At 51.3% G+C, this 137,486-nt stretch overlaps 8 protein-coding genes and 1 long non-coding RNA gene across 21 annotated transcripts; 4 read left to right on the top strand and 5 right to left on the bottom strand.

Annotated features, from left to right (window-relative positions):
- Positions 1-7,283: 7,283 nt before the first annotated feature.
- Positions 7,284-25,465, top strand: CSK (C-terminal Src kinase). The gene is made up of 13 exons (XM_042988387.1): positions 7,284-7,398; positions 20,361-20,440; positions 20,781-20,894; positions 21,017-21,129; positions 21,499-21,718; positions 22,579-22,672; positions 22,859-22,924; positions 23,008-23,107; positions 23,209-23,299; positions 23,760-23,833; positions 23,929-24,124; positions 24,237-24,323; positions 24,587-25,465. Exons 2-13 carry the CDS (start codon positions 20,426-20,428, stop codon positions 24,767-24,769), a joined length of 1,353 nt encoding a protein of 450 aa, XP_042844321.1. The 5' UTR covers positions 7,284-7,398; positions 20,361-20,425; the 3' UTR covers positions 24,770-25,465.
- Positions 25,466-30,326: 4,861 nt separating this feature from the next.
- On the top strand, positions 30,327-42,441 carry LMAN1L (lectin, mannose binding 1 like). The gene is made up of 14 exons (XM_007084599.3): positions 30,327-30,851; positions 33,657-33,811; positions 33,938-34,045; positions 34,136-34,194; positions 35,525-35,624; positions 36,019-36,139; positions 36,994-37,049; positions 37,648-37,780; positions 38,085-38,236; positions 38,918-38,976; positions 39,351-39,434; positions 40,289-40,412; positions 41,038-41,165; positions 42,215-42,441. Exons 1-14 carry the CDS (start codon positions 30,398-30,400, stop codon positions 42,342-42,344), a joined length of 1,863 nt encoding a protein of 620 aa, XP_007084661.2. The 5' UTR covers positions 30,327-30,397; the 3' UTR covers positions 42,345-42,441.
- Positions 37,735-44,484, bottom strand: LOC122239421. Its single transcript, XR_006218498.1, has 3 exons — positions 44,373-44,484; positions 42,350-42,666; positions 37,735-39,420 (listed from the first exon to the last, which is right to left on the bottom strand). It is a non-coding gene; the product is annotated as an uncharacterized LOC122239421 (long non-coding RNA).
- CPLX3 (complexin 3) lies at positions 43,410-48,133 on the top strand. Its single transcript, XM_007084685.3, has 3 exons — positions 43,410-43,573; positions 44,751-44,838; positions 46,539-48,133. The coding sequence occupies exons 1-3, from the start codon at positions 43,410-43,412 to the stop codon at positions 46,761-46,763; spliced, it is 477 nt and encodes a 158-aa protein (XP_007084747.2). The 3' UTR covers positions 46,764-48,133.
- A 3,918-nt stretch (positions 48,134-52,051) lies between these two features.
- ULK3 (unc-51 like kinase 3) lies at positions 52,052-58,964 on the bottom strand. 6 transcript variants are annotated; one of them, XM_042988372.1, is made up of 16 exons: positions 58,541-58,963; positions 57,757-57,897; positions 57,550-57,670; positions 56,969-57,073; positions 56,087-56,230; positions 55,796-55,878; positions 55,290-55,355; positions 55,040-55,145; positions 54,800-54,840; positions 54,469-54,571; positions 54,269-54,333; positions 54,105-54,183; positions 53,988-54,028; positions 53,556-53,603; positions 53,300-53,366; positions 52,052-53,181 (listed from the first exon to the last, which is right to left on the bottom strand). In XM_042988372.1, the coding sequence occupies exons 1-16, from the start codon at positions 58,640-58,642 to the stop codon at positions 53,165-53,167; spliced, it is 1,329 nt and encodes a 442-aa protein (XP_042844306.1). In that variant the 5' UTR covers positions 58,643-58,963; the 3' UTR covers positions 52,052-53,164. The 6 variants fall into 6 exon arrangements, with proteins under 6 accessions (XP_042844306.1, XP_042844304.1, XP_042844305.1 ...); XM_042988370.1 differs by having other exon boundaries at positions 55,290-55,445; positions 58,541-58,962; XM_042988371.1 differs by lacking the exon at positions 58,541-58,963 and adding an exon at positions 58,096-58,331 and having other exon boundaries at positions 55,290-55,445.
- A 293-nt stretch (positions 58,965-59,257) lies between these two features.
- Positions 59,258-83,351, bottom strand: SCAMP2 (secretory carrier membrane protein 2). The gene is given in 11 exon segments (XM_042988381.1): positions 59,258-60,814; positions 61,005-61,125; positions 65,156-65,257; positions 66,324-66,372; positions 66,375-66,482; positions 67,160-67,288; positions 67,841-67,958; positions 69,090-69,218; positions 69,792-69,890; positions 70,323-70,391; positions 83,058-83,351. Coding segments are annotated over 11 exon segments (1,116 nt in total). The 5' UTR covers positions 83,115-83,351; the 3' UTR covers positions 59,258-60,679.
- MPI (mannose phosphate isomerase) lies at positions 82,955-97,696 on the top strand. Of its 5 annotated transcripts, XM_042988378.1 has the most exons (10): positions 86,328-86,856; positions 87,327-87,499; positions 89,102-89,461; positions 89,943-90,070; positions 90,776-90,976; positions 91,640-91,781; positions 92,347-92,529; positions 94,518-94,691; positions 95,459-95,661; positions 96,194-97,696. In XM_042988378.1, the coding sequence occupies exons 3-10, from the start codon at positions 89,446-89,448 to the stop codon at positions 96,410-96,412; spliced, it is 1,266 nt and encodes a 421-aa protein (XP_042844312.1). In that variant the 5' UTR covers positions 86,328-86,856; positions 87,327-87,499; positions 89,102-89,445; the 3' UTR covers positions 96,413-97,696. The 5 variants fall into 5 exon arrangements, with proteins under 5 accessions (XP_015394160.1, XP_042844312.1, XP_042844311.1 ...); XM_042988377.1 differs by having other exon boundaries at positions 86,328-87,471; XM_015538674.2 differs by lacking the exons at positions 86,328-86,856; positions 87,327-87,499; positions 89,102-89,461 and adding an exon at positions 82,955-83,039.
- Positions 97,697-97,987: 291 nt separating this feature from the next.
- On the bottom strand, positions 97,988-103,804 carry FAM219B (family with sequence similarity 219 member B). 4 transcript variants are annotated; one of them, XM_042988383.1, is made up of 5 exons: positions 103,525-103,804; positions 103,225-103,312; positions 102,456-102,533; positions 102,021-102,069; positions 97,988-100,503 (listed from the first exon to the last, which is right to left on the bottom strand). In XM_042988383.1, the coding sequence occupies exons 1-5, from the start codon at positions 103,736-103,738 to the stop codon at positions 100,336-100,338; spliced, it is 597 nt and encodes a 198-aa protein (XP_042844317.1). In that variant the 5' UTR covers positions 103,739-103,804; the 3' UTR covers positions 97,988-100,335. The 4 variants fall into 4 exon arrangements, with proteins under 4 accessions (XP_042844317.1, XP_042844318.1, XP_042844319.1 ...); XM_042988384.1 differs by having other exon boundaries at positions 97,988-100,500; XM_042988385.1 differs by having other exon boundaries at positions 100,413-100,503; positions 101,911-102,069.
- Positions 103,805-117,767: 13,963 nt separating this feature from the next.
- Positions 117,768-131,540, bottom strand: LOC102972662 (cytochrome c oxidase subunit 5A, mitochondrial). Its single transcript, XM_042988369.1, has 5 exons — positions 131,326-131,540; positions 125,077-125,193; positions 122,875-122,996; positions 121,576-121,698; positions 117,768-117,934 (listed from the first exon to the last, which is right to left on the bottom strand). The coding sequence occupies exons 1-4, from the start codon at positions 131,429-131,431 to the stop codon at positions 121,585-121,587; spliced, it is 459 nt and encodes a 152-aa protein (XP_042844303.1). The 5' UTR covers positions 131,432-131,540; the 3' UTR covers positions 117,768-117,934; positions 121,576-121,584.
- Between the last annotated feature and the right edge of the window lie 5,946 nt (positions 131,541-137,486).

Below are 137,486 nucleotides of genomic sequence, written 5' to 3'. Positions count from 1 at the left end.
CAGGGGCGCCAGGGCCTGGAGAGGAGTAAATACACCCTCAATATTTGGTGAATGGATGAAGGAGGGTTTGAATGTATCAGCCACTCTGTAGCCAACCGTAGGGACAGGCACAGACAAAAGCCTCAGGGCGGTGCACTGAATACTCACAGGACAACAGGAGAGGGCCAGGACTACACAGCCTGTTTCGGGACTCAGAGCAAAAACTCTCTTCTGCCTGCCAGTGAGCGAAAGCATGCTTTGTGCCAAAGCACTGTGCTAAATGATCAGCTTTACATCGTCTCCCGTTAGCATCACAAGTACCCTGTGAGGTGGGCCTCTCATCCCCATTTTAGAGATGGGGAAACTGAGGCTAGGAAAGGTTAAGTGACCTTTGCTTACAGTCACACAGCTGGGCAGGAGTGAGGCCAGGACTCTAACCCAGACTTGTTAAAATAAATTGGGTGATAATGATGCGGTGGCATTCTGGGTCCTTCCTCCCCTACCCAGGATCTGGTGACTGAGTTCCCTGACAGAATCCCTCTTAAGTTTCTGTATCTGCAAAACAGAGATAATGATGATACTTACTTCAAGAGTATATTGCAAGGATTAAATGACTATTAGGACACGTAAAGTGCTTAGGATATTGTCTGGCACATTGTCAGCCCCATATTAGTGTTGCCTCATTATTGGTTTTTTTAATTATTATTGATTGAAATTCACGTTATTCATCCCACCAACATCTGAGAACACTGCATTTCAGCCTCCAAGAGCAGATCAGGAAATCCCCACGAAGGGCAGTCAGTGAGTGCTGACAGGGCCTGTTGAGGGGCCCAGCAGAGGGGAGTGGTCTAGCCTTGGGATCTGGAGAAGCTCATTGCAGGACAGAAAGCAAATTCTCCACCTGTAAGCAGGAGTATCTCTCTTTTTTTTTTTTTAAGTTTATTTACTTATTTATTTGGAGAGATCAAGAGTGCACGTGAGAGCAGCGGAGGGGGCAGAGAGAGAGGGAGAAAGAGAGAATCCCAAGCAAACTCTACACTGTCAGTGCAGATGTGTGGTTTGAACTCACGAACCATGAACTATGAGATCACAACATGAGCCGAAACCAAGAGTCAGAAGTTTAACTGACTGAGCCACCCAGGCAACCCAGGAGTGTCGTTTAAAAATTCAAATGCAGGGGTGCCTGGGTGGCTCAGTGGGTTGAGCGTCTGACTTTGGTTTGAGTCATGATCTCGTGGCTCGTGGGTTCCAACCCCGCATCGGGCTCTGCTGACAGCTCGGAGCCTGGAGCCTACTTTGGATTCTGTGTCTCCTTCTCTCTCTCTGCCTCTCCCCTGCTCACGCTCTCTCTCAACTTCAAAAATAAGTAAACATTTTAAAAATGTAATAAGTAAATTTTAAAAAATTCAAAGGCAGGACACCCAGAGGCGCCTGGGTGGCTCAGTGGGCTAAGTGGCTGACTCTTGATCTCTGCTCAGGTCTTGATCTCAGGGTTGGGAGTTCGAGCCCCACACTGGGCTCCGCACTGGGCCTGAAGTCTACTTAAAAAAAAAATAATAATAGGGGCACCTGGGTGGCTCGGTTGAGTGTCCGACTTCACACGATCTCACAGCTTGTGGGTTCGAGCCCTGAGTCAGGCTCTGTGCTGACAGCTGACAGCTCAGAGCCTGGAGCCTGCTTCGGATCTGTGTCTCCTCTCTCTGCCCCTCCCATGCTCACACTCTATCACTCTCTCTCTCTCTCAAAAATAAACATTAAAAAAAATTATTTTTAAGAACAATAAATAAATAAATAAACAAATAATAAAATATTCAGAAACACACAAATGCACAGCTGGACCATGGTAAAACCCTCAAAGAGCCCAGTGTCTCTACCTGGGGAGGAGCTGCACAGACTCTCAAGGTCTGCTCTGCTTCAGGGCTCGGCCACCCTGCCCTGCCCCTCACTCCATCCTGGCCTCCTTCCCCTCCTCTCAAGTTCAGTTCCTTCCAGCTCCAGTGCCTTTGCTCCTGTCATCCCCTCTGCCTCCCCCCAGGCTGGGTCTGAACACTCAGGTGAGGAGGGCTCCTCTGCACTGAACCCACGGCACATCTGCACATCCTCTTGGTAACGCTCATCACCTTGCTCAACGTGTGTGCCCCCCCAACCAGAACATTCCAAGAAGACAGGGACCGAGGAGGAGAGAAATCTGTGCCATGAGGGCGGCACCGAGATGGCTTGCAGGGATGACAGTAATCTTGGCCAGTTCATGTCATGGACTTAGCTCTGCATTCTCCCACTTCAGGGAGGTTCTAAATCAGGCAGCCCAGTACCCGTGACTTTTGCGGTCAGGGGACTGGCCAGTTAACCCCTGTATAGCGGGGAAGGACCTGTGTGTGGGTGGACTCAGGCCACAAGAGTGGGGTCCTCCAACTCCCCAGCAGCCTTTCGGTTGGCCAAAGCCACAAAGCCACCAAACTGCCACCACCAAGACTTCTACCACCATCAAGTCAGAAACAAAGACTAACTTCCTAGGACATTTCCCTTGAGCAAACTGGTGCCGTGAAGGGAAGAGACCTTAATCTGACATCAACAATGCTTGTGCATAGTAAGTGCTCAGTAAATTTTAGCTGTCATCATCAGTAATGATAATGAAGTGCCTGGCACATAGTAGGTGCTTGGTAGTTCTCTGGTCCCAGGGGGTCACCAGTTGGAGGCAGTCGGCAGCCACCTCCCCTCATCCTCAGGGCCTACACTTTTGCACAAGGAGTCAGACCTGTAGGAGACCCCCAAATGTAGCCCTTCAGCACATAGGTGGAAAAACTGAGGCCTAGACAGGGAGGACTTGCCCAAAGTCGCAAGCAAGATCTGTCCCTAGAGCCTGGGTTTCCCAGGCCAACACCTCATCCTCATGATAAACTCTGCAGCCCAAGGAAGGAGGTTTTCAACGTGTGACACCTCTAGATTCAAGTGGACACTGCTTACTCTCAAGGACAGCTTTGTAAGGGTGGGAGTTCAGGTTCAGGCACAAGGGCTTATCTGGAAAGCCAAGGCTTCAGGCCTACATGAGGCAGGTGCAGCTTTGTGACTTGATGGAGCCCATGGAAGCCTGCTCCCCTGTGGGTCAGGAAGGGAAAGAGGCCACAGGCGAGGCCCATCCTGGCCCCTGGTTCCCTGAGCTTCTAACAGCTATGGATATCAGCTTGGCCATCCGGCCAAGCAGCCCCTGGCTTTGAGATATCAGAGGCCACTGTGGCTTCTTGCTTTCTCCTGGTTTCTGCCCTTCTTTAGGTACTCCCAGCCGCTGCCATTGGTCTGGTCTCCCTGGCCACTTTCCCTCAAGCCCCCCTTTCTACTGTTTCCACCCCTCAACCCAGCCCTCGGGTCTGCGAGACCCTGCAGCAGGGCAGTGGCATTCACATCAGGCCTGAGTGACCCCAAAGCCATGCCTTTTCCACCTGGTCTCATTGCTGCCCAGGTGTCCCCAGGTGCTATTTCCTGTTGGTGCCACTCGGCCTCTTTCCCAGTGACCGTCCCTTCCACCTTCCACAGCTCCTTCTGGAGGAGGCTCATTCCCCAAGGGCCTAGCAGGACCTCCCCAGTGGGGGTGGTGATGACAAGGCCGAAGCATATTCCCGAAGCAGGAGGCCACCTGAGGTGCTGTCAAGCAAGGGCAGCTGCTCACAGTCAGCTTGGCCTGAGCACCTGCTCCGCAGGAAGTGCAAGGGGACTTTGCTGGAAATCTGCCTTTAATCTTGGCTTCCTGTTTTCTGCCCTGTGGGACCGCCCAGAAGTTCTGAGTTTCAAACTATTTCACACCAGCTTCTCTAAACTGTCATCTCAGAGCAAAGAGGCTGGGGGAGGGGAGGAGGCAGGATGGAGGGGAGAGAGAGAGAGAGAGAGAGAGAGAGAGAGAGAGAGAGAGAGGGACCCTTCCCTTCCCAAGGGACCGACCCTGGGAACACAGCGCAGTCCGCCCATAAAGGTGGTTAAGCTCTGGACTTCTGGCAACCAATGACCTACCCATCTGTGCATAGCGCTGGTCTAGCTCATACTGTTAAGTCCAGCCCGAAGTCCTGACCTCCACCCTCCACATCCAGGAGTCTCCAGCCTCTCTTCTCTGGACTCCCTCCAGGGTGGCGACAAGTAGCCCATCCTGGGACAGCTAGCAGGAGCCTCCCTGGCTATTTGCCCAGATGCTCCAGCCACACCCAAAGATCAGGCCTGCTTTCTCCTGTGGCCTTACTCCCCACAAACAGCACCTAAACAAGAGCTGTCCCATGGCTCACCTTTGTCCACAGAAGCCCAAGCCCATCACCACTGGCTCCCCATTGGCCATATAATAAAATCCAAACTCATGTCATAAAACACCTGGCCCCCAAGGACCCCCAGGATCTGACCCCTTCCCTGAATACCTCCCTCCCCGACCTGCAGGCCTCACCACCTTGGCCTCCTGACTGTTCCTGAAGCTGCCGAGCCTGTGTGCCTGGCTCCCATAGCCTGCTCTCCTCCATCCAGAATTCACTGCCTTCCTGCCACAGTGTCTGATCGCCCTATTTGTTTATCCTGCTGGGCAAGAACCTCGGTGGCCTTGCCTACACCTTCATCTCCAGCATCCAGGACGGCGGCTAGCACTTAGTAGGTGCTCAATAAGTGTTTGTTGAGTGAGTCTGTGAATGAATAAGTGACTAAACATTGACTGGCTCTTCCACTAGAGAGGACACCTAATAGGGCAGAGTACTTATTGATCTGCCTCCTGGGCCTAGGGTTCAGGGAAGTTAAAACACGTATTTCACTGTGCTATGGAGAGGTGGAGCCAGGATTCAAATGCAACTCTATTTGACTCCAAAGTTCACACTCCTTGCCACAGCAAACCAGGGGAAGAAGTCAAATGTGTTGGAGGCAAAGGAAGATGGGTCGGTAACCAAACTGGGACAGGAATTAGAGCATTTCCCCCAAATGCCCACAGTCCCTTCCCCTTTTGCCAGCCGACTCCATCAGAGGAGGGGAGATGTCAACTTCTCCCTTTCAGAAGCCTTTGCAGAGCTATTGAAGGGCCTTCCTTTAGGCTGAGAGAAGGCCCCATCAGGCACTATTTTATCATTCCATCTTGACCTCAGAGGAAAGAAAGGGAAACCAACTGAGCTGAGAACCCTCCCCAACCCCACCCCTAGAGCTGTTATCTTGCTGAATCTGCAGCATCTCTCATGAGCAGAAGTATATTTTGAGCCTGATCTTACAAAAGAGGAAACTGAGCTCAGAGACCTTAAGTAACTAGCCCAAGGTCACACAGCTAGTAAGTGACCCGGCTGAGATTGAACTTTGAGATCTGAACCCCCAATCCATGCTTTTTTTGCATTACACCATAGCAATCTCTGGGACCTGATGTCTCCTCAAAGGGTAGGAGTGGGACTACTTCTTCCCTCCTTTGAGGAGCTAGTCCCTCACTGGGAAGCTGGCCCAGGGGTGCACTGCGTCACAGAGCCAGCCTGTGGTTTGTCTGGGGAGTCACACCCAACTCCTGCTCCTGGCATTTGAGGCTCTATGCAAACTGCAGCCACACTGTCTCTCCAGCCCACTCTTCGACGGGCCCGTTACTGTCCCTCCCATTTCGTAGGTCTGGGTGGACTAGCCTTTGTCAGTATACCTCATTTCCCCCACCAGACAGTGCCCCTCCTCTCTGCCCACCCAGCCCCGTCCCTAAGAAGTGCCTTGATGCCTCCTACCTACACCCGAGTCTCTGGTCTCTCCTCCATCAATAACCTCCCCCCACACCACCGCCACACACACACACACACACACACACACACGTCTGCTCCTGCAGCTGAGAGCAGACCACTTCCCTGCTCCTCATTAACCATGATATGTAACAGTGATACTTAACTGAGGGCTGATCAGGTGCCAGCCGCTGCATACTAAGCACCTTAGATGAATTAACTCATTTCCTCACCACAGAACCTTAAGAAATTGGTGCTATTATTTTCCCCATTTGGTAACCATAGGACAGAGTTTAAATAGCTTTCCCAAGGTCACAAAGCTACTGACGACTTCCTCATTGCCTCCAGGCTGAAAACAAAGCGCAAGAAAGTCCCACAAAGTTCTTTGGATCTCTCTCGTCCCTGCACCTTGCAGGGACCCCGTCTCCCACCACTCTCCTGAGCCCACACTGCAATTTGCAGCCATACTGAGCTATTTTCAGTTCCCAGAGCCGTCAAGGCTCTCACCATTCTCTGCCTTTGTTCATGCAGTTCTCCTGCCTGGGGTCCCAGTTCTATGAAGTCTTCCCATTAGCCCTCTCCTCTTTTCTGCTTTCTGTGGACCTTGTACACCACGTCTCCACGTTTATCAGTTGTTTCTTTGCACTTGTGTGTTGGCCTGTCAGTTATCCCACGGAGAACTCCCTGACAGTAACCAAGTGGCCCTACTCGTAGACTTCAGAGCCCGTCACGCTGTCAGAGCCAGGAAATGTTTTTGAATGAATGCTTACTGCTGCGAAGGAGGCCCGCTCTCCACAAAGAGATCCGAGGAGAGAGGCCCAGGTCAGGCCTCAATTGCTGCTACATCGGGGGAGTCTGCGCCCAGAGAAAGCTCGGAGCAGGCTCCACGGCGGCCGGGTCAGCCCTCTGGGAGGGACCTTGGGGAGACTTCAGCGCTGACCGGCAGGTGGGGGCAGGGCGTGGGCGCGGACACACCCCCCACAGTGCCCCCGGCGCCCGGCAGGGGGCGCCGCTCCTCCGGCCCACGCCCCGCCGCGCGCCGGGCAGGCCCCCTCGCGCAGGCGCGCTGCCGCGGGCGGAGGATCCGGGCCGCGCTTCCTCTCGCCAGGCCTGCGAGCTTCCTCCCAGCGGAGCCCCGGGCAAACGGAGCTTGGCCGCCGCCGCAGACACCGCCGCCGTCCTCCCGCTCCCGCCCCACCCCGCACCCTGCCCGGGGGGCCTGCCGGGGTGGGGTCCGAGCGGGGCGACCGCCCGGCCGCGCCGCCGTCGGGGCCGTCCCCCGGCCAGCCGTCCCTCCCGCCCCAGCCAGCCTGTGGCCGCCAGAGCCTCCGGGGCGTGGAGCTCGGGGAGCCCCCGCGGCCCCCGATCCAGCGTCCGGGGCAGCCCCCCGGCAGCCGGCGCGACGTTCCAAACTCGAACCTCGGTGGCGGCGTTCGGAAGCGGAACTCTGCCGGGGCCGCGCCGGCTACATTGTTTCCTCCCCCCGACTCCCTCCCGCCCCCCTTCCCCCGCCTTTCTTCCCTCCCCGACCCGGGCCGCGCGGCCATCCCCCTGCCTCTGTCTGGCCGTCCCTCCTCCCCCTCTTTTCGCACCAATACCTCTTTGTACCGCACCCCCCGGGGACCCCTGCGCCCCTCCCCTCCCCCCTGGCCGCATGGACCGTCCCGCAGGCCGCTGATGCTGCCCGCAGCGAGGTGGCCCGGACCGCAGTGCCCCGAGAGAGGTGAGTGTCTGGAGGGCCTGGAGGAGGTGGGCGTCCAAGTGCTTCTCGAGGGGATGAGGGTGGAGGTCGCGCGTCCCGCTTCTGTTGCTTCCGTTGCAGCTGCGGTCACGTCCACTCCCATCCCCCACCTCCCTTACCCCCTCCTTCCCGGGTTCGAATTCTCCCGGGAGTCGATGTCAGCCCGACTGGGAGGGGAGCTCACCAGGGAGGTACTGCCCTGTGAGCCCCACAGACTTGTCTCAGGCCACTCCCGAGTCTGTCCCGTCCTTTCCCCGCCGTGTTGGGGCTGGCTGGAGCCTGGAAGGAGGGGCAGCATGGGCCAGGGCCCTGGAGAGTGGGCACTTTGCCATTCCCTGCCCAGGCCCTCCCTGCAGGTTCCCTCGCCTGCCTTATCCTGCACCTTCCCTCATCCCCCCACTGAGAGGAGCCGGCTGGCTCTACGAAGTCCAGGGCCCAGCCACCTCCCTGGAGCCTGCCAGAGGTTGAGCCTGTCTGCCTCCCAGAAGACAAGGCCTAAGCCAAGGGACCTGTGACCCTTGGGTGGGGAGACTGGGCAGGGCCTCTGTGTGGGTGGACGTGACACTGGGCATCAGGACCATGCGCCCACCTCCTGGCAGCCTAGTCAACTCATTCTCCCAGGCTTCTCAGGGCCCAGGCCAGGTGTCAGGAAGAGGCGTGTCCAGCCACCAGATCCTTGGAGCTTAACTGGGGGTTCACCTCCCCTCCCATTTTGTGGACCAGGGTACTGAAGCTCAAAGGGGGAAGTTGCTACCTTAGGCCTCTAGCAGGGCCGGGCTGTCTGTCCGTTCATCCTCTGCTCTACAGAGCTAGACTCCTGTGGATGGAGGGAAACCAGGCAGGGACCTTCACCCACCAAGGACCCAGGCCCCCAGCCTGACCCAAGGGACCTTGTGGGGTGAACACGTGCTTCCCTGCAGAGGGCTTCCGGCCCCAGCTCTGCTTGGGTCTGGGCTCAGGCAGCATCAGCACTGCCCATGGGATTTCCCCTTGGTGCCTGAGGCTGGGTCCCACTGACAGGATGTGGTGGGAGAGGGGCACCTTGTCTGGTGTGGCCCTGGCGCTAAGTTGAAACAACCTGGTAGTCAGTCCTGACCCAAGCCTCCCACACATTTGGTCTAGCTGGCACAGAAGCAGCCAAGTTCAGAACATGAATGGGATCCAGATGGGGAAGGTGAGAGCCCTGTTTCCACAGCCTTGGCATAGGAGCATTGTCAGAGTGGGGACACCCAGGGGGCCTGTTCTAGCCCCCCACACTTTGGTGATTCCAGTGTCTTTTCTTGGAGGGGCCCCAGCAGGAACAGGGCAAAGGCAGCAGGAGGAAGGTTGGGAGTGTGGCAGGATCCTCTTGCTCCCTGGAGGGATAGGAGGTTCCTTGGAGGATGCTGAGCTGTGTCTGGGCCCCCTTGGGGCCGCTGGTGGTTTCGTCCTGTTCAGGACTCTGCTCTTGATGTAGGGTTTTTTAACGGTTGCCCCAACATGCTTGGTGGAAGGGACCCAGATGTGGTGGGCCTGAGAGACTCCTGTCACCCAGCCCCCACCCAGCCCTAACTTCCTTTGCAGCCTGAGGGCCTGGGGCTTGAGGCCTGACTGTTGGGCACTTTGTACCAACCGTGAGCTGTATGGGTGCAGCCCCAGGGTCCCAAGGCCTTTGTAGAAAAGGGTTCTGGCTTCAGGCTAGCACATGTGCAGAGATGTGTTTTTTATCTGGTGAGCCTAGTGCCTTCCTCCCTCTCAGAAGTGGCTGCTCTTTTCTCTGTGTTGGGTCAGGGGCAAGGAAGGACCAGATGATAGTCTCCGGGGCCACTGCCGAGGGCACCAGGCCCCAAGAGGTTGAGCTACCATTGAGCAGCCCAGAGTACAGGCAGGGGGTGAGGCCCAGGATACACAGTGTGATCCAGCCACCCAAACAAGCTGCCAGCTGGCCTGATTGGGCAGAACGGCCTGTGTCCAGTTCTGGGCCCTACCTTTTGAGGCATTTGAAAGCCTTGACACATAGTCCCCAAAGAAAGAGGTGTTCTGTCTGGGAAAGAGAAGGTAGGGAGAGACCCTGAGGTGCCTGAGGGGCTGTTCCATATCAGAAAGGCCATCTCACGGTAGAAGATGTTCCAGACATCAGGGCCAGAGCTGGGGGCCAGATGGGTCCTAGGGAACCAAGTCCGATCTCATGGGAAAACTACGTACGGATTACTTTCTTAATGCATAAAGTAACAAAGCAGCACTATAGGAGACTTAGAAAACAAAACAGAAATCACAATTTCTTCACCAGCAGTGACCGTTTGCATTTTAGAGTTCCCTGCCTGTCTCTTCCTGATTCCCCCCCCCCCCCACTTCATCTCTGTTGTCATTTGAGTATGCGCGCCATGACACCTTTTTTCGCTTCATTCTGTGTTTCTGGGCATTTTCTCAGTCTGTGTAACTTCACCTCTAAGAAGCTACACCGCATTCCAAGTAGCTCCGCTGCAGCAGCGTCACCCAAACCCTCGTACTAAGCGCGCGCACTGTTGTTCCCATCTGTCGCTGGTATAGCTGTTGTTACTACAGGCCCCCAAAGCAGCCTGGGGTATTGGAAAGAGTGGGTAGCTTGGCACCCATCCGATGTTCCCCGCCCAGCTGCGCCATTTAGGCCAGCACGGAGGGGCCTTGGACAGGTCACCCTCTGAGATGGGGTTCTTTTATGTACACAAAAGGATGGCTTTACCTGGGCCAGACGGGAATCTGAGGAGAGTGTGAACGAACTAACCGAAGTACTTAGAACGTACCTGGTGCAGCCCCGGGCCCCCAATAAGCACTTTGTAAGGGAAGGTTAGCGTTCACAGGGGACCCAAGTGCAGGCTGCCTTAACGTGTGGGGAAGACACCTGGGCCAGAGTTGGCTGGTGGGTCCACCCAGCAGGGCGAGGCTTTGCTCATGGAACCCTTCTGAAACTCTCTGTTCCTGAGGTACTGGGCTATGGTTGGGCATGGACCTGACCCTGGGAAGATGGGCTGCTGGTTGGTTTCTGGGGCCTGACCCTCCCCATCCCCTCTTTGCCAGCACCAGAGCTGACCGGACAAGGTCTATCCTCTGAGAACCCGGCCGCTGCCTGCCCCTGGTTTCGGCTGCTTCCTAGGCCACCCCTGAATTCCCCCAGTGGAGACAGAGGCCTACTTTCCCTGGGAAAACCAAAACTTGGGCAAGGAGCCCAGGCATCCTGAGCCCCAACCCAGGGACAGCATGCCAGCCTCGTCTCCCTACCCTTTCCCAGTGGTGGGGGGAAGGGAAGAAAACTGGAGGTGGGGGTGGGGCAGGGATTCCAGTCTCCCAGATGGGAGTTGGAAGGGAACATAGATGGTCCACAAATCACTGGGAAAGTTTCGTGCATTAGTGGCCTCCTCTTCGGCAGGTGTTCCGGGTCTGACCTGAGCACACCCTCTGCTTCCGCTTGTTCTGCTTCTGTGGAGACCAGAGTAACTGGGAATACCCTCCTGGGGCCACCCCATGGGCAGTAGGAGGAAATCAGTCTCAACCTGGCACTCCTGGGCCTAAGAGACCATAGCCCCAGATGACCCTAAGGCAGCCCGATACTCACGGGAGGCCTTCCCCCAGGTGAGCCATTCAATACAGAGATCCCCAGGCACATGACCTCAGATTCTAGCCACTAGACTTTTGCCTGTGGAATGTCTCCCTCCACCCCGGTCTTGGCTCAGGGGAAGTGGGCATTACAACTGCCCTCCTGTCCCACAGTTTGGGCTGGGATGAGGTCACAGGGTGGGGTCCCCTCCAAGATGCTGGCCTGGCTGGGGCAAACCCTTTGGGTGTTTCTCATTCCCCCCCTGCCTTGGTTGGGGACAGGATGGGTGGAGGAGCAGGCTGCCCCCCATGCCAGGCAGGGAGCACTGCCTCCCTTCCTCCTCTCCTGTGGGTCCCTTCATTCGAGGGCTGGAAATAGAATCCGCTAAGTAATGATTAAAGTCAAATTCAGACCTAAAAATAAAGAGCTGGTGAAGGAAGAGCTAGTGTGCTCCCTGTGTGGCTGAGGGGAGAAGTGAGCAGGGCGAGGCTAGCTTCAGAGGCCAAGCCCCTGCTTCCCAGGAGAGGCCAGAGCCCACTGGGGTGTCAGGAGTCCTCCACCAACCGGGGGGCGTCTGTCTTATCGGCATGATGCAGCCTGCACCAATCAGGCAGGCTGGCAGGACCAGGGAGAGAATCTCATTTTTCCTGTGGGGAGACTGAGGCCCCGAAGGGGAAATGTTTTGTCCAGCCACTGTCCCGGAACGCCCCTTGGCAGCCCCCCAGGGACCTGAGGGCCCCACACAGCCTAGCTTGCCCTTTCTGCCTGCTCAGTTTCTCTTCCTGGTTTTGAGGTACTGTGATGAGAGGAGCTTCTCATCACACACTAGCTGTGTACGCCTCAGCGGGGCTGGGCCTCCAACCGCAGCTTCCCTCCGTCCCCCTGCTCCCCCCCACACCCGCCCCTTCCGTGTGATCTGGGCCCAGAGCTACAGGAACAAGCAGAAGAGAGGCGCCCCCCTGCCTGTGCTGCTCTCTGCACAGTTGGAAGCCTTGTGGGCGGGTGAGAACCTGGGTGTCATCTGACGCCTGCCCACCCTGGCTGTTGCTTCTCAGCCCTGTCCAGCCCCACACCTGGTCTTTACCCAGGCCCTGTCATCCTGTGCTGTCCACGCTGCAGGGAGACTGGAGGGCAGAATGAAGAAAACCCTGAGAGCCCCCCTGCTGGCCAGTAGAGACGCAGAGAGGAGTCAGGGGAGGCCTGTGGTTCCACTTCCTGGCAGGGCTGGTGGGAGCTCGGAAGCTGGGGAGCTGCGTAGGCTGCAGCAGCCAGGAGGGCTTCCTAGAAGGGAAAGGCCATGAAAATCAAGAAGTGTTTGAGTTCCTCGCTTGGAGCTTCTGCCTTCCCTAGAGTTGTTGGCTTCTCTAGTTGCTGTGTGGCTATGGACAGACTGTTGGCCTCTCTGTGCGATGCAGGATATGGCAGACGAGCAAGGATTGGGCACCCATGTAACTTCTGCTTCCCAGAGCAGGAGGGCCAAGCTCTAGGCAGACCTGCCTTCAGCCTCCCGCTCTCACCTAGCTGCCCTTTTTCCGAGTGTCATCCGTCCTACCCAAGGAAAGGCTGGAGGTTTCTCTCTTGACCGAGTTCAGACAGATCTTAGTTCAAATCCCTGCTCTACCCCTTGAAAGGTGGGTGTCCTGTCAGCCTGGTTCCTCCTCTATCAAACAGAGATCAACAGTAAAACTTCACGGGGGTTTTTGAGGATTAAGTAAGTAACACAGGGTTGGGTCAGTGGGCTTTCATCCCATACTTTCATTTTTACAGCCCATCCTGCTAGGGGAGGAGGTTCCTCCCTCAGGTGGGTAGCAAGACCGGAAGTCCTTCGCGTTGGGCCCCCATAGCTTTACCTTCTGAGCTCTGTGTTCTGTGGGTCCCAGTTCTGAGATGGAGAGACCAAGAATCTGGGGGCCAAAGTTGTTAGTTCATGGGCCTCTGGCCCTCAGTCCCCCCACCTGTAATGTGCATAGGAGGCTTCAAGGTAGGGGCCAACACTCATCATTTTTTTTTTATCGTTTTTATTTATTTTTTGGGGAGGGGGGAGTCAGAGACAGAGTGCTAGTTGGGGAGGGGCAGAGAGAGAGGGATACACAGAATCTGAAACAGGCTCCAGGCTCTGAGCTGTCAGCACAGAGCCCAACGCGGGACTCAAACCCACGAACCGTGAGATCATGAACTGAGCCAAAGTCGGACGCTTAACCGACTGAGCCACCCAGGGGCCCCTAACACTCATCATTGTTAAGTGTCTGTTGGAGGTCAGTGCTGAGAGGCTATACGTAAATGTAGGCAAATGGACACGCAAAGGCTATAGCCTGTGCTGGGGGCAGGAGAACAGAGGCCTGTGTTAGGGCCCTGGGGAAGCCCCAAGTCCCTGCTGCCCAGTGCATGTAGGTAATTAGGCTCCTGAGCGGTAATTAGAAACCTTTCTGGGCCAGGAGTGTCAGCCTCAGGCCGCAGTGGTGCCTGGGGGAGGAGGCTCCCCATTAGCCTTCTGTGACTCCAGCCCCCACCTCTCCCAAACCACTAGATGGGATTTCCAGTCCCACAAGCCACTGGAGGCAGGAAAAAGCCAGTGAGTTGCTATAATTTAGTTTTAAACATTTGTCAGCCGTTAAACTCACCCCTACCCTTGGGGCAGGGGTGCTGAAGGCTGAGGGAGGCCCGTGGCTGGCAGAGGGAGGGTCAGGCAGCACACTCTGGAGCCGAAGTGGGGCCATCCTTTCAGCCCTTTCCTGACCCCCAGGAGGTTTAGGCATCTCCAAGGGTCTTGTGCCCAATTCTACAGTGCCTGACCCTGAGACATGTGCAGTGGGTATGCCGAGGGCTCTGGACTGCCTGCCTGGGTCAGTGGGAGCCCTCCAGCCCCACAGCCTGGTGTGTGGCAGGGGGGTGGGAGGGGGAGAGCATCACAGTGCCTGCAGCCCAAGTGTCCTTTGCAGAACTAGAGGTGGGGCTGATTTTACTGCTGCCAAACCAGCCTGACTGCTGGCAGTGCCCCACCCTCCTCAGGTGCACTGCTCTTTCAGAGGGGCGTGCCCACATCGGAAATTCAGTTTTACTTATTATCTGTCCTGTGACTGATCAGAACTTCCGGGCTGGTTCAGAGCCTGTGTGGACCCCCACCCTGAGCCTTTTTCTGCCTTAATTAACTCCCTCCGTATCCCAGTTTTGGAAGCTTAATTCTGGTCTGGTCTAGCACACCCCCCTCCCAGTTGCTTTCACTGAAATCCTCCCACTTCCCCCCCTTCTTTCTGGAAGCCTTCCCGGGTTGCCCCTGTCTCTCCTGTCTGTTGGGTCACTGAGCATACCTGGCCGTGATCATCTGGTAGCCAAGAGGAGAGAAGCAGGACTGCATTTTGGTGGGGGCCCTGGGCCGGGCGCAGAAGAGAGACAGATGAGTGGAGTTCTCAGAGCCCCCTGGCGTCTCATGGGCCCTTTCCTCCTCCTGTCCATCCTGGCCCACCAAGCAAGGGGCTGATTGCACAAGGAGGCTCCTGAAACACTGGCTCAAAGAATGAGAAGGCATAGTGAACATGCCTGTTGCTCTGGCGGCCACCCCTGCCCCCCCAGACACTCCAGCTGGGTCCTGTGGCAGGACTGAAGTCTCTGGGGGCCGCAGGGTCCCTTGTGCACTTCCCTTTTCGGTGGGTATTTTTAGATGGGTGTAAACAGTTACTGAAGGCTCCCACGCCCCATTAGGCAGTGGAGTTTTGGTGAGGGGGGCAGGGTAAGGAGCCCCTTGACCTGCCCCGGCCTTGGACACATGATAGACTGTGAGGGCTACAGCTGCCCCCAAGGCAGGGAAAGGGCAACTGGGGAGTTTCTGGGCTCCCAGTTCTCCTTTCTTCTCCCCTCCCCACCAGCCTGGGCGACCAAGAAAGGCCTGCCTGAGGCTGCAGCCGCTGACCTCAGTGCTTGGGCATAATGCCCGGCCTGTTCCCGGGACCCCGGCACAAGGACTGCTGGGAGCAGGGTTTGGGGCAGGAAGTCAGAGTGAAACGCTGACTTCACAGAGTTCCAAGCCCCCTGTCCCCTAGTCCTCTGTGGGTGTGGTGACAGCTGCTGTCCCTTTGGGGTTAAATATAGTCCTGTCAGTTATGGGACCTCGGTGTGATGCAGCCGGCCTTGCTTCCTCCTTTCCTTTGTTGGTTCATTCATTCATTCAGCACTCATTCACTGAGCTGCCACTCTGGGCTCAGCCCTTGCTGGGGACATGAGTCAGCTCCCGGCCTTCCCCCTGCAGAGCTCCCAGGCCAGGATCAGTGAGTTTCTCACTGGAGCGCAGGGATGTGTGAGAGGCTGCAGAGGCCTGGAGCAGCCAGCACAGCCGGGGAACTAAGGAATGCTCCTGGCAGGGGTGGTTTTCAAAAAGTGATTTATTTTCAATCTTCCTTTTAGGGGGAAGTTAGTAATAGATACATGTGGTTTAAAAAAAAAAAAATCAAGAAGGACAAAATAGCAAATACACCGTAAAAGTAATTTTCCCTTAAACTTGACTCCCCCCTTCCTACCCCAGAGGCAACCGCTGTTGCCTGTTTTCTCTTTCAAAGATAATCTGTGCATGTCTGAGTTACAGAATGACTTGTGTGTCCCCTTAAAAAACACAACTTTTAACATAACATGGAAGATGGGTGTCCTGCCCCTTGCCTTTTGTCACAGCCTTTAAACGTGGAGTGTTCCAAACCTACTAAAAAGCTGAAGTAGGGGCCCCAGGCCAGCTCAGTCAGTAGAGCACGCGACCCTTGATCCCGGGATTGCGAGTTCGAGCCCCACGTTGGGGGTAGGGATGACTTAACAAAAACACAATAATAATAAAAGAAAAGGCTGAAATAATAGTATAACGAATACCCGTGTATCCTTTACCCAGATTCACCAAGTCTTAACATTTTGCTGTGCTCGTTACCTCTTTTGTATACCTACACATGTGCGTATATGTGGTTTTTTGCCAGTTTGAGCATTAGCGTGAGCATCATATCTTTCATTTCTAAGTACTTGAGCGTGCACCTCTTACATAATCACAGCACCATGATCACACTTAAGAAAATTAACATTAAAATTCCATAATATTACCTAACATTTCCATTTTCCTAACTGTCCTCAAATGATTTTTATAGCTACTATTTTTTCCCTCTGAGCCAGAATCCAGTTCAGGATCATTCATTGAATCTTGTTGTCCTGTTCCTTTCTCCTTTTTTTCCAGCTTTACTGAGGTGTAACTGACTTAAGATGTTGCATAAGTTTAAGGTGTGCAGTGTGGTGATTTGGTGTACCTGTATTGCTAACCAGTTAACCACAGTAAGGTTAGTTAACACCTCCTTCACCTCACATGAATACCGTTTTGTCGTTTTGTCCCATTTCTTTAGTGTTCTGTTTAATCTAGAACATTCCCCAGCCTCTGTTTGTTTGTTTTGTCTTTTACGACATTTACTTCAAGAGTCCAAGCCAGTTGCTGGGGCTGTGCCTGACTGCACCTTCCTGACGTGAGTCGTGTTAGCCGGCTCTGCCAGAATACCGCCCAGGGACCCTGTGCCCTCCTCCATTCGTCGAAGCAGGGGGCGCTCCGCTCTGTGTTGTTCCTCTCACTATGGGTGATGCTTATTAATTCGATCGCCTGGTTAACAAGGTGTCTGTCAGACCTACCTGTTGTGCAGGTGCTTTTTCTTTTGATTAATCTGCAGAGTGGTCTTTGGAAGCCGTGTCACTGTCTCGTTCCCCCCAGCAGCTTTTCCTTCAGCGACTTGAACTGGGGGGTGCTCTGTGTCAGCACCTGAAACTCTGTTTGGGCCCTGTCACCACTGGAATTTTCGTTACGTTTTAGGGATATTGGGCCATTTATTACTTGATCCCTTACTGATGAACATGAAAGGTTGTCTCCCAGTCTCTTGCTACCACAAATGGTCCCACAGGGATTTTTAGGCACACGTGAAACAGAAGCGATTCCTCAACTGCATCCCGGAGGTTGAGAGGAGGTTCCTTGGGCAAAGAAGAGAGAGGGAGTAGAGAGGGAGCAATAGGCAGGGAGGTGGAAACAGCAGGTGGGACACAGGTCTGGCGGAGGTGCTGGAGAGCCAGCAAGTCCCAGAAAAGCCAGGTGACTCCCCCAAGGTCACACACAGCAAACTGGTGGCAGAGCCAGGACCAGGACTCAGAGCCTCTGACTCCACAAAGTAGCTTGAAAGCAGGTTCACATAACCCAGAAAGGACCCCTGTGTGCCCGGCCCAGGCCAGACTAGAAGCCTAGGTTCCTTATAGTTCCTCCAGCCCTTCTGGCTCTTAGTCTCTAACCTGGAGGAGGATGGCCCCTGGACCCTCGGGGCCTTAAGGAGAGAGATTACTGAGCCACCCTGGGCTTGTGACTTCACCAGAGAGGAGCTGTCAGAGAGAGCCCACGGCTTGCAGTGGGCTCCCGGCAGCTCCAGTCCTCAGAGCAGCCCCAGGTGTTGCAGGGTTATCACTACCCCAGTGCATGGATGGAAAAACTGGTCCCAAAGTCATTGCCAGTAGAAAAGGGGAGAGGAGTCAGTTCCTCCCCCTGCTTTCCGGATCTGTGGTTGTCATAGCCCAGCCCCTCAAGGAAGCCCCGACCCCCGCCCCCAACCACTCTAGGTGGGCTCGTCCCCACTCTGGGCACCGCTTGCTTCTCTCCTGCCCTGCATTGTCCTTTTTCTAGGCCAATGTGGCCCCAGGGCATGGTGCTCCCGGAGCATGATGCTCCCAGGGCATGGTGCAGGGGCTCGGGCATCTGACACCTGAGCAGAGCAGGATGCTTACTGGAGGTATAAACCTCAGGCAAGGCCACCTTGCCTCTTGACCTCGCTCAGGGTCCTCGTAGGTAAAATGAGGGTAAGAATAGCGTCAGTTGTTAGAGGATTTGATGAGCCAAGGGCAGGGCCTGGCACAGAATAAGTGCTCAGAAAACAGGGCCTGTTATTATTTTTATTATTATCATCAAGTCAGTGGGGAGGCGGCAGCAGCAGCTGCAGGCCGGGAAGGGAGTGTTTGCAAACTGACAGCAGGGAGGGTGACTAACGGTGCCACAGTCTCCACACCCTCTGTGGTGGCGTAGTGGTGGCGAGTTTGGAGGGGGGGTGGGGTGGGGAGAGGAGGCATGGGGATGTGGAAAGCTAGCAGAGCCCGTGTTCAGAAGTCCTGAAGGTCGAGGACCCAGCCAACCCCAGTGGAACCCTGTCGCCTATAACTAGCTGTGTGACTTCACACAAGGTGTTCAACCTTGTGAGCCTCAGTTTCCGCTTTTATAGAACGGGGGTAAGACAAGCTCACAGCTCACCACCGCCTGTGGAGCCCAGCGGGTGGTTCCTGACCCCAGCCCAGTCACCTGAACATGTTTGATGGTGGGGGGAGGTGTCTAGGCTCAGCCTTGGTGGGCCCCTGTCTCCCTGTGCTGACAGCAGAGGTTGACGGGCTGGCGTCCGGGGACAAGAAGCACTGTGTACCCTGGGAGGAAGGGAAGCCGTTTTGTCTGGAGGAGAGGGAGGGGGTTTATGGCAAGCCCTGTGCCAGACCCTCCCAGTCCAGGGCTCTCCTTCTCTCCCTCCACAGCCTGCTTGCAGGGGAGGCCTTTCAGGGCGAGGGATCTGAGGCTCAGAAGGGTTGAGTCATTCTTCTGAGTTGCACACTCCACAGAGCCAGGTCTGCCTGACTTGAAGCAGGAGTGAGGCCTGGGAGTGGTGGTGGCACTCCCTGGCTTCTGCTCTCCTCAGCCGCGCGCTTCTCGGCTGAGGTTCCCAGAAGCAAACCCCGGTTCCTCACATTGTCATTTGAAGCTCCTGCCACCCTGCAGGGTTTATGCCAGGCGGGCCCACCTCCAAACCGTCCCCTGATAGCAGACTGGTAGGGTGCTCCGATGGTCAGGGTCTGCTTCCCACCCTCCCTCCCCACGAGCTTGCAGCCAGGCCAGTTCCTCACGGCTGTCTCTGTCTGCCTGGACACCCTTGCTCAGCTGTCACACCAAGGAGTGGCGCCTTCTCCGGCCAGCCTTCTTGCCGTCTAAGCCCTCCGCTCTTTAGGGCTCGGCTCTGGGGCTCCAAGAAACCTGCCTACACCCTGCAGGCCTTGCCTCACACCCCAACCCCCCTAAGATGTGTGCATGCTGGCGTCTCTTCCCACTGCTTGGCCTGGGGAAGGTGGTATTAACAGCCGGCCCTAGACCTGGTCCATCCTGTCAAATGAGCCTGGGAACAGAGCTCATGGAGTTCTTCTTCTAACACACTGTACCCACGGAGAAGTCACTGGCCCTGTCTACACCTCAGTTGCCTCAGTTTCCCCATCTGTAAAAAGAGAACAGGAGCCCTAGCCTGTCTACTTCCTGAGACAGGTACACAAGGGCTCTGGGCTTTGGGAAAATGCCAACAGTCCAGGGAGCTCGGAGCAGGGGCCGCAAAGTATGTGCGGGACGGATTGGCTTACTGCCCTTGGGGTATGCATTGGCTGGGGTAGCTTTTTTGGAGGGGCTCGACTTTATTGAAGTAAACCTACACACCAAAAAGTGCGCCAATCATAAGGGTGCCACAGAGCGAACCCCCCTCCCCCACTTCCAGTCACGCCGCCCCCTCCCGAGGGCACTCGCCATGGTGCACCGTGGATGTGGCATATGCATTGTGAACGGGGTCACACGGTCTGTCCTCTTCAGTCTGGTGTCTCGGTTACTACTACTCGGGAGTTTGTCCTTGTGCTCTTGAACATCCACGTCCACTGCTATGCGGCGCCCCACTCGTGACCGTGCCACAGTTTACCCATCTGACTCTTGATGGGCATCTGGGCAGTTCCCAGCGTGAGGTTGGTTACAGTCATGCTGCGTGAGCGCTCTCGTGCCCATCTCAGAGGACACCAGCCCTGTTTTCTCTTGTGGGTGCACCTAGATGTGGGGCGCCTTGGGGTGTACATTTGGCTGTAGACATACTGCCCGGGCACGTTTTTATAGGCAGAGGAACTATGAGGCCCACAGAGAACAAGTGACTTTCCCAGGTTGCACTGCACCTTCCCCAGGTTCACACAGCTGCCCTGGGCTCCCTTCCCCCACCGACCACATAAGTCACATCCAGGCCTGGGGCTCGTGGGGTGGGTGGCACTGGTGCTGCTCACCTCTGAGCTTCCTTTGCCTGTGTTGGCCATTCAGTTGGGCTGTGAGGCCCCTGTGGGCTTAGGGTCGGTGACCCCTCTGTCCCTGAGGATCCTCCGCCTTTGTGCTCCTGCTTCGTCCCTATCCAGTGCGCTCAGCCTGCTGAGACTGGAGAGGATGGCCCTGGCCCAGCTTCCGGCTCTGGAGGCCTTTGGTACCTGTTCACATTGCTCCAGGGAAGGAGTGGGAGCTCCGTGAGTCGGGGAGACCGGCTCCTCACACCCCTCCTCAATCTTCCCTTTCTCCCTGCAGCTCTCATGGTACCAAGTGACAGGTTGGCCTTCCTGTGACACGGGGACGCCAGATCTTCTGAGAAGATGTCAGCAATACAGGTACCATGGGGGCAGGGGTCTAGGGCAGTTGAGGGGTGCTGAGCAGAAGAGAGAGAATGAGGGCCCACATAGACCTGCTCCCCTTTTCCCAACCCTGGCTTTCAACAAGGGAAGATTCTAGGGTGCGCTGTTAGACCCAGGACCCTGAAGATGGGAGTACAGATCTGGGAGAGATGGGGGAATCTCAGCTGGAAGGCCCCCCGAGTTCTCATGGGGAGGAGCACCTCACTCAGGCTCACAGAAGCCAACCAGGAGGCTGTGACTTCAAGAGTGGGTGGGCAAGTGGGTGGAGGTGGACCCCGGGCTGCATCCACCCGCCCACCTGCCGCCTGCCCCGCAGGCCGCCTGGCCGTCCGGTACAGAATGTATTGCCAAGTACAACTTCCACGGCACTGCCGAGCAGGACCTTCCCTTCTGCAAAGGAGACGTGCTCACCATTGTGGCCGTCACCAAGGTAATGAGGGACCTCACGTGCCCACGCCTACCCCCTCCCACCTCCAGGTGTTCCTGCTGGGTCCGGGCTCCCCTGCAGGGTACGGTGGGCCTGAGAGTGTGTCTGGGCTTCCATCTCCCCAGGACCCAAACTGGTACAAAGCCAAGAACAAGGTGGGCCGTGAGGGCATCATCCCAGCCAACTATGTCCAGAAGCGGGAGGGTGTGAAGGCAGGCACCAAGCTCAGCCTCATGCCGTGAGTACTGCTGAGGAGCAGTTGGGGTCTCCCAGTCTGGGGAGGAAGGAGGACAAGAAGGCCTGGTTCCCCTAGAAGACTCACGAAAACAGAGGCAAGAGTAGGGGGGGAATGTGTGAAGGCTTCTCAAGATGAGGGGAAGGGTGTGGGTACTGGACCTCAAAGGCGGGGGGCAGGCCCGGGAGGAGGACTAAAGGAAGAAGGGTGGGAGGCAGGAGATAAGGGCCTCCGATACCTGACTGAGCCGGTGGGGGCCGTGGTGCGGTGCCAGCCAGAGCCGGGGGCCTTCAGAAAGTGGAGCCCGGCAGACGCGTGGGGCAGGGGTCAGTACCCTTGAGCCACCACGAGCCCTGGCCTGGCCTCCTGCAGCTGGTTCCATGGCAAGATCACACGGGAGCAGGCAGAGCGGCTGCTGTGCCCGCCGGAGACAGGTCTGTTCCTGGTGCGGGAGAGCACCAACTACCCCGGGGACTACACGCTGTGCGTGAGCTGTGACGGCAAGGTGGAGCACTACCGCATCATGTACCACGCCAGCAAGCTCAGCATTGACGAGGAGGTGTACTTCGAGAACCTCATGCAGCTGGTGGAGGTGAGCCAGGGCACCCGGCACAGCACCACCGCTTCTGGCCACGTGGCCTCGGCACGTGCAGCCTCTGAGAGCCTGTGTTTCCTCACGCCTTGAGGAAGCACCTGCTACGATGCCACCACAGGGAGAGTGGCACTGTCCCCACTTCACAGGCCGGGAAACAAAGGGTCAGAGCAGTTAAGGGACCTGCTTTGGGTCACATGGTTATAAATTAGAGGTGCCAGGGCTAGAATCTGAGTCTGTCTAATCCCAGAACTCGGCCTCTTTCCAGGCAGTCCGAACTACATGCCCAAGTATGTGTATGTAAGCATGTCCTCATGAGCTGCACCTTGATGGCTAGGGTCCGCCAGGCTCCTACACCTACATGGATGTGCCCACGTGTCCCTGCAACTCCCAAGGCCCACTCTGCTAGCCCTGTTCAGGCCACAGCTCGCTTCTGGTAGCCCCAGAAGTCTCCCAGATGTCTCCTGCGTGCACTCTCAGCTCCCTTCCCCCTGCTAGACTGGCTTAGGCCTGTGGCTGGGAGGGTCCTGGCCACATCTGGCTAGAGGCTAGTGTATATATGGACTGAGCCAGGGCTTACCTTCTGCCTCGGGATGCTCGTGAGGCCCGGAGTGGTAGCAGCAGCCCGCTATCTGTCCAGCACCTGGATGTGAGGTGGCATGGGAAATGGGTCACGGATCTGAGTCTGGGCCACCCTCATCCCTTCCCCTGTGGGAAATGAGGAGCCCTCCCAGCGCAAAGCCCCTCCGGGCTGGGTGGGATCGGCCTCCGCCGCCCTCTGGTGGTCAGATCCGGGCAGTGCATGTGAGCTGTTGGCGCTGGGTGGGCTGGCCCTCGAGTGCCTGTCCTGCCCTCCACAGCACTACACCTCAGACGCAGATGGACTCTGTACTCGTCTCATCAAGCCAAAAGTCATGGAGGGCACGGTGGCGGCCCAGGATGAGTTCTTCCGCAGTGAGTGCCATCCCTGCCCCCAGTCCTCGCTGGCCTGCCTGCCTTCTCCCACTCGGGCTCCCTGGCACTGCCCCCATCCCAGAGGCTCTGGATACCTCCAGGGCACTCCACACACATAGTCCCGCCTGTGTCTGCCGTGGGCCCTGCCCTGGCTTCACCTCTCACTGACACCCTTCCCCCCACCAGGCGGCTGGGCACTGAACATGAAGGACCTGAAGCTGCTCCAGACCATCGGGAAGGGGGAGTTTGGAGGTGAGCGGGAGGGGGTGGCAGCCCTGGGAGGGCCAAGGGCCCGTGGAGAGTCTGGGGGACAAGCTCCAACCTTCCTCCCCCAGATGTGATGCTCGGTGATTACCGAGGGAACAAAGTCGCTGTCAAGTGCATTAAAAACGACGCCACCGCCCAGGCCTTCCTGGCTGAAGCCTCGGTCATGACGTGAGTCGGGGCCGAGGGTGGGTGTGGAGGTCACCTCCCCGGGATGGGGAAGAGATGGGGAGGCTTGGCTGGCAGGCTCTGAGCACGCCATCCTGCCCTAGGCAACTTCGGCATAGCAACCTGGTACAGCTCCTGGGCGTGATCGTGGAAGAGAAGGGCGGGCTCTACATCGTCACTGAGTATATGGCCAAGGTGTGCACCTGCCCCGAGATCCCATCCCCACTCCAGAGCTGAACACTTGGGCTTTCCAACTGCCCCAAGCCCCTCACCACGCCCTCTGGTCCCTGCTCCCCCAGGCCCCTCTCCACAGCTGAGCTCTGAAGTCACCAGGCAGGGCTCAGCTTTTGTCCTGACTCATCATTTATTCCCTATGACCTTGGACAAGTTGTGTCACCTCTCCAAGCCTCAATTTCCTCATCTGTGAAGTGGAGATTGTAACACAGTTTACCTTAGAGATTTATGCATGAAAACTGCTGAGCGCAGTGTCCAGCTTATAGAATCTGATATTCAGAAGTGATACCCCAACCCCTCCTTGCTCCTTCCCTCCCCTCGTATATCCCTCAAGTGCTTACTCAGCCCCAGCCCACAATGCCAGAGGGCTGGAGGGCAAGTCTGACCTGTGGGGCCGGTTGGTCTGTCTGTCCCGCCCCAGGGAAGCCTAGTGGACTATCTGCGGTCGAGAGGTCGGTCGGTGCTGGGCGGAGACTGTCTCCTCAAGTTCTCACTGTGAGTGAAGCAGCACCCTTTGGGGGGGCGGGGGGCGGACCCCGTGCTGCTGTGGGACCCCTGTCTGAGGGGACATGTGGCTGGCTCTGTCCCAGAGATGTCTGTGAGGCCATGGAATACCTGGAGGGCAACAACTTCGTGCACCGGGATCTGGCTGCCCGCAACGTGCTGGTGTCTGAGGACAACGTGGCCAAGGTCAGCGACTTCGGCCTCACCAAGGAGGCCTCCAGCACCCAGGACACGGGCAAGCTACCAGTCAAGTGGACAGCCCCAGAGGCCCTGAGAGAGAAGGTGAAGCGGGCCTCTCCCCAGAGCCTGAGGAGCGGTGGACGGGGGTCCTGGGTCACCCCTTCCCCCCACAGCCTCCCAGGGTCTGACACTGCTTCTCCCATCTACGTGGCAGAAATTCTCCACCAAGTCTGACGTGTGGAGCTTCGGAATCCTTCTCTGGGAAATCTACTCCTTTGGGCGAGTGCCTTACCCAAGAATTGTGAGTTGGGCGCTGGGGCCAGGGCATGGCTGGGGCTGAGGGTGAGGCTTGGAGCAAGGGAGGGGGTGGCAGGGGAGGGGGCCCTTTCCGGGCCCTGCCTCCCATTCTGAGGCCTAGAAGCCACAGGCCTGCCCTTGGGACCTTCCAGGTGACCTCCTGGGCCAGGCTCTGAGGCCCAGGTCTGAAGGGGATCCCCGAAGCTGAGTAGGGGTCCTCTTGGGGGTGAGGCCCCGTGTGGACTTATACCACCCACCCGCCCACAGCCCCTGAAGGACGTCGTCCCTCGGGTGGAGAAGGGCTACAAGATGGACGCCCCGGACGGCTGCCCGCCCGCGGTCTACGAGGTCATGAAGAGCTGCTGGCACCTGGACGCCGCCACGCGGCCCTCCTTCCTGCAGCTCCGGGAGCAGCTCGAGCACATCAAAACCCATGAGCTGCACCTGTGACCGCCAGCCGCCGCCCAGGTCTCGGGCCTGCGGGGACTGAACCTGGATAGATTGTGGACCCGGTGCCCCCACTTGCCGGGCCCGAGCCTGAACTGAGCCCAGCGGGCCGGCGGGCCTCTCTCCTCTGACCCAGCCTGCGCCCCCTCTGGCCTCCCAGAGACCCCGCCTGGGCCTGGCACCTTTTCTCATGGACCCACTTGTGGGGCTCAGGAGCCCCACTGAAGGGGCCAAGAAGGGAGGGGGCTGAGGAGCGTGAGGCAGACGCCCCCCGTACCGCGGTCAGGCTCCCCCTGGCCTCCCATCTCTCGCCTTCTTAGAGTTTTATCCCTTTCCTTTTTTGAGATTTTTTTCCTGCGTGTTTATTTTTTATTATTTTTCAAGATAAGGAGAAAGAAAGTACCCAGCAAATGGGCATTTTACAAGAAGTACGAATCTTATTTTTCCTGTCCTGCCCACGAGGGTTGGGGAGACCAGGCCCCTCTCTGGGGACCCATCGCCCCAGCCTTGTTCCCCATTCCGTGTGCCGTGTCCCGTGTCGCCTCGGTCGCCCGTGTTTGCGCTTGACCATGTTGCACTGTTTGCATGCGCCCGAGGCAGACGTCTGTCAGGGGCTTGGAGTTCGTTCATGTGCCGCTGCCGCCCACCCACCTGCCTTGTGAGATGGAATCGTAATAAACCACTCCATGAGGACTCCGCTGCCCGGCCTCGGCGCTTCCTCCGCCGAGCCTGCCCGTCCCGCCCGGCCCCCTGTCCCCGTGCCATCTTGTCCATCCCCCTGTCTCTGTGAGCGGGGCTGTGCTTGCCCTGGGAGTGGAGGGGGGTGGGGAGCACGGCCGGGAGATGTAGCCGCCGCTTTGTGTCAGCTGCACGAGCGAGTGTCCTGTGTCTGCCGTGGGGGAGCTGTCGCCACCCGCCCTCCCCCACCGTCCTGCTGGGACCCGGTCCACAGGGTAAGGTCTGAGGGTCCCAGCCGCCTCGGCTGCCACGTCGTTCAAGCACAAGGAGGGCGGAAGCCGAGCCTGACTGGATGGAAGTGGGGTCCCCCTGGTAGGAGGCAACATACATGTCTCCTGCATCAAATGTCTCCTGACCCTGGAGAGTGAGGGAGGGGGAGGCTCTGAGCTGCCGGTGGTTCTCACGACTCGCCTACGATGTAATAGCGCTGCCCTGTCCCCTCACGTGTGCCCAGCCCCGTGCCTGAGGATACAGAAGTTGGGGGGGGGGGCTTCCCCACCCCACCTGGGGGACCACAGATGGAGAACGAGCACCAGCCACCGTATTTCCTCCCCTTACTCAGGTTCCCCGGGTGCTGTGGTCAGTGCGGAAGCTATAATGGTTGGGGGAGGCTCATTTCATTCCCTGAGACTGGCAGCTGAGGCTCTGACCCTGTCTCAGCCCTGTCCCAGCCAGCAGGACCTGAAATCCAGGGAGTTCTGACTTTGTAGTGTGCCTCGTGTCTGCTCCTCAGCCCCCTGCAGCCCAGCTGCCAGTGTCTGCCCCCACCCCTGCCCTCCAGCCCAGAGCAGGAGCCTCCTCACCTCCCCCAGTCCGTCCCTTCTGCACACTGCGAGGCTCGTTTTTCTAAGACCAGACCATTCGTTCAGTGACATTTGAGTACCTGCTTTGTGCCAGGACTGGGATGCAGCAATGAGCAAAATAGACCTGGTGGAGTTTCCAGTTGGGAAGACAATCACTCAGACAACTACAAACTGATAGCGTGCTATGGAAAAAGACATGTATAATGTGGGGGTCAGATCTTGTCTGTAGGTCAGGAAGGGCTTCCCGGAAGGGGCAGCACGTAAGCTGAGATCAGAAGGATGATCGGGAGGTGGGGGGTAGGGGGGGTGGGCAGCAGCATTCCAGGAAGAGAGGCTGGGACAGGAGGCAGGACAGCTTGTTCTGAGGTCTCCGGGAAGATGGTGAAGATGGGCGGTGAGCCTTGAGGTGGACAGGGAGGCTGGGGCAAGGGTTTGGCTTTTATCACACTGAGAGCCACGGGGAGCCCGTGACAGTTCTGAGCTCCTGGTGAAGTTCCTGGGAGCACAGTGAGGACTGATGAGTGTAGGAGAGGACGGTGGGAGTGGATGGCCTCCAGAGGGATATAAGGGAAAGCTGAGCGAACTTGCCAATGGATTCATAATGTAGGCGAAGGAGGGAGAGGAGCCACTGTGACCCCTGATAAGCAGGATGGTTGGGGGTGGGGGGTGCACCAGGAGACTCCTCTTCTGGAGGAAACATCTTGAGTTCTGTTAAGGACGTGCTGAGTTTCAGGCGTGCCTGTGAACTGCCAAGAGGCAATGAGCAAGTTGTTGGAACCCAGAGGCTGGAGAGGGGAATCTGAGAGTTATCAGCATGTGGCTTGGATCTAAAGCCATGGACAAGGAGGAGGTCACTGTGGGAGGACGAGCAGAAGAGGAGAGGTCCCAGGACCATGCCTGGGGGAGCGCTTAACATTGAAAGGCCTAGGAGAGGAGGCTGACCAGGCCAGATACAGAGAGGAAGGCAGCAGAGTGCCCTGTGACAGGTGAGCGACAAGCCAGCAGGTCCCCTCTTCCCAGAAGACCGGAGCCCGCTGCCGGTGTTAGCCATTAGGAGGTTGCCGGTGACATCAGCAAAACCTGAGTTTGCAGGGGTGCAGATTTGAGGCCTCGCTAGAGGAGGGTGCGAGCGATGTGGGAAAGTCGCCAGTCTTGGGAGATCCAGCTGTAAGAAGAGGAAAGAGGATGAGGTAGAAGATTGGAAGGAGGCAGAGGCATGGGCAGATCCGATGCCAAAGGGAATGACATTTACCTTCTGGCCGCACCCATGTGCTGAGCAGACAGAGAAGATAGAGGTGCAGGGATGGTAGTGATCGAAGGGGAGCCTTCCTTAGAGCACAAGGGCGTGTGCCTGCAATGGGAGCCCGTGTCCTGATGAAGGACAGAGGGACCCATGGGCGACGCCCCGGTGACAATAATAGACCCCGGGTGACATGGCAGGGAGTTCTGGTTTGGAGTTTGCTGATCCCCGTGGCATACTCTCACCACGGCCGATGTCAAGCTCCCAACCTGACTTTACTGAAGGCACATTTGACCGTTGGCTCGGGTTCAGTAACCTGCAATGGGCCACGGGATCAGGAGCAGGAAGCAGGGAGGGGCAGGAAGGGGCAGTGTCCAGCAGATGATGGGCTGCGGGAACGCAGGCTCAGGTAGCCAGGTGCTCCCAAGCTTTCCGCCTGGTGGTATGAGTCCTCCCCATCCCTTCCTTACTTCCTTTCTCTCACTTGGTTTATGGCTTTTTTGTTCCCTCCTTTCTTTTCTCCCATCCTTCTCTTCCGCTCTGTGCTGGACGCTGGCATATCATAGATGAGCAAAATGGAGTTCTTACCCTCAAGTTGTTCGTGACTAATAGGGATCCCACTCAGGCTCAACTTGGTGCCCAGAGGTCTGGTGAGGTGGAGGAGGCGGGAGGCGTTAGGTGGCTTCTCAGACATACAGAGGTCAGGCAGGGACAGAGAATGAGGTGTTTCTGGCAAAGGAGGGGCACTGCCCAGGCCAAGGTGCTGAGGTGCCCTGGCCAGATGACGTGCTTCAGCGTGGCTGGGCCCAAGGAGCCAATGAGGGTCTTTTGGGAGGAAGTAAGTCCGGAGAGAGAACAGGGCCCAGGCCCACCTGGCTTTGCAGGCCCCATGAATTTAACTTCATACAAAGGTGGCCAGGAGCAATGGTGTTCAGGGACAAGCAAGGAGTGGTGTGGTCAGATCTGCATTTTAGAAAAATAATTCTGGTTATAATCTGGCCCTGGGGGTGGGAGTGTCCAGAGGGGGGACAGGGAGACAGCGAGGAGGCTATGGTGGCCAGGCAGGAGGGGACTGGTGGTGGCCTGGACTGGGGAAGCCATAGGAGGTGGAAGGAGGGTGAACACAGCTGACGTTTTACTGAGCTGAGTGCTCAGTGTCTGCCAGGCCCTGTGTTCTAAGCACATTAGACATATCGTCTCGCGTCCCCCTCCAGTCGACTCTCGGGGACCCATTGTACAGATAAAGAAAAGGCTTGGGGATTAGAGGATCAGGTAAGGCAATATAAGAGTAGCAAGAACAAATTGAAGAGCTTGCTCAGGCTTGACAAGGTGGGGGTTGCCATCCATGAGACCCTAGCCCTGGACCAGGATGGGCCAGAGGCTGCAGAACACGAGTTTCGTTTGGACATGTTGTCTGGGGGCCTTTGTGACATCCAAGCAGAGAGGTCCCCTGCAGAGTTAGACATTCATTCAGGCCTGAGGCTCTGGGAGAAGCCGGGTTGACTGTAAGAGGTTTGGGGATCCATGGCTAGAAGCCATGGACGCAGGTGAACTTGGCCAGGGAGCACGTGGAGAGTGAAGAGAGGTGCAAACACAGGGAGCCCCGGTGTGCGGGGCCAGGAAGGAAGAGCAGTGGCAAAGGAGCAGCTAAGGGGGCCGTCAGAGGTAGGGGAGTCCTGCGGGGCGCGAGGAGGCTCCTCAGAGCACAGGGGAGGGGAGACGAGGAAGCGGATGTTCACGTCATCCCTCATTGCAGAGACAGGTTGAGAAGTAATGCACTAGAAGCAAAGAACAGGGTCACCGTCAGGCCTGCTGGAGCGGTTTTCATGGGGCAGTGGGGGCCGGAGCCAGAAGGGGACTGACTGAGTGACAGGCGAGGGAGTGGGACCAGACTGGGGCCTGCCTTTCCGCAGCGTGGCCATGGAGGTGAGGGGCGAGCGGGGGGAGGCGGCTGAGGGCTTACTTACTGTTGAGAAATGAAGGTTTGCCTTCAGCATGTCCTGAAATTTTCCATTTACAGCCTTGATTTTAATTAATTGGTAGAGCTTCGGTAACTCCATCCTACTGGGAACTTACAAAGTACAGTGAAACTTCAGCTAGCCAGAATTCTTGGCAAACGAGCCACTCTGGAAAACGAACGTTTATTGGCGTGAAAAGATTTGAAATATAGGATTTCTTTTTAAAAACATTTTTAGTATGGATATAATCACATAAACATATGCAGTAGGGAGAAGACTGTAATGAACCCCCACATCCTCACCATCCCACGTGAACAGTAGCTCCAGACCAGTCCTGTGCCCTCCACACCCCGCTGCCCCCAAACTCTGGGACACTTGGAGGCAAACCCTAGACATTTTACCACTTCGTTTGTACAGCTTTGGTACGTTTCTCTAAGAGACAAAACGCTTTTTTAAAAACTGTGACCACAATACCATTATCACGCCTAAAATCTTTAACAATAATTCCTTAATTTAATCAAGGATTCATTGTTCGGATTCCCCAACAGTCTCATTTTTCCCCCCCAGTTGGTGGGTTAAAATTAGGCTCCAAACAAGTCCACACATGGCATTTATTTGCTCTGTCTGTTAAGACTCCCTTTCTTCTCTTCGTGTCATTTGCGTGTTGAGGAAACCGGGCTGCCCGGAGGCATGTGTGTTTGGGAATGTGGGACAGAGCTGGGCACCACAGCGGAGCGAGCAGGACGGGGAAGTCCGGGGTTGGCAGGATGATGACCAGATAGTCGGGACACCTAGCTGCGGGAAGGAGGCAGGATGTGGAGGCCCGTCCTGAGCAAGGGGAGAGGCCAGGGCTGCTGAGGGCTGGGCCTGTCCTCATGATCCCCGAGGCCTTATGGCTGCCGGAGCTGAAGAGAGGTGGAAAGATGGCCAGGGCCCAGGAATGGCGCAGAGCCAGGTGGGGGACAGGTCAGGGGTCAGGCTGGAGATGAGGAAGGGGCTGGGCCTGAGGTCAGGCCTAGAAGGAACAGGATGTCTGTTGGGGCTGAAGGGAGAGAGGGGAGGGCCAACAGAAACCAGCTCCTCCCCACCTGGCCCCGTCCCCAGGGCCCCTCCCCTGGCCTCCCAGCTGCGGCTCCACTCAGGGGCCCAGACACCAGTTCCCTTCACAATGCTGGTGATCAGGGGCCCTGATCCCTTGTTCTGCCTTCTCCTCCTCCTGCTCGTGGGCCCCCACAACCCCGTGGGGGCCAGTCCTCCTCAGAGAAGGTTTGAGTATAAGCTCAGCTTCAAAGGACCAAGACTGGCGTTGCCTGGGGCTGGAATACCCTTCTGGAGTCATCATGGAGGTGAGGGGTGGGGTGGGGACCAGCCATGCCCAGGGTCCCTCATAGTGCTGGAGGGGCTGACCAGCTCTGGGTGGCTGTGACTTGGGGAAGAGTGGGCCTGCCGGTACCAGCCTCTGCCCAAGACGGGGCCAGGCCTGGGGCAGGCAGGACCTTCGCCCCGGGACCCCTCCCAGGCTTGTCTCCCGTTCCACCCACCACAATCCCACCCCATCTACCGGTCTCCGTTTCTCCTCTCTGCCTCTCTCGTTCTCTGCCCTAGGATTTCTCTTTTCCTTTTGCCTCTCCTTGGACCCCCTCTCCTTCCTCTGCCCCTTGGACCCGTAAACACACACATGCTCACGTGCTGAGTCCCAGACACGCAGACACAAGGCAGCTGGGACCAGCACCAAGCTCCCTTCTCCCTGCTCCTTGCTGCCGGGCCTGCGGCTGTCCACGAGAACGGGGGGACTGCCCGAAGGGAGGCACCCTCGTGGCCAGCTGCTTTGCCAGAGAGGGCACCAGCTCTGCCCTGTGTGTGTGCTGGGTGGAAGCAGGCACGAGAGCATCTTAACTTCAGGAACTTCCAAACCCAGACCTACAAGGAGTCTGTCTTCTACTTGATCTTGTTCATTAAGGATTTTTGAGGACTTACAAGGACCTATGCAGTAGAGAGGAGCTTAAATTAGGAACTAGCAAGAAGAATGAGACTTAGGGTTAGGGCCGGAGGCATGAAATGAATCCAGGAACAGGGCTTGTGGCCAAAATATGCTGTGAGGTCTGCCCACCCTTCAGAGTTGGGCCATGGATCTGGTTCAGAGCCACCTAGCAGGCAAAACAAAAAGAGAAAGCAGATTCGTTATGTATTTCTGTGTCTGTGAGATGTAAGTTCTGAGAACGGCATGATTTCTGATTGGGTCTTGGCCCAATCTTCCCTCACAGAGGCACAGGAGGTAAACAAAGGAAGGGGCTGATTCTCACAGCACCAAGCCAGGCCCTGCCTCAAGCCTAGGATGGCAGGGCCTGTACAGCACTCACTGCCGCGGGCTTTGTCAAGTCTGGCGTGTCACAGACCACAGCGGGGAGCAGAGGCACATTCTCCAAGATCACGCAGTGATAAGCTTACCGTCCATTCATTCATTCCTTCACTCACTCATTCACTCATCCTTTTGCCAGAATTCTACCACCATGCCCCTCTGTGCCCAGGCCAGAGACACAGGGCTGAGTCAGACTCAGGGGGCCCACACTTTGGGGTGAGGCCTCATGAACGATCCACATAGAGCTGAATGAGTAAGTGTAGTATACAGTGGGCAATCCTTGCCTCCCACAAGTCACTTCGGAGGCAGTGGTGGCTTCTAAGGCCCCCCAGGACTCCTGGCCTTGCAGCTTCCGAGCCTCCCTGCCCCCAACCCTGGCCTTTGCTGAGCAAACAGCCTGGATTAGCAGTCTCCGGAAAGTCCTAGCAGGGACTGGGCCTTGGGCCAGGTTCCAGGCTGGCAGGCCAGAGGGGTGGGGAGCCAGCTGGGGTGAAGCCTCTGATCTCCCCTCTGATTCCTGCCAAACCTGCCTCAGTTTCTCTCCCCTTTCCTTCGCCTCCCCCACCCCCGGCCTCTGTGAATTCTCTCTCACACACACTCCCTTTCCTCACAGTCCTGTCAGCCAGTTGTCACCTTTGCTTTCAGGCTTTCCTCATCTTGGAATGCCCCCTGGGGACCTGCACCCGGAGCCCCACCCCGCGCCCCCGCCTCAATGGGCCACACTGGAGTCTCTCCATGCTTCCACAGCCCTAAACACCAACATGGTTGTTCTGGCAAAGTACTCTCCTGTGTCTAGTGGCCTCGGGCGTGTCCTTTTCCCTCACGGGGCCTGTTTCCTCCCCTGAGAAACAGAAAGGGGTGGACGCAAATGTCTCTTGTTGGAGAAACGTGTTACAGCTGACACCCGAACAACGCAGGGGTTAGGGGCACCGACCCCACACACAGTGGAAAATTCGAGTATAATAATAACCCGGCTCCCCCAGAGCTTAACCGCTAACAACCTGCTGTCGACCAAAGCCTTACCAATAACATAGACCGTGGAGTAACACTTTTTTTTTTTTATGTTGTATGTATTATATTCGGTATAAAGTAAGCCGGAGAAGAAAGGAAAATGTTATTAAGAAAATCCTAAGAAAGAGAAAATACATTTACGCTATCGTACTGTATTTATCGAAAAAAAACTCCACATGTGGGGCGCCCGGGTGGCTCAGTCGGTTGAGCGTCCAACTTCGGCTCAGGTCATGATCTCACGGTTCGTGAGTTTGAACCCCGCGTCGGGCTCTATGCTGACAGCTCAGAGCATGGGGCCTGCTTCGGATTCTGTCTCCTTCTCTCTCTGCCCCTCCCCACTTGGGCTCTGTCTCTCTCTCAAAAATAAATAAAGGTAAAAAAAAAATTTTTTTTAAACGAAACAAAACAAAAAAAACTCCACGTGGAAGTGGACCCGTGCCATTCAAAGCTATGGAATCAGATGGAGCTGAGTTCCAATCCACTCAGTTCCTTAACTTCTCTGAGCCTCAGTTTCCTCATGTGTCAGATGGGGTCTTAGAAAAGCAGGCGGCACGGACTTGTGGTGAGGCTTATGTGAGAAGGCATCCGCCCCCTGGCAAAGGCCCTGCCAGCCCTGCTGGGCTCCGTGTCCCACTTCTCCTGCATCTGACTGCCCACCTCTTAATGGCAAGCCTTGATGTTACTTCCTTCCCGCCCCAGAGCCCAGCCCAGGCCAGTGAGTGAGACTGATGGGGGCGTAGGGGATGGTGGGGCCCTGGCCCTGAGCTGCCCCCGTCCACAGATGCCATACTGGGCCTGGAGGCAGTGCGGCTGGCCCCATCCATGCGGAACCGCAGTGGCGCCGTGTGGAGCAGGGCCCCTGTCCCCTTCTCTGCCTGGGAGGTGCATGTGCAGATGAGGGTGACCGGGCCAGGGCGGCGGGGAGCCCAGGGCATGGTGAGTGGCCCCAAACCACGCCCGGCAGAGGGGGTGAGTCAGGGAGGTGGGTGGTGAGCCCGAGGTTCAGTGTCCTGCAGGCCCCCCCACCCCCCCGCCCCGGGCTGAGCAGCTGGGGACCCACAGGCCGTGTGGTACACCCGGGGCAGGGGCCAAGTAGGCTCTGTCCTGGAGGGGCTGGCCTCGTGGGACGGCATCGGGATCCTCTTCGACTCCTCCACCGAGGATACCCAGGTGAGTAGTGATCTCCTGTCCCCCTTCCCCCCTTCCGCTCCCCCTGCACCCTGAGCCCACGGCTGAGGCTGCTTGTCACCTCCCATGCAGAACAGCCCCATCATCCGTGTACTGGCCAGTGATGCGCACACTCGCTACGAGCCGCGTGGGTAAGGGCCAGTCCGGGCACACCCCTACCCCATTCCTGGGCCCCAAGGGCCTCAGCGGTGACCCACACTGTGTACATAAGCCCCTGCCCCAGCCTCTGACGGGGACTCATCTGAGCTGATGGCTGCTGCCCTGGAACCGCCTCTCGCTTGTCCCAGCTGTGCCTCCTCTAGGACGGGGACCAGAGTCTGCGTGCTCTTCCCAGGAACTGCCCCACTGAGTCCTCAATTCATTCAACCTAATGCCCCAGGTTGGGGGATGGGGCATGAAACGACACAGGGCGTAGCCTGCACTGAGTGTTGCCACTCACACCGTCTCATCTGATCAGCAACACTCTTGAGAAGGGGAGATCATTAGTCCCCAAATACAGGTGAGGGCATTGAGGCCCAGAGAGGTGGAGTGAATGGCCGAAGGTCACAGAGCCCTTCGCAGAGCTGAGCTTTGAGGTCAGATGGTCCCCGCCCTTCCCCTGAGCCGCCGCCTGCCTGCCAGAGCCTTCCCTTTCTCCCTGATGACGATGACGAGGCTTCCCATCCCATCCAGGCCCTTCTTCAGTGTCTCCCAGCACGCATCCCTTAGCTCATAACAATTAGAATAATTGCTAGCATTTATGGAGTAGAGCTTACCTGTCTGCGGGGCACAGCGCCAAGCACTTTACATTCATTGTCTTAGCTAACCCTCATAACAATGTTATGAGCTAGTTCCAATTATTATCCTCATTTTAAAGACGGGGGTGCTCGGGTTTGGAAAGATGTGGTCATTTGCCCAAGGTCACACAGTTAGAGTGCAAACCGCAGAGCTGGCTTCTCCCTGCTCTGTGCGGCCTCCCTCTTAGCCGCAGGTGGAAGCGCTGTCTGTGTGCCCAGAGAAACCTGGGACCTCTCGGGCCCACAGAACGCGGCTCCCGTCCTCTGTCCTGAGTCTGTCCTGCTGCAGTCTGAGTCTGGCAGAAAAAAGAGGAAAGAGGAGCCCTCCCCAGAGGCGCAGGGGAACGAGGAGTCTGGGGTGGGGGGGACAGTGGAGGAGGTGGGGGGCCTGGGGGGTTGAGGGCAGAGCTCCAGTGCTGCTCCAGGCTCTGTCCCCCTAGGGAAGAGTCACAGGAAGGCCCTGGCGTCTTCTGCCAGGCAAGGCTTGCTTTCCAGCTCCCCTCTCTCCTGCTAAAGAAGCAAGGGAGACTCATGCTAGACAACAGGGACACGTTCCATCCCGGGTGACCCGTGGGGCAAGGGGGTGGGGGCGTGCTGTAGGCCTGGGCAGAAGGGCCCCTGGGACGACCCCCACTGTCCAGGCCTTGCGTCCTGTGTGGCCTGGCTGAACTCCAAGTGCCCACAGGGATGCAGCCAGCGGGGTGCTGGGCTCCTGCCACCGGGACTTCCGTAACCTGCCGAACCCCCTCAGAGTTCGGATCACCTACTGGGGGCAGAGGCTGCGGGTGAGTAGCCCTTCCTGCTTTCTCAGATTCTCTGGGCAGGGAGTGCAAACTATAGGACTCAGAGCTACGGAGTTGCTATGTGAGTGCCCATGGCCCCAACACACCCGTGCCTGTGACACCACACAGGGGCCCGACACATACAGGTGGCACCCACACGGGACCCTCCTCCCTGCACAGACTCCTAACTCCCAGAGCACATACTGACGAGGGCTAGCGTGAGACCAGGCAAACGTGCCCCTCCACGCCATGCTGACACCAAGCTGGGTGGCCGCTTGCCCACCTTTAGAACCAGGGAAGCCAGTGAATCAAAGGTGGGGATGATAACCCGCTGCCGGGGTCAGGGGAGAGGTGGGGGGTTCCAACCGCGAGGGGCTCACTCCTCTGTGCCCCTCAGGTGTCCTTGAACAGTGGCCTCACTCCCAACGACTTAGATGAGGTCTGTGTTGACGTGGGTCCACTGCTTTTGGCTCCTGGCGGTTTCTTTGGGGTCTCGGCAGCCACTGGCACCCTGGCAGGTGAGGGCCTTCCTTCTGAGCAGGTGAGAGCAGAGGAATGGTACCTAATGAAACATCCTGAGCACACCTTCTAAAGAGCTCTGGGTGTGGGGCCAGCCACTTCCTCTCTGTGTGGTCTGGGCAAGTCATGAGCCCTCTCTGGGCCTCTGTTACCATCGGGGCAAGGTCATGTCTGCCTTGCAGAGTTGCTGAAAGTCTCAAATAGGATAAAGCACAAGAAGCTTTTATTCCAGTGATGGCCCCATAAGTGCCCCAAGCTGGGAACTGTGGGGCAAGTAGAAGAGGGACAGCCATGAGGACATTGAGGAAATTGTTACACCGCAAAGGGGTGTAACATAATGAAGAGTCCACGGAGGGACCCACAGCTGGCAAGCAGGGTGCAGTCTGAGGGTGGGAGTTCTTGAAGGCTCGGACTTTAGTCTTTAGACTGTGAGCACTAGGGAGCAGTGGAAGGTTTCCAAGGAGGAAAGGGACACGGTCTCAGAGCCATGCTGAGGAGGTGGCCATCATATGGTTGCTTCTGCCACTCTGGGGCCTGAGGGTGTCACTCATTCTGTTGCCATGGCTGTAGCCCAGGACTGTCCAGTTTTCCCACTCAGTGTGGGCCCACCCTTGGCTCTGCGTGTGGGTCAACCCTCACAGTCCACCCATCTGCTCGTCTGCCCCTCACACCTTTCCCATGAAGTGAGCAAGACGAAGGTTAGAGAGGCCCAGAGTCACCCAGATCTCCTGCCTGCCTGGAATATAATAGAGCCGGGCGGGGGGAAGGGGGGGTGGGGGGGGTGAGGGCTGAGTGAGTGGGCTGCTGGGCAAGGGCGGGGGTCTTACCTTCCCTTCTCTGCCTCCCCTTCCAGATGACCATGACATCCTGTCCTTCCTGACCTTCAGTCTGAGTGAGCCGGATCCAAAGGTGATGCCATCCCTGGGTCAGCCTTCAGGGATTGCTGGGGGACAGTCCAGGGACCCCTTCCTGCCCCAGATGCTTCTATGTCATGGTGTAGTCAGCCCTGTCATTCGAGCCGCTATCTCTACTGATCTCTCTCTCTCTTTCTCTCTGAGTTGCTCAGACCAGGCCTTGTGCTGGGCAGTGCAGGGGGCCAGAGGTGACCTAGAGCTAGGCCCCGTTCCTGAAGCACCTCCCAGGCCATCAGGGGGCTGTGGGAGCACAGAGGACGGGTCCTGACCAGCCAGGGGAGCAGGGAAAGCCACCTGGAAGGCATGAGCTTGAAAGGCAGAGAGAGTAGCTGAGTGGAGGAGCAGCACAGACAAAGGTCTGAGTCCTGGGCGAGCCGCTGGGGCCTGGGCGGCAGCTGGAGACATAAGCGTGGGGGATCGGCGGCAGCAGAGCCTGAAACCACAGGGCTTGGTGGCCGGGGTGCTTCTTCCCTGGGTGGGATGCGTGTTTGGTCCGGGAGCGGAACTGGGCTTGTGGAGGCCCCGTGGGAAGCCTCCCCTCACCCGCAGCTCTCCCACGGGTCTCAGGCCTGAGTTTGGTCTTCTTCCTCCAGCCTCCCCCACCGCCCTTTCTGGAGATGGAGCAGCTCCGGCTGGTGAAGCAGCTGGAAGGGCTTCGGGCAAGGCTGGCCCTGGGCACCAGGGAGGATGTGATCCCAAAGCTGAGCTCCGAAGTCCAGGAAGAGGGTAGGGACCCAGGGAGCAGGCAGGGGAAGTAGGGGTCCATTTGAGCATCACAGGATCCTCTTCCCTTGGAATCAGGAGTGCTTTAACCAATCGGGAGACGAAGGTTCAAGGAGGCCATATCTAGCAGACCCCGGGGCCCAGGCTCTGTCCGATCCCCACCCCACCACCCAGACACAACTTTCTGGGGGAGAGCTGGAGGCAGAAGCCATGTCTTTCTGCCCCTCCTCTCCAATAAGCCCCAAAAGATAGGATCTGCTACCCCACTGCAGTGGGCTACCGGGCCCAGCTCTGCCCCAATCTCCAGGGAAAAGGATCCTTGGCCTGGAAGAGACGCTGGGCAGACACCGCCAGATCCTGCAGGCTCTCCAGGGTCTCTCCAGACAGTTGGCCCAGGCCGAGAGGCAGTGGAAGAAGCACCTGGGGACCCCAGGCCACGCCAGGCCTGAGGGAGCCTGGGTGAGTGGCCCCTTGGGCACCCAAGGCCCTGCCTGCAGGCCTGGAAAAGCAAGCTCCCTAGCCACTGGGTTCCTGGCACCGGTGAGCTCCCTCGGTCCAGAAAGAGGAGCAAGCACTATACTTAGGATCTAGTCTCCCCCAAGGTCTGGAGGGAAAGGAGGGCAGGGGTGCAGTGCTGCAGGTTGCAGGAGGGGGTAGACCTGCCAGGAGGGGGAGCATACAGGAGGGTAGCCCTGCACGAGCAAATGCCCACGGATCCACGCGGCCGGGGCCGGGGAGAGGAGATGCCAGGTATTTGGACACGGGTCTGTAGACAAGAGCCAGAAATAGACTGGGTGCTAATTTGCATGTAGCTCCACATGTGATTTGGTTCCCATACGGCTTGCTTAATGCTCAGACGCACCAGAATCCTCGTTTTTATCTCCACTGCCACCCTGGCTTCTCCTCCAAACAGTCATGCCCCGTGGCACGCCCAGCCTGGGGCCCGAGAGCTGAACTCAGTCAAGCTGTTAGATGCCAGGCAGAAGAGGCCGGCGGCTCCTGTGGGCTTTGCTGGGCTCTGGCAGCTCAGGGTTTACATCTTGTGTCCTCAGGCCAGAGCAGCTGAGGCTGGGCTGCTGGAGTGGGGGAGTGGGGATGGGGCCACCCTCCAAGGCTAGGCCTCTATGATCCTATTTCCAGGCCCGGAACTCTTGCTGCCAGATTCTCTCCACCCCAGAGAGGGGCAGCCACTTCTCCAGGCCACTCACCGAGACAGAGGCCTAAGCATTGAGAGTTGCTCGGCACTGGCCCCATCCTGGACTGTGCCCTGCGGTTGGGGTCGGGGAGAGGGGGGCGGTAGGTAGAAGACTGGACTGGGCCTCTGCCTCCTTTAAGGGCAGAACCACTTCTGAAAGGGGGAGGAAGCCCATGACCCTCAGGGGGAGGGATTTGAGAAGAGGGGGAATCCAGAAGCCCAGATGCACAGGGGATAAACTCAACGTGTCAGATAATGTCCAAACTGAGGAAGGGCCAGGTGAGGTGGTAAGGCGTTCCAGAAGGAAGAGGGCTACAGTGTCCTCGGGAAGGTAGACTCTGAGAAGAGAAAGGCTGTGGCCTGGGCCCTGGAGAACAGGCTGGCCCTGCTGCAGGATTCTGCCAAGGTCAGCGCCCTGCTCCGTGGACAGAGGACTCTGCTCCAGGACCTGCAAGAGATGAGGTAAGGGCACCTGCGAAGAGGGGTTCTGGGGGAGGGGCAGAGAAGTCCGGCTCCACCCACTTGCTCAGCCTCAAGTTCCTCCATTGGCCCCCTATTCCTTTCCTCACTTCCTGAGCATCCAGCATAAAGCCTGGCACACAGGAAGGGGCGGGGGCAGAGTTAAGTCTGTCCAGTTGACCTGAATTTAATTGAATTCAAGTTTAAAGTTTTGAAAATCCTAATTTAAAAGTAACTCTCCCTGGGGAGGGACACAAACCCCCTCCCCAGGGAGAGTTAGTAAATCTGAGCCTTCCTTCAGGGACGGCTCCTGGCATGAGAGGATGTTTTGATGGCGTTCTTGGAGGAACCATAACCAAGATCAGGCTGAGCTGAAGAGGGCAGTCCCTGACTTCTTTTTGCCCCCCTCCAGCCTCCCAGCACCCCACTCTAGGCCAAGCCCAGGGAGCTACCCATGGGGCTCTGGGGACAGGGAAGTCACCCTGATGCTACAGAGCAGGGAAGCTTCAGGCTGGGTGCTGGATTCTGGGTCCCTCACCCACATCTAGATGCTTGGGGATGGGAAGATGGGAAGAGGGAGAGGAACCAAATCCCCTGGGGCCTGGGGATGGAAAACAAAGCCCAGGGAGCCTGGAGTTGAAACAGACAACTTTAAGAAGACCCTTCTCTGAGCTAAAGCTGTCTGAGGATATAAGAAGAAGGTTTGGGGTAAGACCAGCCCCTAAGAAGGGGCCCTATGGATGGTGCCTGTTTCCCACCAGGTGCTGCCGTTAGGGATTGTGAGAAATGGTTAGGAGGCCTGGGTGCAACCAGAAGAGATAATGAGTCATCTCCCTTGGTTTCCACCCCCCCACCAGGGAAGCAGCTGCCCACGTGGTCTCAAAAGCCCAGCTCTTCTATCTGCCTGTAGGCACCAAGCATCATTTCTCAGAGCTGGCCCAGATCCTGGGCCTCCTGCAGAAGGACCTTCGGGGCCCACTGGTAAGGGGGAAGGAAAGGGTGCCATGGGGGCCCCATCCTTGAGGTTCTGGCTCAGCCCCCTTCTTCCAGCACTTCTGCGTCCCCAGGCCCCTTCTGCCCTTGCACTCCCCTCCCGGGACTGCTGACAGGCACACCTGTATCTGTGCCTGTGTCTGTGATACATATCTCACCTTCTCTCTGCCCTCTCTGCACTCTGGAGAGTCCCACAGACTCTCAATGGCAGCAGGACCCTGGGGACCATTTGGTCCAACCCCTTCAGTAACCAGAAGGGAAATGGCAGTACTAGAGATCCATGGTGGAACCTTCTCTTCCCTGTGTCCCTGGCCCATCTTGCTCCTATTTCGGCCCTCACCATCACCTTGTCTTTCACTCTATTTCTTTCTCATCTCTAGAGCCTTCAGAACCCTGGTGATCCCTGGCCCCAGGCCTTCCCAGCCGTCCCCACAGATGGAGCCAGGGGAGCTAGGGTTGGGGAAGTAGCTTCCTCTCCAAGCTCCCTGGATGAGAACCAGGGTGCCCCAAGCCTGGGGGAGGGAAATAGAGCCCACACATGGCCCAGATTCCAGGTCCCCTTTTTCCTTCTGGGTAAGAAGCCGATCCAGGACCTTAGAATGTCCCCTTTCAGAAAGCGGCAGCCAAGAACCGCCGCCCACCTGGCCAACCCCCAGGAGCCTCCTCGTGCCTGCGGCCCAGCATCTTCTTGTTCTTCCTCCTCATTCAGACTATAGGCTTCTTCTGTTACGTGCACTTCAGGTGGGTCTTCCCATGACTGAGACATGCTATACTACTTGACATCTCTTGATTCTGGGTCATAGCCATTCGATTGGAGACATGGGGCACTGAGGCCCAGGGGTAACATGCCTGGTCTACCAGGGGCAAGGAGCAGCACCCAGGCTAGGACCCATTTTTCCAACAAGCTCTACTGGCCCATCTAAGTCCTGCCCTCACAAAACTCACTTGCTAATGTGAGAAACCGATGAGTAACTGATAGTCACACCCTATCTGGTCAGTGCCATAATGGCAGGGAGCTCAGGGGCTGCAACAGTATGGGAAAAAAGCACTTGACCCAGCTTAGGGAGATCAAGGAATTGACTAGAAGGGACATTGGATGTGGGTCAAGATAACTAGGAGTTTTCCAGCCTGACAAGATAAGTAAAGGCATCAATACAGAGGAACAGGATAAGAAAAGGCATGGAAGCATGAAAAAAAAGCACAATATTCTGGAGAAAAAGTGTCAAGTTCAGTGTCAAAGCAAAAGGTGGGACCAGTTTGTGAAACTGGGCAAAGAGAATTTAAAAGAGAATTTAAAAGAGAACAAAAAGGAGGTCACTAATTCTGCTTGACGGGTGTTTGTTGAATGAATGAAACATTTAGAGATGGTGAGTGTGCTAAGGTGCTCAGAAATCGGACTGACAGTCCTTATTGGTGGAATGTCAAGACAAGAAGAATCAGTGTGGTCTGGGATGCTCCTGGAGGAGGGAAGTGTGCTGAGCTTTAAAAGCAGAGTAGAAGGAGGGACAGCCTCCAGGTAAAAATAGCAAAGGTACCAAGTGGAAATGATGACAAGCTTATGCATTATGTACGAGTTCGACGGTGGCCATAAGGCTGGAGCCACCTAGACAGGCCTTGAATGCCAAGGAAAGAGTCTGGTCCTGATGGGGCAGGCCAAGGGAGCCATAGAAGGTCTTAGAACAAGGGAGGCTGTAATGGAGAGATGGTAGAGAGGTGAATGTAGAAGCCTGGTCTCAAGAGCCCTGAAGGAAGAGATCCAAGTAACCTTCTTCTCCTTTCCCTGGCAGTAGGCAGGAGCTGGACAAGAGCCTTCAGGACTGTTTGTCCACAGGCAGCCCTCCTCTGTGTCCTGCACCACGCATTCCTGGGGCCCTGGGGATTCTGAGGAGGCAGCCTCTCTCCTCCAGCACACACGCATGACTCACCTCAAAGCCCTGAAGGAATCTCCCCAGGAAGTGGATGGTGTCCAGGGGGTGAGGGTTTGGCCGGTACTTCTCCTTCTGGGTGCCCAGCTCCTGCCCACACCTTAGCTTTTGGGTAGCTCCAATCTCATTAAACGTGATTTCCATCTCCCCACGTTTTGTTTGATATGCTCATTTACCTTCTGGCTTTACCTTAATTTCTCTGAAGGCTTTCACCTGCTCTGGATAGGTAGCTGGGAGTGGGCTCCAAGCAGGCAAGGACATCAAGGACTGGTCTGATTGCCAAAAGACCAGATACCCCACAAGCCTCGAGCCCTGGACTGTGGATCGAGAGGGAGTCACAACTGTGGTAATTCTGTCCCCAGAACAAAGAGTGGAATCTCCAGGTGCCCCTCTTGGCCCAGCCCAGCCAGCATCACCATGAACAACTCTCTCCCTCCCCACTTCCTGTAGCTCTAGGGGTCAGCAGAACTGGCATATGAGGGAGAACTCTGAGGCAACCCATGGAGACATAACTGGGATTCCCGCTTTCTGGTCTCCCTTTCCCAGCGTCCAGCTCTTTGGGCAGCTGCTGGGGCAGCGGGGTGGAGAGGATGGTGTAGGGCCCAGGGCTGGATCTTTGCCCCTTGCTGCGACTTGGATCTGCCAGCTGAAATCCTGGCTATCAGCGACCTGGGAGAGGAGGAAGTGGGGGGGAGAGTAGGAAACAGGGTTCTGGACGCGCATCAGTGCAGCCCCTTTCCCTGGGGAGCGACCCCACCCCGCGCAGGCCCTAATCCGTTGTTAGCTATGCCCAGGCGGAGCTTGGCGTTGAAGGAGGCACGTGGGGGAGGCGGGAGTGCGGAGCGGGCACGTGGTCCAGCCTCCTCAGCCCCGTGCATGCCCCCCGCCCCCCGTGAGGAGGGGTTTGGGGAGGTGGGGGCGGGCCTGGGCGGGGGCGGGCGGCGGGAGGCTCAGAGCGTGGGGCGCGGGCCGGCGGCAGGAGCTGTCCGCGAGACCTAGTGCTGAAGTAGGTGCGGACGTGCCTGGCGCCCGGCGCCCGGTGCCAGGGCCAGCGAAGACCATGGCGTTCATGGTGAAGACTATGGTGGGCGGCCAGCTGAAGAACCTCACCGGGAGCCTGGGGGGCGGCGAGGACAAGGGGGACGGGGACAAATCGGCGGCCGAAGCGCAAGGCATGAGCCGAGAAGAGTATGAGGAGTATCAGAAGCAACTGGTGGAAGAGAAGTGAGTGGGATCCCTTCCTGGCTCCAACGACCTTCCCCCCACCCCCACCCCCTCCAGCTACCTGGCCCACCTCTAGGGCGGTTTCAGACCCCGAGCCCTCTCACCCTACTTTTCTAGATGCGGTAGGAGGCTGGGTTGTGCTTTCTAGGCTGCCCCCAGAGCCGCCCCATCTCAGACCCAGGACCCGGCCCCAGCTTCGCACTCAGGGCTCAGAGGGAGTGGGGGCAGGGGCAATAGGGACCTGGGATGGGGTGGGGGCACGTGCATTTCTGACGAAACAAGTAATCCCTTAATCCGATCTGGTCCTAACCGTCTGCATCTTCCAACTGGAGCTCCTCTAAGCCTGAGGCTCCGAGAAAAGTAATGAATCTGAGGGGGCTCAAAATCACGGAGACAGATCTTGAGATGGGGCACTCATAGATACTGAGCCTCAGTGTCTTCTTGTGTGCAGGCAGTGCTGAGACAGAGAGGCAGCTGGGGTGGGATAAGGAGCTGGACCCCAGAGTTAGGTTGCTTAGATTTAGATCCAGGTTTTGTGTCTGTTTAGCTAGATGACTTTAAGCCAGTTACTTAAACCTTTCTGTGCCTCAGTTTCCTCTTCTGTAAAATGGTGATGGTAATCATAAAGCATGCCTTATATGTGTATAAGAATTAAATTATTTAACGCATGTTAATTTCATAGCACAGTGCCTGGAACATAGTAAATCATTAAATATTAGCTATTACTTTGCTTACTCCTGATAACAGTTTTTTTGTAAGTTGCAAAAGAGGAAAATAAGTGACTTATCCAAAGACATACCGAAAGTGGTAGTGCAGCCAGGACGCAAACCCAAGTCTGCCCCGAATACTTTCCCCCACAAGACACAATCTATCAGGAAGGGAAAAGACAGACGGAGTTGGAGGCCGCGAGAGGTACCCATTAGGGTCTGCAGAGTGAGCCAGACCAGCTGACTCTCCAGCCCCATAGTCCAGTGGCCGGTGCAGAGGCAACAAAGGACAGTTATGATGGGGAGAGAGGCAGCAAAGACTGACGGAGGCCCGCCAGGTCAGACACACAGGCTAACGGGCTGGAGCAAAGCGGTCGGCGCCGGGACACGGAGACCCCGCCGGCCCTTTCCTCGCAGACCCCGCCCATTCTCTCAGCCCTTGAGATGACTCCGCCCCGGTGCCCCCGCAGGATGGAGCGGGATGCGCAGTTCACGCAGAGGAAGGCAGAGCGGGCCACGCTGCGGAGCCACTTCCGAGATAAATACCGACTGCCCAAGGTAAGCTTACGAGCCTGGGCTGGCAGGTACATCTGGGATTCTGAGCTTGGGGCTCCCCACTCTTTCTCCCAGCACAGCTGGGCACCACAACTTTCAGCTCCTAAAACTCATGGAGACGAGTTCTTGGTTGGATCCTTCGTTCTCGGACTCAAAGCCCAGTCTTCCCAAGGCTGATAGGTTTGTGTTTCTGGAGCCAGTTCAGGCCCCTTCTCTCCCCCACCTACCACTCTCCCAACCCCCAGTCAAGCCCAGGCAGATGAAGAAGTGGAAGGCAGTAGATTTTACCCCAGGGTTGAGTACACTCCGAGCTCCTGAACACCCATGGAGGGTGGGGTGGGGTAGAGAATGCACACCCTCTGTGTGCCAGGCACTTGACCTTCATGCCCTTATGTAACCCCTCAATAACACTTCCAGGTAGCTATCACCCACACTACAAATAAGGAAACTGAGACTCAGAGAGGTTGAGGGACTTGTCAAGGCCATACAACCAGCTAGTAATGGAGCTGGGGTCAGAGCTCAAGCCTGTGAATACTGAACCTCAGCTTGCTCCAGGACTCCTGGCTGGCTTCCAGGGTGTGGAGTCTGTCTGCAGAGAGCAAAATGCCCCTTGGTTGGCCAAGCAGCCAGGAAGACGTCTCCCATAGGCACTACAGCAGTACATGGGCATGTAAGTGTTGTCTAAGGAGAGAAGTGAGACACAAGCTACTCCCAGTGCCTAGAATCTTCCACTTGAATTGAAAGATCAGACATGTGAACATTACATTCACTCATTCAACAAACGTTTACGATCCCCTGGCTGCCTCTGACGTTCCACAGGGCACCAGCCTTCTGGAAGTCTCTCAGAGGGAAAACCACTCCAGAAAGCCTAGAAAGCTACTGAGTTAAACCCAGCTAAGAATGGACTCATTAAAAAAAAAAACAAAAAAACAAAAAAACAAAAACCCAACCAGGAATGGAGTCATTCCTCAAATGCTTGCACGAGCCGCATTAAGAGAAACAACTCCTGCCACCAGGAAACTCTGAGTCTAGATGAAGAGGGAAGACTTGGCGGTAACTGAGTAGGACATAAAGTGGAAAGCCCCAGGGTCCCCAAAGGGAAAGAGAAGTGCAATGGCAGTCAGTAGGTGTTGTGCAAAGAGAGCACAGATGTTGGAATCCATGATGTAGGTTTAAAACGAGCGTCTGTGCTTCCTAGTTGTGTGACCTTGCCCAGGTTGCTTACTTGAGTAATTTACTTAAACTGCACCTCAATTTCCTTACTTGTAAAATACAGATAAAAACACCCACCTCACAGGGTTATTTTGAATGTCAGCCATACAGTAGGCATTTGATAAATGGTACCCATCACTATTATCAGTAACGTCCTCCAGTGTAGTTAATGATAGTCAGCATGTGACTTAGCTGATTAGCACAGTTTGACTCCTAAGTATTTTCATTTTGCTTTATTCACTATGCTGGTGTCTTCAATATCTCAGAGTGAAGTAAGGTGGTATAAAAGTGCAAGGTCTCCATGTCCAAGAGTCAAAAGCTTGATCCTGGGATGGGGGTGGGGGAGTGGGTGGCTGAACTCACAGGAGTGAGTTCTCATGCGGCTCGAGAATCTAGGGGCTGGGAGCCCAGTCCAGGCCTCCTCCCTGTCCCTTCAACTCTGGGTCTTCATGGACCTCCAACCACACTCCACCCTCCCCTCTTTCCTTCAGAACGAGACAGATGAGAGCCAGATTCAGATGGCGGGTGGAGACGTGGAGCTGCCCCGGGAGCTGGCCAAGATGATTGAGGAGGACACAGAGGAGGAGGAGGAGAGGGCCTCCGTCCTCGGGCAGTTGGCCAGTCTCCCTGGCCTAGACCTCGGCTCACTCAAGGACAAGGCCCAGGCCACATTGGGGGACCTCAAGCAATCAGCTGAGAAGTGCTACATCATGTGACTACTTCCTCTGGAGCTGCCCGCTGGGGTGACCAGAGGGCTGGGCCCACGTGAGGGCTAAGAGCATGTCCCAGTGTTCAGGGACCCATACCCCATCTTAGTTTTGTTCCCCCTGTCCCATGCTAGCTCAGGACCCTTCCCATCTGTGGCCCAAGTCTGCCTTCTGGTCTTTCTCTTTCCACTAGGAACAAAGTCCCCATTCCTCACCCTTCTCCTCAGGACCCACCCTCTCTACTCAGCCTGGAGAGGCCTCCTAAGATTGTAGGAATAGGCCCATCCCTCTCTGGCCATTGCCCTAAGTTCCTGCACACAGGATCACGCATAGAGAGACCCACAGAGGGACATAGAAGCTGTGGCATGTGCAGAGGCGTATGCCACAGCTGCATCCTGGCACACCCTGGCACACCCTGGCACAGACGCACATACACAGGGTCTGTGGGCAGATACCCTCAGGAGACAAGAGGCCCAAGGTTGAGACTCCACGTTCATTCTCCTTGAAAGCCACTGCTCTTTCTGGGTCTCATTTCATCATCTCTAAAATGGCGATGGACTGGCTAATTTCTAAGACTTTCTGGCTTGGCCTCCCCGCCTTCGGAGCCAACCCCACACCACTCCTTGGGCAGGACAGCAGCTGTAGCCGTAGCCTCTAGTGGCTGCCGTTGTACTGTGGGCTCTGGCTCTCAGGAGCTGAGCGATGCTGTGTGAGGGGCCGAGTGCCAAGGACGAAGCTGGCACTGAACGGTAGCCCAGGCGGCTCTAGGCCTTTTCTGGACCCAGGCCCAGGCAATTTCTGTTCTGTTCCCATAGAACTCTCTCCGGATTCCATAGCTGGATCTCTTCTCTCCGCTCAGTGAAAAATAAAAATTTGAAAAGATGTACCTATCCTCCCACTTCTTATGGACCTCCAGGAGTCTTGGGGTTCACAGCCCCACAACCCTCCTCAACCAAAGCTTCATAGGAATGCCAGCAAGCTCTACCCTCTGGGGACCCTGGGCAAGAGCGGGGTCCCCACACTGCCCCAGCACCAAGTCCAGCCCGGGGCCAGAATAGGTCTGGGCTTTGAGGAGGATGTGGCAGCCAGCCGGATGGGGATGCACCTGGAGAAGGTCAGGCCTCCGGGCCACTACTTGGAACCTCAGGAGGGGCTGTGGCTCAATCACAGCTGTCTCTGGCACCTGCGCCTATACCCCCTTCTCACCTTGGAGATGGAAGGTATAACAAAAAGAAGGCAGGGCAACCGCTTTCCAGCCCTGGCACTGCTGTGTGACTTAGAGTAGGCCCCTTTCCCTCTCGGAGCCTATTGTCCCTGCTGTGACATGAAGAACTACCGCCTCCCTAAATAATAATACATGTTTTAAAGCCGTCTGGAAAGCCTTTGGCACATGGTAGACCATCAATAAATGACAACTCATTCCTTAACAAAGAAATGAGGAGCCCAAATCTCATGCTACTTACTTGTGGGGGGTCCAGGAAACCAACCAGGCGGCCCCACAAGCAGACCTCCCAAGGGGCCTGAGCCCCAACATGCTACAGGCTAACCCCAGGTGTCCCTGCTTGCACCAGCCCGTGGGGAAGCTAGTCAAGATTTAGAGACCGAACAGCCGTCTGAGGGTTTGGTTTCAAGGGCAGTTTCCATTCGGTGTCCTTTGTAAAATAAGGACAAGAAACATAAAACCTGTTCAGTAGGTAATGTGGGGAGAAGCAGGTGGGAGAGAGAGAAGAAAGAGAGGATGAGGAATTAGGAGGGTGGGGGAGGGAGGGACGCAGGCTCAGGACAGGGAGGCTTGGGCTGTCATGCTGGGCCTTCCCTCCTGAGCATCTCTGGGTAAGGGGCCTAGGCCCCGGGGGTAGTCTCTGGATAAAAACCGATCCTGACCTTCCGAGAGAGCTGGAGGAGACCCAAGCTGGGGCCCCAGGCTGGATGTAGGGCGGGGGGGCTTCCTCAGCAGCATCAGCAGCCAGGCCCACGTCAGCACTCCACCCTCCAGGGGCCTTCTGCCTAATGGGATTGGACAGACCCCTTTTCCCTCAGTGGTTTGCAGGACCCAGAATGAAAGAGGCAGGGAGGCAGGCCTTGCGGAGGTGGGCCGTTAGCACTCACTGAACCCTCACAAAATGAGCTGGTTGGGGCCTAAGGTCAGGGAGCGGGAGGGGGCTCAGCCCTCACACTGGTTTCTTCCTCACGCCTGGGAACCCCAGGAAGCCCTGACGTGTCTGTGTATCCCTGGAATGGGGGCAGAAGGCTCTGGAGCTAAAGGAGCCAGCTCTGGGGCTTGGGCAGAGACAGACGAGAAGGACAGGCTAAGGGGTCCCCAGGCGCTGCTGGCCTCTCCCTGCCTCCCCACTTCTCTCCCCTGCTCTCAGGGTTTCTCTGTCAGTTCCATGCCCCTTTCATTTCTGTCTTCCCCATCTTCTGCCTCATTCCTGGCTCATACCTGTCTATACCCATGCCCTCAGCTGGGGGCTAACAGCCACACTGGGGCCTCCTCTGTACCTGCCGGCACTCCCAAGCCCTCAGCGCCTGTCTACGTGACTACTCTCTTCCCAGCCTGCTTCTGCTTCCACCTGTTCAGTCACTTGGTCCATGACCGGTCTGCCCACCTGGTGTGATGTGAGGGCCACAAAGAAAGCCACTTGCCCCCAAACTTCCCTGTTCATAGCAAGCAAATCCCTGCCATTACGGCACCATCATTTAGTGTAAACCATTTACCTCTCTGGGCCTTTTTCTTTCTCCTTTCTTCCCTCCTTCTTTCCTCTCATGCTTGTAGGCAGTCTGAGGATACAGGAGATGTTGAAAGGGGACGAGACAGCCCCTGCCACCCCCCTGCACGCTTTCAGGAAGAAAGCAATGGCAAAGATGGCCGGCCTGCTCCCCTCACCCTGACTCCTGATTCTGGCCCCATAATACTGGAGATTTCAGGAAGATTGGTGATCCCTGCCCAACTCCAGTCCCTTTCTTCTGCCTTCTACCCACCCAGACAGCTCAGGCCTAGCTCTCAGAGGGAGAGTGGTACAGAGGAAAGCAGTGACTTTCCAGAGGCCAGCTGGTCTCCAGGGGGAAGTTGGGAGGGTGAGGGGGTTTGGAGTTCAGAGGACCTCCCCTTCCCCCATTAGCCAGATGGTACCTCCTCAGACATGAAGGCCCCCGGGCACGCACTGGGGACATCTGGGGGAATGTTCACTTGCTGAGCCTGAGAGGCTGGCCGTGCCTACTGACCCAGCTGATGCCTGAGGCTGGGTTGGGGGTGGGGAGCTGTGCAAGGGGAGCAGGAGGGAGCCACAGAGCCTGCTCCCCTCCCTCTAACCCTGTGCCTGCCAGGCCTAGCTGTTCCCAGAATCCTATGGGGCAAGACAGGGAGAGCAAGGGGGCCAGGGTGGGCTGATCTGGGGGAGCAGTGGCACTGAGGCTGCCTCAGCCTTATTCAGCAGGAACTATGCCTCTGTGAGCGTGATCATGAGCATAAATCCATGTCGGGTCTGCATGGTTCTGTGAACCTGAACATGGCTTTGTTGTTTTTGTATGCTGCCTGTGGCCTGTTAGGGTCTGTGTCTGTGTGTTTGTGTGTCTGTGGGATTTCAAGTGTGGGTATGAGTTACTGTAGAGAAAGTGATATGGCCCTTCCCTCATATCGCAGCCTCAGGGTTGGGCTATCTCCCAGGTCGTGGGGGGGTGGGCGGCAGCTGGGACAGCAGCTGGCTTCTGGGGACAAGAGCTTTTCTCGATGACCTCCTGAAAGGACCAAGGTTCGATGTCCTGCCCTATGTCCCTGCTTAACAAAAGACATGGCAGGCTGGGCCCAGGGACACCTGGGTCCCTCAGTCTGCTCCAGTGGCCCACCTGCTTCTCCCAGGGCTGGTTCCTTGGGAAACAGGGGTCCAGGCTCAGGTGCTCCTCCAGCTTGGCCTGGTGCTGGCTCTGGGCTCAGGGGACTAAGTGGAGGTGGGAGGACAGGGCAAAGTGAGGCACGCAGACACTGGAGCATGTCTGCCCTGCTTTGCACACTTTCAAACTGATAAAGGTGAGAAGTGGAAACTTGCTCCTAGGAGGGGAAAAAAAAAAAAAAAAATATATATATATATATATATGAACATATATACATACGTATTGTGTGTCTCCCCCTCTGGTCTCCCTCTGAAGGTCTCCCCACTGCCGTCTCTGTCCTTTGCACTTGTGCATAGGACAGATTAGCATATTTCCCATAGGTCTCTGCCATTCAAAGAGAACCCTGGAGAGTGAGCCCCACCTCCTCTGGCTGGGCCGCCTCCCTCCTTGGCAGGTGGCTTAGACAAAGGACAGCCAGGAGGTCATCTACACCTTTTGCTCAGGAAGGGCCCTTCCCCAGGACCTCCTCGCTGGCCTCAGCCTCCCAGGCCTTTGCTATACCCAAAGTGGGGCCACTCCTCTCCACACCCACACACGTGACAGTTTGGGGCTCTGTTCTTGCACAGCCAATGCAGATATTGTGGGCCAACCCTCCAGCCCATAATCCTTCTGTTCAACTGTCCTTTGAATCCCATCCTTCCTCATTCCCACTGTCTCCCCCATCCAGTCTTCTCCATTCACCTGCCCACTGGGTCCGGTCATTCTTCTTCCTTCCCCTCATTTTTCTCATTGAAGCTTTCTTGTGCAGCCCATCCCGAGATAACCCAGAGTACATTCCTCTCCCTAAATCTAAAAATTAACATTATTGAACTTGTACCATGTGTCAGGCTCACAGTAACTCAATCCTTACAAATTGCCACAAGGCGCTTATCTTTATCCTCATTTTACCAAGAAACTGGCTAATCTATGGGTCCCGAGCTTCAGGGCCAAATGGCAGAGCCGAGACCTTAGCCAGGCCTTCTGCCCTCTGGACCACTGCTCTACACTGCCCCCCAACGGCCAGGCCAAGGGTTTTGGGGAAATCCGATCCCTCTGAGCCCTTCCAGTATGGAAGGCTGAGCATCTTGGTGGTATCTGAGCTAGGCAACTGCTGCCTTGGTTGCTGCCCCAGGGGTTGGGCTTTAAGTCCCCAAAGATGCTCCTGAGACCTGGTAGGGGGAGAGTGTGGGGCCCTGGAGAGCTGGGTATGAGCACAAGACACCCTAGAGGATACCCTGTGTCCCAGTCTGGCTCACTGGTCACTCACCGGTGCAGGGAAAGGGGGGATGGGGTGGCCAGGGGTTCTGTCTGGGACCTTCCCCCGCCCTCCCTGAGGTTTCCCAGCTTTTTCTGGGGCGTCTCCAGCCCCAGCCTGAGAACAGGTGCTACCTCTCTTGTTTTTCCCAGGGCAAGAAGAGAGGCACAAGTTCAGAAAATAATTTAATAGAGAAACCATGAATTATATTCTTTACACCTAGCCTCCTGCAAGGAAGACAGACTCCTCTTGCCCCAAGGAGGCACTGAAGGGCACAAAGGTTAGAGATCGTCAACACCCTTGTGCACTTTTTAAAAAGGATCCCCCAAGTAACTCCACGTGTGTACATTCTTCTCCAGATTAAAATCACTTAGCTCACGTGGCGAGCTGAGGAGGTATTAACAGCGCCATTAGAGAGATGGGCGGATCCAGGCCCAGAAAAGGGAAGGGATGCACCCAGGGTCACACACTGGGGTAGCAGCAACATCAGACCTCCTGGATCGCCGGGTCCTCTGCAGCCTGATGGGTCAGGCAGCCCCTACGCAGGCCCCTTCCAGGCCAGAACCAGCTCTGTGGCTAGTAGGGGCCAAGGATAAAGGCTGAGGACCCCTCCCCTCGTGCCCCCTGGGCCAGAGCAGGAACAAGGCATGGCTTTCTTAAATTTGCCCCACCCATATGAAGTACATTATTTTCACGTCTGAAGGATTATCTTAAAATATTGAGAGGGTGGGCAGGGGTCAGCTCCCAGGAAGACTGGTGAGCTCTGTGGGGTGCATACCGTGGGGTGGGTGGTCCCTGAGGGGTCTTGGAGAGCCCCATTCCAGTGCAAGGAGTGAAGTGAGTTGCAATAAGGGCTCCCAGGAAGGGCAGGGGTGGGCACAGGCACAGCTGCCTGCTGACAGAGAAGGGGCAAGAGCAGAGGGCTCCCTGTCCTGTTCCCAGAACAAAAACAGAAGCCCGATGCCCCAGAAGTGACAGGCTCAGGGTCCAGCAGCCACCAAATAACAGAAGTCATACGAAGGAAACTTCTCCCAGAGTCCTGCTCCCCTTCCCTCAGGGGCCAAGGCCTAGTGTTCCCAACACAAACACGGGCCATCAGGGTCTGGGAAGTGCAGAGTATCCTGAGGGGAGCTGGGGATCCTCGGATGTGGGGGGTCGCAGAGTTGCCCATCCAGGAAACCTGTTCCACAGCACTGCAGAGGACCATAGAATTCTGGGCATCAGTCTAGGTGAGTGTGTCCCCCATTTCAGGTGGCTTATGGTCTGTCCAGTCATCCTTCTGGGGTTACTGCAGGGTGCAAGCTGTGGAGGGGAAAAGGAGAAAGTCAGTCTTAAGTCTCTGGCCAAGAGGCAGAATCCAGGGCTGCCCCCAGCCTTCACCCCTCCTTGGTAGAGGGTCAGACCCCAGGGCAGGACTCACAGCTACGAACAGACTCCGACAGCCCCTCTTTGTCCAGGCTCTCGGCTGCCCAGCGGGACTCCCTCATCTGTGGAGCATAGAGGCGGCACAGGGGTGAGAGGCAGCCAGAGGCAGGCACCGAGCCACTGAGAGCACAAGGGCAAAGGACAGAGACGGCAGTGGGGAGACCTTCAGAGGGAGACCAGAGGGGGAGACACACAAAGGGGCACAGGGGACAGCCAGCCAGGAGCAGAACTCATCCGGCCCGTGTGCCCACCTTGACCTGTTCCTTCAGGTATTCAGCTCGAGCCATGAGGTTCTGAACCTGCCAAGGGAAGACGTGCCATGGGGTGTGGGTCAAAGGGGCCTTCAAATTGCTTGCCTCCTCACTCCTGAAACTCTCCACAGCCCTCTACCCCATCAGAACAACCTCCCCCTGACCTCGTCATCCCTCCCTTCTCCAGAAAGCCTTTCCACCTGAAGCAGCCCAGCCCACTTCCTGCTGCTGGATTCCCAGATCCGTCTGTTCCATTGTCCTGACCCCCAGCACCCGTGCCCCCTGTGGAGCGCAAGGGGCTACTGATTTACCAAGTCTGTGAGGACTGACTCGCAGACTTGGAACACGCTGAGGGAAGCTGAGGAGGTCCCCCATGCAGGAGCAGGGTAAGACAAGAGGAAGCCCCCCAGTGCTCCCAACCCCAGTGGGCACCTCAGCGTGAAGCAGTTCCCGCCTCCGGCCTGGGGGCTCCGCTACAAAGAGAAGGAGGACACGTGGTGAGGGCCGGGCAGCCCAGGGCCTGGGGAGTGTGGTGATAGGGGGCCTCACCTGCCAGCAGCACCAATAACTCCCCCAGGCCGTGCTGGTACAGGTCCAGGGCATCCTGCTCCCCACCAGCTTCCTCCTCCTGCAGCCACGGGGACACCAGGTCATTTCGGGTCATGACCCGGACTCTTCCTGCCCCACCGGGACCCCTTGCACTGGGCACAAACCTTGGCCATGGCAGCCGAAGCCACGTCCAGGGCAGCGAGGAGGCGAGGTTTGTCTCGGGCCATCTCTGGGATGAGGGCAAGGGCAAGGGCGCAGGGTGAGGAGAGCAGCCTGTTTTTCATCTCAGGGAGACCACCCCATGTTGCCTCCCCCTCGGGCTGGCGGGACGCTGCTGGGGGCCGAGGCCAGGAACCAGGCCTACCTCTGAGCAGGTCTCGGGCTGAGGTCCCCTGCCTCAGCAGGGCCTGATTGGAGGAGGAGACGATGGCTTTGAGCTCCTCAGCCCGGGACACGTACTGCCCCACCTGCAGAAGGCGAGGGGCTGAAGAGGGGCCATCCCACCCCACCTCCCTCACCAGCACCCACCTCCAAGTTCTCCCTCTGGGTCCTCAGTGACTACTCCAAGCTGTAATGTCAGGGGGTCTACTGAGGCTCAACTAGGAGAGGAAGTTCTGGTTCTAAGTTCTAAGGAACCAGTCTGCAGAGGCCCCAGGCTCCCTCACCTGCTTCCCTCCGGAGACTCCCTCACCCACCTTTGCCTTAATTGCCTCCTTCCGCTGGGCATCCACTTCATCTGTAGAAAGGGGGGGTTCACATGAGGAGTCTGCCCTGCCCCACACCAAATTCTCTGGAATCCTCAAAAGGACCAAGTTCCAGATTTACCCTCTGCTTTGTCTCCCAAAAAATGCTGGGTGGGGAGCTGCTTCTGGAACCAATCCACCGCAGCTGTGGCTGCCCCACCCCTGCTGCACCCAGGGGCTCCAGGCACTCACAGTGCAGGGCGGGCACGAAGAAGTCCAGAGCTTTGCAGTAGAGAGACAGAGCAGCCGCGGCGTCCCCGTCCTGGTCCTTCTTCACTGCCTGCACCACGAGGGCGGTCTGGGAGACAGATCGGGAGTCATGTCCGCCTCCCATGCTCACCATGAACAGAGAAGGGCAGGTCCCCCGTTCGCCACCGAACGGGGTAGATGAGCCAGCCCCCCAACCTGCCCTCACCCCACCCCATCCCACCAGCCTGCTCACCGCTCGTGCCAGGCTCTCCCCACTGGGCACATGCTCCAGGTCCACCCAGGGGTGGGCGAAGAAATCCTGGAAGGAGATGCGACGGTTGGGGTCCCGCTCTAGGAGCCGCTGCAGCAGGTCCCGGCAGTCTCGGGAGAGCGGGGGCCGCAAGGGGAGCTGCAGGGAGGATGGAGGACAGATCACATGGGCTTCCAGCACTTCAACCCCACCCAGGGGTCCGTCAGGACTGGGGGGCGCCAAGCTGGGCCTGCGCATGTGCCTGCTTGGCTTTCCTCCCAAAGGGGCCTGCACAACAATCCCTAGGGCCAGCCCTTTGCTGCCTGCTGTGAGCTGGTCTGGGTTTCCAGAACCATACGGAACTTCAACTTCCCCTCTAGAGCATGCCCCAGCACCACAGAGCTGGCCCAGAGCCCACACCCCAATCTGTGCAGCTGGCAGTGAGGTCTCCAAACTCAGGGCCCTGAATCCCTCTGCCCAACAAGTGCCCAAGGCCCTTCAAGACTCACCTCGATAACCCGGTTGCTCCGGATCTTCTCTTCCAGCTCCGCAAACGACCTGGAGGCAAAGGGGGGCTGCCCGAAGAGGGCTTCTGTGGAAGGGAGGCAGATGGCAGGCTGGGAGGGGATAGGGTCAAGCCTGGCCTGGCCCACCTTTGGAAGATACCCCCAGAGCAAGGTCCCTGGGCCCGTAGAGTCACATTCCTTAGACCCCTTCAGGAGTGGCCCAGAGAGGCCCGGTGTGAGGACACGTGATGTAGGATGCAGGCCCCGGGGTAGGGCCGGGGACAGAGTTCTCACCGTACAGGATGACCCCCACGGACCAGAGGTCCACACGGGCGTCGTACTGCCGCTGACACACCATCTCAGGGGCCATGTAGAGAGGGGAGCCACGCAGTACATGCTTCTCGTCCCAGGGGGACATGTGCTGTGCGAAGCCGAAGTCTGCAGGCAAGAGGCAAGGCAGCAGAGCTCCACTTGTAGCTGCTTCTACTCCAAACCTTTAACGCCTCACCCTGGGCTCCAGGGCAGGGCTCCTCCCCACCGTCCAGGCTCACCAGGATCAATCCTACCCAGCAGCCTCTGCTCACAGCCCCTCACTCCAGATCAGCCTAGAACACCCTCCTACATCCTCCTCTGGGAGCCAAAATAAATCCCACTCACCCTGCACAGCCTCCTCAGGCTTCCTTTTCCAGGAAGCCCACCCTGATCGCGTGAGCTACAAGGATAAGGGCCCACTAGGGGTTAGAAGCTCAGGTTATACCTGGCTTTCTGGCCTCCAGCCTCAAGTCCATTCTTTTCCAAGTGCCATCAGGGGCCACAGCCACGTCCTCCCCCACCTCCCACCCTCCAACACTGCCACATACCGAGTTATAGGCTGAGCCCTAATCCTGGTGACAGACCAATTCCTGGCCCTGCTCACACACTGAGCCTTGTCACACACTGAGTCTTGACCCTGACACGAGACTGAGCCCTGGCCCAATCCAGTCCACTTCTGGAGTCGAGTGTGGGTAGCCTGAGAAAAGTCCTGCCTTTTGGTGGTGGGGCTGCACTCCCCAGCCCATCACTGTGTGATGACTCAACAGAGGGTGCATGAGAACCAGGGCTGCTGAATGTGCCCAGGCAGAGGGAGGCCTCTGCACACCCACCCTCCAAACTGCATCCCTGCTCTTCCGGACACACCTGCCAATTTAAGGTGGGGCTTCTCTAAGGAGCTCAGCAGAATGTTCTGTGGCTTCAGATCCAGGTGAGAGATATTCCGTTCATGCAGGAACTGCAGGGCACTAGCTGGGGAACAAGACCCACGTGAAGCAACAGGTCAGAGGAGCCCATCTCCCACCTGCCTCTCGCCTCCCTATCTGACTCTTCAAGCTTTAATACTTAAGTATCAGGTTCCTGCCACTTCTAAGAATTTTCCCCTTATGCTCTTGGACCCCTTCACAAGTTCCCCCTCCCGGCAGGCTCCCCAGCCCGTTAGGTTCTTGTTATGTTCCTTGGCAAAGCACTTGGGTCCTACCCCTGGGCCCTGGAACATTCTGTGAGTTCCTTATATTATGGAAACCTGGACTCCCTACAGATGGGGGACTCCTCTCTGTCTCTCATGGCATCCTTAAGTCAGGGATAGGCACATGAGAAAAAGGGGGCCCTAAAAATCCAAGCTGGAACAGAGACAACTGCTAAGAAGGGCTCTAAGCCTGGGGAGGGGGACTGAGGGGGGCAGAGATCATGGGAAGGGGTGTCAGGCTGGGGTCAGAGGCTTTTACCCAACTGCTGCATGAAGACACGAGCCACCTTCTCAGGCAGAATCCTGCGGGTATGAATGAAGCGAGACAGGTCACCCCCTGCACAGAACTCCATGATGAGGTAGATGTTGTCGCTGTCCCACTGTGATTATACAAGCAGACAAACAGCTTGAAGAGAACGGCCCTTCTCCAGGTCCCTTTAGGGGTGGCCCCACCCCAGGCCCGCACCTGGAAGTCTTTCAGCTGTACAATGTGGGGGTGTCGAATGCCCTTGAGGATCTCAATCTCTGTCAGTAGATTCTCCACGGATGCCTTGTTCAGACTCTTCTTGGCCACGCACTTTATGGCTACCACCTCACGAGTGTCCTTCTATAGGGACAGGAGATGAGATGGTTCTGCCCTGAAGGGGCCAGAGGGTTCTGGTTCCCTCTGCCCCTCTTCCCCCATCAACTGGGCCTACCGGCTTTCCATCTTCCCCTTCTCAGGACAGGGAGGCATCGGATTCTGGAATCCCCCCCTTCCCCCCCCCCCCCGCCCGCTTCCCCACCCACTCTGATGTTCACCAACCCTGTTCCATAATCTGTTCCATTGTATTCTAGACTGCCCCCACTGAGGCATGTCATTCAGTGTTCTAGACCGACGCACTCCGCTTCCTAACTGGGTTCAGCCTTCTAGAACCCTGTCCCAGGCTCTTCCCAGCCCAAGTATCCTCCCTGTTTTGCGACTGTTCTCCGGCCAGTGACACCGAGCTCCACCGAGGTCTCCACCAAACAGGGCTGCGTGGGCGTGTGTTTGTGTTTAAGACCTAAGGGTGGCAGTCGGCTCTCAGCAACCACCTCACCCACCGAAGGACACACGGACGCTGCCGGCCGCCCGCGGGCCCCTCCCTGCTCGCACGCCGCGTCTCACCTCTCGGACGGGCGCCCACCGGGGCTAGCTCGGGGTCTGGCGGGCACAGGGGCCCGGCCCTCGACGCTTCCCCGGCCCCGGGGATGCACCGCCCCGCACCCACCTTGGCGTAGGCTTTGTACACTGTGGCGTACGTGCCACTGCCCAGGCGCTCGGTGAGGATGAAGCCGTCCAGCCGCGGGGGGCCCCAACCGGGCCCCGCCATCCCCGCCGCCCCGCTCCCGCCGTTTCCTGCTTTCAGGCGCGGGGTTCCGGCGCGCAACCCAGCGGGCAGAACGCGCGGGCGCGGGGAGCACTCCACGCTGCCCCCAGCGCCGCCCGCCGGGACTGCAGCGCGGTGGGCGGGGCGCTGGCTTCGCACCAGGTTCCCCAGGTACAGTTCCCGGGCGCCTGGTGATTGCGTGATCCGCCAGTGCCCGCAAGGGTCCTTTGGGAACACTGAGGTCCTTGAGGGCTGAGGCCAGCAGACAAGGTCACCAGGAGGAATCCCATCCAGGCTTTATGGCTCACGTGAGGGGCAACAGGGGAGGCGCCAGGCTGAGCAGGTGTGTGGAGTGGGGGTTAAGTCAAAGAGGCTCCAGAGAGTCCCCCTCCGACCTAGACCAACAGCTCTGAACTAGAGGTACTGGGACAAGAAGGTGCCTTTGGAAGAGACCAATAGTCTCAGGAAGGGGGTTGGCCCCTCCTAGACCAGCCAGAACAGGGTGGCCAGATGCAGAATCGCAGAATCTTAACTGTCCCCTCATCACTGGAGCAGCTCCATTCAGGGTCCGTAGGCCACCCCCATCCTCCGAAGTCCACAAGACATTAGGACCAGTGTTGTCTGAAAATGTCATTTTTATTTAAAGCACAAAAATTGAGACATAACATATACATTTATACATGAAGAAAAAAACACCAGAAAGTTTACAAAACCTTGGTCACTGCCACTATCATTCAGTGGCTCTGGGGCTGGTGAGCTGGCCGTTTGCAGGCTGCCTCGGGATGGGATCCAGGTTCCAGAGGCAGGCAATTGGCCAGCTTTTTGAGAGGTCCCCTCAGTCCACACACCCACCCCTACAGCCTTTGGAGGACAGAGTACAGGTTTTACCTGGGGACTCCCAGGTGCCCATCACACTGACACACCTGAGGAATCCCCAGGAACAGTGAAAGGTGACCTAGGTTCTACTCAGGGTATGGAGCCTGGAACCCTCAGAAAAAATGGCTCATCAGTCCAGCATGAAGGGGTACAGTTCTGGACTGATTCTTCCTGCCTTCCCTAAGAGTCATACAGACGACTTATTGCTGATAGTGGAAGGCAGAGTAGAGTAGAATCTGAGGCCATGGTAAAGGGCTGCTATCCCTCAGGAGGAGAGGAAATCAAACAAACAGGGCCAAACCACACCAGTACAACCAGACTCCACCCTCCTAGAAAACTGCCAAAGGCTGGGCAAGACAACTTGGGGCCAATGTCTTTTATCCCTCCCCTCCCCACCCCACTCCCACATCCCAACAATCCCATTGCACATTCAGTAAGTCTAAAAAGGGAAGAGCTCAGAGAGGGCCCCAGAGGGCACAGGCGCTGCCCATACCAGGAAGGTGCAGGGGGCACTAAAGGTCTATGAATCTGTGAGAAACGTTAAGGCAGGGAAGAGCCTGGGGCGACCACGCCAGAGGCTCTGGAAGCCCAGAGACCACCCCAGAGTGATCTGGGGAACAGAGCCTGCCATCCACCTGGACTGCAGTTCACCTAAAGGGCAGCCCTTGGGAGACTACCCCAAGCCTGGGAGGGAAGGAAAGGAAGGACTGTGGAAGCCACAGGCTTTTTGTGTGGAGCCATATTTGGGCCAGGCCTGCTAGGGGAGAAGTGAAGTCCCAGGACCCTGGAGAAGTAAGACTCCACCTGGGATGGGCCCAGGTCAGCTGCTGATCCCAAGTACGTACGTGTATGTGCGTGGGTACGGGGAAGTGAACTTCAGTCCCACAGCTTCGAATCCTACCAAACTACCACCAGAGAAGGAAAGACTGTTTTGTTTTGTTTTTGTTTTTGTTTTTTTCCTGTTATGTAAAAAATAAGTCCCTGTCCCTCCCTCCCCTTCTCGAGCAGAACGGAGAGCTGGTTGCTGAGGAAGGAGGAAGAACTCCGGCAAGACCCTCCCCCGGTCTGTGCTGGGCATAACCACTGTTTAAGGCACCCACGGAAAGTGCAGCTAGAAGGCAGGCAAGAGAAAAGGCTGGGGCAGAGGAAGGACAGTCAGGGGGACTAGTTCCCCTGGAAGGCTCCTCGGGCAGCATTTGAGGCAGCGCTGCGGAAGGTCCTGTTGCTGAAGATGCCCTGGGAAAACTCCTCCTGGGCCTGCTGGAAACTGGCCCCCGTCCGGCGGTATAGGGAGTGCACCTGGGGAAAGAGGCTGGGGTGAGAAGGCCGCCCTGGAGTCCCACCTGACCTCCCATCCAGAGCCTTGGTGACAGCCGCTGGACCTCTGGGACCCGGGAAGCCCAAATGCTCTAGTGATGGGCTCGAGGCAAAGGCAGGAGAGGGGTGCCGGCTTCCTTGGGCTGCTGTTGGGCCAGCACCCAGCACTCACCCGCTTCAGAAGGAAGAGTGAGAGCACGGCACATAGGGTGAAGAAGCCAGCCACCACCATCATGATGATTGACACAGCCAGGTGGTCTTTCTTCAGTGTAGACAGGGCTGCGATCCAACCACTGCAAAGGGAGGAGGCGGCCAGAAGGGACACAGTGGGAATGGGCCCCAGAGGTCCCTGTGAGGTGTTCTTCTCTAAGTGGCCGCTGTATGCTGACCAGCCACCACCCAGGCACCTCCCTCCAGCACAGAGCCCAGGGGGCCACGAGCCCTTGGCCTGGGAGAGGCCAGGCCTCTGTGAAGGCTGAAGGGAAGGGCCCCACACGGCCCTCACAGTCAGGAGTAGCATGGGGGAGGGCCTTTTCCTGCTCTTCTAGGGGACGTGGAAAGCCTGGCTGCTTGCTTCCAAGGCCCCCCTCTGGGAAGGAGGACCACTGGCCAAGCCATCGCATTCATCCTGTCACCTCAGCTCCTCCTGCTGGGGCCCAGGGCAGCCCCTCTGCCTCCAGCATCACCTTCCCCAGTGTCCTTATCTATAAAAGGGGATATCCTCACACTGCCTGAATTAAATAAGAACTTACCACAAAGCCACAGTTCTCAAAATAGTGCAGTACTGGTATAAGGACAGACATACAGATCAATGGAATAGAACTGAGAGTCCAGAAACAAACTGATAATTCTATCAACTGATTTTTGACAGGGATGCCAAGACCAGTAAATGGGGAAAGAATCCACATGGAAAACAATGAAGCTGGTCCTTCACTTCAACCATACGCAAAAATTAACTCCAGATGGATCAGAGACCTGGGGCGCCTGGGTGGCTCAGTCGGTTAAGCAGCTGATTCTTGGTCTTGACTCAGGTCACGATCTCATGATTCAGGAGTTTGAGCCCTGCGTTGGGCTCTGTGTTGGCGGTGCAGAGCCTGCTTGAGATTCTGTCTCTCCCTCTCTCTGCCCCTTCCCGGCTCCCTCTCTCTCTCAAAATAAATAAACTTTAAAAAACAAACAGGGGCGCCTGGGTGGCTCAGTCGGTTAAGCGGGCGCCTGGGTGGCTCAGTCGGTTAAGCGTCCGACTTCAGCTCAGGTCATGATCTCGCAGTCTGTGGGTTCGAGCCCCGCATCGGGCTCTGTGCTGACAGCTCAGAGCCTGGAGCCTGCTTCGGATTCTGTGTCTCCCTCTCTCTCTGCCCCTCCCCTGCTCATGCTCTGTCTCTCTCTGTCGCAAAAATAAAAAAAAAAAAACATTAAAAAACAAACAAACAAACAAACAAAAGGGGCGCCTGGGTGGCTCAGTGGGTTGAGCGTCTGACTTCGGCTCAGGTCATGACCTCACGTTGAGTTCGAGCCCCGTGTCAGGCTCTGTGCTGACAGTTCAGAGCCTGGAGCCTGCTTCAGATTCTGTGTCTCCCTCTCTCTCTGCCCTCCCTGCTCATGCTCTCTCTCTGTCTCTCAAAAACAAATAAATGTAAAAAAAAAAAATTTTTTTTTTTTAAAACAAAAAACTTTGTGCGTCAAAGGACACTATCACAAGAATGAGAAAAATAATACACAGGGGGGAGAAAATGTGTTCACTACATATCTGATAGGGAGCTGGTATCCAGAATATATAAAGAAGTCAACAACAAAAAGACAACCCAATTACTAGAGAAAGACTTGAATAGACATTTCTCCAAAGATACACAAATGGCCAACATCATTAGTCATTCAGGAAATGTCAATCAAAAAACAGTGAGGGGGGTGCCTGGGTGGCTCAGTTGGTTAAGTGCCAACTTCGGCTCAGGTCATGATCTCAAGGTCCATGGGTTTGAGCCCTGTGTTGGGCTCCGTGCTGACAGCTCAGAGCCTGGAGCCTGCTTCAGATTCCATGTCTCCCTTTCTCTGCCCCTCCCCAACCCGTGCTGTCTCTCTCAAAAATAAATGTTAAAGTTTAAAAACAAAAACAAAACAAAACAAAAAACAGTGAGGTATCTTACCTCTAGGCTGGGAAAAAAAACAAACCAAACCAGAGTTGGTGAGAATGTGGAAAAACCAGAGCCCTCACACACCACCATGTGTGTACAGACATGGTACAGACTTGTACATGTACAGAATGGTACAGACTTCCATCTGACCCCGCAATTCCACTCCTACGTACATACTCAAAAGAACTGAAAATAGGTGTTCAACAGCTCGTACAAAAACGTTCATAGCAGCAGTATTCACAACAGCAAAAAGGTGGAAAAACCCCAGGGTCTATCAATTGATGAGTGGATAAGCAGATGGATGGGATATGATTCAGCCATAAAAAGGGATGAAATACTAATCCATGTTACAACATGAGCCTTAAAAACATTATGCTGAGGGGTGCCTGGATGGCTCAGTCGGTTAAGCGTCCGACTTCGGCTCAGGTCACGATCTCGCGGTCCGTGGGTTCGAGCCCCGCATCGGGCTCTGTGCTGACCGCTCGGAGCCTGGAGCCTGTTTCAGATTCTGTGTCTCCCTCTCTCTCTGCCCCTCCCCCGCTCATGCTCTGTCTCTCTCTGTCTCAAAAATAAATAAACATTAAAAAAAATTAAAAAAAAAAAATTAAAAAAGAAAAAAACATTATGCTGAGAGAAGCCAAACACAAAAAGCCACCTACTGTATGGTTCCATTTATATGAAATGTCCAGAATAGGCTGATCCAGAGACAGACAGCAGCTTAACAGCTGCCAGGGGCTCGGGGAAGGAGGGATTAAGTATGGCGTTTTCCTTTGGGGTGATATAGCGTTTCCTGGAACTAGACAGTAGTGAGGGCTGCACAACACTGTGGATCTACTACACACCACTGAATGTTCTGCTTTAAGACGGTTTAAGTAGTAAATAAAACAAATGTTATGGGTATTTCACAATCAGTAACAAGAAAGGAGGATTACATCCACCCAGCTGTGGGGGGCCGGAGGGGAGGTGAGGAAGGCACTGGGAAACTGGGGGCTGCAGGGCTCGAGAGGGAAGCCCAGGCAGGTCATGGGGGCAGGGGGGCGGCGGAGGGGAGTCCGGACCAGAACTCAAGCCTTCTGACTCCGAGTCTAGAAGCAAACAGCAGTTAGGCCACAGCCTGTCTTCCAGGATCTCACTAAGAATAGTGAGTAATGAAACCGGGTCACCAATCAAAGAGAAAAGGGCCAGATTAGAAACAGCAAGGTGAGGGGCGCCCGGGTGGCTCAGTTAAGCATCCAACTTCAGCTCAGGTCATGATCTCACCATTACTGAATTCGAGCCCCAGGTCAGACTCTGTGCTGGCAGCTCAGAGCCTGGAGCCTCCTTTGGACTCTGTGACTCCCTCTCTCTCTGTCCCTCCCCTGCTCACTCTCTGTCTCTTAAAAAATAAATAAACGTTAAAAAAAATTTTTTTTTTTTTTTAAAAGAACAGCAAGGTGAGAGGGAAGAGGGGTGGTGGGAGGGCAGTGGGGACGTGCTCGGAGTGCAAGGTGAGTCAGCCCCTCCCTCCTCTCTGGATCAGCTGCACTGGAGGAAGGGGACCAAAATAGTGCAGCCCTTCCAGGCCCAGGCTTTCAGCCAAGCGTCAGCCTGACCATTCTGTGATGTTCCCTGTGCACTGGGGCAGAAAGGAAAACATCAGCCATCAGGTTTTCTTTCTAAGGCTAATTCTGAACTGAGGACTACAGCGCCCAGGAAACTCAAGCCAGTTATACGCTCAAAGCAAGAAGGAGGCAATCCAGGAGAGAGGCTAGGGCTCCATCTCCTGACATTACAGGGCCTCTGGGAAAAGTCACAGCACAGAGTCTGCAAAAGCCAGGGCATCTGTCAGCAGCTGCCCAAATCCAAGAGCTTGTCTGGGGCCTGGAGAAGTAGCCCTAGCCTCTGGGAGGGCGTGGCCGGAGAAAAGGAATAAATGCAGTCCTCCATAGGACTTAGGCCAGGTAGCCTAAGGACTCAGGGCAAGTCCACTTACAACGCCCCAGAAAGTGGTAGATGAGGCAAGGCAGTGAGTTGGTGAGCGGTGAAGAACTGGGGGCAGTGCACGGAGGCAGATGCAAGTCCACCCAACCCCTCTCCCGGCTAGGGTAGAAGACGGGTCATCTGCAAGGGCCCTCTGGGAATGAGGATAGCAGAGCGAGAGAGGCCAAGCCACCTCTAAAATGTAATTCCATCGTGCTGCCCCAGGTCTCACCTGTCCCCCAGGCCAGGGATGCCAACCAGTTGGATGATGTAGATCCCTATTTGACAAAAAAATACGAAGAAGAATACAAAGAAGCTGAAAGAGTTGTCAGACCTGTGGAGAGAGGGGGAAATCCGAAGTCACAAGAGGGCTTGGGGCTCATTCCTCAGGTTCCTCACTTGGCATGGCATCGGTCCTCATTAGGAGTCAGGAGGCAGGATGGGAGCACAGACAGCTCCAGGGGACCAGCCACATTGTCCATAAGGACACAGACACCCACAACCATAATCAAAACAGGCTTGCCCCTCCTTGCCTTCCAGTTTAAGGGGTCAATGCTTGACCCCTTACTCAAAGAGCTAATAAAGTTGCTCACTCAAAAAAACAATATAAAGAGCCTAACAGTCCATTTCCTGGTGTATGTGTTTGCATTTCATAGAAGGCAAGGAAATCTAAGCCAAAGGTATAAATATCTAATAATAAAACTGTAGGCCTGGGTGGAAGAAAAGGTATTTGGGGAGCACATAACCCTAGACCAGACCTCCAGCTCCATGTCCTTGAGGGCTAGAATAGATTGAGGCCGCAGGTCTCCTCTGCAGAGTACATGGGAGGGTTCAGCCATTGCCCCCCAACTTCCCGGGGCCTGATAGGCTCCCAGGCCTGAAAGCATCAACTCCGAGGCACAACTGCACAAGCCCTAGGGGTCTGTGAGGTAGCTCCACTCAGGTCCACAGTATTTATTCTAGGTCAACTGCTTTGGCACTCAGCAGGCTCAAGAGAGCCTGGAGTGATAAGCCATGGAGAGCTTATCAAAGTCAGACTTTCTGAGAGTAGCTAATGCTTCAGAAGGGGGTTGAGCAGCCCCTCCCTCTACCCAGCATCTGAAATCCTAATGCACCAGACAGAATGGGAGCAGTGAGAACACAGGGAAGAGCTGCAGACCCCTCCCTAGATCTCCCATGCCTAACCCAAGGACAGTGTCCAGAGCAGACCCCAGGCACAACAACTTAGGAAAATGGCTCCTGATCCGTGTCTGCTCTCACTGTGGGTGGGAATGGGAAAGTGGATTTCCCCACCAACCTATTCTGCTCTAAGACTAGGATGGGGCCCCTGGGCTTAAGGCCCTTGGCCTGCTACCTGGGATGCCAGTCATACACTGACCCCTTGTCCAAGCCCCACTCACCTGAAGGCTTTATAGATGGGTCGGTACCAACACAGGAAGGCACAGGGGTGAAGATGATAAACCACAGGATCGAAAGGCCAAAGTTCACTCCGTTGGTGCTGTCAACTAAGAACCAGGCCAGGCAGGCAAGCAGGTTCAGAAACAGAGTCACCGAGTGCACTGGGGAGGGGGAGGAGAGAGAGATACGGGCTCGTGCCAAGGTGACTGAAGGATTCCCAGGCATGGTGAACCACCCCCTGGGAGGACGTGAGGTCCATACAGTGAGGGGAGCTGCAGAAATACTACAGGACCTTCGTCTGCATCTAGGTGCAGTGAGCTCCCAGATCCTGATTTTCTGGGGCAGCAAAACCAGGGACCAAACCACGTTCCTAAGAGGTGAAGGGACGGCCCAGATATATGATGGGGGTGGGGAGTGGCAGTGAAAGGAAGGTGCAGACTCAAGGGCTGATCCTTGAGGGAAAGAAGCCCTTGGAGACTCCTGTCCCTGTCCCTAGATGGCCCACACTGGAGCTACAGGGAGTAGCTGGGCTACTTGTGCAGAGGGAGGCCTTCACCTAAGGGTGGCCTTTTAAGGCAACGAGCCCCACAGGAACTCTGAAGCCTCCCATTAGTCTCACTCTACGTGATCCATGGTGTGAACTGGCCCTTCTGGGGAGGTTCCCAGCACAGGGAGTAGACTGTGGAGGGCCAATTAGGGGGGCAGAAGGTACCTTCTACCCCGGCCCAGCACTGAGGAAGGTTGGAGTCTGCGGGGAGGAGCAGCCAGAGCACAGAAAGGGCCCTGGAGTCACACCTCATTTCACCTGTAAGCTCAAGAGGGCCGGGGCGGGACTCACACATCCAGAGATAGTAGAGCATCTTGCATATCCGCTGGTAGTCAGCAGGGATTTCTACCGAGAAATCCTGATAGAAGCAGGGCTTGACAGGGCACCAGAAGGGCAGGGGCGGCCAGTTGTTCTCTCTCACTGTGTAGAAAGACGAGACGAGGTGAGGCCCAGCCTCCACAGCAGCATGGCAGGGTGCACACTCCAGCAGTTTACGGGCCAAACCAGGGCTCCAGAAGGGCACCGGCAAGTGGGGCTCAGGGTCTCCATGGGTAGGGAGTGGGATGGGAAAAGGGTGATGGGACACGAACACACACAAGCCTGCTCCAAGGTTAACAGATCCCAAATGCACTGACAAACAGAGCAAAATGGCCTATGTGATTATTTTTATGAACAACCAACCCATAAGCACAAGGGGTCATCTTCGTGAAGATGAAGGGGAATTGCAGGACCAGTGTCCCTACTTCAGCAAACATTTCAAGGCTGGGAAGGAGTGCAGAAATAACCACACCCGCTAGGTCCACACTGCAGGTCTCCTCGCCTCCATCTCCCTGCCCTGCCTGGCACTAGCACCAGGGCTGCTCTAAGATGATCAAAAGCCCGACAGGGGTCCAGGGCTGCCCCAGGACAAGCAGGCTCAGGAAGAGCTCCCGTGCCAGGCCTGGCAGCCCAGGACCCGGCAGCCTCCCTTACCATGTAAGTTGGCCACAGTGTTCTGTAGCTCCCGCTCCTTGCGCTCCAGCTCGGCTGCTTTCCTGTCCAGTTCTTCCTGCTGCCGGAGCAGACTCGCCTGGGCTGCGGAGGCCACGGCCTGGGTGGCACGGAAGTGGAGCAGCCGGACACAGGAGACAGAGGGGCAATGTCAGTCGTCAGTGTGAGCAGAAAGTCAGAAGGGCCTTGCCCCATGCAGGGAGAGACAGTCCCAGCTCCATGCTGTCTTGGGTACCAGAGACCACCACAGACAGGCCAAGGTGACCTGTCTCCTACTGCCTGGACACCACCTCTGTCCCCTTAGCCGTTAACCAGCCTTAATCTGGGATCAGGGATGAAGGGGAGACCCCTGAGCTGGAGACGAGAGAACATTCCCCCATTCTGGAATGCAGGCAAAGTTCAGTTACACTGACCTCTGGGGTAACAGCGAAGGGAAAACGGCATCACAAGAGACTAAGCTGTAGCCAGAAACCCAGAGAGCTGCACCTCATCTGAAGAGCCTGGAGGGTGTGTGTGCACAGGGGAAACAGTGCAACCTGCTAGCAGTGAGTGCGGAGGGGACACGTGAGGACAGATCACGTGCACCTGGAGCCTCATGGATCCATATTTAAGTACCACCCCACCACACCCCCAGGAGCTGACCCTTTGAGGTCCACCTGAAAATGTGACCGGCTACACCCCAGCGCAGCCCCCTAGGCTTGGCCCTGCTCTGCCCGGCTTTGATGACGTGCGGAGTCCAAGCTTCATCCCCTGTCCAGAAAGAGCCTCTGAATGAGGCACCTAGGGAACGTGAGGCCAAGCAGAGCTGGCCCTGGCGTTTCAGCCCAGGGCCCCACTCCTTCCAGGGGCTACGGCTGTTGGGGCCTGGTTATTCCCGAAGTCTACAGTCGTTTTAGGAAACAGGTATCAGACCAGTCACCTCGCAGAACGGTAAGCCAGACATATGTGTATATATGTGTGCGCGCGTGTACGCGCGCATGTGCACACACACACCCTCGCTCTCTCACTCTCTCCAAAAGGCGTTCTCCAAAGAGCCAAGGCTGACTTTAGCAGGTCACTTTCAGGCACTGGGGGCCAAAGCAGGACCAGAATGGACGATCCTGGACCATGCTGAACATCTCAGCCTTCCCTCCCAAGTCTGGTCAGAAGGCGAGAGCCTCTTGGGGCCCACGAGAGCCCAAAGCCCGGCTTGGGCCTTGCCCTCCCTCATGCTCATCTACACTTCGCCTACCTTCGGAAGCTTTTGCATGTAGCTGTCTCTGAGAATACTATCTCCTCCTAGGAGCATCTGCCTCTCTGAGAGCTCGCTCACTGCCAGGAATCTGGTAGGCAGGAACCTGCTGGCCTGTCTACGCAGGAGCTGCAACATACAACTCCACTGTGGGTCACGCTCACTGGGGTGGTGAGGCACACGGGGCAGGACGGAGAGGTGATGGGGAGTCGAGTGTCAGACACAAAGCAGACAAGATTCACGGTATTTGGTGAAGGGACAAAGGAAAATAGGAAGGAAGGCAGAAATAAAAGAGGCTAAAAAAAGAAAAGAGAGAGAGAGAGAGACAGAGGGAGGGAGGACAGGAGAATGGATGAATGGATGGATAGATTGATTGATTCGGGGCCCTGAGTGAGAGGACAAACCAAAGGCCCCACGAGGATCCGGAATGGCACAACAGAGGCAAATGCTCTCTCTGAAGGCACCAACGACCCTAGCCTGGTTATTGTTTGGTGGTGGTAATGGGGTGGGGGTGAGGATATAGGCTGGCTGAGCAGACCCTCCATGTGTAAGTGACCAGCTCCAAAGAGATTATCAAAAGGGCCCTTAAAGGGCAGCCAGGAATTAAGGTCCTCTGTCCACCTCCTCCCCCAATCTCAGGGCTCAGCTACTGGTGCTACCCTCTCAGGAAAAAAGAGGCAAAGGGATTTTTGTCAACAGTACCTGGGGGGTTGGCTGGGTTGGTTCCACTGAGGGCTGGAGAACCGCCGGCTGCGAGGGCCCAGGGAGCTGTGTGACAGGAACTGTTGTCGCTGCATTTGTCTGCGTGGGACACACCAAAGGAGGCAGATGAGTGGGGCTCCACTAGTTGGCCACACGGGGGCAGACCCACAGTGGGGTGAGTGCTGTGCCCCTGCCTGTGAGGGACATTCCCTCTGGGGCAGGCCTCAGCCTGGCCCTGCAGATTCTTAGCCTTTGAGCCTCATGCTCTGGGCAATGTGATGCTTCACCTGGCCCCCCTGGCCTTGCTGGAGCCACAGCTTCTCAGCACTGTCCTGTCCTCTTCACGGAGGGGCCCAGATGACAAATCCCAAGGGGAGAACTGCTGACTTCTTCATCCTTATCCCCACCCCAAGTTCACGTTAGGACTGCAGTTTCTCAGAGCTGTCTCTGCCTCTGCCAAGGCTCCTTGCCTCAGAAACCTGGCACCACCCACGGGACCCAGGGACTCAGAAAGAGGGCATGCTCACCAACCTCGGAGAAGGGGTTGAATTCAGCCAGGCCACCTTGCGGGGCATTGGTCAGCTGGGTCACGGAGGGATCCTGCAAAGGTAAAAAGCAAAACAAACAAAAACAGCCATGAGCCACTGGGGAGAAGAGAGAACCATCTCTTGGCCCCTCCCAGGCCAGCAGGCCTCAGGGATACAGGGCTGAGGTGAGGCCCTTCCTGGTGGCCTGAAAAGCCTCTCCAGAAAGGGTCCTCTGCCCAGCCCCTGCCACACCAGAGCTGCAACCTCTTCTCCCTTTCTGGGAAAGGAGTTCAGCCCCAATGACTTCCTAGAAGAGACCTAGAGCAAGCTTTACATTCTGAGACCTCAAAACAGACACTACCATGTCCTTGTTGTGCCCTTTACAGATTCAAAAGAGTTTACAGTATTTACCTCCGGGGACTGAGTAGTTTGGGGGGGAGGGAGTGCGTGGTAGGAATACTCACTTTTTAATTTATAACCTTGCTGTACTGTTTTATTATTTTACAGAAAGCATTTATTCCTATTTAAGAAGTTAATTTATTTATTTTGAGAGAGGGACAGCATGCAAGTGGGGAAGGAGCAGAGAGAGAGAGGGAGAAAGAGAATCCCAAGCAAGCTCTGCACCAGCAATGCACAGCCCAATGAGGGGCTCGAACTTGCACACTACAATATCATGACCTGAGCCAAAGTTGGACACTTAACTGACTGAGCCACTCAGGTGCCCCTTATTATTTTTTTTTTAAGCTCATTTATTTATTTTAAGAGGGGGAGAGACAGAGAGAGTGGGCTTGTGCCCGCACACACAGGGAGAGGCAGAGAGAGAGAATCCCAAGCAGGCTCTGTACTGTTAGTGCAGAGCCTGACATGGGGCTCAAACTCACAAACCATGAGATCATGAACTAAACCGAAATCAAGAGTCGGACACTTAACCGACTGAGCCACTCAGGCACCCTCTCCTCTTATTTTTTAAAGGATGGTTTAAGGTTCTGGAACAAAAACACACTGCGGGCTGCCAGTACTGATTTTGTTAAATCAGGCACACTTGCTAAGAACAGAGGCATGAAGGGCTCAGATGAAAAGCAGAGAGAATGTTTTTGGGTTCATTTTTTTTTTCCCCTCAAGAAAATGCAAAAATGTCCTTCAGAACGCAGTCTTTCCCTGAGTCTTCAATTTTCCCTTCTCCATCTGACCTCTTCCAAGGCCAGCCCTCCCGCCTAGGGCCTGCACAGCACTTCCTGTCATCTCCTCCACCGAGCACCTCCCTGATGGCCTGGGGCCACTTGGCCTCATCTCACCCCCTCCCAGCACTCCATCATCCTTTCCCCTTCCCCGTACGTAATAGGTAATAGCTCAAGTCCAGCTCCACAGCGATGCCTGGGCTCTGGGAGGAGCAGCTGTGAAGGCTGGGCACACCACGGCTGGACTCTGCCAAGGCCCAGGTTACAAGGCCTCCCCTAGGCCCCGCTCTGTGTACCTAACCCCCATCCCTCACTTCTGGTCCACAGGCTCCCATCCTGCTGTCCTGGCCTCACCTCCACCAAGAATCCACAGATTGGATTCTCAAACACAATATTAACATTAGACAGACCCTCAGGGAACAACCCCCTCAATTCTTTAGAGGTGGAAACAGATCCTACTGTGGTGCCGTACTTGTCCTAGGTCTCAAGATGGCTGGCTCCCTCTTCTGTACATTCACAGAATGTCAGCAGTGAGCGTGTTCTCTGATGTTTTTCACACATACTAACTCTCATCTTCCCACCTGGGTCTCCAGTTCCTGAAGAGTGAGACTGTGGCTGGCTGGCCCCTGGGCCCAGAGCCCCAACTCACTTCTCTCTAGACGTACCTCATCTCTGGACCCCCACCCAATTTCCTCCGCAAGGAGGCAATGTGGCTATGTCCATTCTGCTGGACAGCATTCCTGCCCGGTGGCCCCTGAAACTTAAAGGGACAAGGTGAGGTTCAGAAGGCCACCTGAGATGGAGGAACTGGCCTTGAGGTTATTTATTGGCTGAATGATTTCTCCCAGAATTACTGGGCTGACTTTCTGCAAGGAAGATCTGGAGCTCAGGTTCCATTCCCCTTTCTGACTCAGCAAACACCAAGCCACAGCACAGTGAGTGAGCTGAAGTCACTGAAATCAGATCCACCATGCAAGGAACTGGTTACCTGAGTGTGTGTCACAGGACAGAAGACAGAGGGGTGGCTCTGGTAGCTGTTTCGGGCGCTGACCCACATGTCTGGCTGAGGTGCGTGCGTTTAACAGGCAACCTTCAGACCCATGCAGAGATGTCATTTTCTTTACCAAGGTCAGCCAGAAGAGGATTCTGGGGGTGGGCAAGCTGACTACTCTGTCCATAGTGATCTCTCCTTTTTCTAAAGTCTTAAAGCTTGGTCCTTTACCCCTCACCAGCATGCTGTAACCTCCACAGCCAGATGCTTCTCTCTCAAGTTCATACTTCTGGCTCCTAGTGCTTGCGGAAGGGCCGATGCAGAGCAGAAAGTCAAACAGTATTTGACAGTATGTGCCACATGCTCTCCTCTACTTTCTCTGGGTGATACTGCCCCAAAGCTGGAGGGTACCTGCATCACTGTGGCAGCCCCAGGGCCCACAAGCACCCTGCCTCGGAAGACGGTCCTCGAACATTCTGGGAGACCTGGGTGCTTTCTGAAAGATGAGAAGCTCAGGCCTGGTGAAAGAGGAAGGGAGCTGACATTTACTGAGTGTCCTTATACAATGATGCGATTTTGAAGTTCTAGTCACCCCAGAACCGGCCACTGTGTCGAGTTGTCAGAAAAGAAGGTTCTACCAGCTTTCCTCAACCTGGTTCTTCAAAAGAATTAAGGCCCAGTGCCCTAAGGCATCCACTGTCTGAAATGACTTGACTTCTCTCCTGTGCATCTAGAATAATCCTGGTTCTATTCCATCCTTGAAAGAACAGAGATAAATCGTCACTTCAACCAGCTTCTGAACCCTGTGGCTCAGCTGAGGTGTCCCCTCATTCAACCTCATGACCACCCCGTGAGGGATGTCTTTTTAGATTGCAGCTGGAGAAAGCCCCGCCTCAGAGAGGGGAAGTGGCTTGTCCAAGATCCCAGGGGTGGTAGCTGAGCCAGATTCTGAATTCAAGTTGTCTGTATCCAGGGACACGAGTGGGCAAGGTGAGGGTCTACCTTGTTCAGCAGTGTACCCCCAAAGCCTGGGGCACTTGACAAACGGAAGGTGCTCAATGTGTGGTTGAATGAATGAAGCCCCCTCCTGAGGAACACTGACGGGACACCATGAGTGACCAAGACAACTACTTCTGCTCAGTTTTTTATTCCTGGACTTCAGGGAAGTCCTTGGGGGAACACCTGTGTTAGGAGACATGCAGCGAGTCTTGCACTAAGGACCACACTGACTGGTCTGAATGAAGACCCTCAGCTTCTACTCTGAGTCACAAGTAACGAGTCAACAGCAGCAAGCTTCTTTCCCACTAAGCATCAGCTGGCTCGGAAGTGGGTTAAGTAGTCATTTCAAAGGATGGCGAGAGCTAAGTTTCACCTACAGAGAGGTAACCCAAAACCCCCCTGGTACACAAAGGACTGAGCCTGGCTAATGCCCTTTACTGAATATATAACAAAGAAAATGCTCCTGCACTCGGTTCTTTTCACTCTGGGAAGAGTCACAAACAGTGTGAGTGACAAACCAAGATCAACAGGATGCAGCTCTTGACCTTCTGGAGCGGATGACTGTCACAGAGACACGTGCACATAGTACAAGAGCCCAGGGCAGAGTGAAAAAGAGGGGAAGGGAGGCCAGGGAGCGGAGGAGAGGCTCACCACTGCTGGGGCAGGGGAACCCTTCGTGTGGCTGGGGTGTGAGGACCCAGAGGAAAAGAGGCAGGCGCTGGAGCTCTGCCGGGAAGGGCCTTGAAAAACACATTCGTTTCCAGTTTGGCAATCACTTTCCATGTCACAGGTGTCGGCTGTGCTTGAGCTGTGACTCTTTCTTGCTTTCGCCTCCTACACTCCACCCAAGCTCCCAGTGTGGGGTTTATTTCAGGCTCCAAATAAACACATTAAATAAATACCTCATGAGCTAAAAAAACTCGGCCATTCTCTCTGGGAGGCAGAGTTACCAATACTTTGGAACTCTTGGGAAGTCCTATTTGCTTTGGAGACAAGGCTGTGTGTCATAGGACAAAAGAGGGCAATCATCCCCCAACCAAGTGGCTAGGTCCCAAGTAAAAAGAGCCACAGATAACCTCGGTACTCTCTTACCTGAAAATCCATCCTAAGGAAATATGACACAAATATGTAAAAATCTGTACCTACAAAGAGATTTATTGCACCAGTGCTTACAATAGGAGGAAAAAAATCAGGAAATGACTTAACTGTCCAACGACAGTGAGCCCAAGAATGTTTTGGTACACATCCCCTCAATGGCCTGAACAGCCATTAAAAATCACAGCTATGGGGCACCTGCGTGGCTCAGTTGGTTAAGCGTCCAACTCTCAGTTTTGGCTAAGGTCATAATCTCTCAGTTTGTGAGTTCAAGCCCCACATCGGGCTCTGTGCTGACAGAATGGGCTTGCTTGGGATTCTCTCTCTGCCCCTGCCACCCCTCTCCAAATAAATAAATAAACTTTATTTTTAAAATAAATAAATAATCACAGCTATAAACATAGAGCAGCAATATGGAAAAGACTTTGTTATATGAATACCACATAACAATTTTGTCAAAAGCATTCATGTGAAAAGAGACTGGCAGGAAAACACATCAGAACAACAATGGTTGCAAAAGACTGGCAGAAATACAAATGATCTATTTTGTCTTCTGAATTTTCCACAATGTGATGTTATTTTTACCTTAAAAGCACACATACCCACACATTTTTAAAAAGAGCCTGAGGACCCATCAAATGAGCAACGTGCACCCAGGCCTCTCTCCTTGCCACAGCAGTGATGGACACAGTGGCCCAGAAAAGTGAGGCTGACCCACCTGGCCCGGCGCCCGAGGCCCTCCCGGACCTGGTGCCAGCACCCCTGGCGGTAGCCTGTCCTTGGTCAAACTGAGACACTTGTCATCTCCTTCCACCTTCGTTTACTCCCTAGGCGAACCGTCCCACGCCAAGTGCGGGGCTAGGACCCTGACCAAAAAGCCTTGGTTCCTGCCCTCAAGAAGTGGACAGGACAGAGAACAAGAAGCCAAGGCAGGAAGTGACAGCACGTGACTAGTGCAGGGCCAGGGCCGATGGGAGGGCTTCACAGAGGAGGGAGGGACTAAGCTGTCTGGGAGTCAGGGTAGGCTTCACGGAGATGGCACCTGAGTTGGATCTTGAGAGAGGACAAAAGTTTAGCAAGAACTAAGGAGGGAGGCAAGAGCAGCACTGTGGGGCGCCTGGGTGCCTCAGTCAGTTAAGCACCTGGCTCAGGTCATGATCTTACAGTTTGTGGGTTCAAGCCCCACACTGGGCTCTGCACTGATGACACAGAACCTGCGTGAGATTCTGGCTCTCCTCTCTGTCCCTCACCTGCTTGTGCTTTCTCTCAAAATAAATGAATAAACATTTAAAAAAAAAAAAAAAAGCAACATGTGCAAAGGCAAACACACCTCTATGTGTTCAGGGCACAGGATGTGGGGCAACTCAATAGGGTGGAGGCCGGAATTCACCCAAGACAGGAGGACAAAGGACACAGAAGTTTATTGAAAACACTGCAAGGGAGCAGCGGGCAGGACAGCAAAGGAGAGACTGTCAAGAGGCAGTGCTGGGGGCTGGAGTTATGGGGGGGAGGTGAGGAGGTATGGGAATGCACAAAATATTCCTTTTCGGTACCTGTAGCCAATTGTCAGTAGTCCATTGGTCAGCCAGGACTAATGGCTATTTTGAGGTGGGTCGCCTAATGAGCCTGTTTGCATACAGCCCAGTGGTCACTCTGGGCCCTTTTACCTTACTCAGGTTTCCACCACTGAGGTCTGTTGCTGAAAAGTGGCCTCTATACAGAAGGTTCCGGGGGCCGTGCAGTGAAGAGAGACAGAAGCCAGGAGTGCCAAGGAACCAGCCTGAACAAAGGGTTGAGCCAGACAGCAGGAGTTTGGACTCCACCCATGAGAGGTGGAGGACAACTAGAGACTGTCATCTCTGCCACGGTGAGGAGAGCACAGTGAGAGGGGAGGGAGGACTGGCCGGGGCCACAGTCCACAGGGGTGATGGTGAGGACTGAACTAAAAGCATGATAACTGGGGGTGGAGAAGAGGCGACAGACTCCAGAGGCCCTGCTCAGGTAGATGCCACGGGCTCAGCCACTCTCTAGGGCAAGAAAGGGGGAGGGGAAGGGAAGTTGAGGAACTCAGTGGCTAACTTGGGTGACCGGGGAACAGTGCCACCCCTGAGCAAGATTAGTGATCACGGGAGAGGAACAGGCTTTTCAGGAGCGGGTGTGTGAAAGCAGGTGCCCCATGTTTGTTTTTTTAAAGTAGGCTCCATGCCCAAAGTGGGACTTCAACTCACGACCCTGAGAGCAAGAGTTTCAAGGCACCTGTGTGGCTTAGTTGGTTAAGCATCTAATTCTTGATTTCAGCTCAGGTCATGATCTCATGGTTTCTGAGATCGAGCCCCAAGTCAGGCCCTGCACTGACAGTGAGGTGCCTGCTTGGGATTCATTCTCTCTCTCTCTCTCTCTCTCTCTCTGCCCCGCCCCTGCTCATGCTTGCTTGCTCATGTGTGTGCTGTCTCTCCCTCTCTCAAAATAAATAAATAAACTTAAAAAAAAAAAAAAAAAGAATTGCGTGTTCTTAAAAAAAAAGAAAAGGGTTGCATGCCCTACTAATGGAGCCAGCCAGGAGCCCCTAGAGCAGCTCTAGATCTGGGATCACTGGGATGTGGATGCTATTCTGAAGCCGCAGTGAAAGACGACTTCAGTTGCCTCCATTGTGACCTCACGCTTTCTAGTTGGGTTCTTCTTTCCAGTTGGTCTCTGCGCTCAGGCTGAAGACCCTAAGGGCAGAGCATCCCCTGATGAGAACAGGGAACTGAAATTACCCCCTCAAGCAACAAGAACTGCCCTGAGCCAGCAAGGCCCCACACCTGACTGACTCCAAGACTATGCTCGACTTGACCTTCACTGCCCACCTACATGTACACACCCACCACTGTCCCACATTTTCCTTATATAAACCTGAAGTATTTTCGGCACTTTGGAGACAGTCTGAGCTGCTAGTCCGCCGTCTTCCCGGTGTTGGTCTTGCTGAAATAAACTCCTTTCTTGTTCCACCACTGCTCGTCTCTCTGCCTCTGGATTCTGTCAGCGGCCAGTGGCCGAACCTGGTCTGTATGGGACCCCTGTGCGCCTTGGCTATAGTGTAAATGGAAAACCTTACTCAGAGAGGTATACAGTGAGAACAAAGTCAAAGGACAGAACTGCAGCCTTCACAGCCTCAAAACAGGTGGAAGGAGGTGAGCGCCCCAGTGTTAAAGAGGCTGAGGGCAGAGAGAAGTACAGGAGAGACTGCCAGGCGAGCGAGTGTGCCACAAGCAGCAGACGTGTCCCAGGCCAGTGGCCAGAGAGGTGGCAGGCTCTAAGAGGGAGGAGGCGCCTGGGGCTGCGGGGCCACAGTATGCACAAGTGCCTTTTGCTTCTTGGTGCTCTGTCACCTGAAATATGAAATATCCTCTCTTCCCATCCGCTCTCGGCCTGAGCCTTTCTACCAAAGGACTCTGCTCTTCCTCCTCAGATCCCTCATAGTTCCTTCTGCCAAGTTTCGAATGCCTTCATCATACCCACGGTGTGTTATCATTGAACAGCTAGCATTTCTTGGCTCTCCTGCCAGATCAGAAGCGCTGGCAGGCCGTGGGCTCATTTACCTCAATCTCCTGCACAGGCCCTTGGAGCAGCAGGAGCTCAGTGATGTGCATAAATGTGTAGGCACCTCAAAGGAGCACTGCTGGGCGGGTCACACCTTGGTAATGTGCACTGGCACTCTTCTCTGAAAGAGTGGCAAGGACCCCTTGTTTGTCCTGGTTAAATATTACCATTTCTCTGAACACAGGATTATCCTACTCCAAGTAGCTCCAAAGAAAACTTAACAGAATTGTAGGGTTAAAGTCCAGCTGTGTCTCTGACCAAGTGCTTTTGAATCACCCAGCCTGGCTCCAGGTGTCAGCCATAAAGGCAGGGAGATAACTCCCATCCCCTTTACCCTCACCCCCACCCCCCGGATCTGGCAGCTGTCTGGACTCAAACTATATGAACTTCACCATTTTCAAATTTCTTGAGACAATGCTCCTGTTCCACAGGAAAGTTCTAACAGGTCCATCTGGTGGTTGTAAGAATTCCCAAAGCTACAGTCAAGCTGGAGCCCACCCTCTCTGGGAAGTGTCTGTGCAGGGAACTTTGTTCACACCCAAATCACGTTTCTGCCACCACTTTCTCCTCCCACAGGAGAGAAAAGTTTTAAATCCTCGGGAAGCAGCCACACCACCGAGATTATCTTTTAACTGCAAGGAGGCAACGTGTGAAAGTGATATTCTTCGATCTGGCAATTCATGGCACTGAAAGGCCTTCTCTGTTCAGCACCACCAGCTAGTTCACACCCCCCTCTCCCCCTCCCCCCCGCCTTGAAGAAATGCCCAGTAGGAAAGCAGCCCCAGCACTGGTCTGGGTGACCTGCTTGTTAGCTAAGCGCTGAAAACTCAAATGGGCACGATGCCCACCTTTAGCCCTCTACTTCTTCACCACCTGACAAGACTGCCTGAGAAATTTTGGGGATCAGACATGCTGGAATCGGTCCATAGTAGGACCCGAAGATCCAGAGAGTACAAAGCAGATGCACCATAATAAGCACAGGAATTAGGGAGTGCCAGGGGGAGGTTGTGAAATCGGCAACACTTGGCTTGCAGTTTCCTGCTTCCGCCTGGAAGTTTGGTAAAACCTCTGCTGCACTCTTGTGACAACTTTGCATTCACAGCTCTTCCTTTGCAGGAAGTTTGCTAAGAATCTCAAGTATAACTCCACACAGAGAAGAGGTCATATAAGCCCACACCCACATTGCAGGGCGGGGAGGTGGGTGGAAGTAGGAGGTGGATAAAAAACAAGGGTAAAGGAGTCAATTTAAAGGCACACCAGAAGTTGCAGGGCATATCACAAGAGTTAGCAGAAAAAGGATTCCATGGTTGGATAACTGAGAAATTCTGGGTCAGATCAACTTGTGCTAGGGGTGCCTGGGTGGCTCAGTCGGTTGGGCATCCGACTTCGGCTCAGGTCATGATCTCACAGTTTGTGGGTTCGAGCCCCACGTTGGGCTCTGTGCTGACAGCTCAGAGCCTGGAGCTTGCTTTGGATTCTGTCTCCTTCTCTCTCTGCCCCTCCCCACTTGGGCTCTCTCTGTCTCTCAAAAATAAATAAATGAAACAAAAAAAAATTTTTAATTAAAAAAAAGTTGAGCAAATGTCTTTATTGCAGGATTGCTCAGAGCCTTTAACAAACAAGTCTTGCCAATCTTTAAGAAAAAAATAGTGATTCCCAAAATTGTTTGACCACATAACCCTGAGCACCTTTCAGGACTGGTTATTACTCAGAACATAACTGCTATAAAGTACTATCCTGGGGCGCCTGGGTGGCTCACTTGATTAGGCGTCCAACTCTTGGTTTCAGCTCAGGTCATGATCTCATGGTTCGTGGGATTGAGACTCGCTTGGGATTCTCTCTCACCCTCTCTCTCTGCCCCTCCCCTGCTTGCACGCACAAGCATGAGCTCTCTCTCTCTCAAACTTGTAAAAAATAAATAAAGTACTATCTTAAAAAGCACAGTATAATCTGTATTATCCCAGCCCCACACACTGGGGAAAAAAACTTGCATAGCTAATACTAATTAGCAAATGGTAAAACTCACTTGGCTAGTACTAATCACCCCTACCAGTACTCTCAAGAATGGGGACAGTGATGACGAAGCTGGCCTAAATAACCCCAACGCAGTTTAAGACCAATATCTGAACTTCAAAAACCTTTAAAACAGCAAGGTCCTGAGAATGAGACCCAGATCTAGGCCCCTTCCCACTGCAAATTAGCTGGTGACTCTGGCAGGTACCATCCTCACTGGGTTCCTGGTTTCCTCCTCTCTAAACCGAGGGGTTAGAATAGATTCCTGAGGATGTTCCCAGCTCCAGTACTCCACCATGGACTCTGAACACTACACTTTCATGAACCACCACGGAGTGATGGAAAGCATGACTCTGCTCTGAAAGCTGGCTAGGTGTGACAGTTTCTGAGTCTGCTGCCTCTCCCCTTGTTTTCTCCTGAGCTCTGTGCTAACACCCTGGGTAAATGAAGCTGGGTTCACACCCAGTCACCCAAGGGCTGCACCCTTCCCATGTCCCAGCCCTGGCAGTCAGGAAAGCAGACACCAGCATCACAAAAAGGGAGGGCAGCTCTCCAGGTGAAAGAGCTTGAGGGGGGGGGGGGGCATCACGTCCAAAGTTCCTTCTCCCCGAAGAACTGTGCACCAAGAGGAAAAACACGGCCCAGGGTAAGGAGGAGCAGAGTCCCAGCCAGCCAGCTCTTGTCTTCCCACACAGGATTCCCCCACCAGATGTTGTTCTTTACAGGACCACAGCTGCTTCCTGTCCTGCCATATCCTGGAGCTGCCTGATGGACAGACTGTCTCGGTGAATGCAGAAGTTGCTTCTACCACAGTTTGCACAATCATTCCTGGGGCTGGAGATGTGGTTTAAGACTAAGACTTTCAAGCTGCTATTAATCTTGGGCAGCACTCGGGCCAACTATCTCGCCCACTGCTAGCACTGGAGACAAGCTCTCCGCATCTCTGGATGGCTGACTGCTTCTGGCAGACAGCAGCAGACATTTTATTTCCAATTCTGACAGAGGGGGAAAAAAGAGCAAATCATTACACAGAACACACTCCAAAAGACTACTAGATCCCACTCTCTCTGCTCCTCCCCTGCTCATGCTGTGTGTCTCTCTCTCTCAAAAACAAAGATTAAAAAAATTTTTTTTTTTTTTTAAATGGGGTGCCTGGGTGGCTCAGTCGGTTAAGCGTCCCACTTCGGCTCAGGTCATGATCTCGCAGTTCGTGGGTTCGAGCCCTGCGTCGGGCTCTGTGCTGACAGGTCAAAGCCTGGAGCCTGCTTCGGATTCTGTGTTTCCTTCTCTCTCTGTTCCTCCCCTGCTCACCCTCTGTCTCTCTCTCAAAAAAAAATAAAGATTAAAAAAATTTTTAAGACTACTAGATCCCAGTGTCATACAGCAGTTCTGTAATTAAACCAAACTGTTACCAGATGACACTGGCAGGGGAAAAAAAATGCAAATGCTTTTTTCTTTACTTAACTAATAGAGATGACTGAATTACATAAGAGACAAGGTCCTTGCAAAGGTCTGTCAAGAAGCATTAAGTTGTAAGAGGAATGTTCAGGATGTTACAAAGACCAAGCTACCAAAATTTGCTTTGAGGGCTCCCTTTGACTAAGTACCTTGAGACCAAGAAAGAAACATAAAATGTTCACTCCCCTGAGAGTGTACAATTATTCCCTTCTAGTCTCCTTTGTCTTTGCACCGACCTTGAAGGAATTCAAGGGGAGAAACCTCACCCTCAAAGTACTTTCCCCACGCCTGCAGGAAACTCTGCAGCTGCCAATGACCAGATAAAGCACAAGCAAGATGAGTTAATGTGCCTAGTAACATACTGACAGAGCAGAAACCTCAGGGCTCATAAATCACCAGTCAGCACAATTAAGCTTCTCTAGAACCGGTTTTGAGCAGACATGAAAAGGAGGCACAGGAGATTTGGAGTTAACAGGAGCCCCAGCCTGTCACTGTGCAAAAGATTACCCCTGGATTACCCCTGTATCCTAGCTCAGAGGCAGAAAGGTTTCCGCTTTAAGTAGGAAGACTTCTTCAGCTATCCTTTGTTCAAAAGGTCAAGCCAGCTCAAAGGTCAGCACATCTCAACTCCCTAGCCAACACACGCGTCCATCAGACCAACATTCCTTGTGTTTCAAGACCCTCAGAGCCCCCTCACTTTTCCTCCCTCCCTAACCAGGGCTCTCTCTCCTGTCTAGCCAAATCCCAGTCCAAAATAGACCCAGAGCCAAAGTGTGGAATTCTTTTCAAGTCCGTATTTCAGTGTGCGTCGGTTATCCCCACACCCTCTTCCAACCTTCCTAGCAAATCTCCTAGCAAATCTCCTAGCAAATCTCCTAGCAAAAAGATTTGCGAGATTTCCTAGCAAATCTCGGTGGGTCTCCTATACCTTGAAGGCTAGTTTGGCTGTTCCGAGAGTGGGGGGGGGGGGGGGGGGGGGAGAGTGGAACGTGGCATGTTCCCACATTTCTCTGTCCCACTAGAGGCTTCTACCTCTTCATTATGTTGTTGTCACCCCCCTCTCCTAACGTGACTCAAAGCAGGTGTCTCCCCAAGACTGCGGGATGTAGTAGCCACACCTCCCACACAGGTGAAGTCGCTTCTCTCCCCGACCGTATGCTTCCCCAGCAATGTCCGGCCAAAGGGGCTAGCTACATCCGGGGAGCTAGAGGGTCCTACCACTTCTTCCCAGGCTACAGCGTCCCGCCCCTCCGCAGTTCCACCTGCTGCTAGTCCCGCCCCCCAGACACTACGAAAGGCCAGCCCTCAGAGGCCATTCTCCCATTGGGCAGACAGGCCGTCTCCTACGCCACGTCTCTCTGCTCCAGCGAGAGGCCCGGGCGGTGGCCTTTGGCACCGGGGAGAAGTGAGTTGGGGGCTCTACCTGGAAGGGGTTTACGTCCACTGGGTCTGCGAAGGGATTGGTATCGAAGGACGACATGGCGGTCGGGGACTGACCGGCGAGCTCCGCGAGTGCTTCGGCCTCCGGGCACCCAGACCCAGCGGCGCTCTCCGTGCCAACCCTCCACTTCCGGGAGCGAAGCAGCCGTTCTGGCGCAGGCGCAGCACCCTCCCAGAGGGGCGTGGTCCTGACGTCACAGAGGTCCGCCCCGCCCTCCTGCCGAGCCCACTACAGAGCGGCGGGTGGGCATTCCGTTTCCAGGCGCTCCTTTCGTATACCTGTGCCTCAAGGGTCGGGGTGGCTCAGAGGCACGAGAGAGCGGAAGGCGGGGCCGGAACCCTTCCCAGCAGCCTGTTCTCAGCAGCCTCTCGGTCTGATTGCTTCCAAATTTGTCTTGGAAAATTCCCAAGTAAACTCTGTTAAGTGGAGCCGGAAACTTAACCCCTTCATTTCCCTGGAGGGCAAGTTTGGGAAGTCCAACTGGTCCAGACAGGAGAACGAGCCTATTTTGGCCAGAGTGGGGAACGGAATTTCTGACCTGAGAGGACTTAGTCGAGCTAGGAGAGGACTTGGGGTAGGACCCAGCAGGGCAGAGGGGATTTTTTTCGGAAGAACCAACCATGCAGCTATCCCACATAATGGGGTTTTGGGGTGAGGGGGGGTTCAGAGCTGACGGCCAAGAAAGAATTTGGTGCAAAAGGTGATTTTATTAAAACACCAGACAAGGCCCGTGGGCAGAAAGAGCTGCACTGTGGTTGTGATGGGTAACTGATTATATACCCTCAGGTTTGGAGGGGGTTAGGGATAAAGTCTCTAAGGTATTTTGGAAGCAAGGCTTCTATGATCTTGAGGCCTAGCTGCTGTTAGGAAAACGCCATTTATTACTGTTGAGTAAACCTCAGTCATGAGACCCTTCAGATGTGTATCACGGGGCCATAAGCTTGGAATATGGTTGCCAGCATATATCTTGGGGGAGTTGAGAAAGGAAGTTTCCAAAGGAATTTTTAGCAGTAGACTTACAGGATCAGGGAGGGGGGTGGGGGTGGTCAGGATAATGTTAAGCCAAGATTCCCTTTTGCCCCTAGCAAAGTGTCATCATCAAGGCAGCTGAGTTCCTAGAGGGAGGTCACTCTGCTGGTTTCAAGGACTTGTCAATGGGCTGTATACAGGGAATTTAATCTTTCATTTGCCTTAGTTTCCCACATCACCATGGCAAGTACTTAAACCCCTTTCCTTTATTCTTGGATAGCCAAGAGTGTCCAAGGAATAGCACACAAATTCCACCTGGGGATGGGGGCTGCTATTAGCCTGTACTTTGCTCTCAGCTTGCCTTAATCTCTCTCATCACCACACACATGCTGAGTCCTGACTCTTTTTAGGTCTTGCCCCCTGCTGTCAAGTTTTATCGTTTTAGAGATGAGGATCCCTGAGCCCAGAGACAGGTTTAGGACCTGCTCTGGGATTTGACTCAGGGCATCGAGCATGTGTTAGTGAGTGAGGAATTTCAGCAATAGAGCCATCAGCCATGGGGGAGATGGCCGATTCACTTCTCACTACCCTTATTTCTTCACACTTTCTGCTTTGTTCATCTTTGCTGCCACCAAATCCAGCCACTGTCATTCCTTCCCCTGGACTGGTACAGGGCTGCTAATTGGTCTACTGTTGTTCATGTTGTTACCCGAGATCTCTTTAAAGAGGACAAAATAGGGGCACCTGGGTGGCTCCATCAGTTAAGTGTTGGACTTCAGCTCAGGTCATGATCTTGAAGTTCGTGAGTTTGAGCCCTGCATCGGGCTCTGCTGACAGCACAGAGCCTGGAACCTGCTTTGAATTCTGTGTCTTCCTCTTTCCCTGCTCCTTCCCCTACTCATGCTCTGTCTCTTTATTATAAATAAATAAATAAACAAACAAAATATTATTATACAAATATTCCTCTAAAACAATATCATATTATTATAAGCGTTTCTGCTTAAAGTCATTCACTTATTTTCCATAAAGGCCCAAGTTCTTGGTGTGGCCTCTAGGTCCTATAGGATCTGCCCCCAACTATTATTCCCACTCCTTCCTGTGCCCACCCTCATGCATTCGGGCCTTTCTAGTGGCTTTTCAGTTTCTCAAACATTCCTTGTTTCCTCCTGCCTGCGGGCCTTTGCCCATGATGTTCCCTTTTCCTGGTATGCTCTTTAGTCCATGCCTTCATCATCCTTGGCTAGTTAACCCCAATTTATCCTTTTACCCAAGTTCAGAAGCCTCTTCTTCAGGAGTTGCCTCTCTACTCAATAGGTTAGATCAGCTCCTTCCCCCACAACAAATGCTTATATTACCCTATAGTTTTGTTTCACAATACGTATTGCAGATTATAAGTATACACTTGTATAGGTGGTTATTTGTTTATTTCTCTCCCTCCCACTAGACTGTAAGCTCCAGAAGGGCAGGAGTAGGGTCTGTTCTGCTCACTGTTGGTTTTCTGGCACTAGCAGTGTACTGATCACATGATAGGCATTTAGTAAATATTTATTCTTACCATCATTCACTTTTCTTACCTTCCTCTTTCCTGTCTAAATTCCAACGATCCTTTATGGCCCTGTTCAACTTTTCTCCAGGGAAATTTCCTCAAGCAAGAAAAAGCAAGAGAGTCCACGTTTGTGTGCCCTTAGAAATTATCTACCTCTAACCCCCCACGACCACTCCTCTGAGAGCAGTGTAGAGAAACACTCTTGGGTTTCTCCTTTGATATTCACACAAAACACTTCTGTAACCAAACGTGGGTTTCCTTTTCCTCACATTAACCAATTTTCTGGCACTAGCTCAGTAGCATTCATTTCAGCTCGGACACTGTCTACCTGAAGTTAACATCAGAACCCACAGGTTAAGTAAGAGCTCATTCCACAAGATTGTCCTCACTTCAGATGCCAATACCAAGCCCCAAGTTGTCACCTGTACTTCTATAAACTAGGGTTCCCATGACCCCCTCTTTAGGTTCGATAATTGGCTAGACTGGCTTCCAGATCTCAGGGAACATTTACTGGTTTGTTGTATGATAAAGGATATACAGATGAGCAACCAGTTGAAGAGATACACAGGACCTCCTCCCTGTGGAGTTGGGCATGCCACCCTTCTGGCATATGGATGTGATCACCCACCCGGAAGCTCTCCAAGCCCTTTAGTTCAGGGATTTTTTTTTTTTAATGGAGGCTTCATCATGTAGGCATGATTGATTGTTAATTTAATCTCTCCCCTCTCCCTCCCCAGGGGACAGAGGATGGGAGAGGCAGGGCTGAAGTTCCCAAGCTTCTACTCATGGCTTGGCCTTCCATCCTGAAAGCTATCCAGGAGCCCACTAAGAGGTGCCTCCTTAGGACCAAAGTTGCTGTGGTCACCCAGGAAATTCCAAAGGATTTAGGAGCTCCGTGTCAGGAACTGGGGTCAAAGGCCAAATATTGAAACAAAAGATGTCTCACACTTTGATTGCTTAGGACATTACAAAGGTTTTAGGGGCTCTGGCCAGGAACTCATTTTACCACAACATCGTAGGCAGCATAGAGATCTTTGCTGTCTGCAGCCTGAAAGAACAGGCCACAGAACATGAAGCAAGCCTGCTTCCTCCTTGTCTGCTCAGCCTAGTACAATGCTGGGCTGACGAAGAAAGAATGGAACTTGGTATACCAATGTGGAGCTTGCCTACCCATCTGTCTCTAAAGACCTCTGGGATCTATCCACTTCTCTGTGAAAGAGACATCATGCAACTATTTACTCATTCACTTATTCAACAGGGGAAGAGGTATAGCATATTGGAACTCTGTACTCTTAGAGCAGTTACTTCACTTCTCCAAGACCTATCTTTGTCATCTCTAAAATGGGGCTAAGGGCACTACCTATCTCATAGGCTATGTTGACAATGAAATGAGACAATTTTCAAAAAGGGCTTAGCACAGTATTTAGTACATAGCAAAATAAATGTCAGCTGCTGTTATAGCTTGAGCTATAGCTGGGTACTGGCATAAATATGAAGCTGAATTACATATAAGGTCTAGTAGGGAAAAGAGAAAAGAAAGCAGATCATCACTAGATAATAAAGCGTGATCAGTTCTACTAGAGAGACAAGCAAGAGGTAAGGATGAAAGGTTCTAGGGTCTCCAAACATACCAGTCTCCCTTGCAGATAGATTTTTCTGTGTGTAAGGAAGGTAAGAGTGGAGTGGGGTGGGGCTCTATCTGTCCCAAAGATCTAAGTTCTTTCTTCCCTGTGTAGAGATACTATGAAGGAGTGACTCTGGCTTCAGTGGTGGTGGTAGTGGGGGAGGTGCTCCAGAACACTGCCCACCCCACCTCCGTGCCTAAACTAATCCTTCATTCTTACATTGGAAGGCTCATAAAGCTGGAGGCGCTGGAACGAGGTAAAGGAAAGGTATTCAAAGGTAGGAGGTATGTGAGATGTGCTGTTTGTAGGATTCTTGTGTTTTCCATTTTATTATTCCTCAGTATATGGTGAAGCTTCTTTTGAAATGCAGGCTGATTTATCTGAGCCAGGGGACCCCAGGAGAGGTCAATGTCCACAGCTGGGCAGGGAAAAGAGCACCCCCTTTTCCCCCTGGGCATGTGAGGTACAAGCTGTGGGAATTAGTGGTGGGGTGGGGAAGCAGAGTCAGGACTGTAGCCCTCATTCCAGGTGCCCCAGCTGGTGGCCCTCCTCCTGGGCTGCTGAGTGAGGTCCGGATGTCAGAACCTTTTTCCAGAGGATTTATTTAAAAATTTTTTTTTAATATTCATTTATTTTTGAGACAGAGAGAGACAGCATGAGCAGAGGAGGGGTAGAGAGAGACAGGGAGACACAGAATCCAAAGCAGGCTCCAGGCTCTCAGCTGTCAGCACAGAGCCCAACACGGGGCTCGAACTCATGAGCTGTGAGATCGTGACCTGAACCAATGTTGGACGCTTAACCGACTGGGCCACCCAGGTGCCCCTCCAGAGGATGTATTTAAAAAAAAATGTTTAATGTTTATTTTTGAGAGAGAGACAGAGAGTGAGTGAGGGAGAGTCAGAGAGAGAAGGAGACACAGTATGCGAAGGAGAGTCAGAGAGAGAAGGAGACACACCATGAGCAGAGGAGGGGTAGAAAGAGACAGGGAGACACAGAATCCAAAGCAGGCTCCAGGCTCTCAGCTGTCAGCACAGAGCCTGACACGGGTCTGGAACTCATGAACCGTGAGATCATGACCTGAGCCGAAGTTGGACGCTTAACTGACTGAGTCACCCAGGTGCCCCATGATTACTCCACAAACAAGGCCCAGCCCAGCCTTCACCATGCCGAGCTCCTGGTGATTCTCCCTGACTTCCGTCTGTTTGACATGTGAGCAGCTCAGCCTGGAGCAGGGGCTGGGGTTTTGTGTCCTGCAGTACTTAAGGCAGGAAGGATCAAAGGAGCATGGAGCGCTGACTGTCTTCCTGCATCCCACATCATCTCATCTCACCTTCCAACATACCTGTTAGGCTGGCATTATTATCTCCCTTTTATAGAGGAAGAAACAAGCTCAGGTTAAGGGCCTTGCATGTGACATTTGACATCATCAAGCATCACTGAGTTCCTTCTTAGATCACAGCAATTCTTTGCTACTGACAGCTACTCAGTAAAACCTGAGGTTCTCACAATAGCCTGCAAAGTTCTGTGCACTGCCTTTCCTCTCTGACCACCTCACGTGTACCACCCCCCCACACACACACACACATATACACACACGCTCACTGCTCCAGCCACATTGGCTTCTCTGCTATTTATTCCAAAATATAACAGACACATTCCCATGTTCCCACCATAGTCTTTGCTCAAGCAGTTTCTTCTGTCAGAATATTCCTCCTCACCTCCAAGTCTGTGCTCAAACCTCCTCTCCTCAATAAGACTTCCCTAGATATTTTAAATTCTGCAAAGTGCTTCCTACTCCCACCCCCACTTTTTGTAGCACTTATCTCTCAACCTCCTATATGACTTGCTTATTTATTATACCTATTTGCCCTTTCTCCCTTCACCAGAATGTAAGCTCCACAAAGGGAAAGGGATCCTTATCGTGTTCTTGGATCATCACCAACCCTTAGAACAGCCCGCGATATTTTGCCGGTTCTCAGTAAGTCTGTGTCCTGTGAAGGACCGAATGAATGAATACTGAGACCCAAGATTGCGGGCGGTAAGCCTCTGGGCTGCTGATCGCTGGAGGCTGTGAGAGGCATTCAGAGTGCTCCCAGTGGCCACCCCCGGCAAACGGCCCTCCAAGGAGGCACTCGAGGAACTACATTTCCCAGGAAGCTCTGGGTCAGGGGCGTTGCGGGTGCTGCCGGGAAGTGCATACGTGCCAGAAGCCAGGTCCGGTACCGTGAGGATGGCAGTTCAGCAAGGTGGGCTGTCGGCTGTGTTGCTGAGGACACTGTGGGAGGGTCGCGTCGCGGGGAACCTTCCCGACCTGAAATGCCAGGTGGGACCCAGGCTTGCGGCTCCGCGGAAAGATGGATGGGCTCTGGGCAGAGGAGGGGGCACCTGCGATGGGGATTGAGCCATTTCAGCGCTCGAAGGAGGGTCTGGCGGGGAGGGGCCGCGCATGGGTCACTTCGAGACGGGGTGCTGTCCAATAGGTTCCTCCCGCTTCCCCCTCGTCACCTCAGCGCATCTACCTTGACTCATGTCCGCGGAAAAGCCTTACTGCCCGCTTTACAGATGGGAACATCGAGGCCTGCGGAGAAGGGTCTCAACTAACGACCTACAAACCCCTTATATGACTGTCCCCCAGACAAAACCCTCAGCTCGTGTCTAGTTTCCCCAAGACAGTAGGGTCAGGCCTCAGGAGTGGGGTGGAAGCTGACCCACTCTCTATGCCCCCAGTATTCCCCCTTTCCGGTGTGGTGCAGCAGTATGCCTGGGGGAAGACAGGTTCTAACAGTGAAGTGGCTCGGCTGCTGGCCAGCAGTGACCCGCTGGCCCAGATCTCAGAGGACAAGCCATATGCAGAGGTGAGACCTGGGTTGTGTTTGACTTTACCAGCAGGTGAGACCAAGGGGTTCCTTCACTCAGAGGGCCTGGGGCAAATCATTTAGGTCAGCTGGGAGAGGGAGGCAGCAAAGAGGGAGGGAAGCCCTCTTGGCTCTTCAGATCTGGGCAGGCAATGAATCCAGATGGTAGCACCAAAAGAAGAGAGGTTTTGTCATATTTGGCTGGGATTTCTGGTATCTTCCTTCCCCCAAGAACTACCAGCACTTACTGAATTTTAATTCAGCCCTCTTTGACAATTAAAACTTTGACTTTTACATCTTAATAACCTAAAATATGTATTTTTCCTGCCCATTTAGGTGAGATAAAGCCAAAATATAAGGCCAAAGGCCTCTACTTCTGAGATTGGAATAAATGAATGTTAACCCTTCTCAGAGGCATTTGAGAGCTTTTTAGTGACCTTGACAGTGCAGGTGTCATTCTCCTGATCGGACAGATGAGAAAATTGAGACCAAGAGATCAGAAATAACCAACCCAGGCTTCCACAGCCGGTTGGAGGCAGAGCCTGAATTGGGTCTCCTGACTCCTGGTATGCTGGGGTCTGCTGCCTTCCTGTATGTCTATGATGGCATGAGCATTTATGCCCAGGCCTGGGAGGCCTGTCTCGGGATTCAGGTTGGTGGTGTCCGGTTTTTCCTTTTTCCCTCCCAAGTTTTATGTTTTTCCAGTTGTGGATGGGGTGCCATCCCCGAGGAGATGCCAAGATCCTTGACAATTGCATCTCACAGAAGACCCTAGGCCAGTGGATCGCTGAGAACCAGGACTGCTTGGGCTCAAAGGTCAAGGACACCTTTAATGGCAAGCTGCCCTTCCTCTTCAAAGTGCTCTCGGTTGAAACTGCCCTGTCCATCCAGGCACACCCTAACAAGGTACAGGATTAGAGTGGAGTGCAGAGGTCGGGGTACAGAAGAACTCAGGTCAAGGCCCTCCCACTACTTTTACTGCTGCTTTTACCCCACCCACGTGCCACACTCCAGCCCAAAGCTAAATTCAGGCTTGACGACTCCCAATTTAGCTCTGGAAGGCCAGATGCTGGTGACACATGCTGGCAGCTAAGTCTAAGTGGACAGCTGACCAGCCTGTGCCCAGGGAGTTTCTCCATGCTCTTTCCTGGGTTCCCCTCATCCAGCCCAGGACTACTCTATCTGCTGTTTTCCCACCTGGCTCTCTCAGAAAGTTTGCCTTCCAGGGCAAGGCAGGCACCCTAACTATTGCCCCAACTCCTAGGCATTTGTGTGTCCAAATTTCTCATTTCTAGATGGGCAGAGTAAGACCCAGAGAAGACAGGGATTTAACCAAACTTGCACAGCTTGTTAGTGTCTGAGCTTGACTTGGTGTTGGGGTTTCCTGATTTGCAGTCCAGGCCCTGAGTTTCTGCATTATGCCCTGACTGGGCTCATTGCCAAAAGTATGAAGCCACTGCTTTCTGGTGACCAGGGCGGGTAGAGAGCAAGGGCTGGGTGGGACTGGTGTCCTGCTAGGTATGATGACTGCACCTTGACCATCCTCCTCTTCCCTTTGCCATCCCACAGGAGCTGGCAGAGAAATTGCACCTCCAGGCTCCACAGCACTACCCCGATGCCAACCATAAGCCAGAGATAGCCATTGCCCTCACCTCCTTCCAAGGTTTATGTGGCTTCCGGCCAGTTGAGGAAATTGTGACATTTCTGACAAGTAAGACTGGGCAAAACAGAACATGCATATTGGGCCTACAGTGCATAGGCAACCCAGGGCAGAGCTGGAATAGTGGCAGAGAACAGAGACTAAGTGTCACAGTAATTGAGGGCCTGCTTAGCCCTATGAATTTTTTTTTTTTAATTTTTTTTAATGTTTACTTATTTTGAAGGAGAGAGAGCCTGAGCAGGGGAGGGGCAGAGAGGAGACACAGAATCTGAAGCGGGCTCCAGGCTCTGAGCTGTCAGCACAGAGCCTGATGTGGGGCTCGAACCTACGAGCCGTGAGATCATGACCTGAGCCAAAGTCGGATGCTTAACCTACTGAGCCACTCAGGCGCCCCTGGCCCTATGAATTCTTAAAGCCACTGGGGTGGACCTGTGAGACCAGGCTCAGGTATGGTTGGTAGGGCTGGTTGCAAGCAGTTGGTTTTCACCTCAAAGTTTGCTTAGCATTGCCTGGCTCCTTGGTTAGGGATGGGATAGGGAGGCCTCTTCCGACTTCCCACTCGTGCGGGTTCCACCTTGCCATTCCTGATACGGGCCCTGGCATGGCCTTCCTGCAGAGGTGCCCGAGTTCCAGTTTCTTATTGGAGATAATGCAGCAACACAGCTGAAGCAGAGCCTGAGCAGTGACTCCCAGTGTGTGGCCTCTGCTCTGCAGAGCTGTTTCTCCCACCTGATGAAGAGCGAGAAGAAGGTGGTGATAGAGCAGCTCAACCTGTTGGTGAAGCGGATCTCCCAGCAAGGTGGGTGTTGTAGGCGGTGCGGTGCCCCCGGCCTGCACTGCCCCAGCATGGGCACCAGGCACTGAGGAGGACAGGGTTCTCAACCTCTCTGCTCAAAGTGCATCACCAAAATGGGCCTTAGATGACTTCGATGGTCTGTTAGTAACTGAGCGTTTCTTTCCTAGTCTTTGTTTCTCTAGACGGCTGGAGACAGAGTGGCCTGGAGGACTTTTAGGAGGTCTTCCACCTAGGCATTCTGAGATTTCCCCAGCCTTACAGTTGTTCTCCATGGATGGATTTATACTTTGGGCCTAGAAAGTAGGAAGGGTACATGGGGATGCTCATCCTCCTCTTCTCCAAAGGCCTGAAGCCCAGAGCTTTCAATCAGATCTTTTTTTAATTACATATATAGATATAGATAGATAGATAGATAGATAGATAGATAGAGATATATTTCCTTAAATAGCTGCTCTGTGCCCAACCTTGTGCTAACTAAGGAGGGTTCAGGAAATGACTGATGGGCGTGGCTGTCACATTTGGGTCTGGAGGTTAGTACAAGCAGTATAAAACAAGGCAGAGTGGATTCCAGCTCTGAGCTTATGTGACACACATGATGAGGCCCCAGCCCCTTCTCCAGGCGACCCCAGAGCTCTTCTGGCTCTCTACACATTTCTCCTGTCACCTCTGAGCCATAGGGAGCTCTTTTACCCAAACATACTGTTTTCTTTGGATTCTTTTGCTTTTGGTGTTTCTGCTTGCATGCCTCCCCTTTATACCTATTTGCCCGTTCTCCCTTCGCCAGAATGTAAACTCTACAAAGGGAAAGGGATCCTTATCTTGTTCTTGGATCATCACCAGCCCTTAGAACAGCCCGCGATATTTTGCCGGTTCTCAGTAAATCTGTGTCCTGTGAAGGACCGAATGAATGAATACTGAGACCCAAGATTGTGGGCGGTAAGCCTCTGGGCTGCTGATCGCTGGAGGGTGTGAGACGCATTCAGAGTGCTCCAAGTGGCACTCACGGCAGAATGGGATACTCTTGCTGGGAGCTCCCAGGACACCCTGTTCATATGTGAGGTGTAGCACCTATGAGTCTATATCACCACATGCATCACCTGGGTTTTCTCCAGGCCAGGAATCTGTCTCCTTGAGACTGTGTTCCCAGTGCTTAGCACAGAACAGACATTCAGCATGTCTGTGTATGAAGGCTCAGAACCACCCTCCAATCCAGAGCAGCCAGTTCCTTCACTGTGACACTGACACATTCAGCTTTTACTTACTCATGCCCTCCCCACTTCTCTGCACACTCAAGAAATCTCAGCTCACCACCCTCCCCTGCCCCAATTTCCAAGACTTCCCTCACTAATCTAGCCCAGGCTGAGGTCTCCCTCCCCTGGTCAGTCTCCAGGACACAGTTTTGGCCCTGGGCTCATTCTGCCTCTTGCTCTCTGGGGTAATCAACCATCTTGGTTTGTCTGGGACTTTTTCTGAGACATGTTATGTTCAGTGCTGTGAAATAGAAAGGCCTGGGCCAACTGGGGCAGTTGGTCACTCCACATGGAACTCTTGGGTTATCCCTTAAATAGATTGAGATTCTACAGCAGTGGTTCTCAATTAGGGGACACTGGCAACTGTCTGGAGCATTTTTTGTTTCAAAACATGGATTGGGGTGCTAGTGCTATCTTGGTTGTAGAGGCCAAGGATGCTGCTAAGCATACTGCAATGCACAGGACAGCCTCCACAACAAAGGATTATCTGGCCCCAAACCTTAGCTCTTCCAGTGTAATGCTGAGCATATAGACGGTCCGAACAAGGGAAAATGGCACCTCTGTGGGCTGGAAGATCAAGGAAGGCCAGCCCACAAAGGGTGGGGATGTGGCTAGACAGACACACCCACCAGTTTCTAGATTTCTGAGGGTAGGGACTTCCCCAGGACTTGGTGGCCGCGGTGGGGCTGTAAACGCCACTGGGGGTTCCTAAATGGCCTTGGGGCACTCTGTGACCCTCAGTGGCTGCTGGAAACAACATGGAGGACATCAATGGGGAGCTCTTGCTGCAGCTGCATCAGCAGTATCCAGGTGATATTGGATGCTTTGCCATCTACTTCCTGAACCTGCTTACCCTGAAGCCAGGAGAGGCCATGTTTCTGGAGGCCAATGTGCCCCATGCCTACCTGAAAGGAGGTGAGTCACATTTTTTTTTTAAGATTTTTTTAAAAAATAATCTCTACACCCAATGTGGGGCTCAAACTCACAACCCTAAGGCCAAAGTTGCCTGTTCCACCAACTGAGCCAGTCAGGCACCCCTAGATGAGCAACATTTTAGCAGTGAGTCTACCAAGCCTACCAAGCCTTGCTTCCTCATTTAGATAAAAGGGGGAGGGGGTGGTCAAGGAGAGACCTTTAAGGTCCCATCCAGCTCTGACCTCCCAGGGTTCCTGGGGTGGGCAGGGAAGTAACCAGTAGGGATGGAGAATGACAGCTTTGTGTTATATACTGCTTGACTCTTCACACCCTTTGAGGTCCCAGTACTCTCACGCTGAGTCTTATATGCACGTGTGGTTAACAATTTGAACCCAGGCTATATTGGATAAGGCTGCTGTTCTCTCCCCTACGTTATGCTACCTTTACATGTGTCTTTACCCAGAGATTTTTATGCGAAAATACATTCTCACAGAAAGGTGTCACATTTTGACTCTTGGCTATTTGTCCACTCATGGACAGGATTCTGTGGTAGAATAGTCTGGGGAGGGTTGGGGCTCCCCCAGGGGCTAATGTGACTGACAATATGCAGGTGACCTACCACCTGTATTTAGTATCTCATATCTTAGCCCATTCTCCCAGATTATACATTTCACACGTTTTACCCAACGTTAGGAGGCCCGGCCCTGGAGAGTCTAAATTCAAGGCATCCTTCATCAGGTTAGTGCATGACAACTGTCTGTCCCTAGACTGCGTGGAGTGCATGGCGTGTTCAGACAATACTGTTCGTGCTGGCCTGACACCCAAGTTCATCGATGTGCCAACTCTGTGTGAAATGCTCAACTATACCCCCAGCAAGGACAGGCTCTTTCTTCCAACACAGAGTCAAGAAGACCCCTACCTCTCTATCTATAACCCCCCTGTGCCAGACTTCACTGTCATGAAGATGGAGGTGAGTGGGGAGGGTGGGGATGGTGGCAGCTATGATGGGTGTCTTTGTGTGGCATGAAAAAGCCTGGCAAGGGGCACCTGGGTGGCTCAGTCAGTTGAGCATTGGACTTCAGCTCAGGTGGTGATCTCATGGTTCATGCCCCACATCAGGCTTTGTGCACAGTGTGGAGCCTGCTTTGGATTCTGTCTCTCTCTGCCACCCACCCCTGCTCATGCTCTCTCTCTAAAATAAACATTAAAAAAAAAAAAAAAAAAGAAAAACCCTGGCAAGGTCCACAATGTGGCATGTACCTGGGGCTGGTTTTCCTTTCTGTTAAGCTCACTTGGTGGGGGGTACGGGAGGCATAGCCACAGGACCTACCCACTCTTCTTTGTACCAGAGACCGGATGTGGGCCTCCATGCTGACAAGAGCCTGAGCATTGGGGAAGATAACTGAGCACTCCTCTCACTGTCTTTGGGGTTGTCCTGGGCCCACTGTGAGCCGATAGGAACAGAAAGTGAAGCGCATCATCCTGCTGTTTGTTTTGCCCAGGTCCCTGGCTCCATCACTGAATACAAGGTCTTGGCAGTGGACTCGGCCAGCATCCTCCTGATAGTACAGGGAAGAGTGACAGCCAGCACTCCCACAGCCCAGACACCAATCCCCCTGCAGCGTGGTGGGGTGCTCTTCATTGGGGCCAATGAGAGCGTCTCACTGAAGCTCACTGTGCCCGATGACCTGCTGATGTTCCGAGCCTGCTGCCTGCTGTAGAGACCACAGCCTGTCTGGCTCTCCTCTGACAGTTACCCTAAATCCTAGCCAGCCTCTCAGGCCCAGCTCAAACCCTTCCCTGTTCTGGACTTGGGTGTGCGCTGGAAGAGCTGGGGTAGAGTAGCAAGCTTGAAGGTAGTGCCTCCTGAGCAAGCCTAGGACAAACCATCATCTTTCTCTTGGGAGAAGGACCCCGATGAGAACTAAGAGCAGACACTCCCCTTGTATTCTCACCATACCTCAGCCAGGCTGTCCTCAAGGCAGAAGGCAGCAGCTGTTCCAGCCTATGGCATTAAGCAGGCTGCTAAAATCTAGTACTATTTCAGCATCACTCACAGCAAAAGGATAGGCCATTTCTAAGAACAGGGTTCTGGCCCTGGGACTGCCCATTCCCTCAAATGCAAAGGAGGGAAAAGAGTAGGCCTATGGACTCATTACTCATTGCCACTCTCTGACTCTGTCAAAGCAATTAAAGATCACTGTGTTGAGGCTGATGTAGAGCAGTCAACCTTTAGTGTTCCAGGATATCCTTTCTGGATGTCCAGTTTTTGCTTTAATTTCTGCTTCTAAGAGCTCCCTGTGGAGGGCAGGCTGGACTTCAGGGCCCTTTTATAGGAAGGGCAGCCGGCTTCAGCCTTAGATGCAGAGCTTGCAGGCAGGCCTTGAGTCCTACATATGGGGAAGGTGGATCTAAAGACAGGTACTGTCAGTGTAAGATTCTCCTCTCCAATGTTTCAGTTGGCCTTAGGGCCAGGATCAGCATGTTAAGGCCAGCAGACTGGACCTGGCCACACTTGTCATTTACATACCATCCAGCTGCTTTCAGGCTACAGTGGCAAAATTTAGTAAATGCACCAGACTGTAGGGCCTGCAACACCAAACATACGGACCAACCCTTCCGAGTTTGTCAGCCACTTCTCTAGAGCACATTCAGTCACTGTATACACAGGGATTTGGGGTCAGGGCAATCCAGTTTGTGTTGCGAAGAGAAACCTAGCTACTTTTTCTAAACTGGCAGGAAATATGTAGGGCGTCTGCTCTTCCCGTGCCTACCCTCTAGTCTGCAAGAGGTGGCACAGCTGTCTGTTCTGCCACTGAAGTACCTGACTGCAGTCCGAGATCCTGTCACCTCAGACTTAGCAGAGAGCCAGGCTGTTGGCTCCTTCCTGTGGGGTAAGGGTTTAGACTGGCAGAAAAGGATCTTCTTGGGCTACTGCCCACACTAGACCTCCTATACAGTGGAAATCTAGGAAACTACCTTCAAAAAAGTTCTGGCCAATCTGTTCTGGGGTGTCTTTTTTTTGGCCTCCAAGTTTTCTTCAGCTAAAACCCAAAAATGACCTGGGAAGAAAAGGTCTGTCAAAGGGAACGCAGTCTAAAGAGAAGTGCTGTGCAAAGGCCTGTTCCATCCATGGTCTCCAATGACACAGGCCTGAAAATGATGCCCATTGGGAATAGTAGGAACAAGAGGTCCTAGGAGGAATGGTCACAGTTGGGGCTATTAGGCTGTTTCTTCATTTCAGAAGGCTGTGGTCTAGGGCTTTCTTTAAAATCCTATCGTAACACAGAGACGGCTTAACTACTAGCATGATTGTGTTTATTCTTAGAAACCCCCAGAGCTGTAGAAGCCTAAGCCAAAAGTTCTGTAGAGTACTCTGTAAACACCATACACATACTCCCCTCTGTGAGGTAAGTGCAAATACACCCCTCTCTCCCCAGGGCACTGTCACCTGCAGAATATCCAGCACTCTGAATTAAGGCAGTTTGGCTCTAGGCACCTTGGTGCCTTTATTGGTGACATTTTAGCCTGGGACCTCTGGCCCCAAACAGTAAACTGTTTCTACCCTGCCTTGCTACACTATTCCCAAAACTTCAAAGGTAATGCCTTCTACACGGAGTAACCAGCTCTGGAACATCCTCTCCAGGAACAGATGCAGGCAAATACATCAGTGTTGATTTATCAGCTGGTAACTACCAGCTGGAGGTCCATCTTAGGGCCCTGCTGCCTTCACCACAGCTGTTGCCAAATGCTCAGCTACCCTCTCCTAACCAATTCCCCCACAGAAATGTGGCCCCACTGGGCTTCCACAGCACTTTCTGGCCCCCACTGGGTTTCCTGCCACCACCACTGTTTTCTTTACACTGCCCTACATCGGGGCCTCTCTTCATGTGTCTCTGCAGAAACCAGAAAGGCCTGAATAGTCTTTGGTGGATGGGCAAAGGGTTCAGGATGAGGATGTTCTCACATCTTCAAATGCCTGTGGGCATTTGCACAAAGCTATCAGAATGTGAGGTACCTGTGTGACATCGCCTTGTCCCGTTCGGGAGCATCTGTGTCCCCTATCCTCCAGACCCTAACTCGAGGTGCCTCTGGCATCTGTCCCATCTCCCTCCTGCTGTGATGCTACTAGATTACACCTAACAAATAAGGACCTTCTCAGCCGTCCAATCACCTCATGTGGTAGAGCAAGAGTCCATGTCATTCCTTATACCTCTAGAGGCCACAAGACATCAAATGAAGTAACAGACCAGGTACTTTCCCATGTGGGCCCACACCCCAATCCTGACCATCATGTCCCTTGGGCTGGGAACTGTGTCCACTCTCGTTCAATCCTCACTGGGGCTCTAGGTGAGGCCAAAAAAAAAAGGAAAAAGAAAAGAAAAAGCATTGAAAACTAAATTCTAGAGAGGACTGGGATAGCAAGAGATGATGAGATGCATGAGATAATGGGGGCAGGGGGCCAGCGTGTTCACTGGGGAGATTAGGCCTGTCCCAGCTGTGTTACTCTGAGGGTTGTGTGGCACCAGAGGTTTACCGTGAAGCCCAATCCTCTGTATCTGCCGTGAGCCCCATGCTGGATGAAGGGAAACCCTCTGCAATGGCATATTATCTCCTCAGGAAGGCTCTCGGAAGCTGCCATGGGTCCCTCCTCTCCATCCTGTGAGCCTCTGACTACATCACAGCCCACACAACTGTACGACTATACTACTCACCCATCGCTATTCTCAAGTTTAAAAAGCTCAATAGGAAGGCACCTGACTGCTCCCTGCAGCTCCCTCTGCTGGTAACCCAAACCTGCAGGCTGCTGGGGCAAGCTCCAGGCCCTTCACCTGACCTTTACACTCAAAAAAGTGTATTGAACTAGCTAACAACAAGGCAAAGAATGGCCACCAAGGAAAGACAAATAAATAAATATGTACATAATGGAGCAATTTTTCTCTAACTAGGGTGGGCTGACCACAGTCAGTTTGAGCCAGTTGGAGATGCTCTGGATCCAGGAATTCTGAAAGTCTTGATCCTGCTGTGCCATCAAGCAACCTGCTGTACTCCCTGCCATAGCCAAACAGGCACAAGGGAAGAGAGCCAAAGGGCCCTGCTTTATGCTTTCTTGAAAGTCAAGCATGTAACCCATCATGGAGCCAGGAAGAGGAGAGCATATGCAATTTCTTAAACTGGTCCCATATAGTTATTCTTTTTCAGACTCCCAAACTGAAAGCCATAAAGTGCTATTTTCTGCTTCCATACACCATCCAGCATAGCCTGGGCACAAAAGCTTTCTCCCTCCAAAGAGCATGACAAATACCTGTCAAGATGTTTGCAATTTTTCCTTAGCCAGCTTTGTCACTGACCACAAGAACCAGAATTCATCTGTTCCTGCCCTTATAAAGGTGGTTTCTCCAAACTCTGCTCCAATAGCAGAGGAAAACTGCAGAATTCCACCTATCACCCTATGGCCCAGATGGGGCCCTCTGGCCTGAGAAGCACCAGGTAAGGGGTAACTATAGGTCATTGACCTTCCCAGAGGGTCAGTGCCTCCAGTGATTCTGAGGCTGACAGCAGTCCCCACTACACTCTGTGACCTAAGAAGGGCCAAAAGGGCTCTGCAGGCATGGTGAGCAGGGTCCATCTTGGGGGCTTATGTCTATTGGAGGGTACAGGAGGAAGAGTCCCCAAGACAGCACCAGCAGCAGGAACATGTTGAAGAGGCCATAGGCTTGGGAGGGATGAGATCCAAGTCCTCATCATCTGGAATCTCATCCAGGTGATACCCATCCTGGAGCAGCTGCCGGCTCACTTCCTGGTTCACCTGCTAAGAGCAGGAGAGGAGAAAACTTTAAGCCAGGCAGTAAAGCAAAAATAACTGCTGCCCAAAAGGCAGACCTACATTTCCTTACCAGAACTTCCTGTTCATGCTCCACCCTTACTTAGGCCAACTCCACACATCACTGGACTATGTGAGGAAGTGCTACCTTTTTCTACCTGTGCCTCACCCAGCAGTGAGGGACCCCAAGTGCCCTGAGCCAATACTGTACAGGCTGCAATGTCAATAACCCCCAGGGGAGCTGTTCCCACTAAAGAATCCCAAAGCATCTGACGTAAATATCAGATTCCAGATTATGTTTGAAAGTCAATGGCCTGACCACTCCCACTGGGAACCGAGACTGGTCCTTGTGAAGGCTGAAGAATATGGGACAATGATACCAGAACAATGGGTTAGAATAGAACATGAGTTACGTTGAAACGAAGTGGGGAGCAGCTTTGTCTGCACTGCTAGTTAGACATGTTAGCCTTCCATGCTAGCAGAGCTCCTTCCCTGCAAAGCAGAACCTGTCAGCCTAGCTTTACCAGTTCCGCTGAGCAGAAGGAACAGGAGGCTGGGAATGGCATAGAACTTTCCCTGGCTCTTGGCTAATTTTTCTTTTCTTAGGTTTAGCAATGTTAGGCACCCAGGTAATCAAGGATAAAAATTACAGACTGCCTCTATTCTCTTTGGCAGAAACTCAGGGAGTGGCCAAGGGTTTCCAGGAGAACAAGGGAAAAATACCGGTGGCATATAGTCATGTCTCTAGCACTTCACCTCTAAGGCAGAAAGCTGCACATGTGTGTCTGGGGCTGTCACTCTGGAAACATGTCCAAAAGGCCAGCCCAGTAGTATCTTAGTCTGAGTTCCCATAGATGGAACAACTGAAGGAACAGAAGTTGTTTGGCCTGGAAGAAAGTAACCTTGGTGGAGGATGGCCAAGGGAGGGACAGGAATGCTGATCTCAGATAAAAGGCAATCAAAGGAAGGGAAACCAGAATTACTGGGTGATACTGGAAGGCAGGCCTAGGACCACTGAGTCCAGCGTGCAGGAGACATTTCAAGTTAATAATATTGCCTTATCTAAGAGCTACCTGAAAAAGGAACATGTGTGTATGTGTCTGTTTTAGAGGGAGGGCAGGCGGGAAAGCTTCCTGGAGATAGTGAGTACCCAGGCACAAGCAAGCAGAGGCTGGCGAACACTTAGGCAGGGTTTGTCAAGAGGATTCCTTTTCTCTCTCTCTCTTTTTTTATTCTCCCCTACCTCCCAAAAGGATTTTTCTAAGTGGTGACCAGCACTAGAAGATTTGTGAGGTCCTTTTCAGCCCTATGGTCTCCTGAATTTTCAACAGCCCTCCTCAGACACCTATACCTCTGCTGAGGGACTAAGACAGAGTAGAAGATTGGAGAACAGACCGTAAGTCTGGCACAGTGCCGTGCATACAGCAGGCACAAGACAAGCATTTGGCAGTGGTGGTGACGCTGCCTGCAGCCTGGCCCCGTGCAGAAAGGCGCTCTGGACTTGCCTCTGCAGAGGAATACCCGGAGGAGTATCTGGATTCCAGCTCCCCATCACTAGAAGAGGAAAACAGTCAGTTCAGGGGGATGCCTGCGGAGAGCATGCAAGGGGGTCTGGAGGACTTGTGAAACGAAGACCACACATCAGAGAACTGAAACCCAGAATCTGTCATGAGTACCAGTGGCTCTTTCCATGGGCTCAAGCAGGGACGGGGTCACTGTCACTAACACTGAAGACATAACAGAGGAGGATGATTCCCCCACACAAGGTTGGTACTCCAAATCCAAGAACAGCACGATCGCCTGAGTGCTCTAACCAAACTATCCTGGGAAGGGACAATGCTCTGAAGACAGCCCTGGAACATGCATGAAGGTTCTGGGAAGAGATCTGCTGTTTTACCCATATCACTCCCCCAAGGGATAGTTCCAAAGACAGCACTCACCTGTCAGAGTCGAGGGACACCAGGTTTTCATCTGGACTCTGACTAAGGGCAGTGTAGCCCTTGTTAAACTTCACTGACCTGAGGGGAGATGGGGAAGAGACCAGGCATAGATGAAGCACCAACATTTCCCAGGGAAAGTCAAGAGTCTTTGCCCTTATGGAAAAAAGAACTGGCTGCAGTACGGTCTTGCCTTCTACCTGGTCACACAGCCACCACTGCCTGCTACAGCTCCTCAGAATATGCAGTTCCCCACACCACTCCCCCTACTGCTCCTGAGGAAAAGCACAGCTACTCTTTCCAGAACTGGGAAAGCTCCCCCTCCTCACCAACCAACTGCAAGTCCTTGGGCAAATCTCTCTTCCCCTCTCTTGAGTTTTAGCTCTTAACTGTAAGAGGCACTGGATAAGGTCCCATCCAGCCCTCAGAGTTTACCGTTCTGTTCAAAAGAAATACAGGACTGACTATTCCCACACTGCTATCCTCACTCCTGGAGACCCCAGCCACTGTGTTCCTGCCTAGCTTGACACTCACAGTGAACAAGCCTAAGCACGGACAAAACTGTTATTCCAAAGCCATTTCCCTGACATCATCACATCCTTAAAGGAAAAGAAAAGGTCATTCCTCTTCCCATTTTAAAATAGTAAACTAAATGGGTTGGCGCCAGGTGAATCACTAGCTCGGTCTTAAAGCGTGAGAACTGTCTCCCAGCGTGAGGAGTAAGGCCTTCTCTGGAAACTGCTGGCACAGAGGAGATGGCGCCTGCTGAGACCTTTTCCCTGAAGAATCGGGGCGGTTCGGCGAGGCCCCCAGCATGCCTTTTCTCCGCAGAACGGCCTTGGCCAGGTCCCGGTGCTTCTCTGGAAGTCAAAGGGCCCGGGTCAGCGGGGTTTTCCCCACTCCGCCGTGTCTCCCAAACGCCAGCAGCCCGCTCTCTCCGAACACGTTCTCGAGACGGGAGCTGGCTGCAGCTGCCCCTCCAGGGTATCCCCAGCAGGGCTCCGGAGCCCGCCCAGGGGACCAGGTAGCCCGCCCGGGCAGAACGCCCCCGCCCCAATCGGGCCGCACTCACGCAGCTTGGCCTGAATGGAAGGCGCGCGCGTCACCATGTACGGTCCCCTCTTCTCCACAACCGCCCGGGGCCGCTCCCCGAGTCGGGGGACTCCGCTGCCGCTTCGCCCGAAGGGCAGCCTCGTGGCGCCCGGTGCGCAGTCCGGGGTCCCGCCGGGCCGGGGTCCCGGGGTAGAAGCCCGCATCCCGGGCGTGCTGGGCTCCGCGCTCGCCATGGCCCGGCCACGGCCCGCCGCGACGCACAGCCCCGCCTCCTGGCTTTCGAGTCCTGGGCGGGCAGGGAGGCGGTCTCTTCCGAACAAGATGGCGGCGCGCAGGCGCAAGCCGCAGCCGCCCGAGACTTCCGGCCCCGCCTGCTGTGGGCTGGCACAATTGCACCGCACCCTGGGGACCTGGTTAGGGTCAGTTCCGGGTTTTGGGACACATTGCGGTACTTGTCGGCCACCTGAACCTGGGCATGTCGAGGCCAATTCTGTCTTCAGTGGAAGCAAAGTATTATATTTATGGAAAGCCCCGGCTGTACGGTCGCTGGGCGGGGCTCTTCACCCCTTAGCGCACCAGCACTTACCGCAGTGCCTCCTCGTGGGGTTCTCTCTGCGTCTCACCCGGTCATGGAGAGTCTGGGTTGAACTGAAAAGAGCTGTATGAGAAAGGGAGATATTAACGCCCTTCTCCAGAAGGTCGAGAGAGAGGTTCAAGGACCTTGAGGAGGTCACACACTAAGGGCAGTGCCTGGACTGATCCATCTAACTTCGAACCCATGTTATTTCTAATACTACTTGGTACTAAACCCTCTCTAGGCATCGCTTTCTGATGCGGTTTTGGAGTGGGGCGGGGAGGGAGGGGAGTGCGGAGCTGAAGGCCAAAAAAGAATTCTTAAGACCGATTTGGAGCAAAAAGGTGACTTTATTAAAGCACGAGGACAGGACTCGTGGGCAGAAAGAGCTGCACTGCCGTTCTGAGGAGTGACTGATGTTATACTATGGAGTTGGGGGAGATAAAGGCAAAAGGAAGGTTTCTAGGGGCGCCTGGGTGACTTAGTTGGTTGAGCCTCCAACTCTTAATCTTGGCTCAGGTCATGATCTCACTTTGTGAGTGCAAGGCTGTTTCTGAGTTCAAGACCCATGTGGAACTCTGAGCTGACAGCACAGAGCCTCAAAAAACAAATAGACTGAAAAAAAATTTTTTTTTCAAAAAAAGGGAGGTTTTCAAAAGGATTTTCATATGCTAAAGAGAACTCAGATACTGGAGGCCTGGCTGTCTTCAATCTAAGGTTGTTTTTCCCACTAGCAAAGCATTAATATTAAAGCAGTAGGGAGTTCAGGGAGAAATAAATGTTACTCTGCCTGCCTCAAGTATTTGCCAATGGGCTACCGGTTAACCATTTCCTTCTTGCCTTTGTTCCCCACATCACTGTGGAGGAAAGGGTGATGTTAGGGCTCCAGGAAACTGAGACTATGGGTTTCTGGAGGTTTGGCTATTGATAAGATTGTGTTTTTCTTGTAGTTTACTAAGACATTTGTAAACAGATGGCGACTTGTGTCCTGGCTGTGATCTCTATCAGTTAACCTTTTGTTTTCCCCCTTCCTTAGTTCTTGGGCAGCCAGGAGTGCCTGAGGAATATCACTCATATCTCACCTGTGGGAAGAGGAGGTTGTTAACTTGTGCTTTGCCCTCAGCTTGCCTGTGGCTCCCTTGTCAGTTTCCACATTTTACTTTATCATTTAAAAAATTTTTTTTAATGTTTTTATTTTGAGAGAGAGAGAGAGAGAGAAAGCAGGGGAGAGGCAGACAGAGAGGGAGACAGAATCCCAAGCAGGCTCCTCACCCATCAATGTAGAGTCCAATGTGGGGTTTGAACCCATGAACTGTGAGATCATGACCTGAGCCGAAATCAAGAGTCAGACACTTAACTAACTGAGCCGCCCAGGCGCCCCAGTTTCCATATTTTAAAATGGAACCAAACGTCACTACCCGTCATACAGCAACAAATAATGCAAAATAGGCTGTGGAAAGAGGGGTGAAAGTGCACTGACTCTCTGTGTAGCAGGGCACGGAGCTGTCATCGCTCTTGGCTTCTCTGGCCCCCAAGGGATGTGCTTATGCCTTGCTGGAAAGAAGCTCCAGATCCATGTAGGAATTGCCAGATCTCATGAGGCTGCCATGAGGCTAATTGATTGGCCTCCACAGGGTAGATCAACAATATGCAATTTTGAATCCCCAGGGCCACCCTAACAGTTGAGAGGAACTGTGCTTTAGGACAGGAATAAAGGAATTTAGGACTGGAGTTTTTGAAAAATCTGAAGCACGGAGGAATGTTAACTATTTTGGTAGGTTCCACCCGTTTTTGATGTCTAGAAACAACTTCATATGGCTCAACTTTGTATTTAATTCTCATGATGATGAAATTATGAAATTGGGTTCATGAGCAAATGACTAAGAAAGAATCCTTGAGATGTTTTCAGTGCAAAAAGGTGATTTTAGGGGTGCCTGGGTGGCTCAGTCAGTTGAGCATCCGACTTCAGCTCAGGTCATGATCTCGCGGTCCGCAAGTTCGAGCCCGCGTCGGGCTCTGTGCTGACAGCTCAGAGCCTGGAGCCTGCTTCAGATTCTGTACCTCCCTCTCTCTGCCCTTCCCCCACTCATGCTCTGTCTCTCTCTCTCTCTCTGTGTCAAAAATAAATAAACTTAAAAAAAAAAAAAGGTGATTTTATTATAGCATGAGGACAGGACCCATGGGCAGCAAGAGCTGCACTGGGATTATGAGGAGCAATTGATTATATACTTCCAAGTTGGAAAGGGGTTAGGAATAGCATAAGTTTCTAAGGAATTTGGAGGCAAGGTTTCCAGGACCTTGAGGGGACTAGCTTTGTTAGGAAAAGTTCATTTATTACTGTCTAATAAAACCTTAGGAGACCCTTCAGATGTATGTCAGAGGGCCATATGCTTGGAGGATGATTGCTAACATGTATCTTGGGATATAAAGTAAGTTTCCAAAGAAATTTTTATATGTTAAAGGAGACTTACAGGATCCTGGAGGTCGGATAATGTTAAGCTAAGATTGCCTTTTGCCCTTAGCAAAGTATTATTGATGGGTTTTTGGAGTGGTGGTGGGGGTTCAGAGGCAATGGCCAAGAAAGAATTCTCAAAGACATCTTTGGTGCAAAAAGGCGATTTTATTAGAGCACAGGGTAGGCAGAAAGAGCTGCACTTGGGTTGTTCAGAGTGACTGGAGTTGGGCAGGTAAAGTCAAGAGGAAGTTTCTATTTTTAAAAAAAATTTTTAACGTTTATTTATTTTTGAGAGAGAGAGAGAGAGAGAGAGAGAGAGAGAGAGCGAGTGGGGGAGGTGCAGACACAGAATCAGAAGCAGGATCCAGACTCTGAGTTTTCGGCACAGAGCCTGACACGGGGCTTGAACTCACGAACTGTGAGATCATGATCTGAGCTGAAGTCAGATGCTTAACCGACTGAGCCATGCAGGCACCCCAAGAGGAAGTTTCTTAAAAGGATTTCCATATGCTAAAGAAGAAACAGATTACTGGAGGCCTAGCTATTGTCAAAATTGTTTTGCCCTCTAGCAAAACATTATCATTAAGACAGTAGGGAGTTCCTAGAGATTAGGCTATTGATAAGATTGCCCTTTTCTTGTAATATTACTAAGATATTTGTAAACAGATGGAGACTCTAGCAGTTTAACCATTTGTTTCCTGTTCTTTCTCTTGTTCTTGGGCAGCCAGGAGTGCCTGAGGAATATCACACATATCCCACCTGGGTGGTGGGGGGTTGTGCTAGCTTGTGCTTGGCCCTCAGCTTGCCTTATGGTCCCTCATCATTAACATTGAGGCAGCTGAGTTCCTAGAGGAAGGTCACTCTGCCTGTCTCATGGGCTGTAAAGTGTAAGAAAATTTAAATTTTCTTTTGCCTTTGTTTCCCACATCAGCTGTGCTGCCTGTTAAACTGATGGGGACTTCACTAAGGGCCAAAGAAAATGTCAGAACCCACATGACGTCACAAAGTCTCCAGGGACTTGTAGCAAGAGTGGGAGTGCCCTCCCCCATACCCCTCCTGGATCTTCCATCATTAGTGCTCAGTTAACTGCTAAGTGACTGAACATGGACCTTGAATCTTGATTCTGTGTTCTACCACTTACTGGCAGGGTATTTAACTTCTTTACGTCTCAGTTTCTTTAGCAGAGAAATGGGGATAATACGAGTACGTATCTAAAAGAATTGTGAGGTTAAATTGTAAAGTGCTTGGAATGGCACCTCGTAAGACTCAATTCATATTTGTTGAATATCATATCTTTCTCTTAAATTTTAGTTAGTTTAGAATCATAGAACTTTGGGGCTGGGAGGGATCTTAGAAATTATACAGTCCAAACTCATTTTATTAATGAAGAAGCTGTGATTGCCCAACTGTCCTTGCCTGGGTGTGAGCAATTCTCCTTTCCGCTTAAGATATCATGTTCACTAGGAACCTAAGAAAAAAATAAATGACTCCCCATTCCCCAAAAGAAACAACAAATAATAAAACCTAGGTTGTCAGAGGATGAGTCCTCAGGGCGAGAACTTCCACAGTGCACAGGACGCAAAGCCCCAGAGTGACTGTGCTGGCTCCCCTGCTGGGCCTGGGGATCCTTAGCTCCTGCAGTCAGCAAAGCTTCATTCATCTAATGTGGGGCAGTGCTATCCCAGGCCTTGCAGATCTAATGATGAACAGGGCAGGTAAGGTACCTCCTTGTCTCTGATTCTCAGACTTACTTTATTCTTCATTGTGGTCAGTGGTGGGTAAATTCTTGGCTGTTAGGAGCAAGGAGTTCCGCCCTGGCTTTCAGGCTCTCTTGACCTCACTGTGTAGTCACTTTATCCCTGACTCCAGGTAATGGGAATCTCACCCATTCCCTAACTTTTCATGGTCCTGGGACAGATGAATCTTCATCATCTGTTGAAAATTCTGGTTCTGCTCTCCACTGGAGCTGAATTCCTTTATCTAGGCAAGTATTTGGGATTAGACATAGGAAGGGAAAGGGGACAGTTGTGAAGGTTTTTTTTTTTTTTTTTAATTGAGAGGTATAATTGACCTATAATACTATATTCATTTCAGGTTGTATACACTGCAAAATAATCACCACAGTTAAGTCTAGTTAATATCCATCACCATACATAGTTACAAGTAAATTTTTCTTTTTTTTTAAATTATTTATTAAAAAATTTTTTTATGTTTATTTTTGAGAGAGAAAGAGAAACACAGAGGGGGTGGGGCATGAGAGGTGGAGGGGCAGAGAGAGAAGGAGACACAGAATCCAAAGCAGGCTCCAGGCTCTGAGCTGTCAGCAGGGAGCTTGATGTGGGGCTCAAACTCACAGAGTGCAAGATCATGATCTGAGCCGAAGTCAGAGGCCCAACAGACTGAGCCACCCAGGTGCCCCGAAAATTTCTTTTCTTGTGATGAGGACTTTAAAGGTCTATTCTCTTAGTAACTTTCAACTATGCAATACAGTATAAACTACAGTCACCATGTAGTACATTACATCCCATGACTTAATTTTTCTTTTTTTTAAATTAATTAATTTACCTTTAATTTACATCCAAGTTAGTTAGCATACAGTGCAATAATGATTTCAGGAGTAGATTCCTTAATGCCCCTTGCCCATTTATCCCATCCCCCCTCCCACAACTCCTCTAGCAACCCTCTGTTTTCTATATTTAAGAATCTCTTATGTTTTATCCCTCTCTCCCTGTTTTTATATTATTTTTGCTTCCCTTTCCTTATGTTCATCTGTTTTGTATCTTAAATTTCTCATTTGAGTGTGCCCATGACTTACTTTATAGCTGAAAGTTTGTACCTTTTGATCCCTTTCACTCATTTGCCACCATCCACCACCCACCACCAGCAACCACCAATCTGTTGTCTCTATCTACAAGCTTGGAGCTTGGTGTTTTGTTTTTTATTTTTGTTTAATTTTAAAAATTTATTTGAGAGAGAGAGAGCACACGCACACAAGTGGAGGAGGGGCAGAGAGATTCCCAAGCAGGTTCTGTGCTGGGTTGGATCCCACGAACAGTGAGATCATGACCTGAGCTGAAATCAAGAACTGGATGCTTAATGAACTGAGCCACCCAGGCGTCCCATTTTTTGTTTTTATTTTTTAAGATTTTTTTTTTAATATAATCTCTATATGCAATGTGGGGCTCAAACTTAGAACCCTGAGATCAAGAGTTGCATGCTCTACTGACTGAGCCAGACAGGTGCCCCTGTTTTGTTTTTTTTTTTTTAATTTTTTAATGTTTTATTTATTTATTTATTTATTTATTTATTTATTTAATTTTTTTAAATGTTTATTTATTTTTGAGAGAGAGACAGAATGTGAGTGGGTTAGGGGCAGAGAAAGAGGGAGACACAGAAGCAGAAGCAGGCTCCAGGCTCTGAGCTGTCAGCACAGAGCCCGACGCGGGGCTCGAACTCACGAGCTGTGAGATCATGACCTGAGCCAAAGTCGGACGCTCAACTGACTGAGCCACCCAGGCACCCCATGTTTTATTTAGTTTTGAGACAGAGAGAGACAGAGCATGAGCAGGGGAGAGGCAGAGAGAGAAGGAGACACAGAATCCGAAGCAGGCTCCAGGCTCCGAGCTGTCGCACAGAGCCCGATGCAGGGCTCAAACTCACGGACTGTGAGATCATGACCTGAGCTGAAGTCGGATGCTTAACCGACTGAGCCACCCAGGTGCCCCTGCCCCTGTTTGTTTTTTATAGATTCCACATATATGTGAGATCATATGGCATTTGTCTTTCTCTGTCTGACTTATTTCACTTAGCATAATGCCTTCAGGGTCTATCCCTGTTGTTGCATATGGCAAAATTTTGTTCTTTTTCTGGCTAATAGTATTTCATTGTATATGGATTCCATATTTTATTTATCCATTCATCGATGGACATTCAGGTTGTTTACATATCTTGGCTGTTGTAAATAATGCTGCAGTGAACATGGGAGGTGCACATATCTTTTCAGATTAGTGTTTCCATTGTCTTTGGATAAATACCCAAAAGTGGAATTCCTGGATCATAAAGTAATTCTATTTTTAATTTTTTGAGGAAAACTCCATACTGTTTTTCATAGTGGCTGCACCAGTTTGTATTCCCATCAGTAGTACCTGAGTGTTCCCTTTTCTCCACATCCTTGCCAACACTTGTTGTTTCTTGTCTCTTTGATAATAATCATTCTAATAGGTATGAGGTGGTATCTCATTATGGTTTTGATTTTCATTTACCTTATGAGTGACTTTGAACACTTTTTCATATGCCTATTGGCCATCTGTGTGTATTCTTTGGAAAAATGTATATTCGGGTCCTCTGCCCATTAAAAAAATATTTTTTAATGTTTTTATTTTATTTTATTTTTTGAGAGAGAGGCAGAGTGTGAGCACGGAAGGGGCAGAGAGAGAGGGAGACAGATTTGGAAGCAGGTTCCAGGCTCTGAGCTGTCAGCAAAGACCCCGATACGGGGCTTGAACTCATGAACCATGAGACCATGACTTGAGCCGAAGTTAAGAATTGGACACTTAACCAACTGAGTGACCGAGGCTCCTTTTTTTTTTCTCCCCTTCTTTTTTTGCTATTAAATTGTAGGAGTTCTTTATATATTTTGGATATTCACCCCTTGTCAGATAAATGATTTGCAAAGGTTTTTTCCCATTCCATAGGTTGCCTTCCATTTTGTTTTCTCAACACCATTTATTGAAGAGACTGTCCTTTCCCCACTGTATATTCTTGCCTCTTTTGTTGTAAATTCATTGACCATATATGTGTGGGTTTATTTCTGGACTCTCTGTTTTGTCCTATTGATCTGTATGTTTTTATGCCAATACCATACTGTTTTGATTCTACAGCACTGAAATATAGTTTAAAATCAGGAAGCATGATGCCTCCAATTTTGTTCTTTCTCAAAGATTGCTTTACCTATTCAGGGTCTTTTGTGGTTTCATACACATTTTTGGATTCTTGTTTCCATTTCTGTGAAAAATGCCACTGGAATTTTGGTAGGGATTGCACTGAATCTATAGATTGCTTTGGGTAGTATGGACATTTTAACAATATTAATTTTCCAATCCATGAGCATGGTATATCTTCCCCTTCCTATCTTATTCAATTTCTTTAATCAATGTCTTAGAGTTTTAAGAGGGCTTTCACCTCCTTGGTTAAATTTATTCCCAGGTATTTTGTTTTTGAAGTAATAGTAAATGGGATTGTTTTCTTAATTTCTTTCTGATAGTTCATTGTTAGTATATAGAAACAACAGATTTTTATATATTGACTTTGTATCCTGCAACTTTACCAAATTAGTTCTAACCGTTTTTTGTTGGAGTTTTTAGGGTTTTCTTTATCTAACATGTCATCTGCAAATAGTTTTACTTCTTCCTTTTCAATATGGATGCCTTTTATTGTTACTCTAAGACTTCCAATACTATGTTAAATAAAAGTGGTGAGAGTGGGCATGCTTGTCTTGCTCCTAATCTTACTTTCAGCTTTTCACTTTTGAGTATGATGTTAGCTGTGGGCTTGTCATACATGGCCTCTATTATGTTGAGGTATGTTCACTCTATACTCCCTTTGTTGAGGTTTTATCATAAATGGATCTTAAATTTTGTCAGATGCTTTTACTGCATCTAGTGAGATGATCACATAGTTTTTATCCTTAATTTTGTTAATGTTGTGTACAACACATTGATTGATTTGCAGACGTTGAACCTCTTTGCATCCCTAGAATAAATCTCACTTGATTATGGAGTATGATCCTTTTAATGTATTGTTGAATTCAGTTTGCTAATATTTTGTTGAGTATTTTTGCATCATGTTCATCAAGAGTGAATTTGTTATCCTATTTCCCTCTGAAATTCTTTTCCCATCTCACAGGTTTCAGACTCTAGCCTTTGACTTCTCCTATTATTGGTAGAGCAGATAATTGACAGATGGATACCATGAATCTACAGGTCTTTTGGGGGTCCCAGGTCACCAGCTCTACTTTCATCCCCACATTAACTCATTGGGAAGATATATTTCCCAATCCTCACATCCTTATGTGTCACTGTCATACCCACTTCACATATGTATAAGGAAAGTGAAGTGATAGTCACAGAGATTAACTGATCTGCGAAAGACCATGAAGTTGTAGAGGTGAGGACTGAATCCTTATCTGCTTCAAAAGCCTCTCCTCTTTTTGTACCAGTCAGGTAGAACTAGACTCCTTTTTTTTTTTTTTTTTTTTTTAAGATTTTATTTTAGGGGCACCTGGGTGGCTCAGTTGATTGAGCATCTGACTTCAGCTCAGGTCATGATCTCACAGCTCGTGAGTTCGAGCCCTGCGTCGGGCTCTGTGCAACAGCTCAGAGCCTGGAGCCTGCTTCGGATTCTGTATCCCTCTCTCTCTGCCCCTAACCCACTTGCATTCTGTCTCTGTCTCTTTCAAAAAAAAAAAAAAAAAGTTAAAAAAAATTTTTAAAAAAAGATTTCATTTTTTTAAATGTTTATTTTTGAGAGCGCGAGACAGAAACAGAGAGAAAGCAAGAGCACGCATGCACATGTACCTATATTCTCAAGCACAGCAAAGGAGTCAAATTTGACTTATAGACAATGTGGAGATTGACATGACAAAACAGGCATTTGATGGGAATAAGAAATTTATCAGTAAATTTATCTAGTCACTTTTGCCTTTTAGTAATAGGCCTATGACTTAAAAGCTTGCTTGCTTTGAAAATAATTTCTATTATTTTAGACTAGGGGTTGGCAAATTTTTCCCATAAATGGTCAGAAAGAAAATATTTTTGACTTTGGGGACCATGTAATATCCATCCCAACTACTCAGCTCTGCCACAGTATTGCAAAAGCAGCCATAGATACTTCACAACAATGTCAATGTACTTAATGCCTCGGAACTGTACATTCCGTGGGGCACCCCGGTGGCTCAGTCGATTAAGCATCTGACTCTTGATTTTGGCTCAGGTCACGATCTCAGGATTCGTGAGATGGAGCCCTACATTGGGCTCTACATGGATACCTCAGAGCCTGCTTGGGATTCTCTCTGCCCCTCTTGTAAGGGCTCTTTCTCTCTCTCTCAGAATAAATAAAATGTGTGGCAGTGTTCCAATAAAATCTTGTTTATGGACAATGAATTTTGAATTTCATATACTTTTCTCATATCACAAAAATCTTATTTTTATTGATTTTCAACCATTTAAGAATGTAAAAAACACTTCTTATCTTATAGGCAGTAGAAAGACAGTTGATGGCCTGGATTTGGTCCAGGGCCATAGTTTGCCACCCTCATCTTGGAGATAAAGGTGATACAAAATGAGAGCGATTTAAAAGGCAGTGCTTATTTCTGCAAAGGTACTATTGTAGCAAACTTCAAGGGCCTTAAAAGTTAGCATTTACAATAAAGTTATCAGAATACCCATCTGTTTCTAATAGCACAAATGACTTACTTAGGCAAAAACTAAATTTTGAAATATCAACAGAACTTAAGATGCAAAGGAAACAGTAACTTCCAGTCAATTCTTTCCAGCTCCATACGAAATCTCTAGAATGTCAGAGAAGTCCTAACACTTTAACTATCACCATCTTTCCAATCACCTTCTTGGGACTTAATCATTCTTCAGGACTCCTCCCTACTACCTCATTGCCTAGAATCACTTCTTCTTCACCTATAATTCAGCCTCAAGGTCATTAGAAAAGTCATCTCTCAAGGTCAAACACCTAAACCATGGAATATTAGGTCCCACTAAAAAGCAGAAGACAGAGGTACATTAATCAATATAGAAAATGGTCTACAATAGTCTTGACCTAGCAAGGAGGAGATAAACAGGTTTGTATTACAGCATGCCAAAGCATATACACATGCACATCTGGAAAGATGGTCACCAAAATACCACTCATGGTTGTAACTGGATAGGGGAATTTCAGGTGTGTTTTATTCTTGTACTTTCCTGTATTGTTTCATGACATGTATCGTGCTTAAAATGAGAAAATCCAGTAAAGATCTATTTTTTTCTTAATGTTCATTTATTTGAGAAAGACTGCATGTGTTCTCAAGGGAGGAGCAGAGAGAGAGGGAGAGAGAGAATCCCAAGCGGGCTCTGTGCTGTCAGCACACAGCCCAACGAGGCAGGGCTCAAACCCATGAACCACGGGATCATGACCCGAGCTGTAATCTAGAGTTGGATGCTCAACTGACTAAGCCACTCAGGTGCCCCCGGTAATAGATATTTTTATTTGAAATAAAAAAGATCACCAAAAATTCCTTTTTATAAAGGGGGGCTGGCACCTGGTGGCTCAGTCAGTTGAGCATTTGACTTGGGCTCAGGTCATCTCATGGTTCGGGAGTTCAAGCCCTACATACTGCTGTCAGCAAAGAGCCTGCTTCAGATCTGTCTGCCGCTCTCTCCCCCTCCCCCACTTGCAGTCTCTCAAAAATAAACATTAAAAAAAATTTTAAGTCTTTATTGTAGTTGTGGTTAAATACACACACACACACACACACACACAATGGAGATATTCCAAAATACTTATTTACAGATGAAAGGATAGGATATTTGAGATTTGACTGAAAATATTTGGAGTGGGGGTAAATGAGAGGATATAAAGTGTGGCCATAAATTATTAATTGCTAAAGTAGAGTGATAAGTACATGGAAACTTAAGAAATAATAGTCTATCTTTGTAATGTTTGAAATTTTTGAAAAAATTCCCCTTTCCCTCTAAATGGACCTGCTCCTGCAATTTCAGCCATTAGCCTACATTACAGCTGTCTCCAAATGGCCTTAGAAAACTCTCTTTTTGCTGTTTCAAACCTTAAATTCTTCTCTAGTCTCAAGCTCTTTTCAAAGCTCTAGGCCTAACCCTCACTGATGCCTGAAATTTGACAGGTCCAGGATCAAATGCAGTACTTACTATTAAGATTTTATTTTTAAGTAATCTTGACACCCAGTGTGGGGCCTGAACTCCCAACCCTGAGGTCAAGAGTAGGATGCGCTACCAACTGAACCAGGCAGGTGCCCCAAATGCAGTACTTTCTTGACCTTGCACCAAGCTCCTGGTTTTGCTGACTCCAATTTTCCCATGAATGGTAAGTACCATCACTCAAATCTGTAAAATAGCCCTTCTCAGAGTTCTCATTCCCCCTCACCAAATTAGTAACTACACCTAAATCACGTGACTCTCAAAATTAGTCTCTTCCAGGGGTGCCTGGGTGGCTCAGTTGGTTGAGCATCAGACTCTTGATTTCATCTTGGGTTATGATCTCCCAGATCGTGGATTCGAACCCCATGTCAGGCTCTGTGCTGAGAGCATGCAGCATGCTTGGGATTCTCTCTGCCCCTCAGTGGCTCATGCTCATGTGCACTCGCTCTCTTTCAAAGATAAATGAATAAACTTAAAAAAAATATTCATCTTTTCCCATTTCTACTGCTACCATCCTAATTCAAAAGCCTTATTAAGTTATAACTACACTGTATAATTTCGTGAACTGGGGACCCTAACTCGTTTCTCCAAACTCCAAATCTCCAATCTCCTATGCATGGCTCTATTATCAATAATCGGCACAACGCTTGGTATATGGTAGGTATTCAAAAAATGTTTGTGGTGTGAAAACCCACATAGCACTATTTCTTACCCTTGTAAATAGTTATAAACCTATGTTCCCTCCTCAGGCCCCTCCCATGACCTTAACAGAAACCATTTTCATCATTTTGCATTCCTCCTATATGTTAAGAGCCCATGATACTGAAACGGTCCTTTTTCATCTAGTTATAGTAAATCCTTTAGATCTGGGGAACTGAAAAAGCAGACTTAAATGTGATTATGTATGCACATATGGGAGCTGTCAAAAAAAAAAAAAATCCCTCCTCCCCATTCCAATGGTGCAAAGGCCAAACATGTCATATAATAAATAAAATTAACTTTTAGATAAAGCTGCGGATAAACACTCCCAATTCTTTAGGCTTCAACTTAAATGTCATTTCCTCTCTCACAGGTCCCATATATAAGTTCACAAAACTTAGGTTTTTTAACTTTTTTTTTAAATGTTCCTGTCCAGTATTTTAATTTTTATTTATTTTTGACAGAGAGAGACAGAGAGCATGAGTGTTGGAGGGGCAGAGAGAGAGGGAGAAACAGAATCTGAAGCAGGCTCCAGGCTATGAGTTGTCAGCATAGAGCCCAATGTGGGGCTCGAATTCACAGACTGCAAGATCATGACCTAAGCCGAAGTCGGATGCTCAACCAACTGAGCCACCCAGGCGCCCCTATTAAAAAAAAAAAAAAAAAAAAAAAAGTTTATTTTTGACAGAGAGAGCACGCGCGAGAGCACATGGGCGGGGGAGGGGCAGAGAGAGGTGCAGAATGAGGATCTCAAGTGGGCTCTGTGATGACAGCAGAGTGCCTGATGCGGGGCTTGAACCCACAAACTGTGAGATCATGACTTGAGCTGAAGTCAGACACTTCCAGGTGCCCCTATGTTCACAGAACTTTTAAAACCTGTCGTGAGGTCTTTATATATGTGATTGCTCCACCCCCTCTCCACCTCTAGGATTTGAGAGGGCAGACCTACGTTGATGGTTCATGTCATTTCTAGAGGGAAGCAACATGAAGAAAATTTGGAGGAAAAACAGAGCAGTGTGACTGGGACATTATACTACATGGAACGAGGGGGAAAGAGCTAGCCCGCAGAGGGGTCAAAGCTAAGAACCACATCTACCAACCATGCAATTAAATAAACATATGTGACTGTTTTTGTTTATTTACCTTTCTCCTTTTTTAAAAAGGGGAGGGGAGCTTTTTGGTGGGGAATCAGTCTTTTTCATAAAAGGTTATTTGTGTTGATCACTTACCAAAATGAATTTTACTAACATTTCCTTAGCTTTAACCTCAACCTAGTATTAATCCCATTCCTCTGAAACTGTAGTCTGAATGGCTATCCTAGAAATTCCTCAGACCTATAAGTCTGGTTCTCCAACAGCTGAGTCTCCAATATTATGTGGCTTCCGAAGTAAGATGGGATTTGTGTATTTTATTAATTCTCTCAAGAGGTAAACCTATTTATTAGCTCTTTAGGCACTGAAAGCCTCCAAATCTATCATAGCCAGTTAAGAAGTTTTCTCAGCATACAGTGGCAAAAAACCCATGAAATCAATGGCTCTATGATAGTTCATTTTCTGCTTTTCAAAGCAAACACATGGAACAATACCTAATTTCAGTTCAAACTCATTTCCCTTTTATTAAAGTCCAAGTTATCATTACATGGTTTGGTACTCAATAAAGGAAAACTTGTTCAAATAAGGTAATATGTTATCATCAGTATTTCCAGGTGATTGTTTACAATCAAGTAGCATTATGAATAAATCCTTGAGAAGCCCATCTGTAAGAGAAAACAGGAAGAATTAGCTAGAAAAATAAAGGAAGCATAGAAATCTTACTAAAAATAACCTTTTTTAAAAAAGTTTTTTATTTAAGTAACCTCTACACCCAACACAGGGCTGAAACTTATGACTGAGATCAAGAGTTGCGGGGCACCTGGGTGGCTCAGTCGGTTAAGCATCCAACTTCGGCTCAGGTCATGATCTCATGGTTCATGGGTTCGAGCTCCACATCGGGCTCTGTGCTGACAGCTCAGAGTCTGGAGCCTGCTTTGGATTCTGTCTTCCTCTCTCTCTTGCCCCTCCCCCACTCATGCTTGGTTTCTCTCTCTCAAAAATAAATAAAACCTAAAAAAAAAAAGTTGTATGCTCTTCCAACTGAGCCAGTCAGGTGCCCTAAAATTAACCTTCTTTAGAGCACAGGTCCAGGGAAATCACTGTCTCTGTGTAGCCTTTTCTGTTCTTACTTACTCCGCCTATACCCAACTCACAAGGGACTGGCTCTGGCCTTTTTGTTGTTTACACACCTAGTACTTACTGGGGTAGTCCTCTTTTCCAGTCAGAAAAATGCTAGGGAATTGCCTTTCAAAAAAATTTTTAGGGGCACCTGGGTGGCTCAGTCATTTAACCCCTGACTTTGGCTCAGGTCATAATCTCACAGTTCCTGAGCTTAAGCCCTGCATCGGTCTCTCTGCTGTCAGCACAGAACCCGCTTTGGATCCTCTGTCCCCCTCGCTCTCTGCCCCTCCCCCGCAGGAGTGTGTGTGCTCTCTCTCACTCTTTCAAAAATAAATAAAACATTAAAAAATAATAATAATAAAAATACTAAACAAATTTTTTAAAAAATATATTAAAAAAGAAAGAATATCATCACAGCTGGAATATATCCTATATAATAACAAAGATCTTCTAAACTCCTTGGAATACTACTTGATAAAATAAAAATTAAGCTAAAGTGTTTAGACAACCTTATAAGAGTCCATTACGTAATATGAACAACAGACAAGAGCTTCAAAAATGTAAGTAGGAAATATTCTATTCCGAATGCCTCATTTTCTCATAGAAATCATTAGTACACACATTAAAAACATTTCCATTTATTACAAAGATGAGCTATCTGAGTTTAGGAGGGAGGGGGAAGGAGGAGGAGGAGGAGGAAGAAGAAGGGGAAGGAGGAGGAGGAGGAAGAAGAGGAGGAGGCGGAGGAGGAGGAAGCGCTGGTGGTGGTGGTAGTGGTGTTAGTGGTGGTGGTGGTGGTGGTGGTGGTGGTGATAGTAGTAGTTAGTAGTGGCAGTAGTAGTAGTATGGGAGTGGACAAAGATAAAATTAAGACTCCTGCTCTAAAACGTTTAACCGGGCTCAAGGGATCTTTATCTTTTGAGGGATCTGACATTAGCTCCTTCAATAATTCTGGGTGCACTTTTTGCTTTCTCTTCTTAAAGTAGGCTCCATGCCCAACATGGGGCTTGAACTCATGACTGTGAGATTAAGAACTGTATGCTCCATCGACTGAGCCAGGTGGGGATCCCTTGGGTGCACTTTTATAAGACATTTTAGTTCCACTATTTTAAAAATAAATGTCTTAGGAAGCAAATTCTCTATTTAAGCCTCATTGTTTACCTCTGAGGAATGAATATGGCCTTAGTAAATGCCTAAACAGGATGTGCAGCATAGTAAGAGCAATGGACTCTGGAGCTGGACTGCCTAGGTTTAAGTGTGAGTTCTAGTACTAGCTGTATGACTTTGGAGAAGGTGTCTCAGTTTCCTCATCAGTAAAATAGGAAAAGGAGAATAATTCTAATGATAGTTCTACCTCGGGGCGCCTGGGTGATTCAGTTGGTTAAGCGTCAGACTTCGGCTCAGGTCATGATCTCACGGTTTGTGAGTTCAAGCCCCGTGTCAGGCTCTGTGCTGACAGCTCAGAGCCTGGAGCCTGCTTCGGATTCTGTGTCTCCTTCTCTCTCTGCCCCTCCCCCGCTTGTGCTCTATCTCTCTCTCTCAAAAAATAAAAATAAATAAATGATAGTACTGTCTCATGGGACAGTTTATGAAGATTAAATGAGTTAATATTGGGGCACCTCCATGACTTATCAGTAAAGTGTCTGACTCTTGATCTTAGCTCAGGACTTGATCTGAGTCATGGGAGCCCTGCATTGGGCTTCACTACTTAAAAAAAGAAAAGAAGAAAAAGAATTAATATTTATAGAGCACTTAAAACAGCACCTGACATAGTAAGAGTTATATACACTATGTATGTTTTTTTTTTTTTTTAATTTTTTTTTTCAACGTTTTTTTATTTATTTTTGGGACAGAGAGAGACAGAGCATGAACGGGGGAGGGGCAGAGAGAGAGGGAGACACAGAATCGGAAGCAGGCTCCAGGCTCCAAGCCATCAGCCCAGAGCCTGACGCGGGACTCGAACTCACGGACCGCGAGATCTTGACCTGGCTGAAGTCGGACGCTTAACCGACTGCGCCACCCAGGCGCCCCTACACTATGTATGTTTATTAAATAAAATAAAATTGAGTTCCTGCTTTACAAAATCCTTTGCAAAACAAAAGATTTTCTGCACACTCCTCACTACCTAGACAATCTTGTGGCTGTTTTTATTACCTGCCTTCCCACAGAGAACAAGGTATCAAATAAGTTTTTTTTTTAATGTTTATTTTTGAGAGAGAGAGAAAGAGAGAGAGCGTGAGTGGGGGAGGTGTAGAGACAAAGGGAGACACAGAATCTGAAGCAGGTTCCAGGCTCTGAGCTGTCAGCACAGAGCCTGATGCGGGGCTCAAACCCACAGAGTGTGAGATCATGACCTGAGCCGAAGTTGGATGCTTACCGACTGAGCCACCCACACGCCCCATCAAATAAGGTTTTTTATCAGTGAATATTTACTTGACTATTAAATTCTAACTTAACAAAAACAAATGCATCAAATTAATAAAACTCTGTCGTTAAAAATAAACAGATGTACAAAAACATGTGTAACAAATACCTTATATGCAGTGGATTACCTTTAGTTTAGGGGAGGTAAAAGGGCTGGAATTAGGGAAGGGTGCAGAGAGGGTTTCAACTCTGTGAAACCAGTCATTTCTTAGAGGGAAAATGAAGCAACTATGGCAAAATAATAATATCTGAAAGATCTGGGTGTGATTACATTTACTGTATATGCTATTCTTTCTTTTTTAATGTTGATTTATTTTGTGAGAGAGAGAGTGCGCACGCATGAGTGGGAGAGAGAGGAAGAGAGAGAATTCCAAGCAGGCTCTGTGCTGTCAGCAAATAGCCTGAGGCAGGGCTTGATCCCACGAACCATGAGATCGTGACCTGAGCCAAAATCAAGAGTCAGCCACTTAAATGACTGAGCTACCCAGGCACCCCATATGCTATTCTTTACGTTTGAAATATTTTATATGGATTTTTAATTAGAGGCGTCTTCTTGCCATTACAACAGTAAAAGAACAATTATAACAACTAAAAATGACAATTCTAGCTCCTTAAACCTATCATTAGTACTCTCTAAATCTCTATGTTCATGGCCTCTAAGGAGGCCATTAAAAAGGTCTTACTCTGAGAACACTGAAATGTCATTGACTCCCCCTTCCTGGATTCATTTCCTGCCTTTATTCAGCGGTGTGTGGCTTACCCATGGGGTTTACACTTTGTCAAGGCCCAGTTCCTCTGGAGTGGAGATTCCCAGTTCATTTAAAGTTGGTCTAAGTTCCTGGATGACATAGGGGTAGATTTCCTTATGAGGTCCTGCTTTGTCCTGATGGCAAAGAAAATATTCACATTTAGCTCTCTGAAAAGCTGTTTCTATTAAAAAAATGAACTTGAGAATGCTTTTAATCACGTATGCAGAGGCTAATAGCAGAGAATACAAGTCACATACTTTTAACTTATTAGTCCAACAAGCTATGTAGGCGCTATTCAAGGTAGGCTTTAAAGCACCTTGAGAAAAACTAAGACCATTAGACTAAATCCAGAAACAAAACAAAATAAAACATAACATTTTAAAGCCTGGATAAAGCCTTGAGTTACAAGAAAAGGTGGTGATGACAGAATTTTGTAAAGGTAATTAAACATGCCCAGCAGGCTACAGGAATAATTAAGTTAACACAAGAAAAAGTTTTTAAATTTGCCTCCAATTTGAGACCTTAACTAAATTAAGTACTGGTGCTGAATGGATTGATAGCCTACAGAACCCTTAATTATTTTACCCATTGTAGATAAAGTAATGTCACACTTTCCCTCTTACAGACTTGAAAAGACTACCGATTTCCAGGGCAAAAGAGTTTTGACAAATACTCACCATAATATATAATTATACCTGTATTTTCACAAAGTTCCTCAAGGACAAATATTAAAAAGTCAAATGAACTAAGACAATAACAAGCTGTTATTCTTCTGCCTTTAACAAATTCTAGGTCTCCTTAATTGTATTTTTTTAAATTATAAAATTCTTGTTTAAAATGTAATCATTTGATCATATGTATCAAATGAGCTATGTATGAGATCACACCACAAAAATTGAAGTTTCTTCAATTAATATACTATGAATGTTTAATGTTAAATACATTTCCACACTATTAATAGATAACCTCTTGAAAAGTCTCATCTTAAGAAACCACTAATATTTAACTTCATATCACAAATAGAACAAAGATAAACTATAGTTAAACTTTTGTACATCCTTAATTATTTCCTTAAGATAAATTCTCAAATGCTGAACAAATGGGTATCAAGCACAATTTCTAAAACCTTGCATAAATTTTGCCAAACTGCCCCCCAGAAAGACTGTTAGTTGCAACCTACATTTCCTCTAGCTATATCAGAACTAATTTTAGGTTATTTCAACAAATTCAAAAACACATAATATGCTGATACTTAACAACAGCCCACCCACTTCCAGAACAACTTTATTTAGCATTGTTACTTCACTGACCTTAACAACCTCTAGGATGCGAACTGCACTAGCAAAATCATTTAACCGTCTGCATGCCCGCAAAGCAGCATCAATGATTTTAGGTTCTGGAACCAGATCATAGCCAACAAGCGTGTTCATTCCTGTCAAATTAAAAACAAGAGCCGTATCAACCTGAGATATCCTCATAGAAATTACAATATACTTACTTATATTTTTACTGAGTCAAAGACACATGATCTTGTCTGTTTGGCCTCTATTCTTTTATCTATAAAAATAAGAGAATCTAGGGGTGCCTGGGTGGCTCATTGGGTTGAGCATCCAACTCTTGATTTTGGCTCAGGTCATGATCTCACGGTTTGTGAGTTTGAGCTCCGCTTCAGGCTCTGTGCTAACAGCTCAGAGTCTACTTGTGGTTCTGTCCCCTCCTCTCTCTCTCTCAAAAAAAAAAAAAAAAAAAAGAAAAAAAGAGAACCTACCTTTAACAAATTCTAGATAGTAAGACCACAGTGGATCTTCCACAGTGAAAGAACTATGCAATAGCATGCAGATTATAGAAAAAAACAAAAAACAACCAAAAACCAAGAGTCTTCTTACATGCAAATATAATTTTCATAATTAGCTGGTTTCTCTTCAAACAAGAGGGTCATTTTTTCTTTAATTATTTATTTTGAGAGAGAGCTAGGGAAAGAGAGAATCCCAAGTAGGCTCTGCAGTGTCAGCACAGAGCCAAACGGCAGCTCAATCTCACGAACAGACGCCCCAAGAGTCATTTTCAACTCATATCCTTAACTCTTACAAAGTGTATGTACTTTTGTTGCTTTAAGATAGATTTGGTTGGAAAATAATCTAAAAACAACCAGAAAAATGCTTAGGGAGAGTTAATGAAGCTCAAATGAGGACATTAAGTAGATACAGAGAAACATTAGTGCACATTCAACCAGAAAATGACTGGGCATAATTACTTTCAGCTTTGCACAAAATGACACATAATAAAATTTAAGATTCTCTTAATGGGAGTGCAGAATTGCTGTTCTTTTCATTACTGCTACTCAAGATTATTCAGTAAGGATTTTCCTGGTTGCAGCAAAATAAGGATTATTATTCCTGTGGATAAATGTGAATCACTTACGTTTCTCGCTTTTAATTATTTTGAAATACGTAAACAAAAGACACAGTGACTACAATGGTAGAATATAGTCACGGAGGGGCACCTGGGTGGCTCAGTCAATTAAACATGTGATTTCAGCTCAGGTCATGATTTCACGGTTCCTGAGTTCAAGTCCTGTATTGGGTGAGCCCTGCTTCAGGTGAGCATGAGCCCCATTTCGGATGAGCCCTGTATCGGATGAGCCCCACTTCTCTCTCTCCCCTCTCTGCTCTTCTCTCACTTAAGCGTGCTCTCTCTCTCTCTCAAAAACAAAAAGAGGGGCGCCTGGGTGGCTCAGTCGGTTAAGCGTCCGACTTCGGCTCAGGTCATGATCTCACAGTCCGTGAGTTCAAGCCCCGCGTCGGGCTCTGTGCTGACGGCTCAGAGCCTGGAGCTTGTTTCAGATTCTGTGTCTCCCTCTCTCTCTGATCCTCCCCCGTTCATGCTCTGTCTCTCTCTGTCTCAAAAATAAATAAACATTAAAAAAACAAAAAACAAAAAAGAAAAAAAAGAATATGGTCACAGAGACTGAACTAAATTACCTACTCTTAAAATTACTTAGCTACCTATTAGACTAGTTATCATTAATGTTACCTGCTCGTGTTCAGTACACATCTACAATTAGGAAAAACAAGTTCTAGCTTACTTAGACTGAACACAAGAGACAAATCATAACTTAGAATGAAAATAACAAAAAACCCAAACTATTACCGAGATGGGAGGAGAACCAAATAACTACTTCCTTAAATTATCTATAAAGGACAAAAGTGTTAACTCTTGTTCACATTGACCTATCATTTAACAGTGACTTTCAATCAGGGGTGATTTTGTCTCCCAGCAGACAGTTGCCAAGGATGCTGCAAAACATCCTATAATGCGAAGGATAGCCCTTGCAGCAAAGAATTATCTGGCCCCAAAAGTCATAAACTTTCCCAACTGAAAGCTGCATGATAATACCTATGCTTACATGATGCATATTTTCCAAATAGTTGTTTTCAACAGAGTAGTCAAACACTACGAACTATTTCCCAATTCTATGCCAAAGTAGACAAATATGCCTATGTTCCAATTACCTTTACGCAATTCCCAGGCGTCAATATCTGGCTTGTTGAAGTATGTCACCCAGCGAGCATCAAACTCCTCATCTGTTTCATGTGACCCATGGGAGTAGCAGCGAACTGACTGGACAGCTGCAATGAAAAAAGAGCAATGAGTTCAATGTTCAGAAAGAAACACTACTTGATGTATCCTGTTAATACACTGGGGTTTTTTTTGTTGTTGTTGGTTTTCTTTTTTAAATTGTGTTGAAATATATACAACAAATTTACCATTTTAACCACTTTTAAGTGCACAGTTCAGTGGTGTTAAATATATTCAATGCATTAAATTCTGAATCAAGTATATACATTATGGTAGGAAAATTACTCAGCAGGTCAAATGAAACAAATCTTCTATACTGATACGATGGGGCATTTGGGTGGCTCAGTCAGTTAAGCATCTGACTTTGGCTCAGGTCATGATCTCTAGGTTCTCAAGTTCAAGCCCCATATCGGGCTCTGTTGTCAGTACAGAACCTGCTTTAGATCCTGTCTCCCCCTTTCTCTACCCCTCCCCTGCTTGCGTGCTTGCTCTCTCTCTCAAAAATAAACATTTGGAAAAAATTTTATATATTGATATGAAAAAAATCTTTTCCCTGGGGCACCTGGGTGGCTCAGTCGGTTGAGCGTCCGACTTCGGCTCAGGTCATGATCTCGCGGTCCGTGGGTTCGAGCCCCGCGTCGGGCTCTGTGCTGACAGCTCAGAGCCTGGAGCCTGTTTCAGATTCTGTGTCCCTCTCTCTGACCCTCCCCCATTCATGTTCTGTCTCTGTCTCAAAAATAAATAAACGTTAAAAAAATTTTAAACAAAAAAAAAAAAGAAAAAGAAAAAATCTTTTCCCTCTAATGTGTAATGCTGGCTTCAAATTGCTAAAAGTGGTTCTTTGGAAGAAAAAACTATTTTGTGTTTATTTATTTATTGGGGGGGGGGGAGAGGGAGGGAGGGAGGGAGGGAGAGAGAGAGAGAGAGAGAGAGAGAGAGAGACAGTAAGATCAGGAGAGGGGACAGAGAGAGAATCCCAAGTGGGCTCTGCACTGTCAGCAATGCAGGGCTCGAACTTACAAACTGTGAGATCACACACGACCTGAACTGAGATCAAGAGTCAGATGCTTAACCACCCAGGCACCCCAGGAAAAACTATTTCTTTATACCCTTCCACAATGTCTGAATTTTTATGATAAGCACAGTATTAATTCCTAATTTTAAAAAATGCCCATTCCAATTCTCTCTTTTTTTTAAAATTTATTTATATATAGAGAGAAAGTACGAGTGCAACCAGGAGAGGGGCAGAGAAAGAATCCAAGCAGGCTCCATGCTGTCAATGCAGAGCACGATGCAGGGCTCGACCATGACCTGGGCCGAAATCAAGAGTCAGATGTTTATTAACTGAAGTGGGGCTTGATCTCACAAACCGTGAGATCATGACCTGAGCTCAAAGAGTTGGATGCTTAACAGACTAAGCCACCCAGGCACCCCAAATGTAAGGAATATCTTGGACATTTTTTTTAAAAAGTAAACTCTGTGCCCAATATGTCGTTTGAACTCACAACCCCAAGTCACATGCTCTATGGAGTGTACCAGCCAGAGGCCCCTATTCCTATACATCCTTAATGCAATAAATGGCAGGAGAAAGCAGAGAAAAATAAAAGAAAACAGAAAAAGATGAAGATATGAACGACTAGCTAGTTCTGGAGATGGGACTGTCACTGCTATATCAAGTGAAAAGATTCTCACTTAAATTACCATTTGAGCCTATAGCAAAATACTTGCCATTAGTCACAGGGGACCACAGCACAAGTTCCAATCTTCCCAGAGACCTAAATATCTCCATTATCCAAGCCCAGAATGAAGTAGGACATGTATATAAATGGGCTGGAATTGGCCATGCTTTAACTTCTATGACAAGAAAAAATAATGTATCTCTAGACCTAAATATATTTGATAAGTGCAAACATTTCATCATCAAAAGTATGTGGACACTTAATAACTCTTACAGTACTAATATTCACATTTAATATATCAGAATGTATAGGTCACAACAATCCTCTAACCCACTGTTATCAAAAATTTAGAAGCTATCTTTTTCAAAAACTAAAATTATCCTTAGCTGAATGCTTAAAGCACAAGTATAAAATGTTACAACCACTTTGGAAGACAAGTTAAATACACTCACCATACCACCTAGTAAATCTATTTCTAAGTACTTACTCAAGACAAATGAAATATATCTATTCCTTCCCCAGAGGTAATTATTACAAGTACCTTTCCAACCACCCAGAAGTGTTTCATGATAATCAATTCCTTTTGCTCACTGCTGGGCATGATTTCACTAGATGGCTGGCAGCTTTGTTTTGTTTTCTAACAAAAGAAAAAGATGATCAGCAACTACACATCCTAGTCAAGGAGAACAATGGATCACCTTCAATAATTTGTTCACCATCCTTCTGGAAGTCCCAAATTACAAACTGGTTGTATTCCCAAAAAACTTTATGGGTAACAACTATTTAAAATACCAAACACACACTGCGAACATACATCCCCCTTCTAGCATGGCAAAATCAGGTTCTCCCACATGGTTTAAATTGTATTCCTCTCGAAGTAAAAATAAATAAATAAATAAATAAATAATAAACTGTATTCCTAATTTCAGTAATGGGTAGGAGTAGGATCTATTCTCCTCACTGTGGACATGCCTATCATATGTTTAACGTTTTGATTTTTAAGTAAACTATATAGGCATTCTTTCCTTCCCCTACTAACCCAACTTTCATACAGCATTTCCACTTAGGTTTGAGGTTTGCAAGGCAAAGTATTTTGGAAAACAACTGTGCAGTGCTTTCATATAACCTGAAGGTTCCAGAGTAGGAAAAGAGAAGCATGTACCTGAAAACTGAGACATTTCTACAAACTCAGTCTAAAAAGGTATTTCTAACACTACTTTTTGGCATTCAGTTAAGCACACTATTTAAAAGAAAAAAAAAGGTAACATATTCAGAAAAATTAATCCCTTTAGTTTAAATTTAGTTAAATCAGATAGCTTTCCACTAATTACTAGTCAGCTTGGATAAAGCCCCCAAAATGGACATGTTGGTGGTGGTAATTCTAGGAGAAATGGAAAGAAAGGAATAATGGCAAAGGGCACTAGAACAAGCTCAAAGGTGGCGTTGCTGAGGTGCAAGGCTGAAGAACAGCATGGACTTTGGGACTCAAAGGCTGGAAATCTAGAAGTGTGGGAACAGTGCTGAAAAGAAGGTTGGAAAGTGATTAAAAATGCTACCTAGGGGCGCCTGGGTGGCTCAGTTGGTGAACCAATTGGACTTCGACTCAGATCATGATCTCATGGTTGTGGGATGGAGCCCTGAATTGGGCTCTGCACGGACAATGCAGAGCCTGCTTGGGATTCTCTCTCTGCCCCTCCCCTGCTAGTGCAGGTGCACACATTCTCTCTCCCCACCGCCCCCCCCAAATAAACTTAAAAAATAAACTTAAAAAATAAGTGCTACCTCAATTCAGCCCTATGCCAAGAAACTCACTTTCCTAAGTTATCAGTGTAGGGTTATAGGAGCTAGGGTTGTGTTAAGTTTTAAGGGTTGACTAAAAGAATCTAACCACTATTTAAAACATTTTAATTCAGCAGTTACTGGAAAACGATTGTTTCAAGTTGGAGGCTTCTGGAATTCAGGGTGCCATTTAACTAGAGCAAACTTGAAGCCCCTCAGGTTAACCCTTCCAGAGCTCTTTGAAGTATGCTCTCATTTGACCTTAAATAGTCCCAACCAAAATGTTAATCCTTTTGACTTTCATTTTATACAACCTGTTTGGTTTCATACTAATAACAAACCCTGATGTATAATTTGCAAAAATGAAATCCCCTATAATAAAGCAAAGATTATTAAGCATTTGTGCCAGGCAAGGTGCTAAGAGTTACATTATTTCATTTAAACCTCACAACTGCCAAATATCCTGATTTTAGAGATGAGGCAATTGAGTCTTTTTCCTTTAAAGTAGGATTCACGCCCAACGTAGAGCCAAAACTCACCACCTCGAGATCAAGAGTCAGAGATCAATAGTCAGTCATCCCCTGAGATCAAGAGTCTGAGTGCTCTACCCATTGAGCCAGCCAGGTGCGCCATGGCCAACTTGAGTCTTTATGTTAATTAACATGACCAAGGTCATGCAACTAGAAAGTAGCTAACATAAAAGTAACCAATAACACCTCCTTGTGGCAAATATTTAGGTTATCTATGGGAAAGACACCTAAAATAAAGATTTTTGTTTATAAATTATACTCAAGAGTGGGAATAGAATGCCTAGGAGAGAAACCAACATATCCAAACTTACTAAGATGAATCCCCTTAACCTAGTCTGCCAAAAATCTCTGCCTTTTCCCCAGCTTGCCACAAAATGCAGCAATTCTTGGGGCACCTGGGTGGCTGAGTTCCTTTAACTTCTGACCAGCTCAGGTTATGATCTCATGGTTTGTGGGTTTGAGCCCTACATCGGGCTCTCTGCTGTCAGTGCAGAGCCCGTTTTCAGATCCTCTGTCTCCCCACTGTCTGTCCCTTCCCCCTCTCAAAAATAAAAAATAAACGTTAAAAAAAAAAAGGTAGCAATCCTTTTCAAGAGGCCACAAGAAAACTCCCTAAAAGGTATCTATATGAAAAAATTGTAGTACTTTAACATTTAGGTAAGGAAAAAATTAAAAAAACGTAAAATCTGACAAACATCAGGATGGGCCAAAAATAACTATGGCTAAGAAACAGAAAACAGTTCCACCACTAATAAAAGAATCTGTTTTTCAAGTTGGGCCTCAATTTCCTCCTCTATAAGATAGTCTTCATAAAGTGCATGCCAGCCTTTCTGTCCTATTGTAAATGAGAGAAGATAAAGTCTAAATTGAATGAACAGAAATACATTTCCTAGGTTCTGAAGAGTCTAGTTAGAACACTCAAGAGTCAAGAGAACAACCTTATTAGTTTTGAGTTTGAGTTCATGTTAAATATGCATGCTTAGGGGCTAAATTTCATAATGCAGCACATACTATCATCATGGACCAAGATTAAAGTGCAGTTACACTAAGTAAAAGTACAGTGCTGGACACAAAATCTCCCCAAACACATAAGGGGAAGGCAAAATAAGAGACAGGAATTAGCAGCACAGCTCATACTCCTGCAATCAGACTTCCAATTGGAAGCACGGAATAAAGGTTCCCTTATGTTTGCAGAACACAGTATTCCTGAGTCTGTGGTACTCAATTTTCGAAAGAGTAATATTTTTTATTTTTTTATCTTCTTTAATTAAAAAATTGTTTAATATTTATTCATTTTTGAGAGAGAAAGAGAGCACAAGCAGGGGAGGGGCAGAGAGAGGGAGACACAGAATCCAAAGCAGGCTCCAGGCTCTGAGCTGTCAGCATTAGGGCCTGGCTCAAACCCACGGACCCTGAGATCATGACCTGAGCTGAAGTCGGACGTTTAACCCACTGAGCCACCAAGGCGCCCAGAAAGAGTAATATTCTTATCATAGGACCTATCAATATTCAGGCTCTCTTCCACAGCTCAAGAAGCAGCCATACATAACGATCCATCGTAAAAACGGAAGAATTAAAACGTAGCATAGCAGTCTCTAAAATGACAGGACGGTCAGTGAAGGTGACATACAAAGCTCTAACCGAGAAAGGTCTGATAAAAAAAAAGTATATTGTGTCCTACAAGTAAGCATATAGTGCTCGCAGAAGACACTGTGAGTGTCCATGCTGGGGTCTCCGGAAGGGCCACTCCTGCTCCTACACTGAGTGAGACGCGCCTAGCGGCTCAATGTCACCTTCGCCGAAGCGCTGTAGGCCAGCGGCGGACACTCCCAGTCAGATGGCTGCAGGGGTCAGCGCCAGGGAACGGTCACAGCCCAGGGACCGAAGGGGTCCAGTGGGCATGAGAGGTGCGCTGCGCCCCCTCACTGGGGCCCGCAGCAGGTCTACACCAGACTGGTCCGCGGTGCCCGCACCAGGAAGTCGCGCTGGGGGCGGGGGTAGGGGGCCTGGGGACCGCGTCTTCCAGTCCCCCACAACTGGAGGCCGCACAGAGAGCTGCCAACGGTCACCAGGTTCCGCCGCACGCCCGCAGAGCAGGGGCTAGGCCGCTGGGCGAGCCTGCCCTCGAGTGGCGGCGGGGACCCAGGTCACCGCAAGGACACGCGGGCGCGAACAGCGGCGGCGGGGGCCTTACCGGCGGCGGAGCCGGGACCCGGAGCTGGGTACAGGAGGCCTCGGGGGCTGGCACGGGGGGCTGCGGCTGCTGCTACAGCGCAACGGCGGAGAGCGGCGCCGAGCATGACGGCTATGGCGGCGCGCAGTCTAAGGCTGAAGGGAAGCCGGGTGTGAACTCGAGGGCAGCTCGGGAGCTCGTGGGGGCCGGACTCACGCACCGACGCACGGAGGGCGGAGCGTGAGGTCCCGCCCACTGCGCCGCTCGCGCCTTGGCGGGAGGGCGGGGTATCACGAGGATGTTGGGAGGCTACGGCGGCGCGCTAAGGACAAACCATTTCCAACGCTGTGCCCTGTCCCGCGCTGCCGCGTTTCTGTTTGCAGCGGCCTTCCAGGAGCCAGGATGTAAGGAAGGTGAGCGGTGGGCAGTAGATGGTATCCTGATTCAAGTCCGCTCAGGAAGCGATTTCATCACGTCAAGATGGGAACAATAAGGGGCTCCTGGCCTTCTTAGTCAGTCGAGCGTGAGCCTCAGGGTCGTGAGTTTGAGCCCCACTTTGGTCTTAGGGATTACTTAAGGAAAAAAAAAAAGGAACCGATAACGATAATAACATTGTCAAGTTGTAATAAAAAGACCTTCTTTGTTTAACGTCCCCGTTTGAGCCTAAAATAAGAGAATGGGAACAAACACAACTGCTTACATATAAGGGATCTTATTAGTAACTATTCTTATATCACAAACCCGCAAGCATTAAAAAATGAGTTCAGCCACTTCACTACAGATTAAGAAATAAGCTCAGAAAGTAGGTTGTTTGCTGGCAATCAAGGCTCTCAAATCCCCAGTTCTGAGGACTTAACCTGGGTGTTTGTTGCGTACCGACTTACGATTTCAAATCCATGTTTTGAAAGTTTGTTTTAGACAAAGTTGTTTGCGGTTTCAATCTGCTTAGAATAATTTATTTTGTTGAAATTTCTTTGAAGTTGGATATTAAGACTTTTTTTTAATGTTTATTTTGAGAGAGATGGGGCGGGGGCAGAGAGAGAGATACAAGATCCTAGTGGGCTCTGCACTTAGAGCAGAAAGCTGGATATGGGGCTTGAGCTCATGAACCATGAGATCATGACCTGAGCTGAAGGCAGATGCTTAACTGACTGAGCCACCCAGGCGCCCCAGATATTAAGACTTTGGAATGAACAATGGCACCTGGAGCGGAGGGGACCCTTAGGTCATTGGCAGCACGGTGAGGGCATGATGGACTTTTAAACTCTGAATATAAAGAATTTGTGAGGGGGCGCCTGGGTGGCTTAGTTGGTTAAGCGTCCAACTTCGGGCTCAGGTCATGATCTCACGGTTTCTGAGTTCAAGGCCTGCATCGGGGTTCCACGCTGACAGTGCATAATCTGCTTGGGATTCTCTCTCTGCCTCTTTCTTGCTGCCCCTCCTCCACTTGAGTGCTCTCACTCTCTCTCCTTCTCAAAATAATAAACTTTAAAAAAAAAAAAAAATCTGTGAGGACTTACCAGAGTGTCTGAACAACACTACCCTTTGTTGTTCTCGGAAGAACTTGAGACACTTGCTTCTGCCGTGGCCAGGCTGGCTGCTCTTGGCTGGCAGTGGTATTAAAGCACACAGCAGTTTTAGGTAGATAAGGGACATCTGTTCCTGCCTTGGCAAGGCCACTCCTTGTAGGCAGTGTCACAAGCCATGTAATTGTCCCTGGAGTAGTAACCTTTAGAGCAGCCTACCTTGCAGTGCCTCGGCCTGCTTACTATGTGCTCCAATAGTGAGGGATCTAGGCAGGCAGCTGATACCCAGCTTTTAGTTGGAAGGACAGACTCTACCAAGAAAGGTACACCTCAACTAAATATGGACTTTGTTTCTTTCATCTCCAGTTTGTCTGGAATAATAGTGTAATTAATCTGTCACTGGTTTGGAGTGTGTTATTTCTTATTGACTCTTTGGAAGACATTATCCTGTATGCTACTGGCTCATGAAATATTATTATTATATATTATAACTAACACTGAACCTGTGCTAAGTAAATTGTTGGCGAAGACTGTCCCAGTCTCTGAGCATGCCTCAAACAAAACAATATCTTTGGCCAGATGCCTGCCCCCAATCCCTACAAGTAGGGTTTCGACAGCAGACTGCTCTGAAAATGGGGTTGATTAAATTCCAAGGCTCTTAACATCTAATCTGGACTTATTAACTACATCCTGACATGGGATGTGGTCTGGGCCACTTCCCCAGGCCTGAATTACCGTGCCGCCACCCAGAGTCAATAAGACAGTCTCTTGGTATCCTTCACTCTCTATCCCTGGACTCACTGAGGAAAGAAAAGATGGACACTGAGGCTCCTCTTGCTCACTCTGGCCTTTTCTCCAGGGCAGAAGCATCTACCATTCTCTTTTCCCTCCCTAGCAGTGTGGTTTTAGGGGGTATGAACCTGGCTGGCAAAAGGATAAAAAAGCTTTTCTTTTCAAAACATCTGCCCTCACCTTCTCCCACCAGCCTAACCAAAGGATACTTGGAAAAGCTTGACCTCTTTGCGTTTTAATTCGTATTCTTCAAATCTCCAAGGGCTGGAAGCGCAGGATGAGGTCGGGACTCTCATAGTTAAGAAAGTCTTGGGCCCAACTGGTCTCTCTGCTGTCGGTCTCTCCACATATGGAGCACTGTTGTTTAATACAATTATGGTTATGATTTATTATGTGTCACTGCATCCTGCAAACTTTTTTTTATTTGTGTTTTAAAGTAAGCTGTACCCCCAATGTGGGGCGCAAACTCACTTTTTTGTTTTTTGGGTTTTTTTTTTGTTTTTTGTTTTTTTTTTTTTACATAGAGTCATTTTCTGGCTTCAGAACAATGTGTGATTAATTAACATCTTTATTTTTTATTTTTAAAAATTTTATTTATTTATTTATTCATTTATTTAAATTTACATCCAAGTTAGTTAGCATGTAGTGCAATAGTGATTTCAGGAGTAGATTCCAGTGATTTATCCCCTATGTATAACACCCAGTGCTCACCCCAGCAAGTGTCTTCCTTAACGCCCCTTACCCATTTTAGCCCATCACCCTCCCCACAACCCCTTAGCAACCCTTAGTTTGTTCTCTATATTTAAGAGTCTCTTATGTTTTGTCCCCCTCCTTGTTTTTATATTATTTTTGCTTCCCTTCCCTTATGTTCATCTATTTTGTATCTTAGATTCCTCATATGAGTGAAGTCATGTGATATTTGTCTTTCTCTGACTAATTTCGCTTAACCTAATACCTGCTAGTTCTATCCACATAGTTGCAAATGGCAAGATTTAATTCTTTTTGATTGCTGAGTAATATTCCATTGTATATATATACACCACATCTTCTTTATCCATTCATCTGTTGATGGACATTTGGGCTCTTTCCATACTTTGGCTATTGTCGATAGCTCTGCTATAAACATTGGGGTGCATGTGCCCGTTTGAAACAGCACACCTGTATCCCTTGGATAAATACCTAATAGTGCAATTGCTGGGTGGTAGGGTAGTTCTATTTTTAATTTTTTGAGGAACCTCCATACTGTTTTCCAGAGTGGCTGCACCAGTTTGCATTCCCATCGAACTCAAGGTTCTGAGATCAAGAGTCCCACACTCTACTGACAGAGCCAGCCAGGCACTCCTGCAAACTATTATCCCATCTAAGTCTCCTAACAACCTTGTGAGACAAGTACTTGTCCCTATTTTATGGATAAAGGAATAGACTCAAAGGGCGCTTGGCCAAGAATCACACAGCTAATAAATAGTACTGCTTAGATTTGAGCCCAGGTTTGTCTGATTCTAGAAGTTGTGGATTTTTTTCACCCACCACCCCCGAAGGGAGGCTTTGATGGCTTCTCAGTGAATTCTGAAGCCCCTGCTACCTTGAGGACTGTTCTCAGCCCTCATCACCTATACTAGTTTTTTATTGATGCATAGCAATTTACCACAAACTAAGCAGCTTAAAACAATACCCATTTATTATTCCCCAGTTTCTGTAGGTCAGGAGTCCAGGCATGGCATGACTGGTGCTCTGCTCAGGGTCTCAGAAGACTGAAATCAAGATGTTAGTTAGGTCTGTGGTCTCATCTGGAGCTCAGAATCCTCTTCTGAGCTTGTTCAGGTGGTTAGTAGAATTCAATTCCTCACAGTTGTAGGACTGAGTGCCCCTGTTTTTTCTTGTTAACTGTTAGCATAGAACCACTCTCAGCTATGAGAGGCCACCCTCAGGGCCTTACTATGTGGCCTCTCCATAGGCCCTCTCACAGTACCACTGCTTATATCTTCAAGCCAGCAGGAGAGGGTCTCTAACACTTTACTCTCTTTTAAAGACCTCCTCTGATTAGGTCAGGCACATCCAGAGTAACCTCTTCTTTTAAGTCAAAGTAAATGGATTAGTAGCCTCATCTTGGAAATGATACCCCATCAACATTCACAGATTCCGCCCCAATTATACAAGGCATATACATCGGGGGGAGGGGGGAAGATTCTATTCAGCCTACCACATCACTTGATGGGGGCTGCTTGTTCCCAAGTTTGCCTCCAGCTATGTTCCCAGGCCCCCAGTCCATTCTGCTGCTACTGGTGGGTGCTCCTTCCCAGAGAGGTTGAGGCCAGACATCCTGGCTCTTGCTCAAGCCATCAGTCTTTTGTCTCTTACTACCATCATCTGCCCTGAATCCTTTTCTGCCCCTCTGGAGAAGCAGCTGCTGGACTTCTGTTGCCTCAAGGGTGTCAGTCACCAGCCTGTCAGCTTCCTGCTGCAGCCCAGAGCCTTCATCCTGGAAGAGCTGTGATAAGGCACTTCCGATGTGTGCAGAGAAGGGGGGATGAGGCGATTGAGGAGTTTGTGAGGATAGAGGCAGTGTTCCACCATGTGAATGTCTAGAAAAGGGAAGATCACAGTCCAGAAGAGCTCTTATTTTCTCTGATGGGAATGAAGCATGTACTGGAAAAAGAAATGAATGCTGCCTTTCAAGGCTGGAAATCACCCTTGTGGCCATTAGTCTCACCGATTGCACATTGTTTCCATTTCCTTGGGTCCTTCTTGAGCACCTCCAGTGATGAGGATCTCACTACTAGGGGGCTGGGGATGAACAAGGGAAGGTACCTGAGACCGTGACATTCTTGCTGCTATTGAATTATAGCTCTGCCACATGCCCTTAGACAAGTTACTTCAACTTCTTGAACCATAGCTTCCTCATCTATAAAATGGGAATAATAATGGAACCTACCTAATAGATTGGGAAGATTACATAAGATAATGCATGTGAAACACTGTCCTGGCTGGCGCCCAATAAGGGCTCAATAAATGGCAACTAGAAAAAGTATTTTCCTATTGTAAAATTATAGTTCTTTTCCCAGGGCAGGGCAGGTTGTGATACGGGTAACAAGACATGGAGGTGATATGGACAAATACACCACCGTGGTCACCTGAGAATCAGGGAGAAGGGGTAGCAGAAGGAAATAGCCTTCAAAGGTAATCCTGTGGGGCTGCCATTAGGAGGTTTTAATGGCAACTTTTCACAATGTAGTTACTTATTTCTATTATGTAATTTCCTAAAATATTACTTTAAAATTTTTTAATGGTTATTTATTTATTTTTGAGAGAGAGGGAGAGCACAAATCGGGGAGGGACAGAGAGAGAAAGGGAGACACAGGATCCAAAGCAGGCTCCAAGCTCTGAGCTGTCAGCCCAGAGCCCAACGTGGGGCTCGAACCCACAAACCACGAGATTATGACCTGAACCAAAGTCCAACGCTTAACTGACTGAGCCATCCAGGTGCCCCCTAAAACATTACTTTTATAATCAGATGTAATTTTTATTGAGATATAACTTATATACCATAAGAACCACCCCCCCTTATTTATTTATTTATTTATTTATTTATTTATTTATTTATTTATTTTGAGAGAGACAGAGAAAGCATGAGTGGGGAAGGGGCAGAGAGAGAGGGAGGGAGGGAGAATCCCAAACAGGCTCTGTGAAGTCAGTGCACAGAACCTGATGCAGGGCTTGAACTCACAAAAGTGTGAGTTCATGACCTGAGCTGAAATCAAGAGTTGGATGCTTACCCAACTGAGCCACCCAGGCTCCCCAAGATCCACCCTTTTGAAGTGTACAGTTCAGTTGTAGTTTATTCACTATGTTGTGTTATCACTGTCA

The sequence above is a fragment of the Panthera tigris genome, chromosome B3 (assembly GCF_018350195.1).
Source record: "Panthera tigris isolate Pti1 chromosome B3, P.tigris_Pti1_mat1.1, whole genome shotgun sequence".
Lineage (NCBI taxonomy): Eukaryota > Metazoa > Chordata > Mammalia > Carnivora > Felidae > Panthera > Panthera tigris.
The sequence above is the reverse complement of the archived record's forward strand: the minus strand, read 5'-3'. Positions and strand labels throughout refer to the sequence as shown.

Bases quoted from the DNA above. Each gene is read 5' to 3' on its own strand.
- ULK3 (XM_042988370.1), bottom strand. From the start codon at position 58,642: ATGGCGGGGCCCGGTTGGGGCCCCCCGCGGCTGGACGGCTTCATCCTC. The intron at 56,231-56,968 runs GTGTGTCCGGAA...TCTTGCCTGCAG, and splicing joins GCCCCACCTTAAATTGGCAG to ACTTCGGCTTCGCACAGCAC. The intron at 55,446-55,795 runs GTGAGTCTTGAA...TCCTCCCTGCAG, and splicing joins GGAGCAACCGGGTTATCGAG to CTCCCCTTGCGGCCCCCGCT.
- LOC102972662 (XM_042988369.1), bottom strand. From the start codon at position 131,431: ATGCTCGGCGCCGCTCTCCGCCGTTGCGCTGTAGCAGCAGCCGCAGCC. The intron at 125,194-131,325 runs GTAAGGCCCCCG...TTTTCATTGCAG, and splicing joins GGGTCCCGGCTCCGCCGCCG to CTGTCCAGTCAGTTCGCTGC. The intron at 121,699-122,874 runs GTCAGTGAAGTA...CTTTGCCATCAG, and splicing joins GCATCCTAGAGGTTGTTAAG to GACAAAGCAGGACCTCATAA.
- CPLX3 (XM_007084685.3), top strand. From the start codon at position 43,410: ATGGCGTTCATGGTGAAGACTATGGTGGGCGGCCAGCTGAAGAACCTC. The intron at 43,574-44,750 runs GTGAGTGGGATC...GTGCCCCCGCAG, and splicing joins AAGCAACTGGTGGAAGAGAA to GATGGAGCGGGATGCGCAGT. The intron at 44,839-46,538 runs GTAAGCTTACGA...TCTTTCCTTCAG, and splicing joins ATAAATACCGACTGCCCAAG to AACGAGACAGATGAGAGCCA.
- FAM219B (XM_042988383.1), bottom strand. From the start codon at position 103,738: ATGGCGAGCGCGGAGCCCAGCACGCCCGGGATGCGGGCTTCTACCCCG. The intron at 102,534-103,224 runs GTCTCAGCAGGC...ATCTCCCCTCAG, and splicing joins CCCGATTCTTCAGGGAAAAG to GTCAGTGAAGTTTAACAAGG. The intron at 100,504-102,020 runs GCAAGTCCAGAG...TCCTGCTCTTAG, and splicing joins CCGGGTATTCCTCTGCAGAG to CAGGTGAACCAGGAAGTGAG.
- MPI (XM_042988378.1), top strand. The intron at 90,071-90,775 runs GTGAGACCTGGG...ATGTTTTTCCAG, and splicing joins AGGACAAGCCATATGCAGAG to TTGTGGATGGGGTGCCATCC. The intron at 90,977-91,639 runs GTACAGGATTAG...GCCATCCCACAG, and splicing joins TCCAGGCACACCCTAACAAG to GAGCTGGCAGAGAAATTGCA.
- CSK (XM_042988387.1), top strand. The intron at 24,125-24,236 runs GTGAAGCGGGCC...TCTACGTGGCAG, and splicing joins CAGAGGCCCTGAGAGAGAAG to AAATTCTCCACCAAGTCTGA. The intron at 24,324-24,586 runs GTGAGTTGGGCG...ACCCGCCCACAG, and splicing joins GAGTGCCTTACCCAAGAATT to CCCCTGAAGGACGTCGTCCC.
- LMAN1L (XM_007084599.3), top strand. From the start codon at position 30,398: ATGGCTGCCGGAGCTGAAGAGAGGTGGAAAGATGGCCAGGGCCCAGGA. The intron at 37,050-37,647 runs GTGATGCCATCC...TTCTTCCTCCAG, and splicing joins TGAGTGAGCCGGATCCAAAG to CCTCCCCCACCGCCCTTTCT. The intron at 39,435-40,288 runs GTAAGGGCACCT...CCCCCCCACCAG, and splicing joins CAGGACCTGCAAGAGATGAG to GGAAGCAGCTGCCCACGTGG.